Source organism: Carassius carassius, chromosome 32 (genome assembly GCF_963082965.1).
Source record: "Carassius carassius chromosome 32, fCarCar2.1, whole genome shotgun sequence".
Classification (NCBI taxonomy): Eukaryota; Metazoa; Chordata; class Actinopteri; order Cypriniformes; family Cyprinidae; genus Carassius; species Carassius carassius.
The window spans coordinates 8,258,905-8,403,083 of record NC_081786.1 but is presented as its reverse complement, the minus strand read 5'-3'; the positions used below and the strand labels follow the sequence as shown (position 1 = coordinate 8,403,083).

General features: G+C 37.7%; 1 protein-coding gene across 2 annotated transcripts; it reads right to left on the bottom strand.

Moving 5' to 3' along the window:
- Window positions 1–80,551: 80,551 nt before the first annotated feature.
- On the bottom strand, window positions 80,552–140,597 carry bcl11ba (BCL11 transcription factor B a). 2 transcript variants are annotated; one of them, XM_059520121.1, is made up of 4 exons: window positions 139,508–140,597; window positions 115,842–116,231; window positions 84,242–86,101; window positions 80,552–82,286 (listed from the first exon to the last, which is right to left on the bottom strand). In XM_059520121.1, the coding sequence occupies exons 1-4, from the start codon at window positions 139,563–139,565 to the stop codon at window positions 82,264–82,266; spliced, it is 2,331 nt and encodes a 776-aa protein (XP_059376104.1). In that variant the 5' UTR covers window positions 139,566–140,597; the 3' UTR covers window positions 80,552–82,263. The 2 variants fall into 2 exon arrangements, with proteins under 2 accessions (XP_059376104.1, XP_059376103.1); XM_059520120.1 differs by having other exon boundaries at window positions 80,552–86,101.
- Between the last annotated feature and the right edge of the window lie 3,582 nt (window positions 140,598–144,179).

Genomic DNA, 144,179 nt, shown 5'->3' with positions numbered 1-144,179 from the left:
TATTGATTAATTTATTACATAATGAAAGTATTCCCACACTGAGCTGGTCAAATATTAAATAAGTGCTTATCGATTTTCTCTATATTATTCAGGTTTTGGATCCCTTCTGTCTTTGGGAATTCATCCACATATTTAAAGCACCGAATGTCTCTGGCTGAAATGCTTTAATGATTTCCAGGCACTGGGAGCTTAAGGAATTTAATTTCTTGACCCAAATATCAGCATCAGAAAAAGGAAATTAAAGTTATCATTACTGTCAGGACATTATCGCAGCCTCACTTAACCTGCCATTCAGTAAAATGAATTATTTATGTTCCTTCTCTTTTATTTGGAGATGGGAGGGTTCAGAATTATTCTCTCTGCTGTATGCGAGTCGCTATTAGGAAAAATTGAACTTTCTGAAACATTTGCACTGTCATGTTTAAATAATTATCTACTAAAATTGACAACTGGCACATTAACACATCCGGTGGAATAGTCAGTATAAATGAATGCATGTATGGATGGAAAAATAGGAAGGAACAAAAGAATATGTTCTGCATTTGAAATGCTCAGGTTACATTCTTAAAGGGATAGTTCACCCAAAAATGCTTAAAATGATGAAATAAATGATGAAAGAATTGTCCTTTTGGGGTGAATTAACCCTTTAACTGCATAATATTAGTAAACTCCATGTTTAGAAGTGTACATTTCCATTTTCTAACGTAGGGGAATAAAGTAAAGGGAACTTTAGGTTTTCTAGCTATGCACCGTTAAAGCCAAATTTTGTGCTGTAACTACAAAATTTGTGTTTGCTAACAGCGAGAAGCCGGTTACTGTGTTTCAGTCATTTTGTCTTTTATTGTACATGCTCTGTTTTCTGACAGGTCTTATTTTCAGTATTGAGGGGTTCAAGCACAGCAATGTGTGATTACAGCATTTGAGTGTCATTCGACATCTGGAGATTCCAGACATCTGTGTGGATGAGTGACTCTATTCCTCTCTGCCTCTGCACACTCACACACATATGGTATCTGAGAAGCTTCAAAAACGTGTTAGCCGGCTCCTCTCTGAATCCAATCACACTTTTCCTGAAGAGCTTCATGTCCACGTATGCTAGTTAACAAGACTGCAGTTGCTTCTGCTAATAGACAAACCGCATACACCTTATCAATGTCCATGGGAAAAATAAACACTACAAAGATCTCTGTAAATTTTTTATTCTTTGCGCAGACAGAATGAGAGTACATTGAGAGGCAAGAGAGACTTCAGTAGAAAAACAGACAGACAGACGGATAGACAGATAGATAGACAGACATATAGATACTGTAGATGGATGGATGGATGGATGGATGGATGGATAGATAGAGAGATAGAGAGATAGATAGATAGATAGATAGATAGATAGATAGATAGATAGATAGATAGATAGATAGATAGATAGATAGAGAGATAGATAGATAGATAGATAGATAGATAGATAGATAGATAGATAGATAGATAGATAGATAGATAGACAGGCAGACAGGCAGACAAGCAGACAGGAGAATGGATTTTTTTTAACACTACGCCAGATCTGCTCTCAAAGCAAAAAGAACAAATGAACTAAGATAAAACGCAAAAATCAATTAACACTGGCCAAGAGTGGACCATTATATCACATGCAATAACCTGAATGATAGAATAATAAAGAGCAATTTATTTAGAATTAGGCCAGTGTGATTCCAGCAGGAGAAGATGGATGTGTGGAGATAGACAGATCTAATTAGCTTTGTAGTAAGTCCCAGTGCTGTACTCCTTGTCTTCTCCAGCCGGTCTCTACAGCGGCACAGTGCTGCTAATCCATGTCCACTGCTTAATGACTGCAAATCGCTGATATCTGCTGCTGATGAAATGCTGAGAAGATTAATCTCCTATCCCTTTTCACCAGAAAGCGGATAACCTTGGAAGAGTGAAGTATGCTGTATATTTTCCCACTAATGTGTCAGGAAATAGATCTTCGTAATCATTTTAATAATTTCAGTTTGTTTTTTATCATTCCCACATTTGACCAGAAAGCTCTATGGACGGTGCTAATTTATATGCTTAAGAGTTAATGGTAAATTTCACAATAACAAATGAGCATACAGTTATAATATAAAATTAGGCAAAATGAATAAAATGCAAGGGAGTTGCAGGAAGTGTGGGTGAGGCATAACTGGCTAAATAATCTCAACCTTTTGAAAGGAAAAAGGCAAAAGGGGCTGCAGAAGGGAGGGTAAATGCCCCTTTGGATGGCTGCCAACTGCTGCCATCTTAGAATTTACATCTGTTTACTTTCCAGCTTAAACCCACTCATTTCTCCACAGCTGAGGTTTGCTGACCCGTGCATCTAGCCTCTTGCCTGAAATGTAGCCCAATCTCTCTCTCTCTCTCTCTCTCTCTCTTCATCCTTGTCCTTTTTAAAGTGCATGTAATATATAGAAAGACTATTTAAATATCACTATAGAATATATTTTGAAAAATGTTGGTAACCAAACATTTTTGGTCGTCAGTGACTTCCAATGTATGAACAAAAATTTGACACTTATCAAAAATATCCTCTTTTATTTTCCATATCAGAAAAAAAAGTCATGTTTTGGAACGACATGAGGCTGACTAAATCATGACAGAACTTTCATTTTGGACTGATTTATCCCTTTAAATCTTAATATAAATATGCATGTTTCCTCTAATTTTGTATGTTGCTTGTAGACACCAAGTTTAAAACCTCTGAATTATTATTTATTTATTTATTTATTTATTTATTTATTCTTTGTAAATGCTACAATCTAAATTAGCATTCAAACACAAAAATGTTTCAACAAATTACAATTTAAATATACAATTTTAAAACAGTATGTATATATTACAGAAGCGTACGGTGTACTGTATGGAATAAAGGTTAAATCAATATACATTTGTTCAATTCATTAGCTACAATATATTTTTTTTTATTATTTTTTAATGATTTGCTTTAAGTTCCAAAACTGTGTAGCTGAAAAGTCTATACTGAACAGTTTAATGTAAATTTTCCATTGTGACAACATGCCCCACTATTTGATCATCAAAAAAAAAAACTGTTTCTTTTATTCCTGGCCAATAAGTCAAAAGTTCAGCCTTTGTAGCTATGGATTCTAAGTTTGTGCCTATTTGCAGAAACTGATCAAAAATAAACCCACTGGTAAAAAGTGTGACAACTAGCCACACAGTCTTCAATTTATTCTTCATTTTTATTATACTTTTTACACTAATTTGTTGCCTTTTATATGTTATTGCAATTATCAGCCTCATTTATGAGTTCCCATTATGAACATTTAAAATCATGCTACAAAAATGTGCATTAATGCATCAATTTTAGAATACAGTTAATCAGCAGAAGCACACTAACACCAGTTTTCACTGCCTTACATTCATATTAGAACCGTGGTTAGGGACTGGACACACGAGCTGTCATGAAAGAGTGTTAGACCACAAGGGGGAGGAAAGGGCCGGCTGTTAGCCATCCTTCTCAGCTCCACAAGCGAGAAGAATGGGAAGTCTCACACATGCTTAAACTTTACTGGAAACACTCCACATAGATTGGATTAAATCTTATTGTAAATTCAGAACTCTGCAGCAGCAGTCATTCCAAACAATCATTCCAAAACATTTTAACACCATTTATATAATCTGCCAGAATGAAAACTTGTCCTAAAAACTGGAATGAATGAATGAATGCAAATAAATAAATATGTTTACAACAAAATATTTCCATTTTTTTTAACAAATCTTGAAGTCTGCTGCTTGTGACAAAAATGGAAACAACTGTGGAAACAAACCTCATGTTATTTTATAAGCCTTCACCTTAACTCATACTCTCCTCTGATTATCTGAACCGATAATCCCCTTCACAGTTAACAAAAATGTGTGTTCAAATTTGTGTTTGCCTTAAAGCAAGGTTCACTTTTCAAATTGCCAAGACTTGTTTGCCAGGTTTTCAAAGTCATTTTCACATGGAGATACTGAACACATTTCCAAGCATTTAAACTTCTCTAGCTACTCTAGAATCACTTCATCTCTGCAAGCGGCTCCATCTGCATCTTTCGCTCACAGGACAACCTTCAACCGAGGACCCAGCAGAGGCACAAGATCTGTCAAACTCCCCTAAGAATGCCCTTATTCTCCACCAGTCTGATCTCACATGATTATTTGTTAACTAACTCTTCTTTAATTAACTCCTGATTAGGTATTTATAACATACTCCGAGTTTTATGCTAGCAGTTGATGCTTTTAATAAGTGGATTAGCCCAAGTGTCTTAAAGCCCCACCCCCCACCCATGTCTTTGCTCAAGCTACAATCTTCTCTCCCCTTGAGTCCTTGGCACTTGGCCAGGAGATGTTCTGCTAACAAGTTTCTTCTTGTGATCACAGGCATAAGCTATGAGGTGTGAGGAGAGCTGCAGACTGTTTGTCCTACTACGTTGTCTGTTTTAATAGTAATGGAATAAAAAAGCTAACTTTAAAGTGTCAGATCACAATAATTAGCCAGGGGTATTAAAATATCTTAAAGGCATCAAAGATCTGTCCACACGAAACCAGCACTTTCCCTATACAATCTTTTTTTCCCCCTCGTCTCCAGAAATATGTGTGTCAACACAAAACAATGTAGAATACATGCCAGCCCAGTATGTGACGCTGTAGTTCTGTCACAGAGATACACTAAAAATGGAGAAGACTATGCGCATAAACCTTGCGCGCAGTATACAAACGAACATGGAACAATACATTTATTAATCTGTGTTAATGTTATAAAAAGACAATCGTTCAGTGTGTGTTCATGTTTTTGTTGCTGTTACATGACATAGCGGTGTCTGACTAGGGACGTGTGGCTGATGACGTCAACATTTCAGAAAATATATGGATTCGCTGTCTACACAAAAACGCAAGGGTGGTGTTTTCAGATTTATCCACTCTGGGATCTGGTTTAAAAAAATACCGTTTTTAATCTCCCAAAACGGCGGATTCGTGTGGATGAAACACGAATACAATACAAAATGTATGCGTATACATCTAAAAGCATCTCCGTGTGAGAGTTCTGGTATTATGCGTTGGAGAAGCTATGATGAAACAGCATCTTGCCAAGCAACAAACATTAATTCATACACTCTAAACATTCATTAATACAATGAAAAAATCCTGGGTTATTTTTTAACCCAAATGCTGGGTTGAGCATTTTTTGGAGGGGTTATTTTTTCAGTGTTTGGGTAGTTTTTGTGTTACCCAAGCTATGCACCATTTTGCATCTTCTCTTCATGATAAAGCAATTCTAAGCACCATTGAATTGATGCATTCCTCAGTAAAATACAGTTGTTTTTTTTAAATAAAATTTTATTTTATATATAAAATTGTTAGTGTGCTCACTGTATATTGTTCAATTTTATGCAGAGCAACGTACAGGCACAAGGTTTGATTCACCTTTAACGAGTGTTGTGGTATTTTTGCGTGATGGAAAAGCCTGATGTTTTGCATAATGTAAACGATTTTATTCATAAAGATACAGAATATAATACTTTGGATGTTAAAACATGTCATCAGATCTGTTTATTGTTTGTTTATTGGCAGGTTATGGAGTCATAGCATGTTTCGGCTAGAGTAAAACGCAGGGCGGCGGTCAGTTAGCAGCTCCCTGCCAAACACGACTCCAGTTTAGGCACAAGAACCAGCACCATTACGGTGGAAACAGAATAAAAAAGACTGGTAGATTACTCATGAAATACTTCTATTTAATGTTGAATTTTTGAGTTTTAATATAGACAATATGTGTATAGCCTATTAAAAAAATATATATAAGCAATGCTGTAAATGATAAATAAAGAAAAAATAAAGTTATCATGCAAACCAGTGGTTGTGTGGAGTATGAAGTTTAGACAAGTTTCAGTTATTTAATCTGTAAACATTAATGAAGTAAAAAATAAGCTAGTAATATAGTAAAAATGTATCAACCCATTAGCTGGGTTAAATCAAGCCATTATGCAGGGATAAATAAAGAACCAAATTTGCTGGGTAAATTTAACCCAAGATGGGTTCTGTCCTTTACCCAGCCGTTGGCTCAATAACAACCCAAATTGGCTTGTTTTTAACCCAATGTATTTAAGAGCAGAAATTACACCATTTACCATTAATGGTGTACTTTCTGCTACCCCAAGTGGCACCAAATTAACTGTCCTGAAAACTCCTCTCATTTGCCACAGGGACTTTTCTGAGCACTCAATCAATCATTACTCAAATGATATTGCAAATATACCTTTTAAAAGTTTGGGATCTGTTTTGTGTTTTTGAAAGAAGTTGCTTATGCTTACCAAGACTGCATTTATCCAAGATTTAACTAAAAACAGTAATATTGTGAAATATGTTTTCCAATTTAAAACAATTGTTTTGTATTTTAATATATTTAAAAATGTAATTTATTCCTGTGACAATGAAACTAATATTCCACAGCCAACATTTCTATGGAAACAGTGGTGCAACTTTTTCCAGGTCGAATGAATAGAAACAACAGTATTTATTAGTATTTTGTAGTGAAGGCTTTATTGTCACTTTTGATCAGTTTAATGCATACTTTTTGAATAAAAGGATCTATTTCTTTACATATATATAATTCACTAATGATACAGGTACTCCAGAAAAACAATAAACAAACTGACAAAGTCATTTTGTGATTTAGGAACAATATGTAACGACTGGGTGAAGGAGTGGCAGGAAGCAAGTGCACAATAACATAATTTCTATGAAACATAAATGACTAAAATAAAATATTGTCAAACTACTAAAAAATGTTTAGCTATTTACCTCCCAATACTTGTATGTTGTAACCTAGCCTCAGTGCTCCACAGTGGCTGTTTATGTAAAAAGGATCATGGAAAACCAACACAATATATTTTAAGCTAGATGGATTTGACAAACCATATTCCAAGGAACAATTGCAAACACATACATAATTCAATGCAAATAAGGTCCAAAACAGAAGTTCCCAACGGGAGTTCATTAAACTTCATATTAGCCTTTAACTGACAATCATCAACGTATCCTGAAAAGCGAATTTCTTGAACTCAAGGCATTGTATCTTCAAATTATACCCATACAGGCCTGGAAGACCGTGTTTGTACTTTCCGGGGGAATCACTGGAGATAATAACGCCACTCATTTAAGGCCAACCCTGCAAAATCTCGACCAGTACCTGTCTCCCGAGTGTCATAAAGCCCCTTTCTTGTTCTGCCTGCATGTCATAACCAGGGTTTGTCATTTGCACACAGCAGTCCTTAATTACAGGCTTTTAAGCTGCACTTCAGGACCAGAAGCCTGTGAAAAGTGCTGAAGTTCCTAGCAACTGCCGCTAAATAGGTGTAAAGTGAAAAAAAAAAATTTGACTCAGCCGACAAATTAGATGTGTCTGCGCCGGCCACAGATGGGTGCCGTTAACCTGTCGGGACACAGTGTCACGACATTAACGCACATTGTCTGTGGCTCTCTGTCACCGCCGTGCACCTCAAGCGGTCGGCAGCCTTCATTTAAACTAATGTAATTAGGGGCTCTCTTTGTGCTGAGTGGGTTGAGTCACATGACAGTCTCACACATTTGCATAACTCTAGAGTACTTCCATATCTGTATGTGAAAAAGAAAAGAACAGTTTATTCTGCCTCGTTCAGTGTGGGGTCAGTAAAATAATTATGTGCTAGGGACATAAAGAAGGGTCATACTTTTTCGTACACTAATATTTGGACATATCTGAAACAAGGACATCATAAAACAGTATCTTTTCCATTCAAAAGGTTTCAAAATGTTCGTAAGAAACACCAAACTTCAACACCTGAGCTATAATGAACCATTTCAGCTGTAGTAGTTCTTTGCCCGCTGTCATTCTTTGTAGAATGTGAAACATATATAAGGGCCTCAAGGTAGAGCAGCAAGAGCACACAATCTGGTGTTTAGCCCATTCACATGAGAAACTAGATATTTTACAGCACAGGATGAAGTCAAATCCTCGACAATCTACACTGGAAGAGCCATTTGCGCTGAAACCGTACCTCGAGTGTTTGACCCAGATTTGGCAACAGACAAGTTTAAAGTGACCCTTTGACACACTATATCCTATGAGGGTGTTATCAGACAGTGCCTTTGTCTTCAAGATAACACTCTTTTCAAAGTTTCCTTTCAGGCTCTTTGCCTCGAAATGTTTGTATTTTTGTGTTCTGTAAACTTCCTCTACAGGCTGTTAAAAGACCTGTATTAAAATGTTTCATAAAATAGCTCAAGTAGGATTTTTTTTTTCAACTATACGGAATCAACCATTCCCAGCTTGTCCTTTCCTTCATATCACGCTTGGTTTTGTTTTGCATAAATGTCAAACTTGCTGCTTGAAAGCATTTGCATTGATTTACATTGAGGTTTTTAAGATGGCCATTATAAATCTGTCACCCTCAGGACACCCCTACCCAAGCATTCATCCACCTATGACATATTTGTTAAGAGCATTTTGGACGTAGGCCAGGAAAAGCCACTTCAGGATTATCTTAAGGTTTAGCAGGAGTGATGAGTGAATTCCGGCTTGAGTAGACATATCAGACTGTGGCTTTAATCTCCCTGCTCACACATCTCATTTTCTGCTTCCTTTTCCTTATAGCCAGATTTTAAAAACAAAATAGAGCATATCAAAAAAGGGGTGAAGTCAAAATATAGTTTTATTAAACCATTCTCTACCTCTATTTTCCCTTGGCCCTTGGAAAAACAAAGTTAAGTTTCTATTTCTGTATGTAATTGATCTCTTACGGTTATCCTCTTCATATATGGTGAAAAATCTCACACGATATGCTGATACAAATGATGAGCAAAAGGTAATCGGTTGGCAGAGTTCACTGAAGTTTCTGTTGTCGATGCATTTTCAGTGGCAATAATCACTAACCACAACAGAAGGCGCTCCATCTTGTCCAGCGGGTTTCCGCTCCTGCGCCACATTCACATCGAGGCTCGGTTTTAATCACTCAGCATGGTGCAACCTACAAAGGTCAAGCCCATTGATTAAGTGGATAAAAGGGTGACTTGTCATCTCTCATACAAGACAGATAGATGCTCTACATTTTCGGCAAGGGACAGTCATTTACATGGCCAGAATACAGTTTAGAATACACACAGACCATCTTTAGTTCACTATAAAAACAACCACACATTTTAAGGGAATGATAGGCATACCTATTAAAATACTACCGTGGTAAAATCACTGTAATGGATGGTCTGTCATGACTTACTACATTTATCAAACAGAGGCAGCAGCAACATGTTTATGTTGTAAAATAATTGCAATAAGCCAATCTAAGTCAGGCTGTTCAGTCAATAATGTATTTATATTATGGATAAAAATGAATTCACACTATCAATAAAAATAAAAATCATCAGTCTAGAAGACAATTTTTAATTAATTATTATTGTACGAATTATTAAATGTATTATAAAATATAATTATTACATTTATTACAAAATATAATTATTGAATAAAAAGAAAATTACATTAAATATAATTATTAAATATAATAACTAGTAATTAGTCAACAGTTATCACATAACTAATATAATACAAAATATAATTAAATATAAAAATATATTAATAGTCAATAGTGTATTCATATTATCAATAATACTGAATACATTATTACGAATTAGAATTATTAGTGAAGAAAAAAGTATTATATTATTATAAATGTAATTATTAAACAAATAATATTCAATTAAATATAATTATTAAATATAATAACTACTAATTATAGGTAATAATTATTACATATATATTTTTGCATTATTAAATATAATATAATACAAATATTATTAAATCTAAAAATGATTAATAATAGTCAATAATGTATTTGTATTACTATTTTATTAAAATAAAATATTGATAATTCATATGTATTATTAATGAAGAATTAATGAAGAATAACAATGCTAAACAATTAATGATATTGTGGCAATTATTCATAATAACTATTATGAATTATTAATAATAGTTACTAATATGTTAATTATATTATTCAAAAGACAAACCATATATAATTCAAAATGGAAAAAAAGAAAAAAAAGAAAAAAAAGACACTATATTATAGCAAAAAAAAATAAAAATAAAAATAGGTTAGGAATACACAACACATTTAAAGTTCCTTCTGTCCACTGGAAATAAACCTTTGTATACTTAAAACCTTGCAAACCTTAACTAAAACATCACCCTTAATCAGTGCAACAGAACTTTTAATTTCTTTTGCTTATTAACTCACAATATTACAGACATTGACAGAAGTCTGTTCAAACATCCATGCGAATAGCTGGTAATGCAACTGCATGAAGACAATTCCAAGATAGTGTTTCAGCATTGTCCATCTCTATTTCTGACCCTGAGGCCCAAGCTACTCAGCCCTGCTCTCATCGATTGGTGTCAGTTGGCCACTGCTATGACAACCGAAATGTCCTTTGGGTTACTATGACATCATACCCCCTTTGACCTTGCCCTCACATAAGTCCGTACAATAGAGAGTGTGTGAAAAGGCATTCAACTTTTTTCATCCGACTGGTTGTTCTGACACAGATATTCCTCAGCGACGACAGAGAGAGAGGGAGAGAGCACGCCATCCCTCTACAACAGCAAACACTTCATGCGTTTCTCTCAGCCCTGGGGACTCATAATAGAAACCCAGAGGCCTATTTAAATTTTCATCTGATCCTATTAATTATTGTGAAAAGTGTGTGTCAAACTCAGGTTGATGGTAGTCAAGCTCTTCCTGCCATTTTGGGAAGATAAGATGTCAGTTATCTCTTTGGGAGGTTAATAGACCAACCACATAATCCTTTCCCTTCTCTGCAGATTTTGTGGTATTTGCATTTGGTAAGCTGATATGGTCATTCACTTGAGAGTGTGACTGCATTCCTAATGAATTTCCACACCGCCTAAACCCAAACGAGAGGACAGGAAGCATCTCCACTCTCATTCATTATCTGTCTTCAGACATCCTCTAACATATGCTGCCACTTCTTCTGGAAACCTCTTCTGTTCACTTTTTACCTTCATCCTCATCACCGGCTTCTTGACGAACAGAGGATGCTTTACAAGGACCAGTTGCTTAACTTTGGAGATTAATTAAATGTGTTTAATGCCGTTAAAAACGAAGCGTGTAGTTTCTGCACCACTGGCAGCACCAAACAGAATTACCAAAATAATGTCTGTTGTCTAACAGGTTTCAAACCCTCCCCCGTCTGCCACTCTTTGAACAAACTGCCCCAACCTCACGCCCTGGAGTAATGGCTGCTGAAAATTCAGCTTTGTCATCACAGGAATACATTTGTTTTACTATATTTTGGATCAAATAAATGCAGCCCTGGTGAACAAAAGGGACTTTGTTTTAAAAACATTAAAAAACAGTTACCAGAATTAAATACATCTAAAACAATAGGAGGGAAAACATCGAAAAGATTGCAGCCAATAACTGCAGGCATAGTCAGTTGTGAGAGCATTGTCAATGAACACTGATCAAGGGCTTGCTGTGCTTCTAAATAAACAGTGACAAAATGATGGCTATTAACCCCAGCTACCTCATTTGCTGCCCAATTGGTTTAAAAAGACTTGCACACAGCATGGACTAATTCCTGTGAGAAAAAAAAAAGAAGAAAAATGCACCTATCTGATTTCTCATAAAGTCACCTACGAGTAAAATGAGAGCAGACACAGAATATTTCAAGTCTGTTTTATTAGTATTATGATTGTAAAAACATTTATAAAATACGCAGACATGCAAATGTGAGTGTGTCTTCTGACCTTTGCATATGTCTTGATGTTGTTGTTGTTTTTTTGTGCCTTTTTTTAATGAATTGCAGAAAAAAAAAGATTGTGTGAAAATCAGGCAGCAGGCGGGGACATTTTAACACTGCGATCATCGAGGTAAGAGTATGTTTGCCCTTCAATCACACGATGCCAGAAAAACAAAAATCAACATCAACAGTCATTTCATTCTCTCTTCTGACATGCTCACTTAAGCTAAAAGACATTCCTATAATTCAAGGTGAGCCCCTTATGCATATTCATAAGGGCCATTACCTTGAAGAGGAATGTCAAAACTCACCAGAAGAAGCATGCTTTGTTCTTCCAAGGATAAATGTGTACATGTTTGTGTTACCATGATGACACTCTTTCAAGAGAAGTGTACACAAAACAAAAACTACTTGTATATCGGTATATGCTCTCTCTCTCACACACCCACACACACACACACACACACACACACACGCATGCACAAATGAGTTTTGCACCCAGTGAATGTATCTGTCAACTATTCATCAATGATTTATCATTCTACCTGTAGTTCTTACTAAAACAATGGGCAGATGATAAACAGCATCCTTCCCAGAATTCCTAGCACACTGACCCACAGATAAAGGAAAGACTGTGCCTGAACAAACAAAGTCCTGGAACACTTGCCACCACAATGAACCTTTCAAAATCACCTGGGAGCTTTTAATTTTATTTATATATTATATAAATATTCAGCAAATGAAATTTGGATAATCCAGTATAAATATTTTCGCCAAAGCAAAACAATACAGTACTAAACTTAAAAATATCAAAAATACTCCATTTATTAAAGATATTACACCTTAAAGACAACATGAAATGAAACTAAACATATTTACAATCTTACTAAATGGTCTTATTGTAAGTGACTTTCAAAATAATTGTATTCATAAAATAATTAATTCAAAAATTCTTATTATAATTAATACCTAGATAAATAAATGCCTTAAAATAACTGTTAATTTTAATAAGTAAAGCTGACTTTTCACAGTCAAATTAATTCACCCTGCATTTTTTCTCAATGAAATGATTGCTTCACTTGGAACTTCGTCAGAGTATAATGTGTTGCAAAGTGTTTAACGTTAGGGACAATTAAAGTTAAAAAGTAGATTCACTTAAAAGCACTTGACGAGCTTCAGAGATCACATCCCATGCTGCAGCCCAGCGTGGAATCAGTCCACATGTGTGAAGCGTGCCCAGACTGAACCACACCACATTTTCAGCCCTGTTCAACAGCTCAAGACTCTGTCTGGTCTCAACCCTTCCCCCATCACATCCCCCATTCCTCTCTCTCAGACAGAATTACAAGCCATTACACACCTGTCTGGACACAGATGAACTTGAACAATAATCCCAGGTCACAGGCTAGACCCACTTGAGAGCCAGGAACTGGCTTTTGAAGGAACTTCTAACATTCTTCCACAGCTTAAGGGCTGGTGTAGAGCACACAGAGCCAGACACATTTACACCAGCACGTCTCGTTGTACTTCTTCCACACAAACACCACTTAAGGCTTTTCTGTGACTATGAAAGGACAAGGTTATTACTTAGTTCAGTTTGTGGGATACTTCAGATAACTTCATCTTGTCAAATCAATTTTGTAATATAATATAAAAAAATATTTACTTGTAAGTGGTGGTATGAATAAAAAAAAACTGATGATTTTCCTCTAAAATATAAAGTAAACTGAGAAAACAATTTAAAAGAAACTTCAAATGAAGAGACTTCACGGTAACAGAGAGCTCAGAATTTGAATGTACTTTAATGGTCTCCGTTGTGAGTTTTCACCTGAAATTAATTATTCCTGTATTCCTCATATTAATCCTGACATTTACACATCCAAAACTGTCAATATGCTCAGTATGCTTGAATAAATGGCATGACACTCTTCAACAATTGGGGCTTTAATTGGGGAGAGGTTAATTTTCTCTTTAAACCTTAAAATGAAACCTCTGCCACGAATGTAACCAGATAACATTTCACCCAGAATGTGACTTTCACATCCTCTCTAACTCCTAATTAAAAGTAAACTCCTCCTAGATTCTGGCATTGAAACACACTGCAAATCAGCACAGCTGCAGAAGAAAAAAAAACAAACACCTTACATAGAGTCCAGTCTCCACACTCAGGTTCTAATAACACTGCTAACTTTTTGTATATATTTATATATTTATATTATATTTATATCAGTAATTGCTTAGAAAACCCTAAATAAGAAAGTTTAAAGCATTATTTTTATTATTTTACCTTAAATTGTTATGCTAATGTGCAATGAAATATCTTTTTCTAGAAAACTCTCATATGAATTCTAATAAATATGTAAACACTTTGTTTATTTACTATTGTAAATTTACTTATTTACTTATTAACTTAATATAAAATACTATTAATAAAGTACAAATATATATATATGTATGTATGTATGACAAGTAAATATTTTAAAATATGTAAAAAAAAATCAAAATAATTATACATAATTGTGTGTGTATATATATATTTATATATAGAGTATATATATATGTATATAAATACAAATGTATATTGACATGGACACTGTTGCTTCGGACAACCATTGTGTTTGTATGAAAACATATATATGTTTTCTGTGCATTCATGCATTTGCACACAAATAATCTTCACATCTTGACATGGAAACTGTTGCTTCGGACAACCATTGTATCATTAGAATTTTATGTTTCTAAAGTAACACACAGCTGTGCTTGCTGTCTAACACTCATCAGTTTGTCAACTTGATACCCAGCTCACCTCTCTTACTTCTGAGGTCAGAGGTCATCACAGATCTGTCAGTGATTCATGTCATGGTCTTTTCATCCAAACAGGGTTTTTTGTTGTTGTTTGTTTCGTTTCGTTTTTTTTTTTTTTTTAGAGGAACCATCACTATGGTATAACCGCTTATTTGACCTAATTTACGAAATACTTTTTTTAAAATTATTTGACAAATGTGACATTGGACTCTTTTAGAAAAGAGAAAGAAACAAGGCAAGCTTTACCTGTCTGTAAGAAGATGCTTATCTACAAACTCAGTATGGAGTCTCTCTTGTCTGCAGAGGTCAAAGGTTATGTTAACTTTGGGAATTTCATCAGGGCTGCCGTCCCCCTCGGGGAAGTAAACTTGACTCACCTCTGACCCCCACAATGAGGGTCGGCTCTGGAGATCACGGCCGAGCAGTCTGTCTGCTCATCGTCAGCAGTTCAACACCCCCTCCGTCATCATCAATCAGACACAGCCGTTTTTCCCAGCCCCCTAATCAGCGCTGCCATCAATAACCACACCACTGATTTACCATTCAGTGAGTGCCAAGTCCACTGCACACCTCCCATTAATCATAGACATTATGCCAAAGTATTTGGACTGTCAGGGACGTCTTAAATTATTTGATAAAGCTGTAAAAATAAAGCTCATATTATTTAGTGCGTAATTTTATCCAAACCCCTACATTCTGTTTTAAAGAAGCAGCTTTAGACTGAGAGATTAGTTAATCCTCTATTAAATGAAAAGCGCTAGAAATAATGGCACGGCTATTCATATCGAAGGCTATTAAAAGCACACAATCCTATTCTATGACTGTTATTCTAGTTCTCTAAACCTTTTATAAAACAGAATATTCCTGCAGAAGATGGATTTTTTTTTTCAAGATATAAAAACTAGTATGAGAAGTCCCTTTAGCAAGTGGACGGAAGCTGAGACCTATCCACAGCAGAGCATTTATCAGCCCCCTAAGTGGCTGTAACAAAAGCAATGCTCCCTGGGAGAGAACCTGACAGCAGTTTTCCCCCTCATCGATTGCCACGCTCGCTCTGAGTGCTCCAGTTTATGACAAAAGAGTTCACGACACCACAGTCAGAAAGTCAATACCGTGATAAATACTCTCCTTCTGTTGGTCCCTTGTCCGGCACTTTACCAGGCATTTGCCATGACAGTTATTACTGCTGCAGTAAATCTGTGGCCAGTAGAGAAGAAAGAGAGAACGAGACAGGGAGAGAAAGACAGAAAGGGGGAAGTTTGGGAATTCCAGGGCCAAATTTATGAACCCAGGATGCTGTTTACTTAATTTAAAGACTCACCACACAGGGTCAGTCAGTCAAATCTGAGGATTTGATGGGATGTTTACATCCACAGTTAAGTTTCAATAAGTAGTTCAAACAAAGATGGAAATTAAAATTTAATATAATTTATGTTTAATATTATTTATGTTATATTCATTACTTAATAACAAATACGATATGTTGCTATTTTCAGGTGGAACAGAGAATTTTAAAAACTGCAGCTATATTTAAAAGTACATTAAATATATCAATGCATAAATAACTAAAAAAAAATTATTAATTATTTTATTTTTTTTATCATTAAAAGTCCACATAAATTGTGCACCTTAGTCCAAGTCTTCTAAAGCAATAACAAATTCAACAAATTTGTTTAAAAGTTAAAATATTAGCTGGTTCTTTTCAATTAATCAGCTGATCCATTCACATACTGATGTGAATGAATCAACTGATTCGTTGAAAAGAACCATTTACTCCAGTTCAACTCAATGACCCAGTCGCAATAGATTTAAAGTATTACTGAATGAGTTTGACTGTCAGAACACTTGAAATATGCTGCACAAATTGGATAAATGAAGAAAATGATATACATTTGACACAACATAGCAGTTGATAAATAATTGCCTTTAAGTAACTCATCTTTCTCCCTCTGGATTTCCTGTGTTGACTAATTTATATCCCAGGATTAATATTTCCTGTCACTTGCAAAGTAACTACTTTAAGCTTGCATTTTAAATTGAAATTATTTCATTAAAAAAAAAAAAAAAAATCTTTATTGCATTTACGCTTAAGAGATTTTCTTTCACAGAAATGTGACATTGCCGTTTAAGGGAATTGATGTAATGCTACACACATTTATGGTATTAATATTCTCAGGGACACTTGCTTTATTTGACTATTTTATTTTTATTTAGTACATTTTCAGAGACAGCTAAACCCTAATCCAAAATAAATCCGGTTAATGTTAAAATGGCCATGTCCCTCTGCTTGGAATAACATTAATCAATATGGAAGATTATGCCGATGGAAATTAAGTTATGTAAAATGCCCAATTCCTGTTCTAGATTAATATATCCTTGCATATTTATACATCTGATATTGTGAAGAAAATCACATTACACTGTGTAACCTCAAAAACCTGCTAAGTGTCTTGCAAGAGAAACGTATCGCATGGAGATTACTACTTACAGAGCTTCCAGAGCACATCGCAAAACACTGCGCCTATAACTTACAGCTAAAACCTTCCTGGAGCTATAGAAAGATCATGGAAACAGGGGCTGTCCAGAAATGACAGGTCTGAGATCAAATCCATCCCTGAAGAGCAAACTATAACACTGGATTTACTCCATGCAGCAGGGTGGTGTGTAGATACCTGGAACAGATTCCTGTCATGAACACAGACTTTCCAAATATGAACAGCAGTCAAAACAGAACCATGCTGTTAAAGGGAGGGAGAGTATACCGAGGAATGAACATTTGCTGACTCATTTCTGTAATTGAACAACTAGGTTGAACTAAACAGCATGTGTCTCTCACCAGGGAGCAATTTATTCCTAAACAGGTTTTAAATATAAATAGTTCACCCAGAAATATAAATTCTGACATCATTTACGCACCCTCATGTTGTTTCAAACCCAAATGACTTTCTTCCTTTTTTAGAAAGGTGGATTTTGTTGACAAGACTACAAAATGACAAAAAAATATTATATTTATAATTAGTTTTTATTTTATTTTTTTTATAGTAATTTTTTTTTTTTAAAGCATATACCTTGTCAAAATGTATTTTTGTAAATAATTGCAATTTTCATTGTTAGGTGAACTATCCCTTTAATAATCACTCATGAAGTAAAGTTGCAAATAAAACTGAAAGAAAAATCCTTCCTCTTAAAAACACAATCAACTTTGATTGTCAGAGTAAGTTAGACTGGCTTAATGTAGGGTTAGTTTAAGGCCACCTTTGCCTCCATAACAATACAGAGTTAATTTGAATATGTTCACCACTGATTAAAATTTCAGACCCCTAGACCTTGTGTTCCCTGCTATAATATTGTCAGTCAGAGACAATGCTTATTTGCTCCCCTAAATTTCACAGAAACTCTAAGAGAGAGTTTCCTGCTTCTCATAAAACCATTCAAAGATTTAATTGTAGTGGTTGCATATTTAGTAAAACTTCACTAATTTGTCTCAAACCAACAGAACGCATGCGGATTAATTGAAAGTTTTACATACGATGGCTTCTCGCATTTAAAATCCTCAAAATATCCTGAGGAACTTTAGAAAATCTAAAAATCAGCCCTATGCAGCTGTCACATATGGGCTATAGCACCAGTATGTAAGCAAATCTACTTTTGAAGTATTATTAACTAAACAAGATTCTTCCGTCTTACGGACAGATAAATGTACCTAGATTTAAAGAAACCAAGTCTAATTCAACATAATAATTCAATGAAATATCCCGTTACCGTTCTGCATGTTGTGCAAATAATTTGGCACTATTTCATCAAGCCAATAGGATTCATATCCTCACTAAACTGCATAGGGCAGCCGAGGGCAGAGTAAATGGCAGAGACCCGCACGCTGCCATCCCCACTGCGATGCACATTAAACTGTTCAGTGATAATGACCAGAGAGAGGGTGAAGAGGTGGATCAGGAGGTACAGCGAGATTAGGCCCTGTGCGGTTGCGCTGTGCCAGAGTGTAGTCATGCGTCACACAGAGGCTGTTGTTCTGCTTAGTCCCTGGAGTGAACAGGACACTCATGGCTCCCTCTGATAACTTGTCGCACCATACAGATGAGCCAAGACTACCTCAGCCCACCAGATTTCAACACTCTCGCACACACACTCAGACACAAACTTCTGCTGTAGATGAGATGATTTATACCTAGTCAGACACACGCACGCTGTTCGCATGCAAACAGATTTGCAGACTGCACTTCCTTCCTACACCATCCTCCATTCTACATAGCTTGGTGCAAGTTATTCTGGGCTTATATTTGTTTTATTGATATGTGAAGTCACCATTTAGGGACGGGTAAATTTAAAGTTGAATGAAGTGGAATATACAGGTAGTTAAGACCAGCTCATTCAAGTTCAAGGCAAAAAAAAAACTCTAATTTACAGGGATTATACACTAAAAATGAAAATTCTGTCATTAATTACTTACCCTCATGTCTATCCAAACCTGTAAGACACGGAACACAAATTAAGATACTTGTATATAATATGAGAGCTTTCTGACCGTGAATAGACAGCAATGGAAATACCACGTTACAAGCGACTACAAAGCAAAAATAACTTAATTCAACAATTTCCTCTCTTTCTTTCCACAATTTCTTCTCTTCCATATGCATTCAGGAGAGTATCACGACACTTGTGTGGTGCTGCTGACGCAAGAGCAATGTTATGACGTAGAACCCAGAAATTGTTGCTACTTTTGTCTTCTAATAAAATTAAGGTTGATCCACTGACTATTTTAACGATGTCCTCACCAACTTTCTAGGCTTTGAACAGAGTAGTTGTAGTCCATGGTCAGAAAGCTCTTGAATTTCATCAAAATATCTTCATTTATACTCTGAAGATGGGTGAAGTTCTTACAGGTTTGGAACACTATGAGGGTGAGTAATTAATGGAAGAATTTTCATTTTTGGGTGAACTCTCCCTTGAAGTCAAGACAGAGACCAAAATATGATCATGGAACCGGACTTAAAGGCCAAGACCATAAAAAAATATCTCTGAAGCATGTGGACTTGATCTTGACTTAGTTTCAACCCTTTTTTTGGCATTGGTCTGGACTCCAATTCAAACCTCTCCTGGTCTCTTGACTCTGACTTGACTCATCTACAATACTGGATATTTTGATAACTTCCTACAGTGTCTCAAGTAAATATCTTTATAAGATTAAATGGGACAAGCTTTTCTACCTTTAGCAAATCAAGCGACTTAATAGTGTTCAGTGTAATAGCCCAACTTTGATACGCAGCAGACTGACAAAAACTCCTGGAAGACTCCTAGAAACCCAACTGTGGTTACAAGTTCCATAGTTACCGATAAAGTTCAGTGGAACTTACGACCATAGATAGCTAACGATGGTTTTGGGAAAAGCATTCCCAGATCGGAACTGTTTTTTTTTTTTTTTTTTTTTTTCGTGCAATATGCTTCTTGTCCATCAAAATAAATGATGGTAATGGGTATTTACACTTGGACACTTCAAGTTTTTTAGTAATGAAAAAACATATGATCAGCAACTGCAAAACTCAAACACTTGCCATGTGAGGCCTAATAAGTGGAAACGCATAATTTGCATTGATATCAACATTGCAAAGATGCATTTACTGTATGTGGCCAAGTGTAAATGGAGCATGCATTCTCTATCAGATAGCAATCGGATCACTGAGGTTGGGACTAGGTGCAACCACTGTGCCCTTTTGTACTGGCTTTGGAAGTCTTTCATGGGGGAACATTCTAGAAGCTTGTCTCCTACGTTTGAAAGTATTCATCCTCTTAGATATTAGGTGACCCCATGTCACTAGTATAATCTGTTGAATGAAGTCTCATAGAGACATTTGCATTAAATTCTGCATGTCATCCTTAAGTGCTTCTTGACAATTTAAGGTCCCAGTCACAGTTTAGATCTCATGTCTGCAGCCGTTGACCAAGCTCAGCGTTCAGACACATTGTGTTAAGCCTAAACTTAAACGTCCTCTTTTTTTTTTTAGAAGACCAGATTCTCTCTTTAGCTATGTCCCAAATTATTTCTCCAAAGCCCACCCATTAAAAAAAAAAAAACTGTTACCTGAAGTGTGGAAGATCAGCTTATCCCGCAAGCTGAAGAACTCTCCTCTAATCCTCACCGTCGCTTTTATTCCACCGCAGAGCCGGAGAGTGCCAGTCCCAGCAGAGCAGACCTATTCATGTTCCCCTGCCCTCTCCGTTCACACCGTGCCCTCCACTGGCATACCACAATCCCCTGGACAAAGAGAGCAGGAAATCTCTATTGTATTACAGTGCATCTTAGGTTACTTCCGAAGAGAAGTCTTAAGGAAAAGAAATGGTTTGATAAGAGTAAGGTAGTCATCATCAGTCAGTCTTATGAAGAGTCCTGCACAAAAGGTGATAAAGCTGGGTTATCAGAACTTCAGCAGCAAATCCGGCAATATTTACCCTTTATCACAGCACTTTGGTGGGTTTTAACATTCTTAACATCTGTCCTACCCATTGTGAAACGTTTAACTTTGAGACGGACTGTATGATCAGACTTGACAATTACAATTCAAGCATTCGCTTGACAGTTTTATCCAAAGCAACTTCAAGTGCGTTCAAGTTATAAACCTTCTTTTGTGAGAATCGAACCCATAACCTTGCTGTTCCTACACTGCAAAATTACTTTTAAGACTTTTCTCACTTGTTTTCAAGTTATCTAAAAAAATGTTTAAATAAAAATGTAACATTTCCTTGATGCTATAAAGATCTGTAAAACAAGACACATTTACTGGAGAAGCAACACTAAGACTTTTGTCTTGTGAAAATGTGTCTTCAGTGTGAGAACATTTTGTTTATATTTCGACTTTAAATAAAAAAGACAAAACCAATCATTCAGAATTATTTTTTTTTATATTATTACAATTTTACAATGCTCTACCAGTTACTACAGAACTATAGAACAATAAATAAATTACTATGATTGTCCACATCACCCACAATGACTCTCTAATGACCCAGTGTTTTGGTGTATGAAGAGAAATAAAGGGTTTTCATATTTAATTATGGGGGATCTAGCAAATAACCATGTCCTCATTATTTTGGCCAAGAATGACTTATTAGCATTCTTGGTTGAACATCATTCCATCAGCAGTCAGCAGTATAAAGGCAGATTACTCTGTGGAACCCTTTCTCTTTAATTACAGTGTGGACAGCTTTTTTTTCAAAGGTGAAACTATTCCCCTGTTAGGTGTGGCTTCTGTTTATGAGGAGACTGAGCTCTCTTTTTTGTGGCTTTCATGTGGCAATTAAATCTGTCTCCTAACACTGGGTGGCGGGAGGTGCTAAGACAAGCAAATGTCTGAACGAAAGAAAAAAAAACTCTTTTGGCTGAAGGCTTTAACAAACATAATTAATTACTCCAGACAGGTATGTATTGAAAACATTCTGATCCATGTCTGTGAGCCATTTAGATCAGTGGATATATTCAAATAAGCTACAGCAAAACACAGGAAATTAAGCCAAACGTTTCTTAGAAGTTTTTGAATGCGGGAGGAAAGAAAACTGTTTTCTTGTTTTGTCTGAGGATGTTTTAAACCACTTTTACATGACTGATGGATATGGGCTGAGGTGTCGTAAAAAAGAAAAATTCAGTTCAGTTCGAGTAGGGTTAAGCTCTATCAGCATTTGCGGCATAATGTAGATTACCACAGAAAATAATTTTGATTTGACCCTCAGTGTTTTCTTTTTGTTTAAAAAGCAAAAATGTGGTTACAGTAATACATTTACACAAATTAAATAGAGCCAATGTTCCAGAGGTTTTCAAACCATAAGAGTGAATAAAAAGTGAATAATTTGAGCTGTAAATCTGTCTCAGCTGTCTCTAGTTAGCCTATGTGTTACAAATTTGATTCCTGCGAGTTTTCGCAATTTAAAAAGTATATAGATTATGTCAAATTCCTTGCACATTTCCTACAAAATTTAACATGGTTACACTGAAGTTGAAAGGTTGAAAGGTAGGCTTTTCTTTGATAATTGCTGCCAATAAACACATTTTTATAAGCATATTTGTTTAGACTAAACCATATATTTGTGTGTGTGTGTGTGTGTGTGTGTACTGTACGTATGTATATTTGAACCTACGTTTCTTACTCAAATTACCCGCACACAGAGATTTCACCCCTCTAGCACATTAGCAATTCAATTGTTCTTCTTGGAGGGTGGGGGGGGGGGGGAATCCCGGAGTCTTCTGACACTTCCCAAATCAATCACGTTGTTTCTACCCTCTCGAAAGAGATAAGGTGCAAAGGGAGCAAAAATTCCACACCATTAGGTCACTGTAAGAGAAAGTGTCTAGACGTTTATTTGTGTCTCGTGTCTCTCAGTCTCTCTTTGAAGGTGCGGGGTGGCCCCTCTGTCAGGTGTGTCCTGACGGGAGGAGGCGTGGGGCGTGGGGTGGGGGGTCTGGATCAAGGTGTGGTGCTTGCGCTTTGATGTGGGGCCTGTCATGCTCCGTTGCCTCCTGATGCTTCTTGGCTGCCGTGGTGTCTACAGCCACAGACCAGGTAAACCCTGGGCCTCTTTCCACACACACACACACACACACACACACACACACACACTCATAGCACTGTCCTTTTTTGTATGCTGTGACACAGGAGGTGCTGAGCTATTGAAGGGGCTACAATGCATGTCTTGTTGCCCAGCCTCCCACATTTCTCCATTCTGTGGTTACTGAGAAGACAGCTATGCAGTAATTTCAGAGGTATTATGCCCCAGGCAATAGGCCCCTGTAAACTTAAAGGGAAAAAGGTGTCTCAGGTAAGAATCAGGTTGAAGGCTGCGTGATTTCCATTATGACATATTATTCTTCGCGTCTCACTCCCTCAAATCGAAGCGTAGCCATTCCACTTGAGGCACGTCAACATGTCTGCGTTTTAGACGCAGGTTAATTTCTTTCCGGTCTTTATTCTATTATGATAACCCAGATGGCAGCTGGAGAACTTAATTCCTTATATTTACCAAGTATGAGCAGAGCTGTTATGAAAATCAACGCGCTCTGAAGTTGGGCTGACCACATTGCTCAGAAACATCATGCATGAGAGATTGTGATTGTGGTGTGCATGTGCAGCACATGCTGTGGGCGGCCTGGAATGTACATGAGTAGTGAACACACACAATTGCACACACACACTCTGTAGTTTTTGCAGTAACTTCAAATAATGAAAATAAGAATGACAGACCTGTGCTAAAAAAAAAAAAAAAGAAAACTTATGTTGTAGTAGGGTCACTCATCCATTTAGCTTTTTTGACTCTCTATAAAAATGTTATTTGGAATAAAATGCATACACACACACACACACACACATGGACCACCTTTAGCTTTGATTATGGCACACATTCGCCATGGCATCATTTGGTAAGCTTCTGCAATGTCACAACATTTATTCCTATCCAGAGTTGCATGCATTTTTAACCAAGATCTTGTATTGATAATGGGAGAGTCGGACCAAAAGTCTTCTCCAGCACATCCCAAAGATTCTTAATGGGGTTAAGGTCTGCCTCTATACTCTGCGGTGGCCAATCCATGTGTGAAAATGATGTTGCATGCTCCCTGAACCACTCTTTCACAATAGGAGCCGATGAATTCTGGCAATGTCTTCTTGGAATATGACTGTGCCATCAGGGAAGAAAAAAAATTATTGATGGAATAACGTGGTCATTCAGTATATTCAGGTAGTCAGCTGACCTCATTCTTTGGGCACATAACATAATCATCCATGCAGAAATTATCCAATGGGAGGATATTACCTATTTGCTTAGTTACATGTAAGTCCAGGTGGTGACTTTTTATGGAAGGGCAGTGTATATTCACACGTACATACATACATAAACACACACACACACAAATATTAGAGTTGCACGATTCTGGATAAATTGAGAATCACTATTTATTTTTTTTTTTTTTGTCTCAAACAGAAATCACGATTCTCCCACAATTCTGAACAAAATAATGTGACAAAATATTATTGCTGCAGTCGATTTAAAAGTGTTTAATTAATTTGAATGTATTAATAAACATTTTAATATACACTAGAAGTCCAAAAGTTCTTGAACAGTAAGATTTTTTTACGTTTTTAAAGAATTCCCTTCGGTGCACCAAGCTTACATTTATTTGATACAAAATACAGCAAAATAAGTTATATTGTGAAATAATTTTACAATTTAAAATAAATGCTTTCGATTGAAATATATTGTTATCCATTTGCCAGGGGTTGAGTCTGTGCCCTTTGGCATTCTCATTGTAACAAGTAACTAACTTGAGGTTTTTCACCTGTAACCTTTACGTCTGCACACCTGAAATTCATAATGGCACATCCTCTACATAAACACACCTTCAGTGCTACATGCACAGTCATTTCAAGTTGTGGGCCTCATTTGCATGGGACTGAACCAACACCTTTTAGAAATTCACAAGCCACAAATATACCCTTTTCACACACACTCCGATGCACAGTTTAACTGCTTGTAACGTCACCTTTTGGTTAACAATAGTGAAGTATTTCTACAAAGCCTTCACCTGGGACTTGGACTTGCATTTGCTGACAAATTTCTTTGCTGTTCGATTGCTAGAGCTCCCTATTGCAAAGTCAAGTGTATTTTAACTACAATGCCTGAGCCCTTGTGAGTAAATGCTTCCACTGAAAGTGATTCACCTAATGCCAGATTTCCAATTAAAAGTTCTCCTTTCCCCTGCTTCTTCACATTTGGCTCAACACAACTCTCTCATTGACTCATACATGCATGTTTCTTGCAAATACAGCACATCAAATCAACCTGTGGTTAAAGGCTTGTTTTAACCTGTGATTAAAATGATTGTGAAAGCACATACTTACTGACCCACATGTGCAATTGAGAGTGCGACCTCTGCATTTGCAAACCAGGTCTTTATGCATTAGGCTTAAGTGCATAATTAACTCACACATCAGCATCTACAACAAGCACAGTGGTATATAAAATAATTTTATCATATACTGTAATACTGTATTAAAACCTTTGCATAAATGAACAATAAAAGAATATGAAGCCCATACAGTAAAGACTTTGTTTATAGAAGAGACAAGGGGCTAGTTGTCACACTTACTCTGGTGAACACAAGGTTCATTTATTTCTGTTTGATCCCAAGTTTATAATTAATACATTTAACAAATACATGGAATAAATGAAAATAATAAACACTTCATTATAAACTTCATATTATGATATAAAATAATAGTAAAATTAACTATTATTAATGAAAAAAAACATTACAAATAAATACATCTAGGTTTGAAACCACAAGATATACAGTAGTCGAATAGCCCTGGTCTGCTGTTTAAGTAAGGTGTGTGTTAAGGTATTCCCGGCATGCGGTGAGCATCAAAGGTTTTTAGGCTATGTTGGGCAGTTATTAAAACATCCCCAGTGTGTGATATATGAGTGTGTGTATTTCTTTTTGTTTTTTTCAGAAGCATGAGTTACAGTATTTTATGTGTGCGAGAAACACATTTTATAGTATTTTTACAGTGCATTTGAGGCAAATGGTTAAAGCGTTCTCGGAATATGAAGTGTGTGTAAAAGCATTCATAGAGAGCTTAGAGCTTGCATTAAAACAATGTACTGTATGTGATGTGGGTGTTTTAACATACTCTCTCACTGTCTTGCCTTTAAATGGATTAGCACTTCCTGTCTCACAGGCCCTGCCTCCACACATTGTGTAAATATTATTTTAGCAAAATAATATGCAGCTAATAAAGTTTAATTGAGCTGTGCAGCTTTGCATGAAATCTGCATCAATCAAACGGAGCCTAAAATCTAGACTTCATCTGCTAATGTTGATTTTCTATTTACTGTTGGTTTAGAATTAATTTATGTTTAAGAAAGTGGGCCATTCATTCATTTAAAACTGCACTTTCTGCTGTAAAACAACTGTTGCATTGCTCGACTGATAAATTTAAGTCAGATATAAAGTCTACAAGCATCTAGAAATCAAAGAAAACATTAAAGCTTCATCACCAGAGTTGTTGTCTTCTGGTTAAGGCATAAAATAAACACAATCTCACCAGGTATGAGCAGTATTTCACAACCACTAACATTTTAAACTTTCATTTTCCCTCTTATTTTCCCACCTCTCCAAAAAATGCCTGTAAGATGAAAGCGCGGCAGCCGTCCCTTATCGCTGTCTTTTGGAGCTCACCAAAAAATATGGCAGTTCCACGTTACAGGAGAAATAGCATTTGGGATTATAGTTCTAAGGACAACCCTGACTATTCACACTTGGCATTAGCAAGACAGCCTCAGTACAAGAAGGATATTTTTTATTCCTTCAATTTAACTTTAATTACTCAAATCTCTGTGAGGGCACACAAGAAAAGCCCAGGCATTTGTGTCAAGAAGATTACCAGACTGCCCTGCCAAGTCCGTGCGTCGCTGCATCGTTAGATAGAATTCAAATTCAAATCCAGGCTAAAGACAGTGCAGCTGTCACCCCCCTGGCCTGCAAAGCACCCCTTGAATCAAAAATTAGCTGTCCTCCTCTGCCTGCTTCTCATCTCCTTCCTCTTCCCCCCTAAGGACCCTAATCCCTCTCTCCCCACTGACTGTGACAGCCAAAATAAAGCCATAAAACCCTCAAAATAATTAGTAATTAAAAATAAAAATTGTTTTCCCTTTCATTTTCAAGTCAGGTAGATAGAGCTGCATAGGTATCATGGGTGCCAATTCCTGTGCCAGAAAGAGACAATCTTCTTTTCGATTTGAACGAAGATACATGCGCCCACGGTGGAGTCGTATCCATCCTGAACCGTGCATGCAGATTTGAAAAGACTTCCACTAGGCGTTCAGCGTGAACTTTTTTTTTTAATCGCAGTGCTGGAATGTGTAGATGTGTCAAACTGACACAATCAGGAAGTACTTTGGTCTCATCAGGTTAGTGAGTAATCTTTCCACAGTAGTGCTCTCTTATATCTAAAGCACACTTAATGTTGATTGAATTAGTGTTCAGTTCACTTTTAAACATTGACGCACCCACATTTTATGCCAATTTTATGAATAGAAAAACCTAGAGAAAGCTGTCCGTTTACAATGATGAATAATACAGAATATTTGGCTGCATTTGAATGGCCGTTAATGGTGAAAGGTGCTTTTTACAACCAGATATTGTAGACGCAGCATCTATATCTGCAGTCTTTCGGGCCAGGAAATGGCCAGAACCTCTTGTCAAATGCAGAGTTACCAGTGAAATCCAGTTAAAATGATTTTATACCAACATATATATTTTCAGACCATAGTTCATTTTCAAAACCCAATGAGCTGCCCCAATGCTGACTGCCTACATATGAGGCAGCGTCATAACCATGGATCTTTACAAATGACAGACATGGAATGTTCTAAATAGGCAACAAACTGCACTAATAATGCATCTATCAACTGATTTCTAAAGAGTTTGCCAGGATCATGTTACTAAGCTTAACTATGATTTACACATTTGGCAGACACTTACCCAAAGTGACTTGCATTCAAGGTACACAAGTTCCTGCATTGCCTGTGATTTGAACCCATGACCTTGGTGTTGCTAGTGTCATGCTCTACTTTTCCTATAATAAGCGTTAGAAGTACATAGAACACATAATTACCTAGTAAAATAATCTATTTTTATATACATTGCATAGTTTCAGTAATGAATGTCATATAACTATATTCACTTGTCTCACATTGTCCACCACCTTTAATTTATATTGTCAATCTGCAAGTGTGCTGCAATGCATTCTGGGATTTCCTTCTGTGAAAAGGAAAATTAGTATCTCAGCAGGCAGCATAATTTTGGGTCAGGATACTTTAAAATGCTGCCTCTGAAGACGGAATGCTAGGTTTTGGAACAGAGCACATGCCTACTTATGACTACTGAGTGAGGGATTACAAGCAAATGGCACTTATTGGCTCTGCTGTCTTATTATTGACTTCCATTAAAATAGCTTGATATCATGGCCATGGTTACTCGCTGCCTTCTTACGCAGAGGCTCTGGAGTACCCCACCCCAATCAATCTGATCTGTTAAACCCCATATGAGGTTCTGCAAAACCAGATTATAGTTCCATGGTTTGGAATGCTATGTGCAGCAGCTTGTTTTTCTGCTGGAAGAGCACCATACATGTGCTATAATTGTTTGGCATGCTGAAATTACAGGAGACTTGCAAGGTTACGAACGGAGCTGGCATGGGGCTGATACATTAAATGTGTCTGGCATAGCCAAGTAAAGCATCTGATTACAATTTCAAAGCAGAGACCTGGCACTGATTAAAATCAAGAGTCCAGATGTATAGTCTGAATCCCCCCTATGTGGCAACCCTAAACAGGCTAAAGCAGCACTATGTGATGAAGTTTAGTTTATTAAGGAGTTTAGCCCTATGAATGGGCCTTACTACATCATTTGTGAGATTGAGTGAATATGGGTGGAGCTTCAGTCATTGATGCATTGAGCTTCACAACAGACTCTCCAGAAAAACCTTGTTCCTGCTAACTGTTGAAGAAAGCGTGCATTTCAAATGTGTATCTCCTGAAGGAGTTTCCCAACTGCTTTCTGCCGACTTCTAACAAGCCGCAAAAGCCTGCTCGGTAACCCCACCCCCTCTTCCTCGTTCCTCTCTTGGCCCCGGGGAGGGAAGGACGATTAATATCTGCCTACCTTGTTACCTAATTCATTATGGAATAGCAGTTAATTTGATTTGATATTATTTTAATAAAATTCAGTAATATATTAGATTGTTTCAGGCTATCAAAATAATTTTCCAATTATTACGGTTACTCAACCAAGTCTCTTTTTTTCCCCTTTGCGAACGGCAGTTGGTCTGACTCTGAATATATTAGCTCCAACAACTCCATCCCGTCTGAGGGAAGAAAAACTGTATATGCATGATTACACCAGAAATGTTATTACTGGTAATGTGATGCCCGCAGAACTAAGAAAATGGCCTACAGATTCGCGCAACGTGGAGCCTTAAATGCTTTTGATTTCTGTCCTGTAGGGAGAAGTAAAATATATGTACATTTATTATTTTATGCACCAAATAAAAATGTGTACACAAAAACAAAATTTCCTTTAGATAACACATAATATTAATATTGATTAGTACGCAGATCTCATAATATTTTTTTTTCAATATAAAAAAAAGAAAAAAAAGAAAATAGAAGTATACCAACTTAAATACTTTTTTTCAGAAGTGGAGTAAAAGTTATGTCTTGTGAACTTTTATATGAATTAGGAATTCATATGACCTGCTATAAAGTCTGATTTATTTTATTTTGGTGAATCCATTCTTCCAGACAGTTTTAAATTAATCTAGTCCTTTGCAAAGCACAGGGGAACTAGTGTTGATATTGTTAACTATATCTAAAACTATTAAAAATAATATTCATTCCTTGAAAAAAAAGCTTAAATAAAGTATAAATATTAGATGGAAAACTTAAATGGAAAACTTAAATGGAAATTATGGAAAAATGTCTTGATGACTAATTGAAACTTAATTTAAGGTTTACTAAAATTACTAAATTAAATGTAAAACTAAAAATGTATTTATAAAAGTTCAAATTATTAATAAATACAATGACAGTATATAAATAAGACAAAACTAATCTACTGAATCTACAAAACTAAAACTAAAACTGCTGGGAACAAGAAATCCACTGTTCACATTTTAAATTATAACTCGTTTGTATGTTTATAATTTCAAACTATATTCCACAACATCATTTGAAAAATGAACTGATATTTTGAATTTGAATAAACAATGTTCAGAGAATTTAAATGCTTGAGTAAATGTACTTGGCGTGAACCTTTATCTTCTCATGCCACATGAAAATCCATGAAAAGTTTTTGAGTTTTTGACCTCACCCAGACCACACTCATGCCAAGATTTTATCTTGGATCAGAAACACAGAACAATGCACAATAAAGTGACTTCTAATTAACACTCTCTCATCGGTGAAGGATTGTTGGATTGCATCTATATAGAAATCATTCGCCAGACTGGGGACCAACATTCCCATAGTCCTCTGAGATCTGCGTACTAATCATCTAGGGAGGGTCACGATCTGCCTATCGGATGCTCTCGCCTCAAATTCTGACCGAAGGGCTCCCACAAAGCGATGCTCCCCTCTTCCCTAACATTCACACTGCCAATTCAGGAAGTCTCCTGCTGAAGTGAGGGACGCTTGGCAATGAAGTAACGCTTTTTTGATGTTTTTTGATCATTCTGCTTGGTGCAAAGTTAGTTTGACTTTTCCACCAAAACTTCACAGATTATTCTTTCGCAAAAGAAGGTCATTCAGCAACTTTCTTTGTCATTAAATAAATATAACAGCATTTAATGAGTTTGTGACTTAAATTAAAAAGTTACCAAAGTAATTTTGAGCTTGTTTTTAATTTTTCACTTGGAAGCATCTTGTTGACTTTACATTTAAACACACCAAACAAACTGATGGATCCATGGAAAATGAGTTTATGATAAAAAAAAAAAAAAAATACTTCATCTTCTGGAAAAAGCAAAAGGGCTTTTGAACACAAAACACTTTCAAAGGACAAGTTTACATTTGACGTCTAAGTCAAAATTCCGCTATGATAAATAATGGAAACCAGTTTGCTTTCACAAAGACATGTCCAAATCAGGCCACAAATGCCTCATTGTTGTCACAGGCCATGTTTTTTGTTAAACTGCCTGGGTCAGTTATACATTTTTTGTTTTACTTATTAAAAAATATCAAAATAAATTTGAAATAGAATGAATCTTTGGCAAATTAAAAAAATAAATAAAAAAAAAACAAATAAATGTAATCAGTCAACACTGCTGATATAATTCTTATTTTTATGCCAAATATCATTAGGTAAAATATTAAAATCAAAACATTTTCTCTGAAGTCTTATCGTACACACAGTTGCTCTGAAAAAAAAAAAAAAGATCTTATTTTAAAGATGAAGATATTTTTTCCTGGAAAAAATAGAAACAGTTTGTTACACACAAACACACTTATTCTCTCAAACATGTATTACTCCACACCCATTGATGCATTCACATCTGCACACAGAAACATGCACACGCACCCACACACAAAACGCACAATCAGTCACATGCACGCTTTTAATGGTACCAGTACACAAAGAAAAAAAATATACAGTAACTATCTGAAAACATGACAAACCACCTTTGACTACATCAGGTAACAATGCAGAGCCTTCTAAAACACAAAGCATTAGGAAAACCGTGTTTCTCGCTCCTAAGATTCAGCTGAAGTAGAAAATGAAAACTGGAGAATGACAAGCCATGATTTATACCTCCAGAAGCAAAGATAACAGAACAATAGCGGTGGCCCTGCAGTAAGTATACAAAAGGGGATTGTTGAGGTTTTTTAAGCTTTAAGGCAGGTTGTCACGCTGAATTTTTCTGCTTAATATCGCACTTTCCTTTCCAATGGTCAACTTGGTTTGTTAAAACAGTAAGACAAAAAGCTATTTAATAGCACTGATCTGACATTCATTCCTTCATTCATTCATCTGTCAATAATGTTCCTTTTTTCATTCCCGGCTAAATGATCAAGACCCGGGTATCTCATTAGTTGTGTGTGCAAAAAGTCTTTTGATGCAGCCACTCACACTCCTGGTCAATATATCCCAGCTTCAGTCATCTTATTAAGAGGTGTTCCAAGAACAGAACAGGCCACCAAGGGCGGCGAGCTGTCTTTCCTGGTATTAAACCAATCCTCTAATGTTTTGCACACTAGAATATGTCCGGCATATTATTTAAATAGTCGCTCTCTTGATGCTTTTTTGTTTTCTTTTTTTTCTTTGTTTTTTTTTATTCCGAGCCACATTATTTTTGGAGACAACTGCATGCTGGAGGATACGACCCTCTCTGCCAACTCTTCCTCTTTAGCCTGATTCGAATAAAGAGCTTTGAATTAAGTGGACAGCCCCCCTTAGACTAACAGCAGTATGCCTTTAAGGAAGCGACCATGCCAAAGAAAATAATTTTGATTGACGTTACAAGGAAATTTCCAGCCCGGCTGATTTAATTGTGAATGCCAGGGGGCATCATCGGGGGCCAGGTAATAACTCTTTTGCAGGGTGATTTTTTGATCTGGGCTTCTCCCTGTGGTAGCGTCCGCACGGGCTCGGAGGGCCAGAGGGCAGAAGAACAAAGAGAACTTTATGCCTGTGAATTCCACTTCCTTGCCTTTGAAAACAAAGCTTCTGGAATGGGCAGTTAAACTGTGGAAGCAGATTCCCAAGCTCATTTGATGTTAAGTCTTTAGTGTCAAGAGTGGCATATTCATTTATGAAAAGCGAGAGAAAGAGAAAAAGAGCGAGTGAAGGAGAAAGGGAGGCAGCTGCATCTTCTAACAAACAGGCTTGCTGTGTCTTGGATGGAAGAGGTGTGGATGGCTTTTCAAACGGGCCTGGAGGATTAGGGGATGAGAGCTTAATGAGAAGCACATCGGGCGTCAGCTGACTGAGCTGTCAGACGGCATACTGCGGCGGGCTGGGGAGTGGGGCGAGGGCGAAGGACCCCGAACCTGCTCTTAGAGCTGACGCCGGCTGGCCGCTGAGCAACCTGTCAGGTTATAAGTTCAAATCTCGAAACCAATCAACGCTGACCCCCAGCGCCAATGGCTAGTCAATCTAATCTATGCCTGTAACACTTTAAAGCAGTTTTACATAAACAAATGTGTATAGGAACATTTAGGGATGAAAAAGCAATGAGACAGTAGCATTTTTAAGCTATTGTAGATGAAAGTGAAAGTGAAGTGACATTCAGCCAAGTATGGTGACCCATACTCAGAATTTGTGCTCTGCATTTAACCCATCCGAAGTGCACACACACAGAGCAGTGAACACACACACTGTGAACACACACCCGGAGCAGTGGGCAGCCATTTTTAGATGAACTAAAGTTTGAGAATCATTAGAGTCAATCCTCAAGTCCATTTGTCATTTTGGTCCCATGATATGGTTTAGGTTCATTTAGTGCCCATCAAGGTAAAAATTATAATTACATTACATTCACTTAGTGAACTACTAATCACACAATTTAAGATGCCTTTAGTGTTATCTTAAGCAGGACTAATTAATTCATCAATAGCCTGAGCAAGTATGTGGCTATATACATATACATATGTCCTTCTTTATAAAACACTTTCAAATATAAGGTATGAACATAAATTCCTGCAAATCACACAAAACCTTGCATGTCTGGAATATTGCTTATAATCGCTTTCTTTCCAAGGATGAACTATTCAAAGGTTTATGATGCCACTGAATTCAATTTGATTTTTTTAAATATATTTACATATAATATTCCACTAACGTTTTGTGAAATAGGTTTAAAAAAAAAGAAAAAAAGGCCTCTGATTAAAAATAAATAAAAACAGAAACTTTTAATAACATGCTAAACAGATACAGCAGAGACTGTAATTGAACTGGCTTTCATTTCATGTATTCAGTCTCTAATTGTTGTGTTTTAGTGTATGACAAGTTGCAAGACAATTCAAATGTATGCATATGATGTTGTGAAGTTTCATTATGAATAAATCACAGATTATTAAAGGGCAAAATAGTATGATAAATAAGTCATCGCTTTCTAAATTTAAAGTTTAACACTATATAAAATGTTTTTAAACACATATATTGTAACATATTTTCTACTGTGCACACTGAGACATATTAAGAGATCATCTTCCCAGTTGCCCAGTGATTGTTATGAAAGAAAGTTTTTTTTTTTTATCTTGTGTAAAATACTCAATTTCTCGCTTCTAATGTCGCCAATACCTGTGTGTCCAATAATTTGAGGAATTTGAGATTTGAATGCAGATTTATGCATTGATTTAAAAATGAGCTGCCAGATACAGCACAGTTGTCTGCGCTGATCGTGATCTCACTGTACGTATCATGTTGTCCTACGGCAGTATTTGCCAGACGCTTTTGCATAAAGGTTATTTCAGGAGGAATTTTGATTTTAAACAATGTCTGTAACATTTTTAACTACAAAATGATGAAACCAGAACACTGGAGGGAAGCAACTGAGAGAGTGTAAACAAACTTTTATTAAACAAAACTTTCCCCCTGTCAAAACTTAACCAAAGGTTGTTGTTTTTTGCAAGGAATGTAAACTGGGAGTTTAATGTTTTGTTTGAAGTATTAAATCAGCATTAATTTTAAAGCTGCATAATAAGGGGAAAGGCCATAAATAGTTTTCAAAAACAGGTATTGCAACTCAAACACTTATAATAATATGCAATACAATACGAATCAAATGAGTCACAGTCAAGTAACGAATCAAAATACAAATAACTGAAAACTTATGGAGTGAGACTATTTGGATACTGGGACACAACTGGCAAAAGATGTTTTCTGTGTAAACTCACTTATTACTCATTACTTGACTACACATACTTTCTAATGTATTGTTCTGCGGCTTGTGAATTAAATAAAATACTAATTAAATGTACAGTTTTAATTTTAGCAATAATTATATGTAAAATATTAAATCAGTATTTTATGCTATTTAAAGTTCCATACTATTCTGAAAAGTCAAATTTAAAAGGCCCTTAGTGGCTCTTAAAATACAGGTCAAATTTAATCATGAACTGTTTAAAACAAAGCATGTCTCCCAATACAAAAAAATTACCAGAAGACAATAGAAGGGTTTATGAAACCGAAAGCAGACAATATCCTAAATCACACCTACTGTATAAAAACACTTTTCCTCCCCTTTTTTGTTAACGCAATTTTCCGATCATTTTCAGGATTTCTCCTTTAGTCGCACAAATCTGTTAATTTGCCTAAACAGTTGGACACCCATCATGTCATTGTAATGATCGAAATCTCAAGTCGTACACTAAGGAGTGGATTTTGACGCCCACAATTACAATAACATTCCAATCACAAGCTATCTACTTAGCGATATTAGGCGGCCTGGTCTGATGAAGATATTATCCCCGGTTATCTCACGCTGTTATTTTTGGATCAAAGCTCCCATGCTGGCACACTGCGTAACCTGCCCAGCGAGTTTGAAACGAGTGATTTTAGGCCATGATTATTTAACCAGGGCAGCATTGTTGATTTTATTATATAAGTCAATAATCTTCTCTATTCCCCAGATTTAGTTAATCTTCCTAATTACAAATTAGCATTCTCCACATACCAGTCCTAGATTTCCAAATTAACACCCCCGCTTCTAGGGGACGGTGAATCAGCCATGCTCTCTAATTCCTCCATGGACTGTCTGACGCACAGCAGATTTCTCTCTCCACCTCCTTCCTCTTCTTCTTCTTCTGTCATTTTCCCCTCAATTGTCTGCTTCAGAGAGGAGGGTGGAAGGGAAAAGGAAAAAAACGAGACTGTAGCATTGGCATCCTTTTTTTCCCCATCACACACACTGCTGGATCAGTGTTTTTTGATCAAGAGCATTAATAACAATTAGGAATCTAAATGGTTAGGTGGGGCCTAACCGTTTCCCCCTGTCTCTCTTCATCAGCGAATATTGGCAGCGCTTGAGGATCGTTAGGTGGCGCTGCTTGGAATACGACAGAATATCTAGATGAGGCCTGTCAAAATGTTTTGGATGCAATGCGGTAAATGAATTCTGATAGCATGTTAATATGAAGCATTGTATCGTAAGACTGCGGGATCCTCAGATCTGCTGTGTGGCTTATAATGAAGACAGAATAAGACTATCTGGCAGTGTAAATTATATTTTAGCAGGAAAACGGTTTTAGAGACTTTAAATGTTTTTAATTTATATCGTTCATGCATTATTTAAAAGTTTTCAGGGCTGCCGAGCCTCGTCGTGATTAGAAGAGCAACATAAATAAGTGACCGAATAATAAATAACGACACAAACATACCAAAAAATAAATAAATAAAATAAATAAATCAAATAAAAAATAAATCTTTTCATACCATTAATTATGTTACAACAGAAATGATCGGAAAATTCTTGCACATGTTGTTGCACATAATCAAACATCAAGTATTAGCCGGCCATGTTTACAATGCAGCAGACATTCCTCCAGTGGCCAAAAATGTTTGATTTCCCCCAGAACCTATGGTCAAATCATTGAACTTTTCCGTTGCTATCCGCGCCGTCTTTGAGGGTTTAAATTCCAGCATGAAAGCGAGAGATGAAAACACTCTCAAAGTCCCACGTCAAATACAAAGTTAAGGGCAACAAGGGTGGAAATAAACAGATTTGAAAAAGCAATCAACATTTCCCTAAAGCTCAGGAGCTGACTTGCATCTGATTCTGAGATCATGTTTTATTTATCAGTAATCACAACCAATCAGGGGAGAAATTAATCAATGAAAGCGTTAGCAGGAGTGATATCCGGCCATCTGGGGGTCACACTTATCTCACCTTCAGCCCGACACGCCGTCTCACTCCCGGGCAACCGCTCCTGCCCTGATCCACCCCCACCCGCTTTCCACTGGGCTTGTCATGGGCTCATATTTAGGTGACTGATTTTTTTTTCTCCAATGAGCTCTAAGGAACTCCATATGGCCAGGATCAAAGGTGTTGCTGGGTGCATGGTTCTGCTTTATTGCCAGCCGCTGCTGTTAATTAGAAAACAAGATCAGAGGCAGTATTAAAATCCAATTAAATTGATATGAACAGATTGCCAAGTGATGTTCGCTAATGTATAATTGAGCACCATGCAAATTTCAGTGGCTGCCTTTTGTTTTCGCATGTCTCTTCGTCTATCTCTCTCCCACAGAATGAGCAATGGAGCTTGAAAGTTTTTTTTTTTTTTTTTTTTGGCTTCTGCTAAAGATAAACAAGTTAATGCTATGAGATGGGGGCACTGCTTTCATCAGTTAAGCTAAAGCGATATTTTCCCTGGTGCTATGGGGCTGCTGGCTAAGGGGCAGAGGGGCAAGGAGAGAGAGAGCCGACCCCACAGGGATAGAGATTTGAGAACGCCTGTTTGAACATGCCCACAGGACAGGATGGAGTAGATCAGGGACTTAAAGTGAATCATAAGGAAAGCCGGCGGCATATCTGTATCCGTTTCTATCAGGTGAGGTGCCATTTACCTGCATTGATAATTACACCAAGACCAGCATCAGGTGGATTCAGATCAATCTGTGAGCGATCTGATGGGTGGTGTTAAAAGCCGTGGCATCATATTCGGTCTTGATTTTACAATAAACTTAATTGCCATTCACCCCACAGAGACTGCAAAACCTCAAGGTAAAAGTCTCTTATCTTCGATCATCTTTAATATTTTGAAAGCACTGTGGGCACAAACTAGTATGACACCAATTCTTGAGTGATGGGAAAAAATAGGCAAGTAATAATAGTTATAGTAATGATTCATCTGTGCAACACATACAGAGGTATTCACATTTTTTAGGGTTTATTCACTTCTTTTTTCTGTATTCACTCAATATGGGTCAAAAAAATAAGATACGAAAATAATGTGTCATCATAAATATTGACAAATCTACCATTTACTATATTGAATGAATGATCAACGATACTATAACATGGTTTCAAGCTGCTTTTCAGTTTTATCTATTGAATTGCCACAACAGTCGGACAGAATATCTTAAATAACCAAATATTTCACTTTCAATATGTGCTGTACATCATATCAAATATGCCATAGCCATTATGTTATTTTATTTGATGAATTACTAGTAATAGATTCTACTTCAAATAAAATAAAAAAACCTAGAAACTCAAATGTAAAATGCACTCCACAATCTCTTATGTCTCTGTATTTTCTTTTGAAACTCTCTGTGAGCAAAAGTAGCAAAATTTTCCCCTAAAAATATATAAAATGTACTGTGAAATAGAGTAGTTCACTTACAATAAGTTTATTTTAGACTGCAGTTATTAGTATAATCTTATTGCATGTGTTGCCTTTGGCTTGCTCATGGTGGGCATTAAGGAACTCTGTAAAGCTGCTTTGAAACAATGTATCGAGACGCTTTGTGAAATGCGCGAAACAAACTATACGTGAACTGTATGATTTTGCAATATTATTAGTGTTACACTCGTGTGTGACTGGCAGCTTTTTTTGAGAAGGGGTGAAAATCATTTTGCATTGGGATATCTTTCAAGATTGATTTTGTCGCTAAAAACCTTACAAGGTTTTTTGCCTTTGAAACTTGATGTGTGAACCAACTAAAGTTTGTTCCCAAACAAAAGGAGACGTTAAGTCTGAAAATGGGATCACATGACACATTGTTTCTCACATGCTTTTACACCTTCAATGACAATATGTTGTCTTCCCGTTCGTGACACTTCCTGATCGCATATATGTGCGTGCATTTGTACTTGCTAGCATGCTTTTATACCTAGATCATGTCTACATGCATACATTAGTATATGGTTTCATTTATATGCAAATTCACAATGAAAACGCACAGCAAGACAAACACTACTGCAATCCTGACAAACAACACAATTTTCAATGCTTGTGCCTTATCAATAGACATCCTACCTCACCACGGTTGTGACAAAACTGTGACGGAGAGGCACTAATAAGGAGCATTGTTCGTCTGAATGATTGCACTGCCTGGAAACGTGCTCTTCAGCGAGCCAGGCTACCGATGCTCCGAGGCCCCGAATCTGACAGGGGGTACCGGGAGCGCGGAGTGGCTGCAGCTGTTGGTCTTTGTGTACGTGTCCCTCCGCCCCCGACATCAGCTGAAAGGTCCTTGCAGTCAAGTGAATAGCAGGCAAAGAAATTCCTTCATTCCCACAAAATAGCACGCTAATGTCAGGAAATAAAACTCAAGTATCGGAAATTGCGCCAAAAGCTTCACCGTAAATTGCAGATAAACGGGAAATGTGCTTTTTTTTAAGAATAGCAATAAAAACCTCAATAATTTCCAATAAAAGGGATATGTGAAATATGTCAAGGCATTGGTGTGGCACAGGAGCACAGAGACAGGGTTGTTTTTTTCTTTCTTTTTTTCAGCATAGATAAAGTCATCGAGAGCAGGGGTTCTGATTGAGGAATCAGTCCTATTCACATGAGGTTTAAATAAACCAAATCTGACCCAGGAACTATCTGCAAAAGACAGATTTTTAAGGCTTTTGTTTAAAAAAAAAAAAAACAGGTCACACATTAGTCTAATGCCTTTTCTAAAGCATAGGTTGGGCAATAGTTCACTCAGATAATGACAATATGGTAATTATTTATTCAGCATCATGCTGTGCCAGACTTACATTTTGTTTGTTTGGAGAATTTCTGAAGAATATTTATACAATGATCACTGTGGCCACATCTCCACAAAGAAACACCATAAAAGTAGTCCATATGACTTCTTCGCTATGTTCCAGGTCCTCTAAAACTGTACAATGTCTTTGTGTAACAAATTGTGTAACAAAAACCTCTACAGTCAAACATGAGGGTGTTATATTAGACAGCAACTTGTCTTTTGAAAATGTTATGTTACAAAAACAGCATTCTTCCATCTTATAAACATTGGTAAGTTACAGAACATGCTACCCTGTTTCAGATGCAGAAAAGCTAGTTCATGCATTCATGACCTCTAGATTGGACTATTGTAATGCACTGCTAGGTGGTTGCATCTTCAATAAACAAAATACAGGTAGCCCAAAATGCAGCAGCTAGAATCCCCTCCAGGTCAAGAAAATATCATCATATTACGCCAATTTTACATTCTTTGCACTGGCTACCAATTAAGTTCCGTATCAAAATATTATGAAATATTATCTTACTTTTAAGGCCCTAAATGGTTTATCTTCTGCATACCTGACTAGTCTTCTATCATGCTACAATCCATCCCGCTCCCTGAAGTCACAAAACTCTGAACTCTTGGTGTTCCTAGAATAGCAAAGGCCACTAAAGGAGGTAGAGGTGCATAACAATGTAAATGTTGAGTCCATCTTGCACACAAAATACCGTATGGCTTCAGGAGACATGAAATACATTACAGAAAAAATATAGAACACTTTTAAGGTTTTATGGTGATCTTTGGAGGTTAACAAACCTAAATGTTTCATTGAATGTTCCATTTAAAAAATGACAGTTATCTTTGGTGATCTTTGGAGCTTGACAAAACAGAAATGATTATTTTTTATTGAAAATTCCCATTTAAAAAGACAATTATAGTGAGCAAAGAACAGAAATGCAAAATAATAATAATAAAATCTGACCTCTGTATTCAAATACAGTACATCAAGTAGCACCACAAAGGAGCCTAATCACCAACAAAAGGATGTAGTCAATGAGATCTCCGTTTTTGTGAGATGTCACAGTACATCACCGAAACCCCTTCCAAACCTCTCTGCCTCCGACTCAGCGTGCATTTCACACGCATTAATGTATGACTGTAACATAACTGTCCAGCCATTACCACTAAATTATGCACTGGAAAATTCTCTCTTTATTAAAGTCATATTTCGCAGTGGCAGATGGTTCCACGCTGAGCTGAAGCAAGGAGCATAATTAAACGCGACACTTTCCCCTGATCCAGTTTCCAGAGCTGGCCTGGGCGGTGGGGCGTTCGCTGTGGAGCCGTGCATCGAGTCTAGTACCCAGATCTGCCACCTCTGTCACTGATTGTTAACATCCAGAAAGCCACAGATATATGTGTGTGTGCTCAGTTGTTAGGATATAAATACATATGCGTGTATGTAGTAAATATATCTATCTATCTATCTATCTATCTATCTATCTATCTATCTATCTATCTATCTATCTATCTATCTATCTATCTATCTATCTATCTATCTGTCTATCTATCTGTCTATCTATCTTATCTATCTGCACGTTTGTAAAATAAATAAATAACACAAAAAATAGCAAAATATTTAACCCGCTACAGTAATTTACATTTGCATGATACTTTCTATGCTGTGTAGTTATAAACATACTGTATTTATTTACTGTATACTGTATACTGTATTCCAATCATGCCAAAAAAAATTAACACACTGAAAATTTATTATATGGTCTTCAAGTGCTTTGTCTGACCACAGGCTCTTTCAGAAATCACTTTGAATCATTAATTTGCAAACATAAAGTATTTGACTATATTTGAAAGCTATTAGCCTTTTACCTTCCATCATAAGTCTGTTTCAGTCCTTCTAGACTTTGCAAATATTTAAAGGACGTTGTTGCACGATCTAAAAGAGAACATTTGGGGGGGTGTTTACAATAAAAACACACCTCCTTCAGCAGTAAATTAAGGGTATTTATGCAGCTTTCTAAAATAATTGCTTCTAAATAATGTCAAGCGGCTCCCTGAATTAAATTTCCCACCAGAGGAAAGAACTTCCATAGACGCAACACTTTGAATAATTTGTTTTGATCTGTTAATACATATCAATGCTACAAGCTTAATGAGCTACTGTTACAGCATGTACAGGAAGCTGATTAACACCACAGCGGTTAAATTGTCTGCACTTCCTTAAAACGCATCAAGACTATATATAGATCAGGTGTTATTCTTAAAAAGTATACATTTCTCACAGGGCACCTCACATATTCCAATGCAGGACAATTACAACAAGATACTGCACAACATTGACTTTTAAAAGCACCTTTCTTGCAACTTGCAAAATGATCAAAGAATGTTCATTCACAGCATCATTCACAGAGGAACAACACCTTGTTGTCTCAAATTCGAGCTTTCAATTGGTTTGATAAAAATGAGCACTTAGCACTGAATCTAGAGCCTTGCTAGTATTATATAACATGAAAAATGGTATCAAACAATTACTAATGCATTTTATGCAGAAGGAAATTAGGAAGGAAGAAAATAAGTGCAAAGGTAAGGAGTGTAGAAGCAAGGGATTGGGATGAAGGAAGTATGCGTAATGCTACTGCGTGTTTTTGTGACCTGATATCCAACTTCCACGGTGCGACGCCACCTTAGCAGCGTACATTTTCCAGGTGGGAGCCCATTTTTCCCCAGTTCATATTTTTCTACTATAATGACAGCTCAAAAATAACAGCTTTATTTTGTTATTTTCTGCTCATTTTGTGTTTTTACATACTGAGTGAGACACTTGCCTCTTACATACAGCTACCAGCAGGCAGAGATGAGAAGAAAATAGAAAGAGATAAAGAACTCTCAGACAGAGGATATGACACCTAATTGGCCCAGATATCACAGCATGAAATATTCATGATGTGATATAAAAAAGGAGGACTTTTAAAGAGAATATGGTTTGTAATGATGAGGTTACAGTATTTTATCTGGCCTTTGACTGCTGTGAGCTCCACTGACACAGTTACTAAGAGCACACGGCACTACTGCCTCCCACCAGATACACGTTTGTGTGTGAGATGCCTGCATTAAACTGCTGTCAGCACTGAACATAACCCACGACAGGTGAACTAGGGCTGATTAGTATATTAAAATCATCTATTGCTTCTCATAGTATGAGTCATAGTACAAGAAAATAAAAGAGAAAAGCTTTGTTGAAGTCGAAGTTATTACAGGTGAGAGGATGCGTGATACGCCCACCGTTTAAAATTACTACAGCAAGTGACGTTTCAGCAGAAGATGAGACTGCTAACTTATAACCCTTTCTTATCCACTGAGATTTAAAGAATGAATTAGAAAACTTGGACCCTAACCCGTAGAATTTAATTGAAAACTGAACTCATAGTAGTTTCTGTGTCATTTTTGAAATACATCTTTTTGAAACACTTTTAATCAATTTAAAAACAACTGAATTCATTTCATGATATGCCAATTAATTAATCACAATGAACTGCATCTCAATACTAAGATAATTCATGTAATATATGACGTGAATTTGTATATATAATAGACTTTTTAAGTAATTGCATCCCACCATGATACCTTGCATTACAAAACTTTATATGCAAATATACAATATTATAATACTCATAAAAACATAAAAAGCTAAATAAAAAAGAATGTATATATCAATAAATTGTAATAATATGCATGTGTGTATATACTATAGTACCAGGTGTCCTGGAATGACTCACAAAACCTTGAATGTGGTACTTCAAGTTTAAACCTGCTCCGATGGTATATTTTGTGCAGATAAATAACAACGTTGTTTTTTTTTTTTAAATTTGATTCATTGATTATAAATTACTGCACTAAATTGACTATGCAGATTTTGAAATTAACCCCTGTCATGAGAAAACCTACAGTACCAACTCTGTTTCATTTGGTCACCATTGGTTATGTCTCTCTACTATCCAGCACTTACAATACAGCAGGATTTTAAGTACTTTTTCCAATGCTGCTCTCAGGGTTTTCTTGGAAAGATGCACAGGTTAAGTATGTGAAAGTATGGATTCTACAAGTATGGCTGGAGTGGCCTCTTACTGCCCTTCACTCAGAAGCAAACACACACACACATACACAGGAACCCTAACAGGCATCTCAGGAAGCCAATGAGCCAGTGCCAGTGCCAGGGATCCGTGCGGATGCCAGACTGCCCCCTGCTGTAGTAATCTGGAAGAATTACATCAAGAGGAGTGAAACGAGTGTGTGAAAGCGTGTGCAGCATTTGTGTGAGTGAGAGAGAGACAAAGAGACAGGCAAAGAGACAAAGCGAGAGAGCGGGAGAGAGAGAGAGCGATTTTTATAAGGATATAAAACTCATATAGGGCTTGTCACTTGTGTGTGGTGCTCTCTCTGGGTTCTGCATCACAATGAATGACATCACGCTCACACAAAAAGATCTGGCGATGGGCGCATTAGAGTCCTTTGTGAGTGCAGACCTTGGCACATTTCACCTTAATGAGTGGCTTCCAGCTCCGCTCCACTCAATAGTCTTCTCATTTTTTTTTCTTTTTTTTTTTTCTAATGGATTGCTTTTATGATTTGCCTGAAACTGTTGGCTCGTACCTCACACTCTCTGTGTTACCGGCTTGGCCTTGGTCAGCCGCAAAAACGTGTGAGACCAACATTCTCCCCAGTCATGCCACAGAAAAGAAAAGCATGGAGGATAGGAAAAAAAAGAGGTATTGAAATAAGAGAGAATAAAATGGAAAACCAAAATGGTTTTGGTGCTTTGTTTTATCTGTGAATAATTAAATCCATTTTCCCCTTTCCATTCTTCCATTTTTCTGTAAAACCAACACTTGTAAAAATTTGGCCACATAATTGTCTGTATGGTAGACGCAACTGCAGCCAAACTATACCCATAGGACTTTGAGCTGCTGACATCCAAACCATTTTGTAATGGAATGTTTCGGAATGAGCTCTGAGCCGGGTATGACAACGCTAACAATGAATGCAGATTTGAAAGCACGTCCCTGCCTTGTAATCTTTCCGGAACCACACAGCGTCCATTCCATTACATTCAAATATTCTTAAAGCTCAGACTATGACACCGCACATAAATTTAGTACGAAATTCAGATATTAACTGCATTATAATTTTAAAATAATGGAGCCCCGCACATGACAAGCAAGAAAAAATAAATAAATTGTTCGCATGATTTACTAAATCGTTCCATCGATATACTAAAATGTGCACACAATTACTATTTCATTCCCTCAATTTACTAATTCATTCCCTCGATTTGCTAAATTGTGCACACAATTTAGTAATTTATTTATAAACCAAAGGGAACAAATTAGTAAATTGTGCACACAATTTATAAATCAAAAGAAACTAATTAGTAAATTGTGCACACAATTTATGAATCAAAAGAAACTAATTAGTAAATTGTGCGCACAATTTCTAAATCGAGGGAACAAAATAGTAAATTGTGAACATGTTTCCTGCATGTCATGCGCTACACTTCATATAAAATATTCCAACCTACTTGCATTATATATTTTTTCCATGTTCTTGTTGCAAGCTAACCATTTCAAAAATGAAGGTTTTAAAAAACATGCTTTAGCATGCACTGTATTATAGTTCCAGTTTATTTATTCAAATACCCACAATTTCTGCCATAAGAGTCACAAGGGCCATTAACGGCTACTGCGAGAACCCAACAAGGGCAGTCTGGGAAATGCAGCCCTGACTGAGTCACTATCCCCACTATCACAGCCCCACCATTTCTACCTGACACTGATTTCTTCATCTGACAGTAATTTCAACCCTTACAGTTAATGAATAATGGAGTGAATGTGCTTAAATTCTGAAGACAGAAGTCAGTTTAACATAACCACTGCCATCAGCGCTGACATTAATTGCTCCCTAATTCTGGCAGTTGTGGCTCGGAGAGGCCTGGAGGAGAGAGTAAGTGCATGAGTGGAGAATGGATATAAGCCCCTGACATGCAGGAAGAGTGACAGTGAGGACCAGTAACTTGCAGGGCGACGAAAGGCCCTACAAGGCCAATGGAGGGACCCTGTCTGGCACGCCAGCTACAGAAAAGTGGGCGAAATTGCTGTTGACCTCTATACTTGGAAATTAAAAGTGAGGTCATTTTTCGTTTCCATAAGTGCTCTTTAGCGATCCAGAGGTCTGGTGGCTCTGGTACATTCAGAATGTTGAGAGCCATCAGGGGAACTGGACAGGTGGGAGAACTAGAATTATGACTAATGGCACTGCCATCTTGAACATTTAAAGACCACATAGCATTTCTTGAGAAGCGCAGTTTGCTTTCAAGTGTGGATGCAAGGACATGTAAAGAGGGTTGCCACTTATAATATATAAAATAATAATAAATATAAGAAAGCTTAAGTTAACATCAAAGACATTACGAATTGCTACCATATGATACCATTCAAAATACTGGGGTCAGTGCTTTTATTTAATTATTTTTTTTTTAAAAATTGTTTTATTTTATTCAGCAAGAATGCATTCAATGCGAAAATGATAAGATGACTTCAACACTGCAAAATATTTCTATTTCAAATAAATGCTGTTCTTTTAAACTTTCCATTAAACAAAGAATCCTGAAATAATATATCATGGATTCCACAAAAATATTAAGCAGCTCAAATGTTTTTAACACTGATACTAATAAGAAATGTTATGAACCAGAAATAGGCATATTAGAATGATTTCTGAAGGATCATGTGACACTGAGGATTAGAGTAATGGTTGCTGGAAAAAAATATAATACATATACAGTTTATACTGTACAAGGTGTGTATATATATATATATATATGTGTGTGTGTGTGTGTGTGTGTGTGTGTGTGTGTGTGTGTGTGTGTGTGTGTGTGTGTGTGTGTGTGTGTGTGTGTGTGTGTGTTGGATTAAATAAATATATCTGCTAACTATTTTTAAGCTTTTGTTCATACCTTAACATTGAATTAATTAATTAATTAATTAATTAATTAACAAAGTCATCAGGTAATACAATATGTGCCACTAACTGACTTGCAAGCAAGGCTTGTAGGAGAAACAATGAGCCTTATGAAGTATTCAGTGCCCTCAAATGTAAATGAGGTAGCCGTCGCTTTTGTCCTCTTCGGCTGATACAAGGGAAAAGAGCAGCCACCGTGGACCCCTTCTTTTGTCTCCACCACACAAGAGGTGGCGGGTGACATCGGCTTTCTGTCTAATTACTGGAGAGTACTATGTCTGGCCAAAAAGACAGTCTTGTGCCATTACGCACGTCCTACTCCAGGCCACTTATCACACTCTTTCTTCCATTCCACTCCCCCTCCCAAGGCTTTCCACTGTCAACTCCTGCTATTTGCTGCTCCTTTACCCAGCCATTAAGACTGGACCCTGTCCAGGCCAGATCCTCAGAGTAAGGTCTCTGACATGGTCATATGCAACCCAGCCAGTAGCTAGAGGGCTGACAAGAGATAACTCTCTTGCATTTAATGACCCTTCGCCATGGCTTGCCTCCTCAACATCATTGGCCTTTAATGACTGCACCGGGCATACTCAAGTCAAAGTCAAAGGTGACTTTTTTTTTTAGCAGAGACAGACTTTTACCATAAAGTTGTATATCTTTCCATTGGGCAATTTCACATCCACTACATTTGCACTCCATGTGGCAGGGCAATTATGCTATTATGCATAATTACACTGAGGGTCCGATGAGACTGGGAGATAACCAGCAATGGGCAGCCCTTTTGTTTCTCAGCTTGGACTGAGGTAGTATGGTGCTGGTGGGATGTAGTATTCATTGTCATGACAGCGGGGTTGGAGAAGTTCAAGGTGTTCGTAGAACGAAGGGTTCACATTGGCCCAAAAGCTTCCAATCTGGTGATCTGGGGCCCTTTTGACCTGATCATCTGGTCCTGGCTGTCCAAGCACGTTCACGCTCTGTTTCCTGATACGGTGAGACAAAGGGGCCAAGATACAATCTGACTGCTAGTGCGTGCTGAGCAAGCCCAAGTGATTATCAAGCTCCCAAAGACCACAAACACCTAGTTTACACCTGGTATCAAGCATTTCAGGTGATCCAATCGCAGGTGGACAGTGCTAAATACAGATGTGAATGGCGACCAGAATGTTTGTGATCGGATCGAATGTTCTTTATTGATCACTTATGATGGGATCATCAGAGATGTAACTTAAAAGTTTAGTTCCAAAAAATAACTTCTGTGAACATTTACTCACCCTCACAATGTTCCAAAACTATATGACTGTATAGGAACTATATGAGAACACACAAGAACGCACACTCCAACTCAAATTTTAGAACCCTATGATTTCCACGATGTGGGAAACATGAACGGAATCGTGAAAACCAGTCATAAAAACGGAATTTACTGTATTACACGGAATGTCACAGAATTTGCCAAATTTTGGATACATCAAAATTATATCAGTACACTTAAATCAAAATGCCATGTGGACTAGTGTCACAAAAATACCACTTAAATACGAATCCTGCATGTTCTGCATATCTCAGTGTGAATGAATGGCACAGACACGTGGTTTTGTTTACCACACACATACTTTATCAGTACTGTATATGTAAGCATGTGACTTTCACAACATTTTCAGCGTTTGGCGCCTTAAAGGGACAGTTCACCCCAAAATGAAAATTCTATCATCGTTTACTCACCCTCAAGTTGTTCCAAACCTGTATAAGTTTTTTTGTTCTGCTGAACACAAAGGAAGATATTTGGAAGAATGTTTGTAACCAAACAGATCTCGGTCCCCATTGACTACCATAGTATATATTTTTTCCTACTATGGAAGTCAATGGGGACCGAGATCTGTTTGATTCTGTCATTCTTCCAAATATCTTCCTTTTTGTTCAACAGAACAAAGAAACTCATACAGGTTTGGAACAACTTGAGGGTGAGTAAACGATGATAGAATTTAAATTTTTGGGTGAACTATCCCTTTAATATATGAGGACATGAACACATAAACATAATCTCTAGAATTTCTCAGAGAGTCACTTCCAGAGCATTTTCCCATTTCTTTTGAGTAAAACTATCATATAAACTGAAACCTAAAGATCTTCACAGCAATCTGTCAAAATAAAAGTTTGGTTTAACCTGAAGCAAACGTGACAGAAATATAGATAGACTGATAGACGCGGCTATCCCTTTGTTTAAGTTTTTTTTTTCTATTTTTTTCTTTCTATTACTTTCATAGTATGGACAAGCACAGTTACAATTCTTTAAAATATTTTTTGTGTACCACCAAATAAAGAAAGTCATACAGATTATGAAACAACATAAAGGTGAGTAAATGATGACAGAAGTAAATTTTTTCGGTTAACTACTCCTTGTAAACAGAGCCAAAATTAAGGTACTTCTATTGCTATACTCAATGCTTAAGGCAACTAGACAGAGTATGAAATGAAACATGGTCATATAACAATACCTCCCCTTAGCGTAACTTGTCAAGCATTTAAACATTGCTCAGCCACTGGACTAAAAGTAAGACATGTGTACATGAACATATTTCATATGCAGAAAGAGTAGCACAGTGGCGGGGTCATATTAAAAGGCTAAGCTTTTGCTTTACGCCCAGTCTTCAGGGCTTCCTACCCAGAGCCGAGCGAAGAGCCTAGTGCCCGGGTGGGACAAACAGTACAGCTTCAAGGTGGCACTGTGTAGTCTGAATCAGCGCTCTCCTCACTCCCCGCTGGTCCCCAGGGCATCCGCGCCAAGGCTGCTTTCATTTGCACCCACTACCACACCAAAAAAACGATGCAGGGATTTGAATAATTCTGCATCGTAGTCACACAACAAAGGTAGGCAGGCAAAAGAAAGAAAAAAAAACTATGGAAGCTGAAATTTCGCAGGCTTCTCCTCTTTGCTATGCTAAGGCTTACCGCACAAGCAGCGGGCAACATTTCAGGTGCAGCAGAGAAAGGCTGATAAAAGCAAGCGTGGGATTACACTTCATGACCAAAGACATTCATCTCTCCTTTTTCTTCATTTCTCCTTTCCTTTTTTCCCTCCTTTTGTTAAAACGGCATCCTCGGCTTTTCCCTGTCAGCTCATCAGGGTAAAGCCACTCAAGCAGAATGCCTCAGTGCTGCTTGTATAATTAGCTGGACATCTCTTTCACCTTGCTGCACTGATAGTGGAGTGTGAGGCTTATGTCCCCTGAGGCATGTACAATCCCCTCCACCCCACCCCCGTCCGCATCAGGCCAACCAAAAGTCTTCCTCCACACGTGCTGTACTGTACAGTCCTATAAGCCTGATGCACATTTTGACACATTTGGATAATTACAAATAAATTTTTCATTACTTTTTTTTTTTCATGCACATGACAACTAATAGATCTTAGCCTCCGGAAAATTCTAACAGTCTCAGAAATTTTAGTCTTCATTCCTGCAATATGACTGCAAAAGCAGCACAGAAATTGATGATGTGTCTGTGTGAGAGAGAAACAGAAATGTAAGCTCAAAATTTAGATGGATTATGGATGCACGAATATCAAAATTCAACATTGTAATACAGTGTGAAAATAGATTTGCTAAATTTCACATTTTAGTATTATACTATTTTTTTAAGATTAACATTCAGTGAGCATTAAATCATATATATATATATATATATATATATATATATATATATATATATATATATATATATATACATACATCAGACCTGTATTTCCATTTGACCCTATGAGTCACCATTCATTTAAAAATTAGATTGCCTTCATGCATTATTATTGCATTAACTTAATGAAATTCCACAAAAGAGAATTCTTTCACAAACGGTTTGAAGTCTGACACATTTTTCCACTCCCTTTTGATTCACAGAATATAATCGGCCCTGATCATTGGCCGATAGTTGTTTTTAATTGACCAATACCAATTATTTGTTTACACATCGGCGCGTCCCTAGTTCAAATTCTCTCAAGTGCGTCATGTCCTTATATGCAAATTAAAGCATTTTTTTATTAAAAATAAATCAATAAATTACTGACTAATCAATTATTTTGACACACCCCCTCATTTGCCCAAACAGTGATCTACTGGTCTCTCAGTCCATCCACCTCAGTCCTGTGCTCTTGGTGTACACCCGAGAAACTATGACACATTTGAAATAGAATAAATTACTCAATTATGAAGACAGAGCACGGCAGTACTGCGATGTGGAGGCAGGAGTGGTGTGCGCGATCAGAGGCGTTAACTCAGCAGGGTGTTAATGCAAAATGGGCCAAACTCCCCAGCAGGAGCAGCAGTTGAATGACATCCACCTAACTCTGCTGACAGCCCCGATCAGCCCGTGCTGTCCAGGCAGGAGGACACCACGGGAGCTACACACGGTTGCCGTACCACCAGGACAGGTATTCAGATCCCTCACACCACATATTCACACCACAATTAAATGTCTCATTTATACACAACTGATAAATGTAAAAGAAAATCTCTAATATCAGGGACAAATCCCTATATTAAATGACAAAAAGTTTGAGGCCTGGAAAAGAGTCATAAAAACTAAACTCAACCACAGTTTTCTGATTGGCTGTGGATTTGTTGTGTCACGTCGCATTTTCACTTTCGATGTGGACGGCCAAATTGCTTATTATTGAATGTAAAATCAATAATGTGTTCATGCTCGAATCCTAGTGCGGTCTCTTGGTTAAAAAATTATTAATGAGACCTAATGAATGTGTGACTGGCGGAAGGTGATTCGGAGAAAAATAATATCAACTCTTTGCCTCATGAATCTTATTTAAAAAGCTTCATTGTGACACAGTATGCCATCACTTCCATCTAGAATGCAGTAATTATTCACTTAAAACTGCTTAATATTTGACAACGATATTAAAAATGAGGTTAAAAACAAGTTCAAGTATGCAGTGCAGTGCAAAGGCAACTTTATGTATACTGTTTAAGTTCATTTGTAAAAAGGGGACATTTGCTAAATGTATGATATAAGGTTGCCAATTGCCATGTTCAAAACATATAGACAGGATGCACAGGTTATATCAGATGCACATATTCCAGTCGATGATCAAATAACCAACAAAAAGAAACACATGTATGCTTAAACACCCATAAATTAATATCTTTAGACTCTAGTAAGAAAAAAAAATACATTTTCAGTCCATGCATTTAAGTTTCAATGCCATCTACATGGTATATATATATATAGTGGGTTGTAAGTACCGAATTAAAAATACCTGATGACTCATCCTGCACTACACATTTTTTTGTCCAATCAAATGCTCTCTCTCTCTCTCTCTCTCTCTCTCTCTCTATATATATATATATAAACAATATATTCATACTGGCTATAAGAAAGGGACAAACCTCCAATTTCTAAACTTCCTGTTCAACAAGAAATGAATCAAGGCATCACGAAAAAAGCCATATTAATATTTTTTATCAGATCTATAATATTTGAGATTTGTTAGGATAAGTGAAAAAAAAACTATGTTTTTTGGATGAAATGCTACCACTCTCTCTCAGTCTCTTTCTTCAGTTTTTCCCCTTTCAGGGAGCTCTTTTTCCTCTGGAGGCAATCACTCACAACCCCTCCTCTGTGTGGTTCTCCACTCGAGACCTGAGCAGCTTTTCAACCTCATCTTGTCAATACGGGGATAAGGAGTCCGCCTGAAAGTTCATTAATTCCTGAGTAACCTATGCTTCAGTTTTGCTAATACCCAGTTCTATTGATGTTTTCTTTCCCATGGAGTGGGCCAGGTTAACCCCTACACCCCAACCCAGCTTCCTGCCAGAAACAGCCCATTGTCAAGCCCCGCATCACGCCACAGAGATGTACAAGGGGCATAAATAGGGCATCATTATGGTACGACCCAGTGCAAGGGAACGCCGGGATGGTTGTGTACCCAGACCCACCTGCCCTGGGAGACTCACGCTCAGCCCTTGCCTTACACAGCTTGGGGCCTGGGCAGGATGTATAGGCCCTGACCCCTGAGGTCATGTTCCGTGTGCAAATTCAAAAGCTTGACATCTGTTGCCTGGCTTTTTGATCACGCAGAGAAAGAAAAACTCAGACCGCTTGTCAGCAAAAGACTTGTTCTACGTGAAATAATATCCCTGCAAGCCACCTAGGCCATAATTAAGGGGTTTTGTTGTTTATTTTCTTTTGTTTTGTTTTTGTTTAGACCAATGAAAAGAGAACTGAAAGTAGGATGGGTTGAGTTTTGCTGGGAAAGGGTCCGCTCTTTGTTTTACAGGACAATGGTGTCCATAGAGCTTATGCAGGGAGGGCTTCTGTCACGCAGGCCTTAACTCTATAAAGGCTACTGTATCATATTCGATATGTGAATTTCTAAGGCCTGTAAATTATTAACATCTTCAAAACTTTGCTGAAAAAAAATTGTATACAACCTACCACAAGCCATCACACGTTTTTGCAATTAAAAAGCCTTTTAGTATAACCATAACAAAATAACAATAATAATCTCTCATGTGCTATATCATCACCAGATATTGAATTAAATTTGTATTCTTTAAAACAGCTCAGGTTTTGTATCCTTTTAAAAATTATTAGGCCTAGTTGTAGACCTAATTATGCTGAGCTAATATATATATATATATATATATATATATATATATATATATATATATATATATATATATATATATATATATATATATATATATATATATATATATATATACATTTTGTGGTTAGTATGACGTGCATAAGCGCAAGTCATGGTGTATATTCAATCAGTTACAAAAATCTATGCTAATTAGGGATGTAACGATATTATTAATAATCATGATATCGCGATAGCAAAACTGTCTCGATATTATCGTGTTCACATGACGATATTAAACTATAGTTCTCCCGTGCAAAAAGTGTAGTTTCTAAACTATATTTACACTTCTTATTCTAACATAAAAGGTTTTTAAAGTTGTGGTTTGGGCCATTATGCTTTGGCACAGTATCTGTCAAACAACCTAAAATCGAAAATACAAAATAGGTTTAATCCATTCTTCCAAGTCTGTTTTCGTTGCACGTTTCAAAGCAAAGCGCACACTTTGCTCAGGCGTTTAGTTCATGATCCGGTGTTTTCCATGCCTCAGAACGGCTCCGTTCACAGTGAATAAATGTAGTGTAAACTTGTTTATTTCATGTGCTTTGAGTTTAGAACACAACAGTCACTAGTTATGCCTTATTTTCGTGGCAGATGATTATAGCATTTCACTAGATTTATTTGTAGTGAGGTACGGTTTTGTAAGCATGTTTTCACTGAAGCTGGAGATTTCCTTCAAAATAAAAGCTCTGCTTCCGTTTCCGACAAAATAAAAGCTTATATGCAGTTATGACAGCTAGCGGTTTAAATGCAGTCCAAATTCAAAATCTCTTTTTCAAGTGTAGAAATTAGCAAATAAGTATTGTAATTTCCCTTCTGTAAGGCAAAAATAATATACCTATGAAATATTTATTTTCATTTCATTTAAAGTGTACTGTTGTTTTACTGTCATTGTTGTTATTATCATATTCTAATTTCTAATTTTGGCTTCCTAAAACACCAGTTTGAATGTAATTTAGACTGAGACAGTACATCACAAATTAAAAGAGGGATTTACTGACTTTTTTATGACTTAAGTTTTCTTAGTTAAGAACATGGGTTGGAGCTCTTAATTTTGAACTCTCGTAGTGCATTACATAGAATATTTAATATTAAAATGTACAAAATATATATAAATTGTCTTTTTTTAATACAAATATTGCCATAAAAATCATATTGTGGACTTCATATCGCAATATTATCGTATCGTGAGATTTCGATATTGTTACATCCTTAATGCTAATTAAAAGAAAACAAGTTGATAAAAAGACTGAACCTAATATTTGGTAATAATGTAGCATAACGAAACATTTATTAGCAGTTTTAGGTATAACATAGTGGGCAGAGGGGAGGATCACCCAAACAGTACAAAAATTATCAATTTTGTTTGGGAAGTTTTTATACCCTTTGTGAACAATGTCAGTAAGTTTATGTCCAATGGGACCAATCAGCATTTTGCAAATAAATAAATAAATAGATAAATAAATTGGTCAAAATTACTGGAACACAACATGAGCGATAATTTAAAAAAAATGTCAACCTTCATTCAAATCATTGTACATGTGTCTTTTGTTGTATTTTTATACAGTAAACACAAAAAAACTTTTTTTCTTAGTTAGTCATCACAGCATTGCATTATACAATTTGCCTCCAGTACAGTAAGTACAATTACAAAGCCTCTCATAAAACTAAGCATTTAAATATCATCTTACTAAGACATATTATTAGGATACATAGAGTGACAACTAATTAGTAAGTAGCCTGATTATAAAGATAAGCTATCAGAATTTTTTTATATTACATGTTAGCCACATAAAGTAAAACTACACCAAATTGCATAATTTTGCTCAGCTTGGGCATCCGAATTAAACTAATGTGTTTTTCCTTTCTTAGGTGTAATATTCATATTCTTCATATCTTCAGTTTATTGAACACACACAGGCACACACACATACATATATACATATATATACACAAAAATACATATATATATATATATATATATATATATATATATATATATATATATATATATATATATTCAGTAAACTGTTCCATTTAAAAGCATAATTGTTTCTCAAACCTCAGGCTTTACGCATTTTCCTCATGCCCGTGTTTGCACTTTGCATTTTTCACAGGTCATGATAGTGCTTTCAAATCCACAAACATATCAGTTTTACAAGACATCAAACTGTTTCAAACATTAATATAGTTTGAAACTGTTAAATGCATTTGAATATCTTTTTACATGAAATGCAGAATATTCAGATGTTAAACAAACGAGTCGCTTTGAATACCACTGTTTCTCACATTTTCATTTAAAACCCACCAGAATGTGAGAGAGACAATATGTATGAAAATTAGATTTTTTTTCTTCCTAGCTACCTCTCTTTCTCTTAAAAAAAAAAAGAAAGAAAAATTGTCCTGTAACGCAGAGGAACTTTCCCAACTGATGAGAGGCTTATCCTGTTGGGTGCGATAGACGTGCATTGTGGCTTTTTGGAGGTCCCTGTTTTTTTGATGCGGAGCTGTTTAATAGTTTCCTGGCACAGTTGGCATGGTTACCAGTGGAGAAAAGCAGCGACTTAAACCTTGTGACTGAATCTCCCTGAACCCCCGATAATCTTCGGCCAATCTCCGTTTTAACACCCAACTTCTACTCGATCTGCCTTCATGCCCCCATCCCAGCCTCAGCACATGCTCACTTCTCGACGCCTCACAAAGGCTTCGGGATAAATGGTGTAAAAATTGGCACCCCTGGAATCATTTCCCACCAAATCCCTTTTATTGCCAGACATGTGGCATTTGTCTTTTTAATTTAAAAAAAGAAAATATCATGCAGTCTGTGTTGACTACCGAGAACGTGCCATGGTTGTTCGGCATGATGCGAATGATGAAAATATAGATGAGGGTTTAGCGTTCTTCCGTGGCCAGCTTACTGGCCCAGAAACTGTACGTAGGGCGAGTACGCGAGCCAAAGCCTTTAACAACCCCTGCCATGATTAAAACACTATATTAAAATGACATGGGTGGTGGAAACATATTCTTGCCCTCAGCTCCTGAACCAAAGTCTACATTATTTATTACCCTGGCCTGTATTGACCGGGTTACATTAGCCATTTTCATTTCTGTATCTATACGATGATTGCTTCTGCCTGACAGACAGTTTAAATGATCTCACTTTCAAAGTGCAACAGCTAAGTGTGTTTGGGCATATTCACGGTCACATTTAAAGATAATGTGCATGATTTATATCGTCTTCAAATAAATCTGGTCATAGTCAAAGTAGTTTGTAACTTGGCACTTACGTTATGTGCTCAGTCCTTATGCTCGCTGTCATGTGGATCTTAAGTGGCACGTGCGTGATAACTCTTAACCAAACCACTCCAATTGGGCTTTGTTGGTACCATGATGCTGGTCATCAACTTTCTTTGTCAACTCAAGCTTTGATCCTGAGTTTGTGGAGCACGTGCACATGAATGTGTGACATCATTGGCGAACAGCCAATCAAGAGCCTTGGTTAGAGGTTAAAGGTTAAAGGTTTTGCTAAAAGTTAGGAGATTGATGATTAGAAAGAATATGATGAATCTAAATGCATTTACAGTGAAAAAAGTACTTTTAGAAATGATCCTGCTGTATCAGTGCAGTCAAAATTGAAACTTGTTATATACATTGATAGAGACTCAAGCATGTAAGGTCATGTGGTCATTTTTAAAGCATTATCTATTTACAGCTTATTTTATATTACAAACAATCTGTATAAATTAACATTCATTTAAAATAATTGATTTATAATAACTAAATTGCTTGTGTGCAATGGATTAATAATAATATAAATCATATAATTATATAAATCGAATAAAATAACTAGAACTATATTATAGGACTATTACTAGTGACCTTTAATTTGGAACAAGATAAACTGGGGGAGTGACGTTTTGGTGTCAGACATGTGTCACTTTGGTTTGATTGGTCCAGTTTCAGTTTGGGATCTCTAACTCAGAACATAACCTGCCCCTGAGCAGATTAACTGTGGAGTGTAAGTTACTATTGCAGTGAATGCAGCTAAAAGCCAAGCCACTTTCATGGTACCTAAAACCCAGGATTGGTGCAAACTAAACTGAAACTTACCTGGCTAGCCAGCTAATTCGGCATGGACGACTCTCCATCACGAGATAAACAACATATTCCTTGTGGATAATATAGTGTATTATTGCACACAGTGTCTGGGGATTTCTTCATTAAGTGACAATGAGCACAACCGACAAATGCTTCAGGCCTGGACAATATTTAGAATACAGGAAGCAAATTACTTGTAAACAACATTGCTACTAAATCTGCAAAGCGACCAGTGTAGTCCTATTCGCAAATGTATGACTCTTGTGAGCTGGTTCCTTTTAGTAAATTTAATAATAATAATAATAATAACAATATGGATTGTCCTTTCAAATGAATCAGTGTCTTTATTCTTTGAACGAATTACTCAAATGAATTAGTTCTTTTTGAGATATATATATATATATATATATATATATATATATATATATATATATATATATATACATACATACATACATATATATATATATATATATATATATATATATATATATATATATATATATATATATATTTTTTTTTTTAATAACAATAGGGTAATACAAAGTTGTACAAAAATGTAACAATTTTGTTACAATCAAGCAGGCCTATCCTCTTTAATAGTTGAGATGTCATAACTAACAACTTTATGATTGTTCTGTATTGAAGTTAGAGAATCATAAGAAAACCTTTAAATCGATGGAAAATACTCTACCATTTGGTACAGTTAACATACATTTTGCTTAGTGTATGTGATATTTCCCCAGTAAAACAATCATTTTAATTATATTGTCAATTTCCAATATAGCGATATCACAAGCCAAAAACAAGACCATTACATCAGTTATAATTACAGACTTGTCATATCAAAATTTCAGTTTTTAACAAGTTTCTAAACGATTCTGATTCCTAAATGAACCATTACGACCAGAAAATAATAGCCTATTGAGTGTATGGATTGGTGGTGCAAATAATAAGCATGAATTTATGTTGTAATCATTGGTATATTATAAAAGTGATCATATTAACTATTAATTGAATGAAACACATAGGCTAACTAGCCTATTTGTTATTTTTCATTTAGCTATTGTCCAGGCCATTGGACTGCAATTGCTTTCTCTAAAAAGTCTGTGAAAAGTCACTTAAAGGTTGTGCAATAATTTAGCAAGAACTGTATTAAACGTAGGACTATTTCTGATTTGCTATATCTGTTTTGTAGAAATCTGAAATTATCTCATAATTTGGCACCAGACACCTGAAGGCAATATATGCAATATGAACCAGCATTTATTTTATTCAAATATTTCTTCATCAAAGAAAAAAAGGTTAATTGAGCCATTAAGGAACCAGAATCATTAAGAAGGATAGGAATTGGAACCGGAACTCTTACATTTAATCACTACTGTCAACATTGTGCCCAGTGAGGGGTTCCAAAACTGCATCTGTGCACAGCACAAATGCATACACACACAAACATAACAGGAAACTTCAGCAGTCAGAGTGAAAAACACCAGATAACAAGGAGAAGTGGACTCCTGCCGTCAGTTCAGTTTCGAGACAATGCATGTCTGCTGCAAAGACATGTGTCTGTATTTCTTAACAAACAAGCGGAGACCCAGAGGTGTGGGCAGGGTCTGATCAGCTGTCAGTCGCCCCTTGAGAATGTCACAGAAATATTCTTCAAGTATGCATTTCTATACTTAAACCCTAGAAAATTGTGGTCACTTCTTTGACTTTTTGACTGTCATCTCTGTAAATATTCTTTTCTCTTTTCTTGTTGCTTTATTTTCATTTCTTTGGGGGTGGGGGGTAAAGTTCTTCATGAGAACGCCTTTCTTTCTCATCTTTGGCTTCACTTTGAATGTCACCGGTTTCTCAGGATTGACAGAATAATATGCACTCATCATTTTGCAGACGCAAAAAAGGAACTGTGAACACTGGGTACATTTTTGGGGGTATTTGCTTCTTTTTAATCAGTGGAGAAAGACTGACATGTCCAATCATAATAACACATCAACTGCTAAATGGGCCTTTGCAATCACTGTCAGTTCCATTCCATTAGGGAGTCCTGTATGTACGGACATCAATCAGCTTTTTGTGGTGTTATTTATTCATAATTTTATAATTTAACTATTTATCTGTTTATTCATTCTAAACAATTGCATTCTGCACTTTGACTATGCCCTTGCCTAATCAAACAATGCTGGCACAACAAATTGCTTGTGTGCAGGTTGTCTAATATAACAACAATATAGGTTTTTTTTTTTCTTTTTTTTTCTTTTTTTTTTACAGTAAGTGCACAGTTATTTTTAGTAAAAAAAAAAAAAAAACGGTTAATCCTGTGCTCTGATTGCAGCATTAAAGAAGTTGAATACATCATCCGGTATAAACCGAAATGCATAACTTCTAATTTTATGTTTCTAAATTTATGTTATGCCGTGGAAAAACCCCTTCATCGACTTGTAACCTCTGCAATAAATTGTATATAAAATTAATTATATGAAGAGATCAACTGTGGGAAATCTTGTTTTATTACCTCAAATTAAGCAACCATGAAATTATTTGCCTTCATTTAAAACGCCATGCAATCCAATTTAAATGTTGCATACTTTAAATCCAGGCTGATTTCTTTTTTATCCTGCATAAAAGAACATCCAGTGGGTCACCTACGTACTGGCAAACAGATAAAGCCTGCATGAAATCATAACGAAACCATAACCCACCGAGTATCCTGGAAGTTCATCAAAACTAGATCCTCAATATCTAAAAATCATGTCTGTCTCACATATGTGACCCTGGACCACAAATCCAGTCTTAAGTCTCTGGGGTGTATTTGTAGCAATAGCCAAAAATATATTGTATGGGTCAAAATTATTGATTTTTCTTTTATGTCAAAAATCATAGGATATTAAGTAAAGATCATGTTTCATAAAAATGTTTTGTACAATTTCCTACTGTAAACATATTACAACTTAATTTTTGATTAGTAGTATGCTAAGAGCTTCATTTGGACAAATTTAAAGGCGATGTACTCTATATTTTGATTTATTTATTTATTTTGATTTATTATTTTTTTTTTTTTGCACCACTTTTGTACCATCACCATGTGTGTCACTTTTTTTCACCTTAAATTAATTGTATTTTGTGTTTCACAAAAGAAGAGTCATCCATGAAGTCTTTTTTTATTTCAGAATTTTCATTTTTGTGTGAGTTGTCCCTTTAAGATGATTTGAAAAGGCTTGATCAATAGCAATCAATAATCATCGTACTGCTAATGTTGACATTTTGAGTTTAAATGGATGAAAACGTAATCCATGAAGTATTTACCAGATCACAAAAAATAATTAAATGAGAAGCAGATATCATACCAGCATATGAAGTCCACACACACCACACCTCACTTGATGACCTTGGCCTTGTTCCCAGCTGACACGCGGGAGGGTCAAAATGCAGAAACCCGTCTAGCCGCTCGTGTCCATTAGTCCGATTGCTAGCCAGCGACTTGGCACAGTCAAGATCCCCCTCTCTCCCTAACTCACCAGACAGGTTGTCAATTTATCAAGGAGAGGTCACTGTCTCTCATCTCTTCAAAGTGTCGCCTGATTCCTGAGCTCTGCATTGTGGATTCGACGGGCTATTAAGCAAATTACTGGCTGGTCAGTTATTGCACTCTGTGCATTGCTCATCACATAACTCAAAGGGCCTGCTCATCTCCTTTCGACCCCTAGGCCCACTCTGCATATCTTGCACTGCTAATTCATTGATTAAGTGCTTGTAGCTCTTGTTGTCACTAAGGACAGCAAGCAGAAAGTGGGAAGGAAAAGACAATGCACCATTATCGGAATCAAAAGCAGCGGGAGGGTTTGTATAGACATGCTGGCATAGCAGCACATGGGATATTTCCCATGTTTGTTTGTGTTTGTAAAGCGTGTAAATAATATAGTTCGGTAAGTATCGCTGTGGCTACACGTAGCTGAGAAAAGGAGCAGGAAGAATGGAAGTAATCAGATTAAGACCACATGCTGGCTATAGACAAAAAGCAGCAGTATAATACTCGTTTGCCCTTTTTTCCTCACCAAATGCAGAAGTAAAGAAAAATAATGAGAATTCAGGTAGGTGTTATTGTACTTAGCTTTACTGAAATGTGGTTATGGATGCTGAGGAGATTAAATTGCAGTAGTAAACAGTGATATTTGTTTAGTTAGTGTCCAGTCACACTATGTCAGAGATCAATGCACTTTTATGGCAATAAACATAGAAATAAGTAGCATAAATGTATATGCAATGAGCATAATTGTGTGTAAACTACTTAAAATGCCTCTCTTTTTCTTTTAATGCTATAGCTAAGTCTCTATGCCTGTGCTAAAACAGAGCAATACAGCAAAAACTGTAATTTTTCTTTTTTTTTGTGTGTGTGTGTGTGTGTGTGTGTGTGTGTGTGTGTGTGTGTGTGTGTGTGTGTGTGTGTGTGTGTGTGTGTGTGTGTGTGTGTGTGTGTGTGAACGTGCATGTTAATGTATGTGGTGTATCTAAACCCACAACAGTGTCTACTTTAATGTTGTTATCCAAACTAGGACAGAGGAGAGGGCATCTCTAAATGAGATTAACATTAAATATATTGCATAGGTACACAGATGCCTTGATCATGATGGGAATGGAGCTTAAAGATTATATCAGAACAAATACAAACCTACATCTATGGTATTTGTATGTTGGTGTTGCAAGGTTGATGCTGGACAGTAACAGTTTTAAGTATTATCTCTCTGTCCTGAAAATTGCTTTTCTCAGTGTTATTTTAGTATCACTGAGAGAATAAGTTTTGATTAATATTGCAAATCAGTTTTTTTTTTTTTTCATTCACGGTTTAATTTAAGTTAAAGTATTAGTAATGTTTTTGTGGTCTTTGTCATTTTAAGAGGTTTTTGTTTTTGTTATTCAAACGTTTTTATAGATTTATAGTTTTTATTATTTTTCATTGTTTTACTTTTAGTTTTGAACAAGTTAAACTAGACTTTTGCTTTTTTTTAGAAATTTTGCCTTGCCAAATAAAAAGTTGATATATATTTATATATTTGTTTTAGTTTTCAGTTAACTATAACAGCTTGTCTATAACAACTGTATCTGTTCAGAATCAAACAAATAACAAATAAAGAAACTATAGAACAATGAACGTAAAATTGCCTCTGGAGTTTTCAAAATGTATATGCACATGTTCTTAAAGGTTTTTTGTTTTGTTTTTTTACTCAATATTTGATTGCATTTTTTTAATGCAGATTTTAATAAATAAAATACAAAAAATATATTTATTTGTAATTATTATATGTATAAATTATAACTAGACTAATGGCTAATTGCAGTTCATATTGACTTCATAAATGCCAATTGTGTGCCCTGCAATTTGTATAAAAGTAATCCATCCTTGCATACCATTAGAAATATGCAATGAAAATAGTTTTGCAAAAAGAAAAGTGAGGTCTCACGACTCATAAAGGTCTTGATTTTAGCCAATTATATGAGTCACATACGAGAGTTTCAATTTGCCCCAAAGATACCCTTATCCTTGTCATAATGATTACTTAAATAAGTTCCTTTTTCCTCTTTATTTTTGCAAATTACTAACCATCTTTTAAGAGGTCAACACTCCCTGTCTTGATTGACATACTTGAATGTATAATGAACTACTCGGCTGTTTCCCACAAAAAGCCTTAGCTGGATCTCAGCCTCCAAATTCCAGCAAGCTGCCCTTGATGTGCATGAGACCGGGCTGACGCACCCCTATCTGCGCTAATCATTACCCGCCAAGGCCTCCTCTTTTTTTAATAAACGAGATAATTGGCTATCATTGTCTGGCTGGCTCTGTTTGGTGAGTGGGAATGGAAATGGCAGTGACCAGATGCCTGGCTCCCGCTCTCAAAGCTCTTTAATTAGAGAGGGCCCAACGAACCTGAGGACCACGCCACTACAAAAGCAGGGAAAAGGGCAATTAACGGCCAAGTGGTCCCCTCTCCATCCATCTGTCAGAGTGCAGGTGAAAGGATGATGAAGGAGGTCTATCCTCACAGGCCCATATGGAGATCCTTATGGGCAAAGCCTATCAATGCCTTTCCTTCAAGAAACGTGGTATTTTTTTCCCCCATCCCTTTACACTGTATCATCAATATCTGCCTGGGAATGCAATGAGACAGCTGCATGGTCAACAGACAGGCAGTCTACTTATCTTGTTAGATGGTGTACATGTAAATGGGGTTTCTCCATGCATGGTTCAATGTGTTTTTTTCTTTCTTTCAATGCAGCCATCAGACAGTCACCCCCAGAGAGTACATATATGGTGAAATTTCATTCCATACGCCATTGTGATGTTCGCCTTACAAAAGTTTTACATGCAGTAGTAAAGTGCTCAGAATAACATGCTAACATACCACTATTTTCTTCTACTGTTTTGACAGTATATAGTAGGTATACAAAGAATGCAAAATTTCCCTATGCACAGGACACCTGGATGAGCTACTACATGCCTATACAACCGAGTCTGACTCTAACAACATGATACTTTATTATGTTACCTGCAAGATTTGGGAGAATGTATTTTTGATTCATCGTTCATATAACATTGAGTAGTTAAAGATACATATAATGAGTTTTGACCATGGTGATTTATATAAATAAAGGAATTTGTTCTAAATGTCATGTATTCTGCCTAACTGTAGTCGCAGTTTTATTTATTTGTAGTCAGGGATTTTATTTCTAAGAAAATTATATTTGCGCACCTGGATGTTTGCAGGCAGGTGCACTGGACACAATAAAATATATATATATAGAAAGAAAGAAAGAAGAAAAAAACTGTACATTTCTATTGCATGCAAGAAATCCATTATTTATTGAGAAAGCTTCTCTGATTGGCCATTCTTCAGTGTTTCAATGTGTGCTTTAATGAAGGTTGCATGAAAGATTGCTATCTCAACAACTATTTCTCCTTACTTTATTTTACATAATGGTACAATAACTTTACCTTGAGCAACATGACTCCTCACATAGGTGAGACATAATTCACCTTTTCAACAAAACCAGCATTATTAACATGCTCTTAATTAAGACCAACAGTATTACAAAATTGTGAACATGAGGGGGGCAGCCACGTACAATCGTGAAGAGATTATTCAGTTGAAGCTAAGTGTATGTGATCATTAAATACTGTAATGAATGTGAACAGTGCAGCAGAACGTCTGGGGAATGATTGTTGTTACACTGAATTAATCCAAGTTCTCCAAGCAGTATATTTACTTAAGCCATTAAAACCCATGACATTATGCCGTCAGGCAGAATCAGTGATATTCAGATGACCTGCTTTTTGTCTGAACGTTTCATTGGCCCTGTGCCCATTTAAATGTCTACAGCCATTACACTTATCAAACGGGATCTGAATGCAAATTTGCATTTTCTTAGCAGCCGCAACAGCTCTGACACTGGCAGTTTACTATTTAAATAGAACTCTTCAGCAATTAGATGTAAGATACTATTATTAGATGTGGCAAATTTCAAGCATTTATGTTCTAGGTTTTCTCTTTGACCGACATTTGTTTATAAGTGTTCACCTACTAAAAGTGACTCCTTAAATATCCATAGAGTTAATAAATGTTCAAACTAATGCCAATATTATATAAACATACAGTATGAGAGACTGAAAGAACATGGGTCAATTAGCTAATCAAGGATATTTATATTTTAAAAACACTCTCAATTATTGTCACGTAGTGATGATGATATTTTGTCAGCTAAGGTTACGGATTGAAGGCCATTCTTGTACACACGTTTTCACACTTATTCTCCTCTCTCTTGCCATGTTCTAAAACCTAATGAACTGCATATGTAGCTTTTATTGTAAGGCATCCATAGGCTTTATATATATAAATTTTTTTAAATACTTTATTTAGACCAAAGCATGCCAGTAGTAACGCTGTGTGCTATGCAGCGTTATCAGATCAGTATGTGTGGGATATTGATCCTCACTTTGTCCACACACTCTGGGAGGGCCAAAGATGCAATGTGGTTGTGGAAAACAGAGTGAGGGGGAGTTTAAACGTGTATGCACCTGACATGAGTGGACTCCTGGTTGTGTTGATAGCATGTTTTTTATGACATAACTGCTGAAAAGCCGGACAAGGATGAATAGGCGTCTGATCACGGCCGTGGTACTGACCCAGAGGAAGACTTCAACCTTCAAGTAAAAGAGGCCCATGTCGATTTATCATTCTAATTATCGGAGGCAGGTCTGGGGCTGCGCTGCCCAGCGACTGTCTGAGTAAGGGAAAATGCACCAGCAATGCACAGCTAAAGTGAATATTAATAGGCCTGGCAGCTGCAGACGTAGGATGTGTTTTATTACGAAGACTAATGGTCCACTTGAGCAAACCCTCATTGCAATATCTCAGCTTGTTTGACCCTTCCTGGCCTGCTTTGAATATAATACCAAGATCTGGTCAGGTCATCCTCTCAGAACGCAATATCACAGGAGGCAATTTCAAAGTTAACCCTGCAGCTGCCAAGCATGTCATGTCCTTTCATAAAGACCGTTCCTGGAAGGAGTCGATGCTACTACCCTGTTCTCTTTTGGCCTAAAAGGCCAAAGTTTGTTTCCTGCAAAACAGCTTTACATTTCACCCTTTCCGAAACAGTGCGTTGGAAGTGTATTATCAACTATTTCGCTGGCGTAAAGTTTCCTTTCTCACTGGCTATGAGGTGCTTCCTCGCACACACCCACATGCAATGTCCTGTGAAATCTCTCCAGCCTGTCAACAAAATATTTTCTCCCTTAAGAAACACAAGACTGTTAAATCACAGCTCCACTGCCTGGTCTTGTTCGCTAGGAATGCTGTCGCAACCAGAGAAAATGGTATGCGTATTGTGGGGTGAACTACAGGGAAACTCTGTGTTTAATAGCATGTACAGTACGAACAAATATCACAAAGCATTCAAAAACTGCCCTTTTTCTTTTAATCTCGCTACATTGGAATTTTGCAATAACCGCTCAATCTGATCCTGGACCGTGATTTCGGAAAGGTCAACTTATCTTTCAGATGCATATATGCATGCAATGGAGGGTGAAAAAATGTGTAATGATAATTCACTGCTCAGACAATGAAAACGAGAGACAAAAAAAAAAAAGATTTTATCATTAAATAAAATATATACATGGAAGGAGAGGCTTTGGATTGGACAGGGCGAAAGAGAGTGTTTTGCTTATCAACAGGAATCAGGAGATTGAAAGATACAATCGCCAGACACCCCCTTCCAAAATGGGCTCCCCCCTCCTATTTCCATTACTGCATCGGGATGCTTTCATCATCTCATTTCGGTGCAAAAACGCAGGTGAAAAGCTTCACACTTGAAGTGAACTTAGCTAAGGTTACGGAGTGAGGGGCCTTCTTGTACACATGCTTTCACACTTGTACACCTCTCTCTTGCTATGTTCTAAAACCTAGTGAACTGCATATACAGCTGTTATTGTAAGGCATCCATAGGCTTTATATTTTTTAACTATGCTGCCTTCTAAAATACTTTATTTAGACCAAAGCGTCCCTGTTGAAAAAAAACAGCCTATGCTGGTTAAATATGTTTCAAAGAATGGCTGCTGGTTTGAGCTGGTTTAAGCTGGTCCTTAGCTGATCATGTGCTGGTCCTAAACAACAAGCTCCTACTCAGGACCAGAACTTGACCAGCTTAAACTAAGCTTAAGCTAAGGACCAGTTTAAAACCAGCAGCCATGCTTCAAAACATACCTAACCAGCATGCTGTTTCATTTTTTATTTTTTTCAACAAGGATCACATGTGTCATTTGTGGAAACTGAAATCCCAGAATGTGTTCAGCAAATGGTGATTCTAAATATATTTAATAAAATATGTTCAAATTAAATAATTTGTGTATAAATAAAATATATTTGTGCATGCTATGTGTTTTATGCTTATTAGAGTTTATTAGCAAAATGCTAAAGTCAAACTTTGTTTTAAAGTCCAAATGAATTGAAAATACATTTTATACAACATACAACTGAAAATGTATTTTATAAATGTATTAAAGATCTTATTGTGAAGATTCATCCATTTAAATTTTTCTTTTTTCTTTTTCTTTTACAAAACCTAGTCCCAGTCCTACACTTTCCGATAATTTTTACACCCAGATGTATGTCACATTACAGAAGAAAAGATCTGTCTCTACTCCTGTTTCATATTGCAACTAAGCTGATTCATGTGAAGCAATATTTACATGGCATGTGTTTTGACCTGTGTCGAGTGTTCCAATTTATTCACCAAGCTTAGGATGCCTGTGTAGGTTTTGAAACAGAACTTTTATGTAATCTCTCCTCCATAAAAAACACCATAATATCTAAAGGAAAAAAATTTGACTTTTTTCTGTTATAGGTTCAAACAGAAGGAGGGACTGGGTCTAGGGTTTCAATCCTTCTTTGGCTTGAGGGCTAGCAGGCAGCTATTGAGAGGTATGTAAACCACGGGAACAGGTCAGAGCAGTTCAGACACAGAGTGGTTTCTTAACCCCTGACTGTCTCAGCCTGAGACTCTTATATGGTCTTGACTAGATTAAAAGGTGACTAGCCTAAAACAACTGGCAGCCAAGCGGAAACTGGCTCATTTAACATTTGACCTTGAGGTCAGCAAGAAAGAAAATTGAGTAGATGAAATGATGGATCCTGTATGTCTGAACGGAGAGAAATAATGGGTCCCAATGGTTTGCTAGAAGATGCTTTCGGCAAAAAAGCCACAGGTGCTAATCAAATCAATGATTTACATTTTCTGTTAAAAACAAAAAGACAATTGGGGTGTAGCAGTTAACATATGTACACTTGCATGAGGTGCTTATTTAAGCAACATGACTTTAAATCTGGTTCATGGCATTTTCTGATCCCATTCTACCTTGTTTCCAGGTCATATTTCACCTCAAAATAAAAAAAAGAATAGAAATAGAAAATGAAAAATTAAAGAATTTCTGCATTGTGACATTATGTCCATGCAAAATAAATAAAAGATTTTGAAAAAAAAATTGCAAAAAATTGAACCAAGTAAAATAATAAAAAAGCATGAGGTTTAAAGCTGATTTGTAAAGCATGCTGGGTAACAAGCCGTGCCACAGTGTGTGGCCAAGACAAAGAACTGAGCTTTGGAAGACAAAGCTAATTTCAAACAATGAGTAAATGCATTAGGACTGGTTCTCAACCAGGGGACCTGGGCTCAAACTTGAACTCAGTTTAAATCTTGATTTAATTTTAATTAAATTAATATATAAATTAATATAATATTATGTAAAATGCTATACATTTACATTACAGAAAGAGTAACAGAGATGCACATCAGCCTAGAAGGGCCTTTCATTATTGTCAAAAAGGGGCTTTGGAGTCAAAAAAGTTGAGAATCACTGTGCTAGGTCATAATGAAGGAAAAAAAGACACAATCAACCAATGAGTATATCAGTATATGATACTGAGAGTAACAGTATGCACATGTGAGTATCAGTATAAGTTTGTTTTTTAATATTCAAAAGATATTTGTTACTTTTTATGTAATATATATATATATATATATATATATATATATATATATATATATATATATATATATATATATATATATATATATATTACATAAAAAGTAACTATATATATATATATATATATTATGTAATATATATAAAATATATATATATCCTTTTTTGAGGTGTACACTTCAAAAGCAGTTTCCATGAGTTATCCCAGCTTTTAACTGTACCTGGATTCATTTCTCTCTTTCTCTTTCATTTGCTCCCCTCCTCCCTCTCTGTTTTGGACGAGCACTTAATTATCGCAGCTCTTTAGCTTCTGCTGCCAGATCTCTCATTTCGTGGCCTTTTGATCATAGGCTGGTCAGGGAATTTGGCCACAAAAACTGTGTTTAGTAACTTGATATTGAGAACAGAGCCAAACGGGCTCTGTCAGTTCAACAGGAAAAAAAACAAACCCAGATACGTAGAGGAAAAAGCTCATACTAACGCACACAAGTAGCTTTTAAACATCTAGGCTCTGAATCCACCAGTCAAAAGAACATCCAGTTTAACAAGGTGCTGGTTTTACAGAGACCTGTCATTTAGGTCATGACATAGGCCCATGTGAGCCACTGACAATCTCCACTGAGAGAAATTTCCTGTCCTTGACTACATAGAGCTCACTTAGGCAGTCTGCGCCTCGTCTCAGACACACATAGACACTTAGAGAATGTGCAGGGACTGCCTGCTGTAGTGTGGAACAGGATTACTGTGGTTTTTATATGTGCAGGACTTCATTTGTAACAAGATATTTCTGTGGATTCATTGTTAAAAGCCGTCTGACCGCTTTGAAGCAAAGCTGAGTCAACGGGAGACACTTTTTTTCAGGATTTCCAGCTCATCGTCGTTTCACATTAGGGCAAATAGGTCTGAGCGTCTCTCCCCTGAAGGCATGTCAGGATAATTGCATTGTGTGACAATAAAATTAACGCAGAGATGATAAAGACTAAAAGTAAAATATTTTCAGCAAGCGATTTACATTTCACATCTGCATTTTGAGGGGGAAATGCCTCCAACAATAGAGTGTTTTTGACCTATGGCATACCTAGGAGTCGAGTGTGGTGACCCCAATCTGGAATTGTAATAAAAAGGTCTGCAAATTCTAGCAAAATGATCCACTAAGTTATTATGAATGTTACTCTTCCCTCCAGGGAGAGAAAAATCGAAATTTGATACCACTCAATACGCCACACAAAGAAACGCCTGTCATTTTCTGTTTACTCTGTTTCATAATAATCATAATAATTTTTACGAGATGGTGAAAGCATACATAAAAACAATGCATGTCTTTTATGTTTTTGTTTTTTCTGTTACAATCATGGAAAGTTTTAATTTGCAAACATTTAACATGCAAAGAGTGATTTGTTCCATGATCTTACTGAAATTTGGGAAAACTTTACCACACAATTAAAATCCTACAACAAAACTAAAACAAGTCTATCTAAATGAATAACAACTTACTGTAATAAAGCACCACACACAAACAGTAACCATGATGTAGTTGCCAGTAATTTAAGCACAAGCTCCACTCTTCAGCACAGTTGTAACCACAAAAAATTATCCAACAGAGACTTTTCTAAATCTTCAACTTAGAACATTAAACACTAACAGACATAAAATAAAATAAAATAAAATAAAATAAAATAAAATAAAATAAAATAAAATGCAAAGACAATGCAGTCAAAAAGTTTTATTTCATTTTATTTTTTGGTTTACACTAGTTAAATCATGAATATACTCAATTATGCTTGTAGAATTTAAAGCTTTTAAAAGCTATCTTTAAAGCTTTACTTGGGATATTTCTTATTATTTTGTTGGTTTTATTTAAAGTGATCTTAGGTACTGATTCTGTTGATTCAGTTGATCCACAAAGACTACTTTTCAACTGTATAAAATTAAGTAAAATCTACTTAACATTACTGTCCAGGTGCTTCCATTATGCACTGGGGCATGAATAATTATTGAGGTTGTTATTTGCTCTGTTGTTTCTGTAACTTGTTTTTTTATGCATGGAGTTAATTTAGATTATTAATTTCAGAATAATTCATATAGGAATTATTAGCCATTGATTGTTACCGTTATTGTATTTTATGCACCAAATGTTGAGGTCAGTGTGGGAAAGTGAATATCTGAAAAACATTAAATGTTATTTTTCCATATTTATATTTTGTTTTTCACATTCTTGAAGTGTGGCATAGTGTGAATCAGTTTTATATTAAATTTGTTGTATATGAGTGTTAAATTGCACTTAAAAAATATTATCATTAAAATTTACTGAAAACATTTTATTTTAAAGACTTTAAAAATAATTTTTCTGAGTGGAAATATTTTAAGTGATCTATAATTTCGTTTTCAAAGAATAAGCCTACAAATTAGAGCTGAATTAATCAGGACATGCAGCAGGATCAATAGAACATGGAATTACATTTTATACATGTGGACGTCAACCCCGCCGTCTGAGGAAACACAAAACATGAGCGTATATATCACAACCGCGCCACACACAAATTCAGAGTGAGGTTTTTATTGCGTTGAGAATGGTATCCATAACAATATTTGGTTTCAGTCAAGAAGTCATCACCCGACTATTCAGAACAAAAGTCAATAAAAGCGTTATTGCTGCTCAGGGACGTGAATTGGCTCGCTCGAACTCCGAGCATGTGGCTGTGCCACACTGTAAGATAATCTAATTGGGATGATGAGTGTGAGGTCAAAACAATGAATGAAAAATCGCTTGTCTCTCCATAAAAAGCCTCAAACATGTCATACACCGCCTGTAAGCTGCGTATTGTGACCTGACACTAGAGGTTTTGTTCACTTTCTTTAAAAAAACCAAGGTTAGCATTTATAAGAGGTGAGTGGTTCTTAAATCAGTGCCTCCATGTGCAATATATCATACCATGCCTTATAAAACACCTTTCAGATGGCAATGCACTGAGATGTTTTTCCTCAGATGTTCAGGGTGTTAGAAGAGAGGTTACGCGCTTCTATTCACACCGTCCTCAACAGAGCGCCAAGTGTGTGACACAGAGATGTCACGGCTCAAGCGGCGATAATGCAGAAATAGCCATCTCAAACTGTGCATGAATCTTACAAGACTCACACCCGCACACGCAGGGAGACTCCGACGTAATGTACTGTATGTTATTGCTCAAGAGCACTACGTCTGATTTACAGTATGCTCCTATTGACAGACTTTTATTTTGTATCAATATGAGGGCAACCACTTTCTTTCGCTCTCTGAGAGTGTGAGTTGAAGGTTGAGGGAGTCTGAAACATCCCTCATGGATGTCAAAAGTGCAATTTTACTCCTCACTACCAAGCCAAGGGCTAAATATTCATAGAGCAGACAGAAAATTAATAGGCATCGACATTCTTCTATGTATGTTCTGCAAGATGGGTTCAGGCCCATCAGGGCCATCTGGTCTTAATAGAACATCAATTGATGTGAACAGGAAGAGAGACCAATTTGTTTTCTCACTGGGGGGTTTGTAAATCTCACGTGCGCACTCGCACACACTTGGTAAAATGGTCTTCCTCATTCTTGGCATCGCAAGTCGACGGCTTTACAGTAGACAAGAGCCCAAAGCTCCTGAATATGCGTGTGTGTGTGTGTGCGTCGTTTAAGTGGACACAAGCGGGATTCTGCACTTCCTTAAGACATTCTCAGGGCTATTATGAAAGGTTGTGTGCGAATGTATGTGCGCGCATGTGTGTCTGTATGCATTCAGGCGTCTGTTGAGGGTTTTGCCATTGTGAAAGGGGTTGAGGGAAGGCATGAATACCCTCAGTCAGCCAGCTGGCAGTCTCGGGTCTTTGAACAGCCCAGCTTTTCATATTGTCTGCTCAGTTTACAAATAAACATGGCCTACAACAAACAGATAGCCCCATTCATTGTGCCTGACAAGCTGCGGGGAAAGCCCAGGCCCCTGTTTCCACAAACCACTCCATTTTAACGCACGCATTCAGCCAAAAACGTCTCCTCCTAGCTTTGTATGTATACATTAGATGGCATTTTTATCACCTACTCCCACCACCTCTCTCCCTTGGGTGTGTAAGTTTGGTTTCTTACCTTAACGTAATAATGCGTTTAACATAATAACTGAATGTTACTTTCAGAATTTCTTAGTATTAGAAATTTTGCTTTAAAGTTTCACCCGAATATAGAAATTCAGTCACCACTTACCGTCCCTCATGCCTCATGAAATTCATTTGAATGATGTTCTTAGCTGTAACACAAAAGGAGTTATTTTAAGCAGAATGACCGAGCTATTATTTTCCAGTGAAAGTGAATGGTGACCAAAACATTTTCAAGTGAATAAATATTTACATTTTAGTCTGCTTTTCACATAAGCATCAGAAAACTTATGAAACTTACTGAAATATAGTGCATAATTGTGTGGAAAACTTTTGTTTACCTTTGAATAGTGTTTCTTCAGAGTTTTGGAGCTTGATAATCTGGTTTTCACTCAAAAGAGGAAAAACCAACATCAAAGCAGATGGAAAGATATATAGTCATGCATGTATGAAATGACAAAAATCTTTTAATTACAGCACACACTTAATTTGATATAAAATCTGATCATGTTCTCCAGTATTATTTAAGAAGATAAAAAGAGCATCTTGTGCTTCATTGGAAGCAAGAACATCTGACCTTCTGTACAAAGGAGTCACATGATCAATGTAAACATTTGCATATTTAATGAGTGAGGTAAAATTAGTACAAAATCTTGTCTTCTTACATTTTACATTTATTGATTTAGCTAACGCTTTTGTCCAAAGTGACTTATTACTTTTACATAGTAGTGTGCGTTTACAATTTTATCAAGATCCTACAACTTTCTGTTTATTTTCATGTTTGCATTAGACTTTATATCCTAGATTTTCAATATGGCCTCAGACTTTTGTATCCCACTGTACAGTTGAGCTTGTGTTTTGTATTGCATTAGCCTCATTAATAACACAAGGACAGCGAGCAGGTTTAAGCACAGATAAAACATGACAAAAGACCTTTTGAATGAAATGCTGGCTTTTCACGCACTCTAAGTACAGCCTCTCTCTCTTTCACACGTTTTCTCTCTCTCTCTCTCTCTCTCTCTCTCTCTCTCTCGCTCTCACATTTTTTTTAGGGAAATAATAGCTGGTTGTATGGATCCGCCTCCTGGCCAAGGGAGCTACTTTGTCTTAATTACCTCAGGACGAGTGAGTGGCCCCTGAAGCAATCATCTTTGTTTGTTAAAACAGCCGTTATCTGCTTCGGTAAGGTCCATAAATAAAACATAGCCCAGATTACAATGTCATGTTCCTTTGGACTCCAGAACCTGGGAACCGATCACAACAACAAGAGCAAAAAATCCCTGAGCGCTACACACACACACACACACACACACACACACACACACAGAGATGATCTCTGTGCGTTGTTATCTGATGTCAACTTGTCGAGACTGTCAGCACTGAGTGATCTAGAGCGAGCTGATTGTGAGTATCCACAGATGTAAATAACCTTTTTCACTAGTTCAAGGTGGGCCATCTGTCCACTGTCATTTATTTAGTTTATTACTATGAACTGAGGGACAGCACCAGTGTCTGCTGCAGGCAGGAAAAGCAATAAATAATGACCTTTCTTTCTGAATTATAATCACCAAAGTGTTGCCATGGCACAGATCTGTGGCACTTGCTCTTAGCAGCAGGGAAGCATCCAATCATATGTCGGACATATGGATCCTGCCCAGCCCTGGTGTTGGAAATGGCTCTTTATGGAAATAAATTCCAATAAAATACACTTTGCACATTTTTGTCTGGCGTGAGTTGTGAAAAGTGTCTCTTAAGATGTGTGTACTGTTACATCTTCAAAACAAAGTTACATTAAAACAAAGTATTGTATAACGTGACAAATTAGTGTGGTAATATTGGTAAAATCTGTGATTTAAAAGTTTTATTTCTATAATAATTTACAAATAATAATAAATAGTTTAATTTCATGTAATATTTTATAATTAAATGTAAATATAATTTATTTATTTATATTTTTTTATTCCTGTTTTAATTGTTTATATATTTATTTTATTATAATAGGATGCCAAGAAATTCATCATTCATTAATTTATTATTATTCATTTTAATAATATATCAAAAAAATTATTATCATTAACAATAACAATAATAATAAATCCTATTCCTCATTATTATCTACGTTTATTATCATGATCATTACATATTAAGTAGTAGTATTATTAATTTTAATATATAATTTCTATTTATTTTATTTTTGAGTATTTTGTTATATATAGACAAAAGAATTTGTAATTTTTGTTCATATTTCCAAGCAGAATAATTTCTCAGCTTTCATTTCAAATTGGGAGTCATAAACCACGCTGTGATCTTGTATGCAGGGTAAGAATTATGAAAATTATCTTTAGCTTATCAACTTTTGTTTCATAAAAGGGAAGTGGAACCAGGTATGTGCAGGAAACAAATTTTAGCAAGAAAAATTATGGCTGCGAGATTCAATCCACTCTTGAAAATCTGCATTCGACAGTAACCTTAGAGAAAAACTGGCTGATTCCAATCTCTTGCCTGCGATGTAAACCGAATCACAATCACAGGAAATGAATCCAATCATGGAGGGGTTGTGCAACAATCTAGGTCAGTTTTGGAAATGACTGCTACAGGCAATAAGATTAAGGAACGCGCCGATTCGCTGAAAGACGAATCAGTAAATCAGCTCTGAATGAGTAACACTTTGCTTCTGTTCTGTGTCTTGTCTGTAGCTAATGTTTATTTTTCCAGCTTATTTTTTTTTTATGATGAGAGAATAAGAAAGAGGCATTATGTATCTTTGTATCAACAGTACAGTGGATGAATTAGAAAAATATATATATTTTCTCCATCTGCATTTGCTAACACCCCCCTCCCTCCACACACACTCACACACCTTCCTTCCCATTTCTACAGCTTAACTTCATTGTCTCAAACCCTTTCTTTCATCTTAAGACAAAGATTTATGTAAATCTTTGGACCCAGCGTTAATGCGAGCCGCAGTGTGAGAAATAGCATCCCTAAATCGCAGTATTGTTGTTGAAAATGACAAGGCAGCCCCCTAATCCCACAATGCGATCATCCAAATGTGTCATAATGCTCTGTGTAGGCAGGCAAATCTGAATATCAAAAAGACACCACGCACCTCGCCAGAGCCTTCAGTTCTTCAGAACCGCTTTTTTTTTTTAAAGAACTCACCCCGTTGTCACTTAAGGAAAGGCAAAAAGTACAGAAGAAGAAAAAAAACAGAAATGTGACATTTGAGTGACTGGTTTGGTGTGCTGTTAAAGGAATTTTCTTTCTTTGTCTCAATGTCTTGGTCCTATGCTTTTTGTGTTTTTGTGTTGTCGAGTGTGACCTTCTCAATCCACATCTAGACATAGTGTATTACTTTGACTTTGATTAGAAAAGTTTGATAACTGACAGAACCATTGGTCTTCATTGAAGTTTGTGTCCTATATGGTGCCTACAAGTACATTTCTCAATAACATTTCTAGATTTTTATCTCCTTTTTATATATATTATAAAACCAGTCTTCATTCTTGCCAAGTGCCAATGTTTATGCATCTGCTGCAATTCTGTACGACTCTGACTTGAAATGCTACATTTGTTAAGCTTCAAATTGATTTAAACATATTTGATTAGTTTCCTTGTCATTTGTCATGCCGATCTGTCTGTCAGAGCGAGAGAAGAGGAGGAGAGAGTGGCTGCTTTTGGAAACAGCCATGAAACAGCCATGCCAATCAATTGGACAAGGACAAGTTGGTTGAATAATAATGTTAATAATTACAACACAAGTCTAGGGAATTCCTGATTTGCCATGACTCCTTCATTGAGCTATCTTCCACAGAGACTCCTCCGTTACAATAATTAAGAGCACCATTCCACTCTTTCTCATCGTTTTCTGCAATTCCCCCTGGATCAGGTACAAGTCCAAAAAAGAGAGCAAGAGAGAGAGAAAGAGAGAGAGAGAGAGAGTGAGAGTACAAAGTACAAAGATTCCACACCTCTCTCTAAGTTCTATTTAGCAGTTTGAATTCGCTCCCTCCCCATCCGACAGTAAAATCTCAGGCCGTCACTTGAAGCCCGGTGGGGGATTTTGTGGGAAAGAATAGCCATGTTGATCTTGAAGTCTTAAGTCTCAGCGTACCTGTCAACACCCCGGCTCAGCAGCAAAGACTGTGGCTTAAGTCACTTGAAGTTGCCTTTTAATGAGAGGGGAGGTCTGCGCACGCTGTCAGACTGAGCCGAAATAATTCCATACCTTCTGAATAACCCAAGCGTGTCTTTTAATCCTGCTGCTGTTTATGTAATGGAAATAAGCAGGAACAGGTTAATGAGAGGGTAAGCTCGGGCCCTCACACACACACACACACACACACACACACACACAGACTGGATCTGGTACACTGAATATGAAGGTGATGTGTGTGTAATGTACAAAAGACTCAATGCAGATCTCCCTTTAAACATATTCTAATCAAGATGATTGTAATAGAACTTTTGGCATTTAATTCAAAGAGATTATGTAATTTCCTTTTCCTCTAACTCTCTCTCACACACACACACACACACACACACATTTTATTTTATTTTTAACCATATCATTTTTTTTTAAATGTAAGCATTTTTTCCCTGAAAAGGCAAATGTGATCTTTATCTTTAATTTAGTTTTATTGTGTATTTATATACTTTTTGTAGACAGAAGAAGGAACTTATGGCATGAGAAGAAGAGAACTGATATTGCCTTACTTCACATAATAATGTGTTTAAAAAAGTTATCTTTTTTTATTATCAATTATCATGTTTATTAAATAATAGAATTTTATATACACACACATATAATTTAATGATATGTGCCTGTCTGTATTTTGACCTGCATTCTGACAGCAAGTTCTGAACTGATATATATATTAAATTATCAGGAAAAGTTTTCCACTTATTCCCCTAATTTTGGACTTTAATCTTGGAAATTTACAGGAAAATGAACAGAGAATCTTAATTCTTCTTGCCTCTTTCAATTCTCCTTCTCTTCCATCACTCATTCCCTCTGTGTTTTTTTTCTTCCCTGCCTTTTAACTCCCTCCCTTCCTTACTCCATCTCTTTTTTTCTTTCAGTGGGAATAATCCCCCCTACAGGAGACTTCAAAGAGCAGGCCAGGCAGGGACAGGCTTAATTACCCGCCTGCCTTAAAACTGATGCCAAATCAAAACTTGCTCTGGTCAATCTCTGTCCTGCATTGGCAGGACTAATTGTGGCCTTGAATTCTATTTTGGGGAGTTAAAAAAAAAGGAAAAAGTCACAATTTAATCAAAACAAGAAATATGTGGGCGGCACATCACACATCATCATGGACTTTATATAGATCTGGAGGTCTTGCCTGATTGATGTGAATTTTGGAGCTATTTCAGAGTACAACATAGTCATTTTTTATAGCAGTGTTTGCTTTTGTGCTAAATAACACATCAGCAATAACACGGGCTGTGCATGGCATGCTATATCGAGGGTGTTTTATTTGGCCAGTCCAGAAAGTACTTCTATACTTTTTCCATGTTTTTAATCTTACACGGGCTAATCTGGCCCTTTTTTTAAGCGAGTGAAGTTTTAAACCTCTCCGGGATGTGCCGCGAGGTTTCCATGGCTGGCCAAGGGAAAGCATTACGTCGGGGTATTTAACACCATGGAGAGTTGGATACGAGGGGGCTTAATGATGCCGTAGCAGTCGGGATGAGTGCTAATTCACCGCCCAGGGCCCACGACGGATGGGGCACCTGCAGAGCCTGCCATCAGTCAGCTTACCCACCCTAGACAGGTCCCGGGAGGGGCTCCATATCCCTCCGACTCATGGAGCTCTGCCACTCTCCACAAAATGGCCTCATAAGGACAGACGAGTGCGTGAGATAGTTTGCATCTTTTAGTTTTTCTTTTCATTATGACTAAATGCAGTCTCACTTGTCAGCCTCTGAAAACTGTTTGCAACTTAAAACACATCATAAGAATTTTAAACACAAACAAACATGTTTATGTGCACGAAAAGGTCTTGCGTTCCCTTAAGATTTGCCGCACGATAAGAACATGCCCGGAAGCCAATTATGTTTAGATTGCAGTTAGTGTTATAGCATCATGTGTCTTGCTTTAATCTGTATGTGATGTAGCTGAACGTAATGTGACATCACAAAACATTTATCTGTGTGGCCCCACCCACTCGTGTTTTCATGTCAGTTAGATATAAAAAGTTATCATTAATAACAAATATAAACATTAAGAAGAATCATGAAATGTGAAAGAAAGAGTAAACAGCAGTAAACATTTTTTTTTTTTTTATTCAAGACCTGCATACCAAAGTTGCCTCAGTCCAAACAAGGGGCATCAGCATCTAATGCTTGGAAGAAATACGGGAGGAAAAAAAACTAAAATATACACAGAAGGACGGCCTTCAAAAACAACTAGTAACACAAGTGAACATAATTGTCAGTTTGAGATGAACGTACTGTATAAATGAGTGGACAAACAGTTGTACAGACCTCTCTGACCTCCATGAAGTACCAGATCTTTTTAAAGATGCAGACACCAGAAGCTAATACATTCTGGGAAAGGGTTTGAAAGTATACATGGTGGGTCAGGTTGATTGATTCGTGTCTGCATGAATGTGGTCAGTTTTAGTAGCCCTAGATGACTTTAATTGTAGCTTTTGCTTGGAGGCAAATAGCTTTGATGTGAATTGCACACAACTGAAGAGAAGATCATATACAGCAAGGTTTGGCTCGGCTATCCTGTAACCTACACATTTAAAAGTCACTGTTTTGATTATTTTAGACATATTATGAGCGAGCCTGTTTCCTGTGTGTGTGTGTGTGTGTGTGTGTGTGTGAAGAGGGTCGGAGACTGAGAGAGACAGACAGAGAGAGAAAGACCTTCCAAACTTTCCAGACCTTTATCTTTACTTACTGATCAGAAAATTATGACACAATAATGACTTGAACAGGTATAACATCTTGTATTTGTGCTCTATTCTTCTCATGCTAAAAGACCTGAACTTTACAGGCCCCAGAAATCAGGTATAACACCCCACAATTCAGAGGACAGTCGGGGGCTTTGTTTAAAAAAAGACAGACTGTTGCCAGTGCTAGTCTGAACACACAAATAAAAATAAAAAATGGGAAAAAAAAGGATCAAGAAAGAGAGAGAAACAAAATTAAGTCTGGGCAAGCATATAAAATTATTTACAACCAAGATAAGAGTGAACAAAACATTTACTGTTGTATCTGTAGCTACAGTAAAAGGTCAGACAACCTCTTTAACTCATCTGTACATTTTAATTTCAATTTTCACAATTGTATCCTGCCAAATGTGTGTACATATACAGTATTTATATATATATATATACACACACACACACACACACATAAACACATCATAGTGCCTACACATGTATTTCATTCCAGCCATTAAGAAAATCCATTACCGAAGAAGAAACCAGAAACGTACACATGACAGGAACCTCAGTATTTTTCCTGTGATCATCTTTCCATACATAAATGTTGCTGGCCCCATTGCAGTTCTCTTTTAATCAATTTCATCTTTATTTTCTTACACCCAAGGCAGCAAAATTACTAAAACTCAAGACTTTTACAATTACAGTGACAAAACATTTTAAAGACCCACAATTTAAATTGGACTGGAAAATCAAATTTCGTAAAAAAAAAAAAAAAAAAAAAGACATAAAGAAATAATAATTGGGAAAAAAAAATATTTTACTTCCTTTTTTTTGTTTGTTTTTTTTTTTTTTTGTAAAATGCCCAGGCATTCTCCAATATTACAAATACTGGTATACTTTTACAGTAAACAAGAGAAATGTCATATATATATATATATATATATATATATTTAAATCCCGTCACCAAAAACCAATATACACACGCCACTATGGCATTCAGAGAAACTTTATAAGCAAACTTGAAAAAAAGAAAAGAAACATTTTTGTTTGTTTAAAACACACATACACAGAAATATCATTTTTACCCTTGTACTTGTTTCAATACTGTAAACGTATTTTAAGACAGAGTGCACTACTTTTTTGTTTTATTTTCTTTTTTTTACTTTTTTTTACTTTTTTTCTTTTTTTTTTACATTTCTGTAGTTCCTGATTTTTGTCCAGTCTCTTCCTTGACTATTTGTAGCAAAAGAATCATCCATTATTTTCAAGGGACGCAGTCTTGTCATGAAGTGAAACATTTTACATATACATATTTATATATATTTGTCTTTTGTGTGTGTTTTTGTGCAGTTATATGTACATATGCATACATATATATACACACATAGACACACATTAGTATTGTGCTGGCTACTTTTCATTTTAGTTCAACTTAGTTCTTTAAGTGACCTATGTATCTGTTTTTATCATTATTCTTCTAGAAGCAGATTAAAACCACATGGACTTAAAATAATATCATAATTCTTTTTTTTTTTTTCTTTGCTTCACAAAAGTGTTGCATTTGTCTTATAAGACAATAAATAGGAAGATCAGTATTCAAGGCACACTCTTGTCAAATTGAATGGCAGTACAAAAACTGTCCAAATAAATTAATTTTATTTTTATAGTGCCAGCATTGTGAAAGCCAAGCCTATCAACACTGGCACTTCAATCTCAGATGCTCCCTCTATAAAGGCCCAATAAATTTTTATTTTAACATAATTTCTTGCTCAGAAGCCGTTTTCGCTATTGTTTTCAAATATGTAAATAAAAATAATAAAGTGCGGGTCAACTGCGAAGAGCTGCGTACATGTATGTTTACTTTTATTTCTCTCTCTCTTTCTATTTCATTAGTTCGCATTGCTCTTTTTAAAACCACGATATTCCCTCGCTTCAATCGTTTGCGTTGGTTAGGGCATCTTGTCGAAAGAAGGCTGTTTAACTGCCAATAAATCAGTTGGATAGAAGAGAAAAGAAAAGGGAAAATTCAGCTCTGCATTCTGTAAGCGTGTTGCTACTTCTGAGAATGCGTTCAACTACACATCACAGGAAGTCCTGAATGAGAAGAAAGAAAGAAAAAAATTGTCTTACTGTTTTAGCAAACGCTACACAGGTCATGACATACACTCTTTACTGTGCAATTGACTAATCTGCATACCTGCTGATGGCTCTGACACACGGGACATGACCAGATTAACCAGATAAATCAATATCATACACGTTTTATAACTATAATCAGATTAACTTTATTTAACTAACAGTATAAATTTGTTTCTCAAAATGATTGATAAATATGTATATGTACAAAAATGCATAGGGCTGTTTCAAGTGATTTAAGAGACATTGTAATAGAATGACAACATTGCTGAAAGTATAATTGAATTCATTCTAATCTAATCTGGTTAAACTGGTGATTCCGTCTAGAACCTCAGAACCTAATACCCAAAAATTAAACAACAGAACTAAACACAAAATAACAATGTTTAGATTTAAATGTCAGTCAACGGAAACAGAACAGTGATGCTGCCTTGCTTTGACTAATGTGCTTTTAGGTTTAATAACCCGAATTGGACTATAAAGATCCTTCTCTCTCTTTCTCTTCCTGTGTGTGTGTGTTTAAATCACTCTGCTAGTGTACGAAAACTGCTTCATCCTCTGGCCTAGACGTCTGTTCCTTTAACTAAAAAACGATGTAGTATGACAAGCCACTTTTACGGGAAAGATGGAGTTGATTCATGACATTTAAGGGTTGTTGGCAGTATAATATGAAGTGTGGAGACAAGGCGAGGGTTGTGAATGAGCTGAACCAGAGGACTGGACTGCTTTATCAGAGAAGACGGTTGAGATCAGATAGCAGACTTGGCAGAAGTAGCTATGCAGCTCACCCTGAGTTGTTTTAAAGCCATCTTCATTCTACTACTATTGTGCTGTTCAGCAAAATCAAATGGGTTTGATTAAGTGCAGTGTCTATGGAAAGGGTGCTGGCGATTAAAACTGACTATTGAGACCTACAACACAATCCATACTATGACTAGCGTTGTCTGGGTTGGTACTAGGTACCGATAAGCAGCTGCCTTCACTTTTGTCCGTCTTTATAGTCTCCTCTCCTTGATTTCGAGTAGACGGATGTCTTCAGCCCCACAGTTCTCTTTAGATTTACTATTAGAACTGATATTCAGTGCTACATTCCCAATTAGATTGACATGCTTAAAATCAGTTCGTGCTACAAGGTCTAAGGATTGTTGTCCGCTCATTTCGTAAGTATGAATAAAAAACAAAAAAGGAAAACAAAAAGAAAGACTAAGCTTTCTCAATTCAACTTTCAAAATATGAAGATAGAATGCGGCTTCTCTTCAAGAAATTACATGTGTATCTTAAATAATCTACATTGTAAGCAGCGGCCTAGGGATCTCACAAACGATACTCTGTTTTGCTAAAAACAAACAAACAAAAATCTCAGGATGTCTTATGGTTTAAACAAAATCTCAGCATTTGAAAAAAAAAATCATAAGATAATCAAATAAAAAAATATGAAATTAAAATGAACCTGCACATGCCAAAACATAAAAAAATCCAATAAATACAGAAATTATTGCACAGTTAAAGGCTCCATTTAAAATATTGTCTAATGTATCAACTCATATATAGGCGGTTTATGGCGGCTCCAAATTAATTTCCCCCTTTTTTTTCTTTAATGTCTTTATCATTCTCAGATGGCAGTTTCTTAGGACAAAACTAACTCAAACCATTAACTTGAAAAAAAAAAGAAAAAAAGAAAGAAAAAAACAACAACAAACAAACGGGAAAAAAAACTGAGTATCCAGCTACCCCTTTTATAATCAAGGAATTGTGAGGCAAAATAGGAAATCTGGCTTAGCTTCTCTCTGCTTGTTCAATTTTGACCTCATTCGTCATCAAATGTTCCCCATGCCACTTTTTCATGTGTTTCTCGAGCGTGCTGTAGACGCTGAAGGGCATTTGGCAAATGTCACAGCGGTACACTTCCTTACCGAGCTGGCCGTGTGTCTTCATGTGGCGGGTGAGCTTGCTGCTCTGGGCGCAGGCGTAGTTGCAAAGCTCACACTTGTAGGGCCTCTCGCCTGTGTGGCTGCGTCTGTGCACTGTCAGATTGCTACAGTTCTTGAACACCTTCCCACAGTACTCACAGGTGTCACTCCTCCGGCTTTCTTTTGAGCTGGGCCGGCCTGGTCCCGGACCCCCACCCAAGTGTGGGGTGCTGCCTCCGCTAGCGGTACCACTGCGACCGGAGAGGCCCCCGTCCAGCAGGTCCCCTGGTGGCGTGGAGAAACGCAGGCTGCCGTTCTCGGAAGAGTGCTCTGAGGAGGTGGCGAATGGAGATTGTCTGGAATCGGTGAAGCCAAGAAAGGGATCTTTGATGAAGTGGCGGGATGCTGCATAGCCCACTAGCCACTGGGAGTAGACGTTTTCAGATGGGATTAGGGGGGCTGGGGGTATGTCTAAATCCTTTTCGATTTTGATCCTCTTGTTAGAAGAGTTGGAGAGGCTGGGGCTGGTGATGGGAGTGGGCTTACGGGGAAACAGTCCTGAGAAAGAGTCACCCGAGCCACAGTTCCTTCCGTTCACAGTTGCCCGCTCCACTTGGTCTATTTCCCCTGTTACTGAATCGTGGTTACCTGCATCCCTCTGCCCTTCTGACATCCTTTTGGAGAACGGAAGCCTTTTCCGATTGTCGACTATTAAGTTATTGTACTGCTGGATGGAGCTGATCCCTACATTTTCCACCATCTTCCCCAAGGAGAGGTTCTTCTCATCTGAAGGTGGCTTTGAGCCATTTTCCCTATTCCGACTGAACTCCGAGTCCATGCTGAAGTTTGACTCAGGCCTACTTTCATTTTCTAGTTCCTCCTCTTCTTCCTCTTCCTCTTCTTCTTCATTTTCAGGGCCCATGCCCTCACCTCTAAAATCACTGTCTCTGTTCTTCATACCCTCCCCAGTGACGTCACTAGTGCCTGGCTCGGGTGAACTGGTAGTGGAGAGGCCATCATCAGAACGCCCTGTCATGGAGCCAGACTTGTGCATGTGGGTCTTCATGTGTCGTTTCAGTTTGCTAGCCTGAGAACAGGCATGATCACACAGTTGGCACTTGTAGGGTTTTTCGCCTGTGTGGCTTCGCCGATGAACCACCAGATTACTCTGAAACTTGAAGGTCTTACCACAGAATTCACAGGACTTTGACTTGCCCTGTGTCTGCGGTGGGGTGGTGCTGTTAGGGGGCATGGGAGGTAGTGGAGGGGTGCTCAGAAAGGGCGACTTCGGGCTGGGCTGGAAGGGGTTGGGATTGAGGAGGCGATGCATAGGGTTGGCACGGCTTGGTGAAAGCGGTGGAGTGGAGTTGTTGTTTCCTGCGAGCTCTCTGAGTCGGCGGGAGAAATCCATGGACTGGGCCTCCATGGCCATGGGTGTCATGCGCATCACTCTCTCAAAGGCACTGGGATGCTGGGAGATTAAACCCATTTCCTCTGCGCTAAGGCGTTCTAGGCGATGGGGATCTAAGTGATGACGAGGAGGGGGGCTGACAAAAGGAGGCGTATTAGGGAGGCGGTTTTCCACAAAGCCAGGTGGGGGCTCTCTGAGTAGGGGCCCAGTCATCCGTAGGAGGTGGAAGGGGTTGTTGTCCCCTAAAAAGTTGGTTAACGGGGACTGTGGTATGGATTCAGCACCAATGGGGGGAGGAATAGTGATCCGTGGGGTCAGGGAGGTATTCGAGTGGTTGGTCTCCAAGTAGATGCGGATCCCATGTGTGTTCTGAGCGTGTTGCAGAAGGAACCAGGCGTTGGTAAAGGGCTGTTTGCACGTCGTGCATATGTAACTTGAAGGTTCATCTCTACCTGCAACCAAGCAGAAAACAACAAAGATCTTTATTTATCTTTGAGTTTAAAACCTCTGCAGGTCATTTCCTCAACATATGTGTCATAATGCTAGAAATATAGTCCTGTTAAATAACCCACTAAAACTAGATCTGACTCAATGAAGAATGAAACGTAGGGTCAAGCATGATTACATGTTACAAAGAAAAAACTCTGAGGTATCTGACACTTTGGGCTATGGCCATTTTCGTGCACCCATCAGGCTGACACATGAACAGGGCAATACTTAACAGAGCTGTGACAAGTGCATTGCCATACTGCTCCACAAAGGGTTGGAGCTGTGGGGACATTACAGTCCCCATTTTTCAACTTTAATCTTCGCTTTTACAAACGACTGACTCATTTTAGAAGCATAATGTCAGGCAAGAACACTCTAAACTGGGAAACCCTCCAAGCACTGAGACTGTCCTAGGATGCTAGAGTAATATGGCACCAAATTGGAGAAGTACAACTTAAACTGTGATTTAGGGGACTCTCATCACTATCAAACAAATAAACTTAAGTTGTCCCCTCAAAGAAACAAATAAAAAATGAGCGAGGAGGATGTGGGGGAAAGGGGAGCACACATCAAGATAAATGGTTTCAAATAAAGAGTGAAAACACTGCCTGTGATTTAAGAGGCTGAGAGGAAAAAAGCACACTGGTGAGAGTGTTAAAGTCTGTGGCATTTAAAACTGCTCAAGGGTATTATTTACTGTTCCATTAAGAATTTCTCAAGATTGTTTTTCTTACTTCCTCTCACGTTTTTATCTTATTCTATGGTTACACTTCCTGGAAAACCCCCTCCCCCCTTAATGACATCACAGTGAAACACTTATACTCTGAAAGCAAGTTTGATTACAAAGAAAAAATGGCTCACTAGTGAATTAATTTCCCTGATAACAATTTTATTCCATATTCCACAGTTTTAATCATATAATTAAATACCAGCAAGTGAGCGTGTGAAGTTTGCATACACTCTGGGTTCAGGTAAAGTGTGAAAAGCATCAGTTCTCGGATCAGAGGATATGTTAAAAAGTGGCTCCTATGCTTGGTTTGGCTCTGGAGCTTTAACTATACATGACTAATTGATGCTACAACTTCCCTGTTACACAGGTTCCACCATGCAAAGGGGACTCATTACCATGGCAGCACAAACAAGCCATGTGTACTGAGTATACAGTGAAAAAGTATGCTAAACAATCTCTGCTATACTCCAGGGGCACTGGTGTAAAAAAAAAAAAAAAAGATCTACAAAGTCGAAATGGTAATTGTGCACTAGGAAATGAGTTTCATTTATTCATTAAATGAAAGCTTGCTGTTTTGACCTAATGCAGCAATTTAGGACACGCAGAAAAACATATGCTGCCATAATTGTTTGGGTATTTGATTTCTGGCTGTGCTTTGTGTACCTTTATGAGTGTTTTCATGTATATGTATGTGTGCGAGAGCGAGCGACTGCGGAGAGAACAATGGGGCGGCAGTCACACACAGGGCTCGGAGGAGCTGGGACTAGGAAGCCCTATGGGTGTCTATTTCAATCATGGCCATTGTGAAGGATCAAAAAGAGCAGAGAGAATGAATGGTTAGTATCTGTTCTAGCATTCCTTTACATGCTGCCGAAGAGCAATGCTAAACAGGGGAGTGTGTTTTCATCTGAAAGAAACAGAGACAAGGGATTATATACAGCAATAGCCTGAAGCTTCATCTTATTGGTATACTGAGATGCAATATTTCATCAAGGAATTTGAATAGTAAGCATACAAAAATGTAAATCAGTAAAAAATGAGTAGTGCCATGTGCATATTAAAGTTTCAAAAGGGCCACATTAACATTTTTAAAAAAAAGCATTTTTTTCCACAGGTATCATAGCATCCTTTTGTACTTAGAGAAATATCATTATCAATAGTTTACCCTTCATGTCCTGTTTGGGGTCTGACCCTATGCCATCTAAACTTGTATTTAGAATTTATATATCAGGTTGATTCTTAATGACATTTCCTAATCTTATAAAATCTGATTATAAGGTGAAAATATCCTTTAAACATCCTCAAGGGAAAATCATCAATTAAAATAAAAAAATATATAGTGTAAAAAATCTTATGCTGACATAAGTTTCAGATTGGTGTAAACACTAAGAAATACACTCCAACCACTGCTTTAATGCTTGCTTAAAATTTTTTGCCATGGTCAAATTTACCAGAAACATTTTACTTTATTTGATATCAGTCACAATTCTAAAAGGTGAATATTTGCTACAACAGATAAGTTAAATCTGAAATAATGTTTGCCTATATCTTATAATAATTTACAAAAAAAAAAAAAAATTATATTGTAAATGAGGATAATATTACATTTCAAAATTCCTTTTTAAGATTACAAGTGAAACCTCATACATAAAGCAGAAACATTAATTCTCAACAGAACAGGAGGGTTAAAACTAAAAGCTTCTGTCAGATGATGTGTTAGCTGATATGTATGACACATAGAAAGAAATGTTCAATCAATGCCCTTTTATATGAAAAAATCCTTTAAAGATGAAACATTCACAGGCACTTAAACGCATTGTAAAGGTTTACGGAGGAAAAAATAATAATTCCCTACTATATGTTATTATGTGGCTGATGTGCATTCAGAAGAACATCTGTTTACCTCTTCCCTTGTCCTGTAAAGCCTTTGGGCTTTATCATACATGCTGCGCATGGCACAAGTGTTTTTGCTAGTTTCAGCCCGACGCAGTTCACATTTTCCCATCTTGGACAGCATTGTTTTAGCAAATGCATTTGTGCCCATTTGTGTGCCCACGGGCATGCTGGTCTAAAAAAAGAAGTGTGCTCAGGCACATTGTTGGCGCATTGCTGTTTTGAAGAACTGAAAACAGCATGCGCCATAGACCAACTCCAAACCTGTTCTAAACTTTGGCGCAATTATTTTCTTTGTTATTTAAAGAGTACGCTAGTGATGCACGCCCATAGGTGAGTGCACAGCTCGCGTATACTTTGCTTATTACACATAGAAGGGACGCAGCAGCACACAAACAATAAAAAAAAAAATTAAAAGTTAGATTTCGCCATAAAAATAGCAAATCCATCCGCAAGTGCAACTTTTAAAGGGGATGAGAGATGAGACTCTGGTTGGTTTATTGCATGTTATGTCCAAAAACAGACATTACTCATTAAGAGAATAGGGACAAGCCGTTTAGACCATGTGCCCGGGCACACCAACCGTTTTCCCGTTGTTAAACTAGCAAAAGTGGATTTAGACATGCCCTAAGTGCACCTGCGTGGTGAGCTTTAGACCATGTGCTTGATCATTAAAATAGGGCCCTTTGACTTAATTACAGTGGACAGAGCGTAAGCTCCACACACAATGGCAATCTTTTTCCCCCCAGCCTCTCAAGGCCTACATATATACATACACACATAAAAACACACACACACAATCCTCCAACCTCCTCTTGTTGTTTTATGGCAGATGCTTTCAAAGACTAATGCTCCATGTAAAGGAGGCCTAGAAAACAAGTAGCGTCTGTGTTTACCAGGCACTGTCCTTTTCCACTGTGTGTGTGTGTGTGTGTGTGTGTGTGTGTGTGTGTGTGTGTGTGTGTGTGTGTGTGAGAGAGAAAGAGAGAGAGCGAGCGAGCGAGAGAAAGAGAGAGAGAGAGAGAGAGAGAGAGCGAACCTTTCTCTATGCTAACTATCAGGGCGTAAAACACGGGCTACTGTACTAGCTGATCCTCTCACAGACAAACAGAAGTCATCAGGGGGCCGAATGTTCATTTCTGCCCCACAATTAAGACGAATCAATGGCTGCTGCCTGAAATGGTATTTGTGGCCGTGCTGAAGGGACTCGGGCGTGAGTTTATTGAGAAGTGTTCAGTGCCTGCACTCCCGAGGGGATTGGAGTCCGACGCAGATGGCAAATAAAGTATGCAGCCCGAGGCGAGAGCACATTATGCTAATTCTAATGTCAGCTGTACTTTAATATACAGCTCTATTTAATCACCCTATTATTTCACATTTCCATATGAAAAAAGGAAGAGAGAGAGGCAGAGGGGGGAGAAAGAGCGGGAAAGAAAACCTGCATCACTTCTCTTGCTACTAACACTACGAGTGTGCTCAGGTTTAGGTGGATGTATCCCTGGATTTTGTGTCGGCATGGGGCGCTGTAGCTGTTCACTATCAGGTTCTTGTATCAAAACATGTTTGCACACATTTACACCTAAAATAACCATAATGAATCATTGAAACCAAATATCAGAAAACACATTTATACAGGTAATATTCTATAAAATAACACATAAATAATAAATGCAATAATAATAATAAAAATAACTAATGGTACAGTGTTATCTTTATAAACATGCACCTAAAACACACATTAATGAATACATAGAATATAGAATATAAGACTATATAAAATGGAATCCACAAAATGTAACAATCAGAATGTGATTTTATTGGACAGTGAGTGAGTCAGGCTTTGTTAGGATATAGAATTTTTTTGAATTGATTATATTTTTAAATATTATTAATATTTGTAATATTTAATTTTAATATGGCCTGTAATTTACATACACACATACACAATTATAAAGCTAAAATTTACTAAAAAATAATATATTCAGAATAGCATAATCAAAACTAAGATCATAGTAATTATAATAGGATTTATTAAAAAAATAAAGTCATCAGGATTTTGTTTTAATGCATGTATAGATATGTACACATTTAACTTTGCAAATACAACAAAAAGCATGAAGCTAAATTATGACAAATATACAAGACTTGACCTTTAATACAGACTTCCACACAGACACATTTAGTAATTTTTTTTTTTTTTTTTTGCATTGTTGCAGTGCATTCTAGCAATTCCGATTTCTCTGATTTGGAAATGAAAGGGCCGAATAGCAGCCTGCCCATTCTGCTGATAAGTTTGGAGTGATTAGTTTCTCATGCTGAGCACTGGCTGATTCTATTTTCAATTAGATATTCCCAACGAGGCCCAGCTGCCGGGCGGGAGAGAAGAATGAGGACGTTATTGTGTGAAAGTGTGTGTCATCGGCAGTATCAGTCGTGCATGCAGACCCCAATTCAATTAAAGAGAAATTATCACTAATAACAATCGTGGCTCTTCACACACACCGACTTGAACAGCATGCAAATGCCGGGCTTTAAGACACATCAACTGAAAAATAAAAAGATGACAGTTAATAGGTTTCGGCGTCGCACTGTGGTACAATGATCCACTTTAGCTTTCATCCGGAAAATGAAAAAATAAATACATGAGGAATAAAAATTATTCAACATGCATTGTACATTTCATAGTCCGTGTCACAAATTTACTGTGACAATTATTTTGTGGTAGTTGACAAGGCCAACGTTTGAGCATAAATTACACCTGAAGATGTGCTTAGTGAATTATTTGGCTTTTGTTGTTTGCACCTTCAATGAGATTAAAAATAAACCATAAAATCATAATATCATTTTTTTTTTTAAGAGGCCAAAAAAAGGATTTTCGTTTGATTTGGCATATATTGTAACATATATTATTTGCTTAGAAAGCATAGGGTGAATGTGTGTCTGTGTGTGTGTGTGTGTGTTAGTGAACAAGACACAACCAGATTGTCTTGCGAGGACAAAGGAGCAAAAATCTCCAGGAATTTTAGATTTTTGACACAATAAAAGCGGTTATAAATTGACAGGAATGGGGGAGGAAAGGGATATAGCATCTTTTAATGAGGTGCTCATTTGCTGATAGTGGTTTTCACTATAGGGACTTCATTTAGGCTGTCATTAAGTTATTATCTAGCATAAAGAATTTTGCCATCCTGTAAGTAGCATGTTGGGTCTGGAAGCTTTTCTCTCTCTATTAGTGGAAGCGTGCCGCGCTGGCCTGGATGGCTGCCTGTGTTTTGTTTGGCTGTGGTTCACACACAGCTTTGGCAGGGGGCTTCTTGGATGGCTTACAGAGGAAAGAGGGAAAAGCGCGCGCAAGAAAGAAAGGAAGAGCGAGAAACTAGCTCACTCGTGCACGGTAGCTTTTCTGAGCCCACGAGGGAGTCCGGTGTCCCATTTTCGGCATTTACAGTTACGCCATCCAAATTTCCAACAGAAACAACTGTCATAGTACAGTAAAGACAGATCCAGAGAGAGTCATGCTGCTGACCGAGACGCCTTTGAGACATAAGTGCTTTATCATGGCGGTCTTGAAATGTTTTGCAGCTTAAAACAAAAATAAAAAATTTCTGCTGAAAAGTGAAAAAATACTGTAATTGTTAAAAAGAACAGGTTAAGGGTACTTGTGTAGAAGCACTGTGATGTGCTAAATTTGACAGCTTGGTATTATGGGTCATATTTCTAAGCGAGTAACACTGAAATCACATCCTAGACTAAAGTGTTCCTTCATTTTCCATACATTTACAAAAAAAAGTTATGTACATCCGACGGATTCTCCAAAGCTTAAAGGAAAACACCACAGTTTTTCCATATTCAACTATGTTCTTCACTCAATTTAGATGAGTATATACATAACTCTCCCGTCTCAGTGTGTGCACTCAATCACTGTAGCGAGCAGTGCAACTATGCTAGCGTTTAGCTTAGCACCATTCATTCAAATCACTTAGGATCCAAACAGGGATGAATTTAGAAGCCACCAAACACTTCCATGTTTTCCCTATTTAAAGATGGTTATATGAGTACACGAGTAAGTATGGGAAATGCTCTTCCCTTTTCACTTTTAGTATAATTGCAGTACAAACTACAAATATAGAGGTAAACCAGTTGTGTACTCAAAGTTTGCTACTGTTATACTTAAAGTATACTAGATATATTCTAGATACTAGAAAGTGTACTACTACAAGTATACTACTAGAACACTGATATTTGTATACTTGCTACATAAAGTATTCTTAAAAATATACTTGAACTTTACTTGAGTATACTTAATAAAATGAACTTGAAGTATACTACTTTTTGGTAAGGGTAAGCTAAATGCCAGCGTAGTGGCACCGCACGCTACAGCGATTGAGAGCATGCACTGAGATGGGAGAGGTACATATCAACTTGTCTAAGTTGAGGGAAGAACATAGTGGAATATGGAAAGGCAGTAGCGTTTTCCTTTAACACCCTAGTTTTATTACATCTGTTTAGAGTAAGGCAGCATGCTTTTGGGGAGGTCCTGACTCATGCAAATGCCTTCTGAGAGGTCTCTAATAATCTCTACATTAATCCCTATCACGGCATGCTCTTTTTTGTGTGTAATATTGATTAAGTGTATCTGGTCCTTAATGATAATTTAGAGGGACTAAACTCCACAGGCCTCAGGATGACTATTCCATTGAATGATTATTAGTGTGGACACCCTGCTTGAAAATTAAGTTAGATTCTCCTCGGATAGATATGCAGAGTGACGCATGTCCCATTAATTAGGACTCAAGCTGCTGTTTTGCAGAGCAGAGACGAGTCTCATGAAACATGGCGGCAGCCTCATTCAAGCGCAGTGTCTGGCTGCAAAGCACCGCGCAACTGAGTGTAAAGAATCGCCACACGTCTCTATTCAACCAGATGAGCCCATCAAACAGAGATGAAATACTTGTCTATCTGAATCTATGAAGGGAGAGCGAGAGAAGGAAAAAAACAACAAATTGGAGTCCCTTGTGAGAACAGGGAAATAATCCATGGATACGTAAACGACACAGCACGTCACCTCACACTAACAGCTATACGCTAACAAAGCAAGACTCTTGAGATAAAAAAACAATATGAGACTCTAAACACTGGTAAGAACTAAGATGATGTTATGGCTGAAGGATTTTGACACTATGGCTAGCCTCCCTTTGAGGAAGGCACGTGCGGGATAAGCTGGCAAATGAGGGCATACAGTAACGCTGGTCTCTTGTATGATGAATGCTATTGTACTGTAAGGAAGAGGTGGGTGGTGCAGACAGAAAGGGGAGAAAGAGAAAGAATGAGAGAGCCGCATGGCATTGTGGGTCTCCCCTGCTGTTCCTCCCTGGAGTACTGTGATGTGTGCTCTTCAAAAGGACTCCTGTCACTGTCACTGCTTCATTTAAAGTCAGACTCCCCTGAATTTGCATCTTGCAACGTCTTACAGGACGTGCCATATGCCATCCAAAAAAGACAATGCTCACAAATAAATTGGCACCCCCACCTCACCCCATCTCTGCCTGGCTCAGAAAAACAACATCTGAGGATGCGAGCGGATGTTGTTTTAAAGATGGCACACAACAAAATCCAGACAGCATCTGTAACAAACCAAACATCACCTCAGGTTGGGGGGGGGGGGGGGGGTCATCTGATTTAAAAAAAAAATGAGATTTTTATAATGACTGTCTTTATACCCGTACGAGGTGTGAGCCGGAGAAGCTGGTTAACACCGTTTCATGGCGCAGATCTTAGAAGAAATATTTGGCGGTGTTAATTTAGCTGGGTTTCCATGTTCTGGAATCCTCTCAGGAGCGCACGCCGGCCCCGAGCGGAGACTTCATACCTCACAGCCCAGTCAGAAAGTGCAATAACGAATAAGAATGCTCATTACCGAATGTATTCAGTTTTCTCTATGATTCAATTTGCAGTAATTACTGTGGCCCGCGCTAATAAAAACTGCTACAAAACGCGGAGGTCAACTACCAGTTAGGCATGTTCATTTTCATCTGGATGTATTCATCCTCAGCGCCTAATGGCCCAATTTTCTTCCCTCGCTCTTCAATAAATATTGCTGGAATTACAGGTTAAATAGCTAAATTAAATCATGGCTATTATAGAAGACTGCACCAGTCGGTGAGGGGAACAGGTTTACCTTTAGATCGACAATTGCTGGGGAAGTGCCAATCACTAGACAGTTTACGATTAATGTCAACTGTGTCAAGGCCATCAAATTACAGCGTTCATTCCCCGCTCATCACCTTGTGTGCTGTGAAATAAGAGAAACATAAGCAAATGCCTTATTACGGAAAAATCTAAAGGGTATTTGTCATGCGCTGAAACAGATTAGGCTTTTAAACAAACTAGATGCAAGGTAACTTAGCAGAAAAGGGTCTAAACATCTGATCTGTTTTTGAGGAGGAATTGTGTTAAGGTCAAGCTTTTAAATGCTTCGCTCAAAGTTATTAGATTAGCAGAAAAAAAGACCAAGAAGATGACGGTCGAGATGCGCAGTGAAAGGTTTAATTGCCAGCCACCAGGTCTTAGAGGTGTTTTTTAATTGCTCGGGATGAATTTTGTTCCATCTGATTACCCAGCATACTCTAATGACCAGGGCTACTTATGACAACTGCAAGAGGTGCAGGCGGATATTGAAGCTGGAAGGTAATTTGTGTAATGACTGCAGAGACCGAGAGTGGAGAGCAACTGATTTGGTACCTTCATTCATCCCAGGCTTCCTGACTGGAGCACTAGGCAGACTGTTTGTGAAGAGTCCCCCTCATTATCCGTCCTCTCGCCCCTTAACGTTTAATTAATATCTTAACCTTTGGAGTTATTTTGGGAGACTCTGCCTTTTCATGCTGGAGATGAGCAAAGGGAAGAAGGAGAAAAAATTGGTCACATGGGACTGCAAATCCCACTTCAAAACTGGACATCCTGTTAACCAGGACTTACTCAGATAACCTTGGAGTTTCCCGAGCTTTAGAAGTCTCCCTTTCTGAGCCAGAGTCATCTCTCTTTGAACTGCCTGGAGTTTTTCACACACTGGAGTTCTTGAAATATTAAGGTCGAGATTATATTCCTTGTATTTCATGGTACCTGCAGACTAGGCGGATTGAGTTCCTGCTAACAGACTCACTCTCTCCAGCGCTTTGCTGTGTTAACATCTCTCTGCGAGAGGACTAAAGAACAAGAAACAGAGAGGAAAACACAAAAACAAGTACTCTGCGCTGCGGATCAATAACTCAAAATGCCATGAAGTAGGCTGTGCAGGACGAGAGAGTCCACCACGTGAGCTAGAGTGGACCTGGGAGACTAAGCCAGACCTGACAGCCCGCTGCTGGGCCTGGGGTGTCGGAGCGCTCCACATTTGATAGAGTCAATGTCACGACAAACTGATTTGCATTTAGAACAAAGATGACATGAGCCCTAGGCACAGGGTGCCTCCCTCCCGTCCGCCCAGCTTGTGGAAAGTTTCCTGACATTTCTTGCATTATTAAGCCAGGGGCTTCATTACCATTTGTGTGATCTGGGAGTCTCCCAGGCCTCTAATTCCTCACCTTGAATTGCTAATGTCTTGTTTATGACTATCATGGCAAATCGGAGGCAACAATTATATGCAAATAAGTCCCGGCGCATTGCGCTGCTGCAAACAAAGCTGTGAAGAGCCAGAACTGTGCCTGCCCACAGTTTCCTCTCGTATGGCGGAACGCCTCACGCTCTTACGCATGTGACGTACGGTTGTAGGAAGAGCTACACCTGCTCTGTAAGCCTCAGAAAGGAGAGATAATCATGAATTAGTGCTGTAAAGAGCAGCGGTGTCCTTAGCCGCAAAATTACGCATCTTGGAGCGTACTCAGCAGGGACAGCACCGTCTGCCACAAAGACAGTGGGCAGATCTGAGGGGGAGAGATAGCATTCAGCAGGGGAGCAGGGAATCATGGGTGATTCACTAAGTGTAAATGAGGCGAAGGAATCTAGAAGCAGCTGTTTTTTACAGCCTGCTTGACATACTAGTGCAGACCTGGACTGGACAGCGCACAGCCATTTCCCACAGCTAACATCTGCTTTACATTCTCTGCCTCCTATCTGCCAAATCCCCAACTGGACAGTTTGAGTTCAAGAGGATAAACACACTTCAGCAGTTTGGACAATACTACTTCACTACTTTTCACCCACTTTTTCTCCCTGTTTTTTTTTTTCTTTCGTTCCTTTAACTAAATATGTCACATCTTGTCTTTGTTTTATTTTTATTTTTATTTCATTATCGCCAAATTTATTTATAAGCAGGAACGGAAGTGATAGGAAAAAAAGGATTCATAATGCAGTAGTCAAAATAACAAAAAACAAATCCTTAAAACAATCCTTTTATGGATTACATCTTGACCAAATATTTATTTTGTCTTGATTTTAGCTTGTTCACACTTAAAATAATACACAAATTATTGTTATGAGTAGAATTTTTGCAGTTTCAATCTGGTATCTGCCACATTAATAGCATGGCTAAAGGTGCGAACTGCTGGGCTGCCTAGACAGTAAATCGAAAGTCAGTAAACAGTAAATCAAGTCAGAGTTTGAAACTAAGAGTTCTCAAAAACATTCACCACAAGTGATTAGCCATTTTGACTTGTGCTTAAGGTGGAGCACGGAGCCCTTACAAAATGCCAAAACCTCTACTCCCATAAACCAACATGAACGTCCATTATCCTGTCATAATTTCACGCAAAGGATGTTATTTATATTCAACTCTGACAGGAAAAGTGCGTGACTGTGAGAACTGACATTTATATGACTGTCTGTGTTAAAGCTTTCCCCTGACTGACAAAGACACGCTCTCCTCTCCTCTGCCGTGTAGAGCGAAATCCGGGTGCATGTGGCAGCACCGCGGCCCATCTCCTCACGTGAGATTAGGGGAGGCAAGGATTAGGCAGGTCGGGAGGGGGTACGGAGCTGAAGGGTTACTGGCATTATTTCTTATGAATTTAAACGAATTCTGAGCAGCTTAGGAAAATCAGAATGAATTAAATTCATTAACTCACCCAGTGACAGCAAAGTGGCAAGGCAGAGCGAAGAATTAACAATTTCTCTCCAATGAGGTCATGTCACTCCAAAACAGGCCAGTGATAGATAGGCAGGGAGTGTGTGCAAACATGCGCGTGTGGGTCAGAACTTTGAACATCGTGTCAGGAAACCATGGCTCGCTGGGTCATTGTCAAGCAGAGGGAGCTAGAGGAGAACAGAAGGTCTCATCTCCCTTCATCCTCTGTGTGGATGGGGGAAACTGTCATTACTAGTCCACTGGATTTACTTCCTCTGGAGAACATCAGGTTTTAAATAAGGCTTTAAAATTACCATAAGTGTGCCTGTGTGTAAGTGTGGCCATGTGTGTACGACAGGGTGAAAAAAGGTAGATGCTTTCAGTAGTTTCTGGATGAAGAACCCGAGCTAATGCGGAAGGCCTAAGTCAGCAGCTCTGTATATGAAAGCCTGTGTCATGTTAACAAATTAAAAGGATTAGAGGTGAATGGGACAGACATGGCTTAACATCGGCATCAGGCTGGTCAGCACTGGGAAGAGGGGGGAGGGGGGAGTGAGGAAATGGGCAGCGTTTCGATGAGATTGGGGGAGAGGGCAATTCAAACCTCCTAATCCTGCTACACAAGTTTTAAGTAGCACAAGCCTCACCTGCCTGCTCGTACCTGCATGAAAATGCAAGAGAGAACTTCTCAGAATTCCAGATGTTGGGAGTTTAAAACATAAGAATAGAATCAATAGAAATATATAGTCAAAGATAATGCTAATGCGAAAAGATTAGGTACAAACCAATTTAGGCAGAATTCAGAATGTTTAAATTTCAAAGCTACTTAAGCTCAAACAAATCTTTGACAAATCAATAGTTTATCTAATGAAAAAGTATTTATATGGAATTTCTTGAAATCGTTGTTAAATTACTCTTCTCTATATTCAAATTGCAATTCGGCTTACCTCAATTCAAATTCAGGAATAAAATATAGCATTCTTAAATCAGTTCTGAATGCCGCACAACCCTAGGCACTAAATCAAACAAAAACATCACAAGTGACTGGCAAGGTAATTATGGATAATCTCATCCATTTAGTGCATATTAACAATTGTAATGGTCTAAATGTTTAAAGCGAGGATGTTTGTTTTGTTGCCACTCATGTCATGTTTTAGTCTTTGTTTTTTGCATCAATGCCATCACTGGTGCTTCCAATGAGAACGGACCATAACCCTGATTTGCACGGGACTACAAACCAACAGATTTTTGGACAGCCTCTTCAGTCTGCCCTCATGCCAGAGTGAGAGGGTCCAAAGTGTACAGGCCCAAGAGGGAGCATCCCCACATTATATTCCTCGTTATTGGCTCAACTCTCTCTCTGGCTCTGTGTGGTGTAATGAATCTGCAGTCTTTTGGGGCACAGGCACTGCCATTACATCTACACAATAACCTGTAAAAATGTATTGATGCATATTTAATAAATAAATATTATGAACTCCAACATTCCTCATCAAATTCTTCCAAGACCACATTATCTGGTCTATGCAAATCAAATCTAATTTATAGCAACTCTATAGCATAAACTGCATAATTTCTTATTCTATTTAAATTTTTCCTAAATTAAATTTAATGAAACTGTTGTGATATAGGCAGAGATTTATCTGCTATAGATAAATCCAGCATGCTGAGTTACTTCTTGACTGACTCCTGCAATTGTCAGACTAAAGTATGAGGAAGGTGACTCAAACATCTGCCTCACTGATTGGTCTGTGGACTCCTAAACACGTTTACACTCGGCCTCAGTAGTGGGTGTAAAAATGTCTCCCACGGCAGAGCAAAAATTAGGTTTTGGCTTGTGGTTGGGCACCTTTATTTACCCAGCAATTTTGGTGCAGAGATTCCAATTTAGGAGAAATTTGAGAGAGGTGCATTTTGTGGGGTGTATGAAGCCAGGTAATGCTTGCATCCCGAAAAATAAGCAGGATATCTTATGAAGCATAATCATACTAACAGAACAGCTAAATGCCTTACTACCTTCAAAAATATATACTTTTTGTGTAAATTCACTCTCTCCCTCATTGTTGCATTAAATAGTCCAAATAGTAACTTATTTGAGTTCAGAAACTGCCAAAGGTTTAAGGACACAGGTAGACCTTTTGTGGTTAGTCTGGAGTAACTAGCTAAATTAAAAGGTGCTGTAAGAGTGCTGGCACATAGAAAATGTCCCTATTATCTGACAGTAACATCTGATAGATTTTTATTTTTTTTTTGAACTTTTCAGAAACTTTATATCTGTTCATTAAAAATGTGCAGTAATAGCCTTTCCAGAATGGCTAATAACAATTAACAGCACCTTTAAAACCATTAACAGTCAACTCTTAAGTATACATGAACAAACCCGTGAGTGTGTTTATGTGGTTTCAGAGGCAGCGTCCATGCGCTCTGGCCGAGGTCTCTGTGTTTACACTGCTGAGACAGAGAGAACCTGTGCGCTGTGTCCTGGAAGAGCAGATTCAGACCAGACATGGGTTAGAGTAGGAATCCAGAGGCTGGAGAAGGGGGGAGGATGAGTGTCCTCTATCATAAACGGCCCTTATAAGGGCCTGATCACATGCAAGCTGCACCTGATGGACTGCGCCGAGACAGTGGGCAGCTGAGGCTGTTGGACCTCAGGAGTAGTGAAAACACACACACATACACATACGCACGTACATAAACACATGACCTGTGCAAGAGGTGCTTCCTATCATCAGGCAGTCTGGAGTGTGAAAGGCTCGCTTTAACAAGCACCTGTAAAATGTAATCAGGCGTACCAAATGCACCTAATAATCGCGCCAGCCATTGTGTCCCGGCCCACTCTGTACTTCAGACCAGGGAGGAACGGCTAGCAATAACGTACTAATTGCACAAGCACTTCATTTCGGTGGCACTCGGCTGCACTGCAACTGAATGTAAATGTTGTTTTAGAGCAACACACAAAAAAGACTGTAACTAAAGCTGTTCTGCAAACTGCATGAAATATTTAAATCACTGAGCCAGACCAAACACGAAGGATGATGTAGCTTCAATTAGCAAACAAAACACAGAGTTTTATGCACTGACAGGCCGGGAGTTTTTAAAATGCACACTCGAAGGGGGCCAGGTCTGCCTTACCCAGGCAGTGTTTGGTCTCCCTGTCTATAGAGCATTCAGATAGACAAAATAATAAGAGAAATTGGGTGCTCCAGTCAGCATAAACAAAGTACCCCTACCTGTCAGCACAAAGAAAACATTTTCTCATGGGATGATTATAACCGTGAGTCTAAGTTGTAAAATGGCTCCAATGTCAAAGAGATGATGATAATCACATGACTCTCAGCGGCATGAACCCTGGCATGCTCAGCGTGTTAAACCACACACTTGAAAATGCTCTTTGTGTCTGAGATTTTAACTCTTCGTGACCAATTTTTCCCTGACAACAAAAATAAATGTTTCAAAATGGTGAGCATAATTACAGGAGCCGTGAGCTGCTCTCCTTCTGTTTAATTCCCAAGTGAAAAAGGGGGCTGGAAAAATAAAGCTAAAAAAAAAAAGCTTAAGAAAAGAGCACAGCAGAAAGTAATGCTGGAAAAAACATGTCAGAGACTGTAAATGGAAGAAAGGGTGGTGGTAGTGGGGGGTATGGCATTCACACAGTACGCCTGTCTCCAGTATAACTGAAACCAGGCCCTCTCCCATAACCAGTCCAATCTGTTTTCATTTGCCACAAACAGAGCTCCTTGAACACCCCCATCTCGCCTCCCAAAACCTGGTCCTCAGCGAAGGAAGAACTTTAAATATCAACTCCTCGCTTCTTACTGGACCGTTGACATACTAGCATGTTATAAACATCGAGACTAAATTAAAGGGATTGCTTGTTCTGATGGACCTGGTAAAGCATATGCACTAATAGTACCCTAAGGTCCTAAGATAGCTAGTAAATTTGGTGAATCTTAAAGGGATAGTTCACCCTAAATTGAAAATTCTGTCATCATTTACTTACCCTCATGTCATTCCAAACCTGTATGACTTCCTTTCTTCTGTGAAACACAAAAGAAGATATTTTGAAAAATGTCCCAGTTGTCCATTCAGCAAAAATTAGTGGGGTCCTGCGTAGTTTTAGACCTAAATGACTTTCATTAAAATCTTTTTTTTTTTTTAAGTCATAGAAGTTTGAAGCAATATGAAAATCGTCACTTGCTCACACTCCAGTTTGGATGAACAACCCCTATTAGAATTCGCTAAATAACGATCTCCAATAAAATCCAACTGGTAAATATTAGTTTTGGAACATGTTACTATGGGTTTAGCTGGTTATTAGTTGGTACAAAATGCAAGTCAGCCAGCTAATTACCAGCCAGAAACCAGCTTTCATGTTCCAAAACCATAGAATGACACATTTTATCTAGCTTTAACCAGTTTTAACTCCCCACTTTATGTACAAGTCCAATTAGTGGTACAAAGTGCAGTGTGGATTTAGCAAATGAGAACGTAAACCTGCTAAAACGTTTAACTAGGTTGCCCCAGTCCATGCCATCAAGGAGAGCTGGAACAGAGACAGTCAGACACTAGAAAACTGGAAAATGCTCACTGTCAAAGAGAGCAATGGTTTCTGGCACTGCCTCGGCAGAGAGGGAACAAAATGGACTTCAGAAAATTGCATTAGCTGAGCTATTCATTTCATTTGAGAGAATTTACATCACTGCCTGGGAACGATGTCACAATAAGTGTTCTTCCCTTGATTCCAGCTCTGTTATGGCTGAGCGTGGCCCTGAAATAATGTCAAAGTGTCTCAAACACCCAAAGAGGACTGCAAGAAAAGGGATGGAGAAAAAAAAGGCATTGTGCAAACTGAAAGGATAATGATTCATTCTTTTTTATTCCACATCAACCGGAAATTACTAAAAGCCAAGCGCTTTCTGCAAGTGCCTTGGATTTTAGAGGGTGATCCACATGCATGTTATTGCTCTACTGGGTTATTGATCGTGAGCAGAGACTTGTGCGGTCCACCAAGGAGTCCTTCAGAGATGCAGAAGGAGCACAGAGCGGAGGCCAGGCGGGTCTTGGGAGCCGAAACAACGAGGGAAGATGGGGGCCTGTGTGAGCGAATTAATTACACGTGCATTTTTGGATGGCGTATACCATAATGAGCCCCAGCTGGGCCAGGCATCCAACTCCCTTTAAATGTAACTATAAAAAGCTGGGCATTCAGCAATCCCTTCACAAAGAGAGCAGGGCACTATAAAAGGTCCCTGTGATGTGAGTGCTGAAATGTGCAGGGGGCAGGCAGGGAGCCATGCCAGCTGGGACGGCCAGGCACAAATTTAAGACATCGAAGGTTGTAATTGCACAGACTACACCATCTTGATAGGGGCACTTAAAACCATGTTCAAGTGACATGGAATAAGGTGATGAAGCTCTGTGAATCAACACTAAATATTGATTAACAAGGAAATGTATTGAATGTGAAAAAGTTGGCAGAATGTTAAATAAAAGAGCTACTTAGTTTTACTGACCGACTTCACACCACTCATTTCACACCTCAGGTTTAAACAGGGTTGATTGATATCACTACCATCTAAGGACGAGGCCGATTACCTTCCGCTTTATTTCAGCTTTGCTGATTAACTTTAATGATGCTCATTTAGCCTTGCAATTCTTATCTGATTTCTGAGCCTAACTGAGCAGAGGGAGAGAGAGAGAAAGAGAGAGAGAGAGAGAGAGAGAGAGAGAGAGAGAGAAAGAGAGAGAGAGAGAGAGAGAGAGAGAGAGAGAGAGAGAGAGAGAGAGAGAGAGAAGATCGGTTAGTGCCATCGAGGGAAGTGATTTTGAATTGGCGAAAAGAGAGAAAGTTGACTCTCCAGCCCCAATTAAACTGGGCTGATGCACTGGCCTCCGTTTAATTTAATTTCACATGCTACCTCTCACTTTCAAATTAGGCAGATGGCCAAAGTTCCGCCAGAGGCAAAATTCCACATGGCATCCTCTCCAACAACAGGGGCCACAGACTGCGGACAGAGCAATGCTCCCAGCCGGGGGTCTACAGATCTCTGCCGACCAAGACGTGGCCACCTGGGACACAAGAAATTCTGCACACAAAGGCACAGCGTAAAGACTTAGCATGGAGGTAAATGAATAGGGTGGCCTAACACAACAACTGCCTAACTGCCCACATGCAAATAATAATTTCCTAAGAAAACTCTGGCCTAATTAGGGGACTAGAGAGGGTAACTAAACAAAAGAGGCTCAATTACCTGAAAGATATGCCTTTCATCTTCAATTTTTCCTTCAAGTCATGCCAGGTGCATTAACACCTTTCTATTCAGACAACAGGGGTGCCATCTTAAAATAACAAGACTATCTTCTCTACTCCACTCAGCCGCCACAAGCAATTTCCCTGGATTAACCGGCAGGTTTCTCTGGTGGCTTTGAGTGCTGAAGAAAGTGATTTATTTTCCTGCGTCTAATCAGAAGGACGTGTATTAAAGCACAATAAGTAACTGCCATTGGCTGAGGTCCAGCATTGTTTACAGCTAAAAGGTCCTTGAGCTAGCAAATGAATTAGCCTGCCAGTGGGTGGTTTTTGGAATTCCAACAGGTTGCAACAACAGCGGCTTTTGTCAAAGATATGAAGTTATCAGACAAGCGCAGCTATTTGCCAATCTTTGTTTTTCAGGAGTTGAAAAAGTAATCCAATTGATTTTAAGCGAAGAAAATGCTAGCATGGGCAGCCATATTGTTTTAACAGATTATAGGGGCCACTGATTTAATGCAAATTCGAGAGAAATAATTTGATGTGTTTCAGAGTGGTTACTGTGTTTTGATAAAGACAGAGGTTGGATGCACAAGCCTGAACCTCTAATGAGAAATCGAGTGGAACGTGGCATTCTGTGAAAGCAGACACTTGTTCCAGTTTCACCACGTTGCCACCTAGATAGTCCCACGTGTAGAGTAAATAGTAAAGTAACTCCACAATTCACCCACATAGGAACAAAATAAACTCTTAAAATGCTACGTCTGCCCAACCTAAACAGGGACGGGTGGACGGAAAGCTTGGAAACGGTTGTAGACTCACCAAACACCAATCGGTTTGTCACGGTGAAAGGCGAGGGAAAGGGTTAACCTGAGAGTGCCTCATGGGACAAACTAACGATGCCAGCGCGTGATCCCCTGCTCCAGCCAGCGCTTTGATAGAGTGCTTTCTCTAAACTCCACAGACGAGAGCAATTACTGTAAGAGAAGCATGATTATAGGTCTGCCATATCCATACAGGCCTGGCATTTTGCTGTTTTACATGCCGGGGGTTTCAAAAGAAGAAAGACAGAGGACAGTATAAAGCAGAGGGGGAAAGAGAGAGAAGTCCATGGGGAACACATATCAATATTGCAGGATGCATTTCAGCTTAAAGCAGCTAGAGCCATCACTCTGGCAGGATGGAATGTCTAGGGCCTGCTCTGCGACCGTTAGCATGTGAAATTGGGTAGACTTAAAACCCCCTAAACAAGGGGATCAACACGCATTCGTCAAGCTGTGCCGCCTGCCAGCGCATGCAATCTCCGTAGAGCGCTCCGGTCCTTCCGAACGCACTCCGCCACGCTTCCTACCTTCAACAGTGACAAACAGCCCCTTCGTAGACTGTCACCAGGCTTTAATTTCACTCTTAAAAGCTTCTCCCCGACCTCTCTGCATGATCCACAAACTTTGTATTATTCAACCGCTGGTCCCTAATCCTCCCGAGCTAACAGAGGGAAAAATTAGCTTTTGTTAAGTGGTGATTTCTCCTGCTAAATGGCAACACCCTTTTGTGGGAAGTATTCCAGGCTTGAGAGGCTTCATTAGAAGGTTTGGATTTAAACCGGCGAGATGGACTAATTCCCTCAGACGCGCCGTGTCAAAAAGCCTGAACGGCCCAGGAGAATGTGCAAATGCTGGGAGGAACCTGCACTAACCTGGTAATCCCATCCTGTCCACTGCTTTCTACACCCGCCCCATTGTTTGCGGCGCCAATCCACTTTTGCCAAAGCGGCTTTAGAGGGAGGTATACAGGGACTGCCATCTAGGCCTGCTTAGACCCAGCCTGAGGGGCTTACAATACACTCTCGTCCCCAGCATCTCCCCCGCTTTACAAATTCAAATCTTCATGGAGACTAGTTCACAAAACAAACACTGTCAGTTTGATGGAGCCTATGTAACGATATGCAAAAGGCGAGCCGGGAAGGTGCTCAGTTTTCCTGAATAGCGCTGCAGCTTTCAAACCTGCAGGAGGGGGACTGGGCTAAACAAATGAAGATAAATACAAAATACCACCCTATACGTATTTGGTTTTGAGAACTGGCTTCAACTCTAAAATCTTAAGAGGATTTAAAAGCAGTTGGTTACCTTGAATAATTCTGCACGAGCCTTGCAGGGAGAAATCTGTATGCTGTGTACATCTCTGCTGACAAATAAAAGAAAAGGAAAAATAAATAAAACAAAGGCCAGCGTGAGGGCGAAAGCCACCAGCGTGTGCACAGAGCCTTGCGAGCGCTCACAGTCCAAATTAGTGACAAGTTTATTTTCCCGCCTGTGGTCGGGAGAGACTACAATCCTGCCATACAACAGCCACAAAGTGGCACAGGGACTGTTTGATGTCTTCATGTGGGATATAGTAACCTCTTAAAGCTTGTACACAGTAAAAAAAACACACGAGATTACACTCTCACAATTACAGTAGCAGGGAATTGTTTACTTCTTTACAGATCCCTGAGAAGTCTGTTAGTCCCTCATCTGTGAAAAAAAATTATAAACTGATAATTATTTGGGGGTGAATTGGGGCAGCAGAAAGAATGCTGAATTCAAATTTAACGTGTGAGGAAGTAGAATTAAATATACTGAAATAAATTTAAATAAGTGGACAAACTTTGAACATTGGTTAATACTGGTTAATATTTGTTTAAGATGTTTTATTACATTGAATAAATTAAATTTGCGGGCAATTGTGAAAGTATATATATAAAAAAAATAAAACAAATCCTGGATTTAATTTAATTACATTTCAGTACATTCCTCTTCCAGTCATTCCAATTCAACTTCCTGTGGGGTATGGCCAATTCAAATGGCCAACACACAAATTGAAAGACTGCTTTTTTTCTAAATTAATAATGTATGATTTTCTAAATACTTTTTTTTAATTATTATTCAAGTTTATCATACAATTTCGATCATCCTCCTCCTCAAAGAAATCACTTGCTCTGATGTTTAAGGTCTCATTTGATGCATGTACTATGAGCTTTGGATGATTGACTGGCTATGATTACACTGCCCTTGAGGGTTTAGCGGCATTGTAAGTTTCTCTCTGCCATTATCACAACACTGATGGCACACATGGCAGCATTTAGAGAGCGCCAGGCTTCAGGTATGCCAGAGCCGTCACACACTCTGTGCACTGCAGCATAGCGCTCATATGCTGAGCGTCTGTTGGCTCACAACACATCTCTTTGTTTTGGAACCAGCCCCAGAATCCTCATGCTGGTAAAAGTTGTGTTTAATTCTGTCGCTATATCATAATGACAAGGAGACCACCAGTTTCTGAAATAGAAAAGGAGAGAAATAAACTCACATATACACTTTTCAGTCTTGCTAGTAAGGGGGATTCACTCATACACATACACACACACACACACACACACATTGTTGTGTGATGCCTTTGCCAAACCACAAGCGAGGGGCCAAAATTCCATAGGCAAATGCTTGAACCTAGCAGGGCTTTGACAAAGGGAAAAGAAAAATCAGTGGAAAGGTAACATTAGTGAAAAGTGAACAAATTGATATGTTTAAATTAAGGCAAATCCCTAAGGACTGTATAAATGGAGCTCATTACAAATGTAAAATACTCAGTTATTTAAAAAAAGAACACACAAGCGAGTAAAAATTCCCCGCATTTAGAAACATTTTATCAGGTTTGCAAGGAGGAAAAGAGATCACAAGCTGACTCTAAGTAAACTAAGAAGAGAAAGCAAAATGTAAACCTGCTACTTAATGGCATACTAGCAATAAGACAGATTAAACCAATCAGGTGAGAGACTAAAAGGGTTGGGGGGGGGGCATGAAGATGTGGAACAAAATGAAAAATAAGAAGGTAAACGAGCCTATTTTTGGTTCTATACTCCCAACGTCCTCCATTCAGATGGTAAAGACACCGAAGCCCTCTATTGCAGAGAACAGTCTGCTTGTTTAGAAATAAATAGGCCAAACAATAGATTTGAAATGCCTGTCTGCAGTTGAGGGGCTGTTTTCTTCTGCTTGCTTTATGACGTTTCATTACATAGAAAGCCATTTAAATGACTGCTCTTTTTCTTAGAACAATTACAGGAGATATCTGAGACAACAGCAAGAGAGCGATGCAATAAAGAGGCCCGCACAAACACACAAATGTGCCATCTCCTCTTTCTCTCCGGTACATCCGACGCCATCTCCTCCTGACCCCCCCTAAAACACAAATACTCAAACACACACACACAAATCTCCACATCCACAAGCACCACCGCCACCAATCACAGCCCTGACGCCAGGACATCAATTCTCGCAAGTCGCAGAAAATTACCATGCATGAATGCAAAAAAGCCTGATCAGGAGTAATTAACACGGCTTCATATGCAAATTTTATTAATGCAGAACTACAAAGTCATTATGCAAATGCAACTTTCGTCAAGCCTCTTGACAAATATTCAGAGCTCCAGCCAAAGAACAGGTTTTTCTCTCTCGGTCTCTCTCTCTCCCTCAGACTCTGTACTTTTTTCCAAGGCACAGAGAATGTATACCAAAGTATGTTAAGTTATTTTGGGAAATCTTTTTTTTATATTCTTATGGAAGTTTAAACCTTAGCAGTAAGGCGATGATGGCCAGGCATCCGCAATTAAAAAGCTGGCTCTTGGTAATGACTGTTTGGCTTTGGAGCGAGGTAATGAACCTGTAATTCTGGGGGAAGCGTGGGGGGGGGGGGTGCGGATATGAATATGCATGAGGCTCACTGCCTTTGATGATTAAAGAAAATTTTAATATTTAAATGAGTGCATGCAAAGTGATTAACTGAAAAAAGCAACGAGGCAAAAATCTGAAAAGGATTTCAAGATGCTGAGAAGAACATGGATGCAGCTTTCCTTTTTTATGGTCTATTAATGACTAAAACTGTTTTCTCTCGTTCTCTCTCTCTGTGTCTCTCTCTCTGTGTCTCTCTCTCTCTCTCTCTCTCTCTTCCTGTTCTTGCCGCTGCTGGACATGACCCAAATGCAAGGATTTGGAAGGCATTTCAAAAGCTAAGTAAAGGTAGCACTTTGCTGAAATTTGAAGTAGTGGATTAAACACACAGGAGGGAAGAAATTAAAGTCTGGTTCACCAAAGGGAACGGCTTTATCAGCAAGTAAGGCCATGTCATAACTATTGAAGATGGTTTGACATGAGCTGCAGAGGGCCATGCAATCAACTGTCGATTAAGAGAGATATTGCTAAAAACAGACACTCTACTTTATTTGACTCCCACGAAACTAATAGCTCTAAACGTATAAATCAAATTGATTTTGCAAGCTTGATTATGTGTTGCAATAATGTAAAAATTATAATTATTTAAAATGCAAATGTGCATATGTAGCATGTTAAGTCAGTAAACAAACTATTAATGCAAATTAGAATGGTAATCTTAAATGTTAATACGTTTAAAAGGTGCAATGTATATCTAGTCCAGGAAAACATGACAAAAAAATCCCTGTTTGTTTGCTTGCACCTCAATGCTACATTCAAAGTACTATCCAGGCTGCAAATTTAAAATGCACATATGGGGGTAAAAAAGACAAATTCTGCACAACTAGACAAAAATGGGCAATTTTCACTTTAAAATGGCCGCTTTGTCTGACTTCAGGCTTTTTCAAATAACTGAAAGTGAATAAAACAAGAAGACCAACAAGAAAACTGTATCTGAGGCAACATATTAAATCAAACATTTATCTGTGCACACTGATTCAGGCATAGCCTCTGCACCAGGGCAGACTGTCCTCCTGCCAAGCCTTTGTGAATCTTAATTGAAAAAATGGCATGTGTGTCATATTATGGAAGCATGTTTTCGATATCTCTGCGCCTGTGTTGTGTCATTATTTATTGAAGAGCCCTCCCAGTGTCTATGTTGATTCTAAGAGAGGGACATGTACTCTCAATTGAGTTGTTCTGCGCAGTGAGGGAAGATCCAAATATATGTTTATTCTGGATTGTGAATGTTCATCTCTGCTGGGCAGAAAACAAGAAAAATATACCATCTTCTGATGTACTCAAAATTCAGTCTGCTTTACAACAACGTTAAACATCTAATGGGCAGCGCATGTTCTCTCAGTTCCCCTCTGTAAATATTGAATTTAGACATTACATCAGAGAAAAGTGAACTGTACATGCAAGATAGACTAAACCATGAAACCTACATAGTCAACCTAAGATGAAATCTAAATAAATGCTAACACTCTAAACAAAGCACATCGTGCACAGTTACAAAGCTGGCAAACCATGCTGGCACCACACCACTGCAAGTGAAACTCTGAAACAAATCTTTCTGGGCAAAATCTCAAAAATAGGTAGGAAGTGAGGGCAGGTAACAGGAACTGGCTGGCCGGGCTCAGTATCACTAAAGCCAGGACCGGATCGTTCTCAAGAGCATTAAAAGCTCTGAGATGAGAGATACACCACAATCTCGCTATTGAGATACAATAACCAGGGGTGCACAATTTTTTGAGCCTGGAGATTTAGTCTAGTCCTCACAAGGCACCATCAAATATAACTGTAAAAACTAAATGTATTGCAATTTATTTAGTTTTGTTTTATATATATATATATATATATATATATATATATATATATATATATATATATATATATATATATATATATATATATATATATAAAGTGCACCCCTGACAATAACCACATTTTGTCAATCAGTACACTGCTAATATTTTACAGTGCGCTTCATAAATAGAATTTAATCAATTTGCATATTTGAATAATTAAAGATGCACTCTGTATTTTTTTTATGTTGTGCTGTATAGCATTGTGCTAAAGTTTTCAGTAACCAAAGCAGAAATGTGCATAGACAGCCACGATTAATTTATTAGTGTCTATTAAAATAATGTAATAATGTGATCGTATTTAGCTGGTCATGTGATCTCAACATGGTGGCACTGCTACTGCTACTGATAAGATTTGGGTCTGTTTTACACATATTTCCTATTAATTCAAGTACTATTCATTCCTTTACACTTAAAAATTTTAAATGAAGTAAAAAAAAAAAAAGACAGAGCACATTTAATTACCATTCACAATGAATCTGTGACCATCAAATATGCTGATACTGAGCATGTCAGGCCCCGCACATCAAGCGTTTTGACTTCTGATTAATCGATTTGCATAACACCTACAAACGGTTCTGGCACTTGACTCGAGACGGCATTAATGGCAGGTGTGGGCTCCGAAGCGACAGGGGCCCAGCGGTGTGATCACTCTCAAGGAGAGGAAGGGTGAGAGAGGAAAGTGTTTGAGGTAAATTTCTTTATAAATATAGCATGTCTCATGAAATATTCACCGCGACGATCTGGTGAGCCAAGGGTCAGAAATAACTCCCCCTGTCGCAGCACTTGTTAGACGTGTAAAGCTGTGTGAGTGTGCTTGGATGGTGTGAGTGGAGAGAAATTGAAAGAGCGAGAGAGAGAATGAAACGTTGACAGAAATGGGCCCATGATGGCAAAAGACATGTCCACCATCTCACCACATGGCCAGCTGGCGTTCCTATGGTGATAGAATGCAGGCTAACTGATGCAGCCTGCTGTGAGCTTTTAGATTGAGCACTAATGCAATTGTATGGCATTTTATAGTCACTTTTTAATAACAACATCATATTTATGTTTATTCCTTCCTCAATACTGATAGCCCTAAGTATTAAACTTCAATTAACTGCTTAATTGCTTAACATGCATTAACATTCAAACATTCAAATAATCTGAATGATCACAAATGAATAAATCGAATGATCTAAAATACTTGTTTTGGATCATTTGAGACTTTGGTTGTTGTTGTTTTTTGTAAACTTTATATTTTTAATATTGAGAAAGAGTAACAATGATAGAACGTTCAACAAATAAAATAAAAAGGTCATGTTAACACAGTACTGCAACCACATATATCTGGACAAATCAAAACCCTTAAGGAAATGTTTGCTTTCTATTTGACACTCTGATTTTCATACTGATATTTAAGCCAACCTCAAATGCAACATTGGTTTGGAATGGCACATGGCAACATCACCACACATGCACACCAAGAAGAGCCTGATTACAACCAACACCAAACACTCTGAGAAATAAGCCTTTATTTACTCTCTTTATTTACACCACATCTGATTTGGTTTTCTTGAAAAACTTAAACACAACCATCCCTGTTGGATGCTATAGAACACAAGCAAACAGAGCTTGACACAATCTTCTTTCCTTCCACCATCACACATGCATATTTAAAGCGTACAAATTTTGCATCTGATCACTTATAACTCATAAAGTCAGTAACTGCGAATTCAAAAGCAGATTTTGAGAATTAAACATCAGTAGGCAAAATAAAAGAGATGGAGAGGAAGCTCACATTTCCTGAAGGATGTTGATTATTCCAACTGTATTTAGATATGAATATGTAATAACTTGACCACAGCCTGCCTTAACCAAAAACACCTATTCTAAGATTGTATGCATAATATTATCTCATAATCCTTTTGTTTCAGGTTCATGAGATCATATTAATTATTGCTCTTTAATTAAGGCATCCTCACAGCGGACATTCTCAGCACAATGCACCGTGGTTCATAGCGCCTCTATTTGAGATCTATAATTAAATAACAAGTACCATTAAATGCCTGGCCAGCTTCAGCAGGCTTAGCCATCTAGATGCATTAAGGGGTGGTAAATGTCTTATTTATTTGTTTATTTATGTATGTATTTCACATTTGGACTGCTTAATGGTGCAGGGTGGCAACAGCCAGCTTTGTCGGCCATCTCAGGGCCCTATTTTTCAGTGCCACTGAACTGTTTTAACCTAGCTGTGTGACACGAGAGGGGCTCTAGTGGCTCGTGCACGCAAACCAAGCCCTCCCAATGCCCCCAGCAGCAGCTCCTATCGCCTGAGGGTATGCAGAATGTCATATTTTATTTAATTAGGGCTATTAAATATAATTAAATTCCACTGAAACTTAAGATGGCTAAGTGGCAATACAATACGGTGCAGAGCGTGCCTGTGTCCTGCTGATATTTATGCGAGAAATATTGAATTCAACCCTCAAGTGGTTCCTCTTCGATGGCTGTCCCGTATTGTCATAGATAACGTTGACTTTTTCATACACACTAATAAAGAAAAAGCCACTGGGAGAATCATCGCTAAAAGCAATTTCAGTAATCAGAATACTTTATCACAAGGTCTTTTTCGACTGATTACAGGGTTTCCGGAGCAAGGCACACAATGTTTAGTTATCATCACGGAGTCTCTAGAGAACAGTTACGTATATGTGACTTAATGAAGTTGCCGTTTAGTACCTTCACTCAGCCAAATACCAAGAATCACTTGGATGATTTTCCTCCTAAAGGCCCGTAATGTACGCAAGATATGAGCCGTGATATTGGGAACGTTAACTCCAGGAAGGAAGGCCAGAAATTATGCTCTTCCTGTTGGATTTTCTGTGAATCACATGTGAGAGTCCAAGAAGAGAGGTCTGATGTGATGGAGGCTGACGTGTGGGAATGAAGCGCTGGAGTTTAAGACCTGTCACAACATTGCTTGCGTGTCAAGGTTACTCAGACTGTTTAATGAAAAGATCAAAATGCACTCTGGCCTAAATAAAAAAGATGTGAGGGTCTGGAAGAGCAGGGAACTCGGCCTGAAAAGAGTTAGCTTTTGGAATCGTATTGATAGATTCAGAAGTGGCCTTCCTCATCAACATCTCTCTCTTTCTCTCTCCCGCATTCTCATGCTTTCTCTCATTTCTCCACTTGAAGCTGGCAGATGGATAGATCATAGAAAAAAAAACAAATTTATGAAAAATGATCTGTGCTTTGCCGAGCAGGAGTACCACTGCCATTTTAAAGGTGGCATGAGTGTTTTTTTTTTTTGTTTTTTTTTGCGTGTCATTTTCTGTTTCACGTCGAGAACAAATGGAACGGGAAAGGTTTAGCATAAAAGAATACTTTAACCTGCTGGGAGGCAATTATGAATACAAGGCAGCCTGTGAGTGTTTAGCTGCATGCTCAAGCTGACATTCAAGCGTCTTAATCACTTTCAGAGGATGTTTCATCTGCCATTATACTCTTCTCTGCGAACTGCCTCCCTTCTCCAACACTGAATTAATGAAAGGTGTAAAATTTACTCTTGCTAACTGCAATATGATTTACAAAGCCAAATGTTCACCTTTCATATGCCATTTTTCAAATTCTGAAGTTTAAATGAGATTAAAACTTCTTTTCAGTGTGGACCTTTTCACAAATTAAGAGATTTTGAAATTTTAGATGGCAATGACTGAATTAATATTAATTGGATAATCTAATACTATCACATTTTTTCATTCACAATAAAAGTAACATGAATAGTGTCCTTCCTTTTTATCCTTAAAAATACAAGCGAATGTTTTAACATTTACAAAAATAGAATTTTGACTAGAAAAACTATTGATTATATTCTGAATGAATAAAGTTTTGCTTCAACAAAAATGTATATATTTTTACAAAAGATAAAAAAGAGATGCAAACAACCATGGGAAATTGACTCAAACTATAATAATTATATGATATAATACATTCAAACTATTAAGAGTTATATTTGTGTGTGTGTGTGTGTGTGTGTGTGTGTGTGTGTGTGTGTGTGTGTGTGTGTGTGTGTGTGTGTGTGTGTGTGTGTGTGTGTGTGTGTGTGTGGTTAGCAAAGTGCATGCTTACCAGTCAGTCTTTAAAAAAAAAGGAAACATCAAAGACGAACTGTAGCGGAACAGTTTGCACGTAACTGTGTGGACGTTTGCATCATATTTCACAACTGACGCCAAAACTCTCTCGGTGCGATCAGCCAGCCAGTCAGTCTGGGAGTGAAGTCTGCCTGCATCATGTGAGGTACTGAGTAATTTAGCAGCGGCCTCATCATTACAGACATTTAAATACACGAGGCATTGTGGTGGCACAGAATAAATTGTCTCTGATGCCGCGGGTAACTTTCGCAAATAAGGATTGTGAGGCATTAAAAAACGACGTTATTAAAAACCGAGGCAGTGTCATAAGCCGCTCCACCTACGTTTCCCCGGGTAACTTTGTCCAACCTAGAATATTATTTTATGAGACCCATTTCCCAAGATCCCTCCGGGTTCTTTGTGAAGGACTTGACTGCGCTGTTTTGTAAGATAACTGGGAGAGTTCTCTCCCTACAGCTGGACTAAACTAAACAGCCTCTTTACCCCTATTCAATAGGAAACTCTCTCTTTTAATCCGAATCTATTTCTTTCTTCCTTTCTTTCCTCTCTCCCTCTTTTTTTTTTTTTTTTTTTTTGGAGCATTTGAATTTTAATGAGCTTTTCACCTTTTAAGCAGATGGCTCAGGCTGGATTTCTTCATGAAAGTAGGGTGAGTTCTCCATCACGTCTTGCACAATTTGTTTCAGCTACCAGAGTCCTTCAGGGGGTTTTAGGGCTTTGAGTCAGTAATGTGATGTTTCACTTTGCACGGCGTAGGCTCCCCTAATGAAATCAGCTGAAGGAAAAACAATCTCTCTTGAGGCTCGCAGATGAGCGGTATCACAATCACTACAGGACGCCCAGAGTCCTACTGAGGTAAATGAGTGCGTGTCTCCCTTTGTCTGCAACTCTGCAGGCTCTAAGTGTACGTTTGCGCACATCAGTATTAGAAAACACACTGGCGTGAAAGAACGTGTGAGTTCATTAGTGTCAGGTTCGTATGCCTGCTCAAACTTTTCCGGAGAGAGTTTGACCTACCTGCCAGGCCACTTTCTTGCTTGGGGCAAATTCCTTTTGGAGGCGTCCACAGTCTCTCGTCCTCTTCTTCAGGTGTCACCTGGATTCCAATTTCGACTGGTTCCACCACTTTTCTCAGCTCTGCGCGGGGCGGCGAGGGGCTATTGCGATCCGCCATCTTGTCGTAGCAGCCGTGGCCAGTTGTCAGACCCTGGCATTGCTTTTTCTTGTGCTCAATGAAGAGCAGAATGTCCCCCAGGGGAAAGGTTAGTTGGCATTGGCCACAGGTGAGGAGGTCATGGTCGCCCAGGCCCGGAGGCAGAGGCCCTGGCATGCTGGGATCCAGCAGCGGGTGAGGGTGAGAGTGGAGATCAGCCACGGCCAGTCCCGCATCCACATGCTCAGCTTCCGCTATGGGGCAAAGCAAAAGAAAGAAGCATTCTGAGATAATAGGAAATTCTTAACAAATCCTCCATCTGTGCACAAATAAACAGTGCATATTAGTCCAAACAAATTAAAAAGGAAAAAAAATGATTTAAACTTAATAACTTCTCTGCTACTGAAATTAGTTTATTTTTTACTGATGTAACCCAGGCCATGTGGGTGAGGAGATATATTATCCAATAATATCACAGCATAATGTGCTTAACCCGATTTCAGATCCTGATAATTACAATGAAGTACCACCCTAGATTATTTTCCACATAATATTCAGTTTCACTCTGAAATATGTCACTTCATGCATTTAGATTCATTCAGTTACATCAGAATGGGAATTTGAAAAAAAAAATACTAGCCACTCAGGTAAAATTATTATTTAATAAGTAAATATTATTTTCGTTGGTGTTTCACTCCGGAATACGTCACTTCATGCAAATTTAATGCATGCGTATATAAATAAGTCACTGTATATGTATCTATCTATTCTTTTTTTAAATCTTCTCTATCCTGTCTTCTTAAAGAAATTCATTGAAAAATCATAGCATTACAAGGGAAACAGAAAAAATGAAGATTTGGTAGAAAAATGCTTAACCAATAATATCATAGCATAACATAAATTACCCTCCCTCAATCAAAAACAAAATCAAGTCTCACTATAAATTATTTCCTGCTTAATATTCTGTTTCACTCGGAAATGCACTAGTCACTATATGCAAATTAAATGCATTAACAAACACTGATTCATCTTTAGCTCATAATTTGCCACTGTATGCATCCCTAACCGCCTTCACACACAAATTTATAAAAAAAAAAAATTATAAAATAAAAAACACACACCGGTACATCAGTAAGGGGATTTGAAATAAAATCCAAATGCTGTGGAACTTGAGACATAATCACACATTTTCTGAAAGTTCAGGGTCAGGTCATTTAGCATTTCATTATTTGGCAGCTTGTTTAAATAAAGGGAATTTATGTTGGGGCCCGTTTTAGCATTCACCTACGTCCCATGACAGTCCCACTAAACTTCGAGAGCAGAAAATAAAGGCAGACTTAAATTGAATTATCTCAGCGGCCACACATGAGGCACTTCGCTCCAGTTCGGCGTGTTCTGTCTGTAACCAGCCAACTCTTGATAAACATCCATATGTGAGGCCGAGACCCAACAGCAAGACACTGTTATTAATATACAATACAGTATTTGTGAGGTTGAGAATGAGACCGCCAGACCTAAAACAGAAAGTCTGAAGGGAGAAGAAAGAAAAAAAAGCAAGAAGGAAGGAGGGAGGGCTCCGTTTTTGGCTGTGAGAGATATTTGCACAGCCATGAGAGCAAGAGGCCCTGCAGATCTTCTGGTTGATTCTGTCACCTAGATAAACAGCGCGGAGCGGCGGGCTCTCAAACCACAGAGTACGTCGGACAACCTCGGTCCCTCTGCCTCCATTTTGAAATTTCTGCCTCCCCTTTCAGCATGTGGCCACAATCGGCCCTTTGTAGCCCAATGCCGAGTGCAAGAGCAGTTTTATCAAAGACAGTAGAGGCCCTTGACAAAGCCCCCTCGGGACCCTCTGACAGACAGCTCTGTTGATGTTACATTTGACAGCTTATCCTTGCGCCATACTAATCATAAGATCTAGACAAACACCTCTCTGACTGCCACTTTACACTCTTCAGCTTCCTGTCACTGCTTTCATGCTCTCTCTACTCAACACGCTGCATGATTTGGGTGAAAGCAGGAAAAAAAGAAGAAAAACACTACCATAGCAACACTTAGAGCCTCACAGTGAGCAGGTGTGGATTTTTGAAGTGCACATAAATCTGGGAGGAGAATGAAGGGTGGAATTCTCAAATTGTCAGAGCCTAAAGGACAAATGTGGGATGTTTTTAAAGAACAACAACCCTGCGGAACAACACAAATTAGAAGTCATTAAATTTTTTACATTTGTCCTGTGCACTTTACATGCTTTTCACCAACATGAGGCCTAAAACCCTCTTTGAGAAACGCAGTGAGAAGAGACAGACGGCGATAGAGACAAAGATGGAGGAATGGACCACGCTGCTCACACAACACAGGTAGCCCTGTTTACATCTCCCAGAGGAACCGGCTAACCACTAATTTTCGATGATAAATTACGAGCAGCCTGCGCATCCATCTGCAATTTGTCCACGATCCAAATTATGAATGCAGACAGATTTGTAATGTCAAGCTTAGAATGCAGCTTTGAAAACGAAACCACTAAACCCCCTCTTATCTTTATTTCAGACGATACACACTACATTAGAGCGGCGTTAGATGTGCATCCTGTTAAACAACAGCATCTAAAGACCTTCCAATCCTATTAAGAAAGCATTTTGATTAAATAAAGCATTTAAAAAATATATATATATATATATTACATCTGCACACACATGGCACTGTTTTTAGATTTTGCACTATATTGAATTAAATAACTGAAGATGACTAAGGTACTGTAGTTGAACCCCCCTCAAATCCAGCCCTCCTGACTCAGACATATAGGAGTGGAGCACATGCACCCTTCAGGCAATATCAGGCCATCTGTGCATTAAATTAGCTTGCATGTAAATAAAGATAAAGCCCTGCAACCTATGCAATACACTGCATTAAAAAACAAATACTTCAAATTACTTCAAATAAATAATTTTGTTACTTAAATTTTAATATTCATTTATTTTGAATCACACACATTTCTTTTTTTTCGGGGGGGGGGGGGGGTATTTGGGAATTATTAAAATATAGGTATTTTTTTATCAATTATATTGCATTTAGTTTATAAGCAGAAGTAATAAGAAAGTAATAAGAATAAATTATTCTTCTAGAATTAATAATTCTTCTTTTTGTTGTTGTGAGAAGTGAGAAGCTTTTGTCAGGAGGCTACATATCCAATGTCACAATTTACTAAAAATCTAAAAATATATATATATATATTATTTTTACATAATAGTGTTCCTTTTTTAATTTAAAGCTTTACAAAATAAGATTTAAATACATTTTTTTATATGAGGACTTTGTGACTCATCTGTAGATTTCTCTATCGCTGTGGAAGGTCTCGCAACAAAAACTATTTTACATATATCTGTAACTGTACCTGCACCTGTGAGCACATGCACAAAAAACCATATGCATTTGACCCAATAAATGAAGATTGCTTGCAGGCATGTACATGAGCAATATGCGTGCACGTTTGTGTGTCACGCATTTGTGCATCCTGGGAAGCTGCACCAGCAGAGATGCGCACACGCACAAGCATACACAAACAAACACTACTACAGGAAGAGGTAATTTTCAAATGATTTACAAGTTCAAGAAGACAACATGAACCACGGAGCATATTTATGACATTTGTATTAGACTCAGATTAACAGCTATAAATCACCAAACCATGTTATAAAATAATTATAAAATAAAGTTATAAAATAAAAAAATAAGTTATAAGCTGTTATAAGCTCTCAAACTGCGTAACAGGAGGTTAGAGTGAGATTGCAGCCTCTCGGTACTGTGGGAGAGAATTTGAGGTGCGCTAGTGGAAAGCGTTAGTTTAATGTGTCATAGGTCTAGCACAGACCTGAATCAAAGTGACAGCTGAAGAAAAAACCCAGAGTGGTAAAGAACGTGCACAGCTGAAATTTTTTTCTCTCTCCCTCTGTCCCCTTCTTTTTCTCTGTCTGTGCCAACCACAGGAAACACGCTGCTTGCAAGCAATGCCGCTAGTACGCACTTCAAAAGAAGGGACCCCCGTACGCATAAACACACACACACACCAGGTGTTGTAATCATGTAAACATACGGCAGAGTCTTGGATTTGCCTATAGAGTCTGAACTAATGCATAGGTGAGTTAAATGCTTCAAGATGTCAATTATTCACATTCATTTGATTCAAAACCTGTATGACATGTTCCGTGTAGAATGTCTAAGCAGCTTTTTTCAGGAGAATAAAGGAGAATGGTGATGGTTAAGCAAACGACTTAAATTCAGTTGAAAACTGAATATATAAACAACTGTGGAAAAGAGCAGCTCGGACATTCTTCCAAATGTCATTTTTTGCTTTCCACAGAAAAAAAGAAAGTCATACAGGTTTGTAAAGATAAGAGGATAAATGACTGAATTTTCTTTTTTGGAGATCCTTTTCCTTTAAACAACTGTGCAGAAGGTATGAGACTGAACTACGCAGGCCCGATCCGATGGGGTACATTTCCTGCTCTAGGCAAACAGGTGAGAGTCTGCAATTCCTCACAGTCACACACACTCACACTCTCACACACACTCTCATCCACCAGCGATAACAATGCTGTCACCAAGGTAACATTACAGCTCATGATTTTCTCTGATCCCTCAACAAATACTCCATATAATTCTATCAGGGCCACCGAAATGTCAAATGTTATTTGTCTTTATCAAGCACTCTCTGGCAGCCGGAGAGAAAGACAGTGAGGGACAGTGGAAGTAAGGAAGCCTGAATAATATTTATAGGTGGCTAAAAAAGGATGATATGAAATGAAATCTTGACATTGGATAAAATTCACACTTACTCTTATACCTCTATTTCATTTTTGAATGAAAAACAAGTGCAAGAAATAGACTATATTTTTCATGCACATGTTACCTTGATATCCTGGAATCAGTAAAATGTGGTTATGTTAAAAAATAGGCCCTTATTAACCTAAAAAAAATTATATGTATATGAGTCAGAATGAACACTAATGGGATTTCAGTAGAACAAAACTAAAAAAAGACATGGCTTCCAAAAATGAACGCATCACAAGGCACGTCTTAACACAGTTTAGGATTTATCCTTTTCCATTCTGGATTTACGCACCATTGTTCAGGGGCCCTCTGACTCATACTTAACGGAGTCTTTTTGTTTGTGAGGAACCAAATTGCTGTTGACAGGTATTTGGCTGATCGCGGTACAGTCTGGCTTTCCTTCCAAAGCACACAAAGGTCTGTGAGTTACGTAACAATGCTTTAGCAGCCCTGCATTAACGCACCTTTCATCCTCGGACTGTCACCCTGCAAACCCCACCATTAACACTCAGCGCTATTTGGCTCATAGTTGAACTGTTGAGATTTTCCGTAGCGATACCAGAATGAAAAGTCACAGTCAAACAGGTTTTAGAGGGGTTTTTTAGCCATTGCAACTGTTAAGGCCTAATTAGACAACACACACCATTTAACGGATTTCATATTGTTTTTTACTGGGTCCATAAATTTTCCTATTTAAATCTTGAAAGACTTTATAATGCTGTCCAGATATAAAGATTTACCCTGCGCCAATTAAAGCCATTCACAGAACTGTGTGCACGGAGGGGAGAGCGTGCTGAAAATAAAAGCCAGGGAAAGGGCCTAATCAAACAATAAAAGCTTTGCTTTACTGTTTGTGCATTATTTTCCTATGTTTCCCATCAGCCCGAGCTGCAAAAAAGCAGAAGCAGTGGGTGGGGGCTAAGCTAGTCACGCTGCTACATACACAAACCTGACCACACCAGCCCACAAACTCCAGTTCAAAAATACTAACCCATTACCCAAGCGCAAAACAGAGATGCAGGCAAGCTGAGTAGGACAGGCTGGATTTGGGTTGAGCCTTCCACTCAGACGGCATGCAAACAAACAAAAACAGGCTGGCAAAGAGGCAGCAAGTCAACATCAGCCGTCTTTCCAGTCATTTCACGTTCACCAAAGGCCTGTGTAACACATGCACATGTAGCAGCAGCGCTTACAGGAATCTATCAGGAATTAATTAGTCTGTCATTAATCTGTAACCCACAGTCAAGCACACTGACGCTCAAACCGCAAACCTCCGCCTTGCACTAGGCCTCTAGTTTTTCCTGTTTTCTCTTGCTAAAATACTTCTCTGCGACCTGTTTGTTAAGCTAAATATGTGTAAAAATGTATGACACAAAGCACTCTTCCTCGAGGGACACCGTCATGTTTTAGCTCTGTTAGCCTGAAGGCCTTTGCAAAATCCTGTGAAAAAAAAACAAAGCACCGTCTTGTTCAGGATATTTAGCTGCTTTAGCTTGCAGAGCACTTCTGTGCAGATGCAAAGGTTTTAAAACGCTACTAAATGCGTGCGGTGTGTGTGTAAAGTGTAAAGCGTGGTGCATGTGCAAATGAAGCTGTTAACAAGAAGAGAACAGGGATCATCGTGGCACACGGCGGCGGTGGCGGAATTTTAAAAGCGTGATCCTCGGCCACTGCGGCAGCACTAGTCCATTGTTTAATTAAAAGGGGGGGGGGGTAGAAAATGAGTCGTCTTGCAGGTAAAAAGAGATTAACATGATGATGTCCACTGGGAACCCGTCTAAGCGTTCCTAAACCTTTATCTGCAAATCTCATCAGGGAGATATTACCTAATATTTTCACAAGGAAAGGAATTATGGGTAGCTGAATAACTAAATATCACCTGAAGATTGGCATCACTCTTTTTTTTTCCCTGCAAATGTTTTCTTTCTAATAAAATAGCACCAAAAAAGGCGGAGCTAGTAACACATTCCCACACAACACGCTCATCTGATGCTCAGGAAGCGGAGCGCTTCCATGCTCAGAGCCGGTCAGAACTCAGCCAGCTGTGGGACGTCAAACACTCAAGCCACTATTACGAGTGTCTGTGCCTCATAAATCAAGCCATGAAAAACTATGCCCACTTTTGATGCCGTCCAAAGGATTCAGCCACCATGATGCATTTATACAAACAGACATGCATAGACTTCTGTACATTTCATCAGAGACGGCTTTCTGTTGCTCTCTCACTCTCCCGCTCGTGGCGCAAACAAAAGCCACCTGAAACTGAAAGGAAGAGAGAATATGCAAGTGTATTAATCAAACGTGCCAGGCAGACATTTTGCCCATTGTTATGGGGAGAGTGTAAGCTCTGTAGAGGCTACCATTTTTTATATCACACACTTAAATTTATTTATTTAGATGGCAAGAACAATAGGTCCTCAGTCAGAGGGGCCCACAAGTTCCAGAGCCACTTCATCATTCACTTTTTAAGCACACTTGGCAAAACGAACGAGGTGACGTTCAGCCTAAATTTGTTTGTTTTGGTGTCACGCTTGATGTCCTATCTATATTTAAAGCTACACCTATCAAATACTTATTACACATCTAAATGAGCACCGAGAAGTGATCCAGCTCTCACTGTAAATAATTAAATAATTCTTAAGTGCTAAAGAGAAAGTCAAAAAAAGGGAAAGAGAATGACAGAGCCTTCATGTTGTAAGACCAGCTGCTGCTGTGAGGCGTTGACAGTTTGCATCTGAGCGTGTGTGTTAATGGCAGTATCATTTGAAACATCTATGCCGAGTCGTCGGAAGCCGCAGCCCCCTTATTTCACTCGACTTACCCATTTAAGTACATTTAGGAAATATGTTTTTACACTTTTCAGAACTGCCTTCCACCCCCTCTGGCAGACTTAGAGCTCCCCCTAGCAGGTCATGGCAAGCACACTCTGCACTGCTAATGTAAGGTGGCCCAATTCAGCACCCAGAGAAAATGAAATAGAAACAAGGATATTTGATTCCCTGAACTGTAAAAAAAAAAAAAAAAAAAAAAAAAAACATTTAAATAGAAAGCTTGATTTTTAGTTTTTTCTTAAAATGTGTCTTGTTTAATTCTAAATAAAACCCTGCCTATTTCATACATGCAAATGACAATGAATAAGCAAACATTTTAAATTAGTTAAATTAATAAAAAAACAAACAAAAAGAAAAGACAATGATTCTGGATTTCTGCTGCTGCACACCTCTCTTGCGTTAACGCCTGTCTGTTTGCAAATTCATAGTCCTATCTTGACTTTCTTTTTTTTACTACAATCAAATATGTTATTGTTTATATCTAAACAAGTAAGAATGCAATTCAAATTTATTATCATAAACACAAATCTGTCAGATGTGATGACATGAAGTCATGGCTAAAATATATCTCCTAAATGCATTCAAAGCAAAGTTCCGATAAAGACAGTTTCCTGTGCTGGCAGGTCTAATGTGAAACATGCATCAGAAAATTTATGTTACAACTTCATAATTCTGCAGCTCACAGGAGGAAAATTATCCTTCTCGCCTGTCATCTGATTTCCTTTATTTAAAGACGACATCTGTTAACTCACTATTAGTTTTATTTTAAAGCACTACATTATAAAACACACTCTGTGCAGTGACATGAAAAGTTGAACAGGTGTTAAAAATATCATTTAAATTCGGACAAATCAGTGACGACACGCTCACATAAATGCAAACATTTAGAAATGTGTCTGTAAATTATTATAACTTATTAATGTTAAGGATTTGGAAGGCACATGATATTCAGAATTAATTCTTACTAAAAAATTTAAAAAACATAAAAAATTGTAAAATACCCTTCCGTTAATAGCATGTAATGAAAATCCCAGCATATGTAAAGGAAATGCAAAAATGCGCTAAACGCTGCAACTGGTTGCATTTCACGCAGAACTAATAAACCACTGGGTTTATAGAATATGCGTTTGAGTGGCGTAATGTAGCACACAACCACAGGCTGCCAAACCATTAAAACTACTGATGTACAGCACTGCAAAGTCTGCAGATCGCTCACACCGAGAACACATAAATTAACATGTGGACATAAACTACACACACACACACACACACTTGAACACTTGAGCAGACAAAAAATTGCCTCTCTAACTTGAGGCTAATCCAGCTAAGACACCGTGGTTAACAAAAGCTAAATACCACAGAAGACATGCTGACAAGCAGACATGCACACACACACCCTTGTTTACAGCTCCAAATATGTCCTCAAAAATGAAACTTTGAGGTTGGGACCACACTGCTTTTGACCTTGACATTTAAAGCAAAATTTGACAATTTAACTATTACAGAGAAAAACCAGATATATCAACTGTCATCCACATATTCCTGCTCTACAAGAATCTGTTTCACATAATCATCCACATATCAAACGGAATAAAAGCAAACAAGGGTATTTAGGGTTGCACATTTGCACACACATACCAGTATGAGTGAAGAGTTCATGCGCTGCCTACTACAAACAAAAACACTCGTTACATCAAAATCATAGCCACAATCAGCATGTGATGAGAATTCTGAACTAAGAGGAAAGAACGCGTCCCTGAGCTCAGATGACTATCTGCTAGCACCTGGCCTACATGCCCTCTGCATAAAACCCACTAAGGCATGATACGTTTGAGGACCCTCTCTAAAGCTTACATATTCATTCACCGGTGGTGCAATGAACACCTTTCAATCTCTAGTTTCTAAGAAGGAGAAAGTCAACCACCTTTCTTTCTCTCTTTCTCTCTCTCTCTCTCTCTCTCTCTCTCTCTCACACACACACACACTGTGTGCATGTAAAAAAATACAAAAGCTTGATGTCTACTGGCGTCTGCTTCACTCTGTGCACGTCTGCATTTGGGTCCGTTTGTGAATGTGTGTGAGAGAGACAGAGAGAGAGAGAGAGAGAGAGAGAGAGAGAGAGAGAGAGAGAAAGCAGGCAAAGTTCCTTGGTGTAACTGGAGCATTCTGAAATTTAAAGCCCAAATTAATAACCACAGCCATTGTACATGCAATGACTGATGGGACATGTGATAACTACAGCGACAGAAATTCAAAAAGGGCCATTTTCTACTAAACTAGAATGATTGTTTTACATGCATTTTGAATGGATGGCATTTATGCAGTAAACACAAATGGTTTGCATGCTAGTGCACAATTAAATATTGAAATATATATAAATTACGGTCATAATCTCATATGCGGATAACATACAAAAAGAGCTGTGTATGCCCTATAGCAAAGCTAACATGCAATGCAAGCCAGATAATGTGCTTTAAGCTTTAAATAACATCTCCATTCTCATTCTTTCATAAGACATAGTCATATTTGTAAGTCGTAAGTCATATTTGTAATCCTAAACGGTAAATTCAAACACACAATGCACAGGCATGTTAAATGTTTACAGTGCTACTGTGTACATATGTGTATGTACAGTAACAGATTATGCCATTAGCGAAAGAATGGTGTGTGTAAGTGTAAATATGCAACGCATACATAGCCCTATCCCTGCAACGCAAAACAGATTTGGGTGGTATTACTTGACTAGGCTCTGCTATGAATTATCTAGGTTCTGTACACTACACTTGCATGAATATGAAACTAAATCTGGACAGATTTCATTGTCTTTTAAGTGATTTGATTTTTATTTAAACTCCAACAGATGCATTCTAGGAAAAATACACTGTGTTTTAAAATAAATCGAGTTGTTTTCTCCAAATGATGTAAAAGTATCTCAAAGAAAAATCTAAAAGGTAAATTATATCAAGCATTAGAATATAACTGCTGGCTTTGAATATAACTTTGTCAAGAAACACTCTCGATTTCAGTGTCTGCCTCATGTTACCTTTACTTCACAGTCACAATCTTGACTCTGGGGCAAAGCTAAGTGTGAGAAACATTATTAGACCTATGCCTGCTTTGTTTCTTTGTACACTCGTAAGGATTTAGCAAACTTCAGTTTTCTCAACAAAAAATAAAAAGCATTGTATAAAACAATGAGTTTTGTGTAAGAAGACAGTTTATTTAGTATTACAGTAAAGTAAAACTACTTGAGTAAAACTAAGCATGCTTGACATTTGTATCACCTAATTTGACATGAGGATGTCAAATGAATTTCATTTAAATAATTTTCCTTGCTCTGACATTTCATTACATTCAGTTGCACATCTAAGACTTAAAAGCACAAATGTTGCATAATTACAATAAATTGTACGTAGTCTTTAAAAAAAATAACAACCACATCACTGCATCCGTGCAGCATGTGCTGCAAAAGTAAAACCTTAAACTGTTCCTGTGCTTGGTGGTTACAGGTAGCTGCTCACCTTGAGAACTACTACAAATATCTTGTAAAAAGTGCAAAAGATTTTGGTTTAAAACGAAACATGATACATATAGTTTCATTGCATCAGAATTTAAGAAGAAAGGCCTACAACTCAAGCATGACACTTTTTGAAATTAACACAAAAATTCTAATAAATAAGAGAATAATATATATATATATATATATATATATATATATATATATATATATATAGATATATAGATATAGATATATAGATATATTGTAATAAGTTATTTAAATAGCCATATATAGCCTAATATAGGCCCAAATCTTACATGGATTAAAGTAGAGAAAATAAAAAGACTCAATATTCACTCTAAATTAACTCATATTATATTATATTATGCTTAAATATTAACATAACCCACTGAGCAAGCGACGTCTGTGGACGTACAAAACAGGTTGATATCACGTCCGTCCGTCCAGGCCATGATTTGAACGTCCATTGACAGCCAGAATTAGTCGATTCATGACACTGTGAATTTATGTCCAATCTGGCCATAATTTAAACGTCCACTGACAGCCAGAAGTAGTTCAGAAAAGACGTTCATACTGACTATAATCTGGACGTCCGTTGACATCCAGAAACAGTCCATAAATGACATGAATAAAGATGTCCAATCCGGCCATAATCTAAACGTCCACTGACAGCCAGAACTAGTTCAGAAAAGACGTTCATTCTGACTATAATCTGGACGTCCGTTGACATCCAGAAACAGTCCATAAATGACGCAAATAAAGATGTCCAATCCGGCCATAATCTAAACGTCCACAGACAGCCAGAACTAGTTCAGAAAAGACGTTCATACTGACTATAATCTGGACGTCCGTTGACATCCAGAAACAGTCCATAAATGACGCAAATAAAGATGTCCAATCCGGCCATAATCTAAACGTCCACAGACAGCCAGAACTAGTTCAGAAAAGACGTTCATTCTGACTATAATCTGGACGTCCGTTGACATCCAGAAACAGTCCATAAATGACGCCAATAAAGATGTCCAATCCGGCCATAATCTAAACGTCCACAGACAGCCAGAACTAGTTCAGAAAAGACGTTCATTCTGACTATAATCTGGACGTCCGTTGACATCCAGAAACAGTCCATAAATGACGCAAATAAAGATGTCCAATCCGGCCATAATCTAAACGTCCACAGACAGCCAGAACTAGTTCAGAAAAGACGTTCATACTGACTATAATCTGGACGTCCGTTGACATCCAGAAACAGTCCATAAATGACGCAAATAAAGATGTCCAATCTGGCCATAATCTAAACGTCCACTGACAGCCAGAACTAGTTCAGAAAAGACGTTCATACTGGCTATAATCTGGACGTCCGTTGACATCCAGAAACAGTCCATAAATGACGTGAATAAAGATGTCCAATCCGGCCATAATCTAAACGTCCACTGAACAGACGTTCATAGGCTATAATCTGGACGTCCGTTGACAATGTTGAAGATTTTATTATTTAGAAAATAAGCAATTTACTTATAGGCCTACATTTGTACACTATTATTTATTCCCTTTGTGTGTATGACTTTGGTTGACTTTGGTAGCAAAGGCCTGAAAACCAAGGCCTGAGAATGTTATTTCAGTAAAGACACCTGGTACAAAGTCTCACCCAAAAATAATCTAAAGGAGGTGACCATATTTGGAAGGGATGTGGGTATATTATCTGTGAAACCCCACAGAACTGGAGTGTCCTTTCTGCAGGAGGCGCTCGGCTTTGTTTGTTCAAATAAAGTCTAATTGTTTCTGGCATCAAAGATCTCTGAAGTCATTTTGCCAGAAAGATTGATTGAAAGACTGAAACTACAACAAAATCCAGAAACGGTCCATAAATGTGAATAAAGATGTTCAATCTGGCCATAATCTAAACGTCCACTGACAGCCAGAACTAGTTGAGGAAATACGTTCATATGGTTATAATCTGTACGTTGACATCCAGAATTATTCGACAAATTATGTGAATAAAGATGTCCAATTTTGCCACAATCTAAACATTCGTAAACATCCAGATTTAATGATTGAAAATATGTTAAAGGCCGGCCACTGTGGCCTGCCCACTATAATCAAAAGGCTGTTAAAAAAAACAACCATCATCATTGTTATAACATTTCCAGAGTCCCTCAGTCCAATTTCCTAAAGTCTTTCATTCCAGATTAAGGTCCTTAAACACTGCGCAGCCTGTATGGCTTTTAAGTTTTTCTTATAGAACTCAATACTCAAAATATATTTTCATTTCATGTTTAAATCTTTAAAAAAAGGGCTGCATAAAATTTACATTTGTGAATACATTTAGCTAACAGAATTTTTTCAGATTTAAAAATTATCAATTTTCTTTTTACATTCATGAAAACATTTAAATTCAAAGTTAGGATTCACATAATATTTTATAAAAATTTACAAAATGTACCACCAAAATATCCACGTGAAAGACAGTTCCAAAATAAACAAGCTTCTCCTTTGGTGTGCACCTCCAAAAATGAGTAACCCTAATTCGTGTCAAGGTGACGGAGGCCAAGAACATGGTCAACTGGTCCTGTGTTGATCAGCTGTGTGGAGTAGTCACTGAATTTGCAAAAAAACACTACAATATGCAGTAACATTTTGAAATTAGATCTTCAAAATCAGACTTATCATATATCACTCCGAAACGGTCACAACACTGTAGGAGCGACGCCATAGTTGACGCTAGTTCCTTGTCAATATCACAATTGTATTGCATTCAACCCTCTACATAATTTTATTATTTTGGTCACCTTGCTCTTTTAAACTTAGGCAGGTCAGTCACAATGGGGAAAGCAGTGGCAGGATGACTAATGATTTTTTATGATCTGATCATCTCTGAGAGGTAGGCCTATAGGATACAGGCAGGTTGGCACAAATTGACAGATCTGGTCCCTCAAATTCAAGGCGAGGAATAAACCAAACAATAACTGATAATGTGAGTTATAACCACATGATTTTTGGGAAGTGGGAATGGTAGACGTTGACACAAATACTTCCAGTCCGACTATTATTCTAAAGTTTTTAAATTATTTATTCTAGAAAAAGTTATTTATTTATTGTATTTTTTCCATTTGTCATTGTCTTTGTTTGAGGGTGATGGGTAAATTTCCACATATTTGGCCTTAAGTTATTTTTAAAGGCCTGGGGTTCCAAAAGAGCGCTGTCCTGACCACCTTGACCCCTTCAGCAACATGGGCAAGCCCAAATATAAAATAAATTTCACCCATACTCCTACAAATGTCAATTTATTTTATAGTTTATTGTTTTGGTGTTTTTTTATGACGTGTATGCTAATTAGTAAAATTATATATTTTTAAAAGTGATAAGCATAGATGTTTTTCGGATAAGAGTGTTTTTTTTTTCCTTTCGTTTTTGTTCTTAAAAGTGTGGTGGAAAAGGCGGTTTTATTGGGTACACCTTCCGGTTTCAAGAAGATTCCCTAGATCCCATGTGAAAAATAGTTCTACCTTTATAGTGATAATAAAAAATACAAACTGTGTCAATTACTTTGATTTTTTTTTTTTACTTTTATAACATGATTTATATAATGATCAAACATGCTCGGAATACAAGTTTATCAGTTCTGTGGCGGACGGATATATGTGACTGCAGTCCGCGCAGCATGCTCCGCCGCATTCTGCACCAAGGCTTTTAGCTGTATCGTGTTACACTTGACGTCCCCATCAAGAACTTTGTAAGTATGTTATACTATTGATAATACTAATAGTGAGCGATTCCCGAAATGTTATTATAATGTTTTTATTTCGTTAGTCCCAGTTGGTTCAGCTAAGTAATTCAAGTGTTTTTTTTTCCCTCTAAATGGACGAACGTTTAAGATCGCTTAACGTTAGTCTCCGTGTCGCTGTCTCACTGTGTTGCACTTGAGTCGACGTCCCCATCAAGGAATTTGTAAGTAACATTATGTTATAATATAGTAATACTAAAAGTGAGTGTTTTTCGAAATGTTATCAAAGTTTTTTTTCGTTAGTCCCGGTTCAGCTAACGTTAAGTAATTCAATTTGTTTTCCCTATAAATGGACGCGCTAGCTACTTAAGCTAGCTCCTCGTGTCGCTGTCTCACAGTGTTGCACTTGAGTCGACGTCCCATCAAGGACTTTGTAAGTATAACATTGTTATAATAGGGTAATACCAATAGTGAGTGTTTTTCAAAATATCATAAAGTTTTTTTGGTTACACTTTATTTTGATAGTCCACTTTAGACAGTCTACTAACTAGTAACTTTTCAACTAGCAGCTACATGTCAACTAAGTTAAAGGAGAACTCCGGTCAATTCTAACATTGAGCTCATTTTTTTGTACATTTGGAGTGCTGTCAATACAGAGAACAATGACAATGCTCTGCATTGCTTAGGCACACCCAGGTCTTTGGACTGCGACAGGTCAACTAGTGGTGAGTTAAACTTTTCATTTTTAAATTTTCAAATCAGCATGCGGGTTACTAATAATGTTGATCATGACTGACTGATGTTTCTGTTCTGCATTGCTTAGGTTCACCCAGGTCTGTGGGCCGTGACAGGACAACTAGTCGTGAGTATAGCCTTTCATTGCTGAATATTGCAGGCTGGTCACTTGGACTGTTGATAAAGAATCACTGATGTTTGTTTCTGCTCTGCATTGCTTAGGTACAGCCAGGTCTACAGGCCGTGACAGGTCAACTAGTCGTGAGTATAACTTTTCATTTTTAAATTATCGAATCAGCATGCAGGTTACTAACACTTGATATTGACTGACTGATGTTTCTGTTCTGCATTGCTTAGGTTCACCCAGGTCTGTGGGCCGTGACAGGACAACTAGTCGTGAGTATAGCCTTTCATTGCTGAATATTGCAGGCTGGTCACTAGGACTAATGATAATGAATCACTGATGTTTCTGCTCTGCATTGCTTAGGCACACCCAGGTCTTTGGACTGCGACAGGTCAACTAGTGGTGAGTTAAACTTTTCATTTTTAAATTTTCAAATCAGCATGCAGGTTACTAACAATGTTGATCATGACTGACTGATGTTTCTGTTCTGCATTGCTTAGGTACAGCCAGGTCTGCGGGCCGTGACAGGACAACTAGTCGTGAGTATAGCCTTTCATTGCTGAATATTGCAGGCTGGTCACTTGGACTGTTGATAAAGAATCACTAATGTTTGTTTCTGCTCTGCATTGCTTAGGTACAGCCAGGTCTACAGGCCGTGACAGGTCAACTAGTCGTGAGTATAACTTTTCATTTTTAAATTATCGAAGCAGCATGCAGGTAACTAACAATGTTGATCATGACTGACTGATGTTTCTGTTCTGCATTGCTTAGGTTCACCCAGGTCTGTGGGCCGTGACAGGACAACTAGTCGTGAGTATAGCCTTTCATTGCTGAATATTGCAGGCTGGTCACTAGGACTAATGATAATGAATCACTGATGTTTCTGCTCTGCATTGCTTAGGCACACCCAGGTCTTTGGACTTCGACAGGTCAACTAGTGGTGAGTTAAACTTTTCATTTTTAAATTTTCAAATCAGCATGCAGGTTACTAATTGGTCATGACAAAATGATGTTTCAGTTTTGGGTTCCACAGATTCGTCCAGATCCAGGTCCAGGTCTGTGGGCCGGGACAGTTCAATTAGTTGTAAGTATAGCCAGGCACAGTTGTGTTTTATTGAATATTAAATTAGCATGGGTAATTTGCACTATTGATAATGGCTACATTTGGGTTGCACAGGTTCATCCAGGTCTGTGGGCCGGGACAATTCAAGCAGTCGTGAGTATTGCCAGTTACATTTGGCTTGTCTTATTGAATATCAAATTAGCATGAATAATACTATTCATACTGAATAACTAATGTTGGTGGTTTGGGTTTCTCAGGTGTACCCAGGTCCCAGGCTGTGGAAAGTAGGTCCATAGATGGTGAATGTCATTGGTTGTATCACTTAATGAGGCACATTGTACAAGTGTTCTAAATATATTGATCGCTTCACACACTTTTTTCTTTCCTGCTTAGGTCTTTCACATGAAAAGTCCAGTTATAATAGGGATGTGCCAACCACATTCCCCCTGTCAGAAGCGAGTAAGTACAAGAATATTTTCATGTAACACCCAGACTAATTACTTATGTATTAACATTACATTCTCTTTGTAACTGGTGAATCAGACTTCAGGTTTTCATCTTATTGCTTTGGCATTTATGACATTTAGTCTAGAACCATCTCTTAATAAAATTGTTATTTAATACAACTGATTTGTCAAATACAGGGTTAAAGTTTACCTGTTAAATAGTGTTATGTAACAAATTGAATAGTTACTCATTTTTCTAGGATTGCTAGAGAGCACACTTTTACTGAAATGCCTTGCTGTTACCAGAGAACCATGATTATAGTGAGTAATTATTATTATTTTTCTTAATTTCTCATTATTGCCAGAATTCCAAAAAATAGTGCTGACAAAGCTGGTGACTCTCACTGATGAGGTCAAAAAACTCCAGAGGAGCATGCCTAAATCTAGCATTGAGATCAGAAAGATTAACACCTTGGAAGAGTTCGAGAGGGAGGAGGCTTCTCTTCTGGATAAAAACAAATTTGAAACCTTGGTAAGAAGTTTTCAACCTCTAATGAGCTTACAATCCTATTGATTATCCTTAATAAACATAGACATTATCACATTGTGTTTTTCCACTAGAAATAAACCTTGTTACATTATTACCTTTAATTTGGTACTGTGAAGCTGCTTTGGGGCAATACGTATTGTGAAAAGCGCTATATAAATAAACCTGACTTGACTTGACTTAGTGCTGGGCGGTAAACCAGTTCATACCGAAAGCCGCTGTATATTTTCGTTACGATGTTAATTTTTAATAAACCGCCAAACTGATGTATTCAAGTACACAACGTTCGGAAGTCGGAACGTTGCACTGCGCCACACGACACTGTTTCAGACGGACCCTTTAAAATGTTGCACTTCAGCGATTGCAAGCAGTGGTGAGGGTAAACAAACGGCAGTGTTCTGGTGTTACGGATGTACACGCTGCAAGTTCGGACACTTGGGAGGTCGTGAGATATTGCACACATTCGCATCAATGCAGCCGGTACACGGCACGACTGTCCTGCACAAATTTTATCCCGAGTTGGTGGCAATCACGTGAGCTTTCACGCTAAACACAGAAACAATGTAAAATGACAGAGAACAGTAGCCATTCGGAATCCATTCCTCTCAACATAAACACTTATTAAAAGAGCGAGATTGTATGTGTGATAGTGTATGTAATATTAATGCAAATTGTAACTTCACTAAGTCACTTGTTTTATATTTCCTTTTTAGATTTACTTGAATACTGTGTAATGTACCTGTATTGCAAGTTGTTCTATTTTTTTGTATTGGTTTTTTATAAAAAATAAAAAAGAAGTGAAATTTGAAAAGTTAAAGTTCTGAATTTTGACTACAATTGTCTTTGCATTCTGATTCCTCACTTCATTAGAAGCATGACTGGCTCTTATTTGTAAGCAACAGCATAATTTTCTGGGGCCATGCAAACCTGTTTTACTAGTGTGGAAATATTCTACAATATTCACTAATGACAGTAAAATAGACCATCCTAAATCAATTTACTGCAGTAATTCCTCTCTCAATGAGTAGAAAATGCATTGAACACCTGACTATGCATGAAAATAAAATAAAAAAACGTCATAAACCGGAAAACCGTCATCATAAAAAAAAAAAAAAAAAAAAAAACGTGATATAAATTTTTGGTCAAACCGCCCAGCACTAACTTGACTAATTAGGACTTGACTAATGCCAATAGGGGGCTATGCGGAACACCGAACGTTCTAACCGGAAAACAGGTCTTATTTCCACTTTTCACTTCAGTACAGAACACATCTGCAGTGGTAGGTGATGTCTTAGGTAACTGAAGTTTTGCTTATTATAATAAAATTTGTATAAACTGTAGTGTATTTCTTTTAATTAAAATGTTGGAAGTTTTTGTTTTGCCAAGCTGCAAGTCAGTCAGGGTGATATGCTTCCGAAAGATTATGCGTGCTAATTTTGTTGTAAGGAGACACACCCTGAGTCGCATTTTATGCCAGAAAATATATGCAACAGAGTAATACAGCAGAGATCTTATATATTGATACATTTCAATATCGATCCAGCAAATTCTTTCAGCTTTTTGTATTTACCTGCTGATAAAATGTTTTGGGATTTTTTTTATATTTGAGTTAAAATCTTTCAATTATTTCATGATTATACATATGATTTTTGTATGGTTTACATGTGATGTTTTTTAGGGCAGCAAACAACTGGACCCTGTTCTCATTTTTTACCATTAATATATTTTCATGTGTTTTTTTAATTATAGGTTTGTCAGCTGGCAAGAGTGGGTGGGAAAGATGTGAAGGACTGCACGCACAAAGTGATGGACAGGTATTTATTTACATATTAACTTAACAGACACAGATCCCCAATCTGTTTTCATTTGGTAGTTTGGTTTAGTTGTTGGTTTAAGTAAAGAGCAGGACTGTGCACTAGGGCTTGGCAATATGGATAGTTTTATATCTTGGTGTTTTTTGGCTAAATGGTGCTAAAAGATAAACTGTATATCATATATTTTATGAAAATGGCTAAATTTGTAAGTCAAATCCACCTTAGAGATGACATATGCACTTTTATTTAAACGGATGGTCATTAAAATAAAATGCAGTGGTTTACTTCCCTGTTTTATTCCCTACGTTGAATAAAAAAGCATTATTTCTGGTTTCCAACAACAATAACAGGAGGATTAAGAGAGGGAGAAGGAGAGACAGACAGGGGCTCACGGACAAAAGAGGGCATGAGAGGAAATTCCACCAGATTTCACTCTTTTCGGCCAGATGTCTGTTATCTTTCTTTAAAGGGACACTCCACCCATTTGCATTAAGCTTTGCATTGTTAGAAACCCAGTCATACTATTGAATGGTCGTGCAACACTCTTTCTTTTTCCCCTGAAACGGGAGAAATCCGTTATTTACCTCTTACACTTCCTCCTAAAAATGACGCAAAAATCGTCATTTTGCGTCATTGTAGGAGGAAGTGTAAGAGGTAAATAACGGATTTCTCCCCTAATTTCAAGCTCTGGTGGTAGCTAGCCTTGTAGACGGAAGAGTGATTTCTCTTATAGGCAGATATGCGCTTTCTGGATTAGTGGGAGTGGCTTGCGGAGCTGTGCAATGTGGTGCATTGTGGGAGTTGTTGTCTTTCATACAAATGCGTCCTGAAGTTATTTTTTGTCTTTCCTCGATCACGAAGGCACCAAATTAAAAATTTATTTTACATTTCGACTACATATATGACCCACTTTAAATAAAAAACAATGTTCAAATGGGTGGAATGCCCCTTTAAAATAAATTTAAGCTCTGTCGATTTATGTAAATTGCTCCTCAGATCTCTGCAGGGTAAATCCATACAGCTAGCTAGACTATCTGTCCAATCTGAGTTTTCTGTTGTACGACTAAAACAACTTTTGAACATGTATGTTACACCAAAAGAAATTTCTTCCTAAGGCTAATTTGCAGTGGCACCGTGGCTTTGCCTGGCTCCAATCCCAGAATGCCGCACCGAAAACGCATGCATACTAGAAATAGAACCGACGCTTATTTTTCACGCGATTACATGTTGTTTGAAAGTGTCTAGGTTTTGACATAAAAATGCAATACTTTTATTAAATACTTGAATAAAAGTCAGTACTTCCAAAGTTGTCTTCAAATCAAATCAGTATATTTTTATGTTTAACATGAAGTGTGCTACTGCAGTAAATCAATTGGAAACATGCGTGTGTACAGACAAGGCTAGCAGCGCAGCGTCAGACATGTTTCTGGTGTGCAAAGACATAGAAAATGCAACGCAGCCGCCACACAACAGAAACGCCAGGCTCATGCGACGCAGCCAATTTGTGTAGCCAGCCTAAGGCTGACACTGGCTAATTTATGAATCCCTATGTGCTTCTCAGCTAAGAGGTCTAATGTATGTAGAGATCTGTATGGTTATATTGTATAGTGTCTTTTCAGGCGATTTGATGAAGGTAAAAATAGTGTGGCTGTGTATAATGCCAATGCTCTATCAAAATCACTGTTTTTTTTTTTTTTTTAATTTGAAGACAATTCTGCGTGTGGTGGAATAATTGCATATTATTTTTGTCTTGGATTGGATTAGGCTCTTCACCAACCACCTAATGACACTATTTAATTTGAAGGGGAAGGGCAAAAAAGAGAAAATTGGTCTCGAAGACAAGAAATTGTTTTCAGCAATAAAAGGTAAGAATTTATATTATGGTAATTTTAAAAAAATTTGTGTGGAATGCTTAATATCAGGCTTGATGTAATTTTACTTAATTTGTTATCTATTTCATTTAATTGATTTGTTACTCAAATTTTCATCTAAGCATAATATGTATCTCTGCTGCAAGCTAAACCACAACAGTGGCGTTTGAATTGATTTATTTTACACAGGATTTCTTTGCTTTGATTGTAGATGCTGTCATGAAATGGGATGCAGCTGCCACAGAGGCCCAGATAAAGTCGGCTGCATCGGACCACCTTAAACATGCCCCTGGGAGAGTCGGGGGTGGTGCTTATAAATAAATAAATACACTGTGCTAATAGTACAAAATTTTATAGCACTTTTATTTATTACTTTACTGTTCTGACTTTTAAGTTTTATTATGTTATTGTGTTAATTTATACTTTCTGTTCTCGTTTTAAGTATTAGTGTGTTATTGTTTTAATTTATACTGCTGTTCTGGTTTTAAGTTTTACTAAATATTAGTAATAAAAATATATTTTGAAATTTAGATGATTTCTTGGAGTGATCAGTTTGGTTTACAGGAAAATGGTAAGCAGTTTATTACAATTATATTGATAAGATACAAAAATGCAAGACTAGTATATAAACTAAACAATTATTCAATTGAATATTCAATTTAATCCATATTCTTTCAAATAATTTAGGTCTATGGTCTGTCTGCAGTTTCATGACACGACAACCATTAACAATGAGTAACTGGGTTTTTCTCAGTGAGAACTAACTCACTCAATGCCACTGTTTGAAGCAAACATTTTTTTGAATTTTGATCCTTGCAAATATGTCCAGATAGGATTTCCATGTTAATACGAGTCTTTAACAGTCATCTTTGACATTTCTACAGAAAACGCATCTAATACAACTTTTATTCTGGCTGTCTAAAGATTACATATTTAGCACGTTTTTGACATCTAAATAATGTCCTAAAAAGACATCAAAAAAACTATCTTTCTGGCTCTTGTGAGGACGTCTTATGGATGTCGAAAAACTACGTCCGTGGAACGTCTTTAATTTACGTCTAAACAACGTCCAGAAAAGACGTCAAAAAAACTTTCATTCTGGCTCATGTAAGGACGTCTTCTGGATGTCTAACAACTACGTCTGTACAACGTCTTTAATTTACGTCTAAACAACGTCCAGAAAAGACGTCAAAAAACCTTTCATTCTGGCTCCTGTGAGGACGTCTTCTGGATGTCTAAGAATGACGTCGTTAGCACGTCTTTAATTGACGTCTATACAATGTCCAGAAAAGACGTCTAGTGGATATCTAAAAATGACGTCATTATCACGTCTTTAATTTACGTCTAAACAACGTCCAGAAAAGACGTCAAAAAAACTTTCATTCTGGCTCCTGTGAGGACGTTTTCTGGATGTCTAAGAATGACGTCTTTTAGACGTCTACTAGACTACTTCTTGCTCGCTGGGAACATACACCTCACGTATACCCTACACTTTAATTTAATGTAACTAAACTTAAATTTACAGAAACTCTGCAAGTGCTTGATTAATCACCGCAATTTAAAGTTTTTAATCTGATCTCCTGGCCTGCTAACAATTCTTATATTAATCAAACTAGTTCATATTAAAATGAAACAACAAAACTTAAGTAATACTGACTAAATCAAAGATTTGTATTTTAAGAAAGTAAAAAAAATTGCAGTATTTAATTCTTTGAATTGAGTTTCAACCAAATCCCTTTTTAATTCTTTTAAGTAGCACAAGCTCATAAACCTGTTTGCTTACAGCTAAAGCTATAAATATCTTAATTTAATTCATTTATCTGTTCTATTTTATTACATTAAAAAAAATAAAGATCCATCGCATTTTAATGAAATCAGTTAATTACTAACACCACATAAACTCTCACACACAGATCGCTACCTATTACTATTACTAAAAAAAAAAAAAAAATCAATAAAAATAAAAAAGGCCGAAAATGACCGAACAACCTCTTAAACACAAATAAGTCAAATTAAAGATGGACTTACGTGTTATAATTTCTCTTTGCGACAAATGCTGAGGGTTTCCCTGCTTGCGACGGGACATTGCCCTGGCATTTACACTGGCATCGCCCAGAGACCCGCACAAGGAATAGTCGGCTCGCGCCTTCTGTCCTCCGTGTCCGTGGAGTGGGCTTTTACCCCCCTCGGTAACTAACTTTTCCTGGGACTTCCAAAGAACTGCCACAGCTCCGGGCCGTGGATACAGATAGGGGTCCCGTGAATGTGAGAGAAGCGAAAGTGTCTTTGCGCTCCGGCTCTCCAGATGACCAGAGACGCGCAGACGCTCAGTATCTCAGCGACACACACATGCACTTCAGCTGTGTGCCGAGCGCGATCTGTCTGAGGGCGAAAATATCCTTCACGAGTGACAGTTGTGAAGAAACCACGGGAAATGTCTCAGAACGAGATGCCCGGTGCGTTTGGGTAGGTTGGACCCTCTCGTGACTCTCTCTTCGTCCGGTCTGCGCCTTGTGGATTTGTCAAAAGCAATTCGTTTCTTTCTCTCTCTCTCTCTCTCTCTCTCTCTCTCTCTCTCTCTCTCTCTGAGTCAAAATAACTCTAAAAAAGAAAAATGGTCATTACTTATTAGATCGGATGAAACGAATCCAGATTCTCCGTGAGTTGGCACTTGAGTGTGCCAAGCACTGGACAGTTCTTCTTCTCTCCTGGGCTCTAAGTGAATGCGATGCCCGGTTACTTTGCACTCTCTCCAACTCTTTGCACTTGCTCCCCTATTCGGCTTTGCGCACTGGAGACCAGGGACATGGACTTGCCACCTCCTTTCCAAATGAATGAAGCTTTTTTTCTCTCTCTCCCTTTTCTGCCTCTGTGAAGATGGCGGAGTCCTGCTTCTCCGGGAGCTCTCAGTGTCTCTGTGGCGAGGGCTGCCTCCGTACAATGGGATAAAATTCAAGTTCAAGTGCGGACGTGACGTTAAGTCTACAGTGGGAAAGAAAATTGGAGACTGCAAGAGCACTGGGGGCGACTAGTGGTGGCTTTTCACAACTATCGGATCACCAGAACAGTGGTGGAAAGCGTGGACATCGCGAGCCGCTGTCTCACACACACACACACACACACACACACACACACACACACGCACACGCACACGCACACGCACACACACACTCACACATACAAGCGCACAAACACACAGCACCTGATAGACCGGCGCACTGCTTGTCTGTATCCGCTTTAGCACAAATAAAACAATGCAATATTGCATGCACTACAACGTTTGCAATGAATTTAAAGGTGGAGAGGATGCGAATATAGCTCTTATAAAAAATAACAAATAAAAATTAAATAAAATATAAAAAAACATTTGTCCGTGCATATGTGAATGCGCATTCAAATTAAATATTTGAAGTATGCAAAAAAAAAAGTAAAAGAATAAAAAACGTGATAGTGATAGTCACGCATTAACATTCAATATTCAAATCAGAACATTTCAAATCATTTGTTGGAAAAGATTAAAGCACGGACGGATGCACAAAGAAAACACTTCTGTGAGACATAAGGGTGCTGTTTACCTCATAAGCAATAAATTACATGAGACAAGACAGGCGTTGATAGACACATTTCTTCTTTATGTGTTTTATGTCCTACATAAATGACATTATTAAATTAAACCCACATTTGGAGAGGAAAAGAACATTGGAAGGAAGAAAAAATATTGTGAAGTGTCATTGTGAAGTACATTTCTTAATCCTTATTGATAGGCAATCTAATGTATAGTTTTAGCATTTCAATCCACATATAGCAGACGTTTAATAATTTGATCAAATCTGTTTGAACAAAGGAATGAATACTACACAAACTGTTGCATGAGTGGAAATGCAAGACTGAATACTGGAGGAAATGAAAATAAGGGAGGTGTGTTGTGCAAATACTTGCATGATTTGAGTTTACTGGGTGAAATGCAACTGATGTTCCTTTGCATCTGTTTTACACTCAGCATACAGCAGTAAAATGAAAGCTAGTCATGTGGCTCAGATTTTTGGGATAATTTCTTACTGAGTTTTGGAAACTGTAACACACACACACACACACACACAACTGTATATGTGGTGGGATATAAGTAAATACACAGGTTATTTATTTATTTATTGTGTGTGTGTGTGTGTGTGTGTGTGTAGTTTTTAGGTTCAGCAAAAATTATTTTTGCCTGTATAGGATTTTTTTGGACAGTTTCTTGAAATCAGTGTATGCATTTCTAGGTTTGTTAAAACATTGTGTTCTAAAAACTAAACTATTAACAAATGTATTTAATTTTATCAGACGGTAAACCTTTTTTGTTTCTAATTATAAAAAAATAATAATGTTTTACTGAAGTCAAACTGATTAAATATGGTGACAAATGTTCCACTGTGACATGACTATTAATTCTAAATAAATTCCTATGATTCATGCTTTCTTGGTAATCCAATTGCAAATGCAAAGAGGGCAGGAAGTAACCCATTATCACCCTTGTTTTGGAGTTTTGGGGTTAAACTGAGGTTCGCAGAGGTACAATTGTAAATAACTAGCTAGTTTGTTAAGAATGACTTTTCAATTAAAAAAAAAAAAATAGAGGTCACACTTTAGTGTTCATACATATGTTAACACTGAGAAAAGCTAATGAACCACATGCACTAAATATGTAATTATTTTCTAGAATTGCATGTAATTAGGCATTCTTTTTTGTTATTGCCATAGCACTTAATTATAGTAACATGTAATATGTGAACATGTTTCGTGTAAATTGAAACCAATTAAATAGACATGCTGTGGAAAAGTAAGCTAATGGCATGAGATTGAGGGGGACAGAACAAGTTGTTATCGTTTTAATTCATGGAGACTGTATCTACCTTCAACTGTTGATTAACTTGGTGCATAATAGAGTCACAGCGCTACCAAAGGCACACAGAGGGTCCGGCTTGTGCCAGTTCAGAGGCAGATATCAGGCGGAGCGCCCAGATGAGAGTGTGTCTCTGTCGATCCATCTGCTCATGATCCATCATGGGATGTGACGCTGGGTGGCACAGCCTCGCCAACAATGCCATATATCCTGCCACTGTCTCTGATATATCCTCTGCGCCTGAACTCTGTTAAACTACACCCCAACTTTTTTAGTAGATAGATAGATAGATAGATAGATATTTTACAATTTTACAAACTTTTGTTTTTATGTTTATACAGTTACCTGTACATTGGACTTGTATTTTTTCTCAGGTGCTAATGGGTAATTTGCACACACAGCGATCTTCATTTATGGCAAGAACCATAAAAGGCAACTTTCATATATGAGGAGAAATGCCAAAATGACATAAAACTCATTTTATGCATCTGAATTAAATTTTAAGCATCTCAATTAAAAGTGGTTCTTAAAAAAATACAGAGAGAGAGCGAGAGTGGTGAGAAGTGGGGGGGGGGGGGTAAAAGACAGACATCTTTGTTTTTCTCAGCACAAGTGCCTTGCTTAGGTGAATCACAAATCAAATATTAGAAGCACAAACTCTACATATAGTTTACTCCAGAATACAGATACAATACTCCATATTTTAATACTGTAATGCTCCTGCAGGTAATATCTTCATATGTAATGTCCAGTTATAAGGACTACTGTAAGTGTGTCCACCACACTTGATAAGATATATTTATTTGCAATCTATCGCTCCTATGTGCTGAACTTGCAATGCAACAGTACCCTCTATTGGCCAGTTACTGCCACAAAGATACACAAGCATGGATCCCAACACACATTTCCTTCAATTTCACACTTCATAATTTTTTTAAAGCATAATTTATGCCAAAATAAAACAACCAACCTAATTTGGAATCACTAACATGAATTGAGTTTGTTATCTATATATGTTTTTACAACACAAAATGAGCTCTTGTTTGCCCTTTATCTACATTAAATTTAAATTATAAGATTGAAGAATATAAATTAACGTGTGGTCTCTTCAGCATTTATAATGAAAGAACATTTTAAGTTGAATGAAGCAATCTAGTTTGAACCCTATATTTACAGTTGGATATTTTATTTTAAGATGTTTATTAAGCATTTAGCCACCTTCTTGTGTCTGTTAAACATTACTTGGAAAACATTACATAAGCCAATCGCAAATATCTTAAAAGTGAGTTCACATGCAGATAGTAATGTAACAAATTAAAAAGTTATTAAAGCAAAAACGTGTTGATGAAAACTGACAGATTTACAAATGTGCATGTTGTAATGCCTTATATTAAACATGATTGTACATTGTGGAAATAGACGATGATGTGCTCTATCAGCCTAGGAAAAAAAAAGATTTTAAATTAAATGTTAATTTGTGGATTTTTTTTTTTTATATAGAAACAGAAGAAACCGAGAGGGACTAAATCTTCCTACATTTCAAATCAGTTTGTGAGCAAATCTTAAATATTCCATAAATATCACAATGAATATGTACACACAACCAGCATAGCCTCATCATAGAGCTCATTAGGACTAGTCTACAAAGATTCATCTTATTTCATCTGTCCCCAACTCTCTCTCTCTCACCCCTACTATGTCACCAGTAAGAGAGAAACATTAATCTAGTGAATCTGAAGGAATGTCAGCCTTAATTGCTGTTCATTGGGGAAAAAGAGATAAAATGGAAAGACATGGCTTTGTCAAGCAATAAAAGAT

Coding starts and splice junctions, on each gene's coding strand:
- bcl11ba (XM_059520120.1), bottom strand. CDS start 139,565: ATGTCCCGTCGCAAGCAGGGAAACCCTCAGCATTTGTCGCAAAGAGAA. Junction 116,232..139,507: donor GCAAAGAGAAATTATAACAC/GTAAGTCCATCT, acceptor TTTGCCCCATAG/CGGAAGCTGAGCATGTGGAT. Junction 86,102..115,841: donor GCAAGAAAGTGGCCTGGCAG/GTAGGTCAAACT, acceptor GCTTGGTTGCAG/GTAGAGATGAACCTTCAAGT.